Source organism: Salmo salar, chromosome ssa01 (genome assembly GCF_905237065.1).
Source record: "Salmo salar chromosome ssa01, Ssal_v3.1, whole genome shotgun sequence".
Classification (NCBI taxonomy): Eukaryota; Metazoa; Chordata; class Actinopteri; order Salmoniformes; family Salmonidae; genus Salmo; species Salmo salar.
This window is the reverse complement of record NC_059442.1, coordinates 125156932-125268047: the sequence shown is the minus strand read 5'-3', so window position 1 is coordinate 125268047 and position 111116 is coordinate 125156932. Positions and strand designations below refer to the sequence as shown.

Below are 111116 nucleotides of genomic sequence, written 5' to 3'. Positions count from 1 at the left end.
GTACTGTGAGCATGCGCTGACCAACTAGCAAGTGTCTTCACTGACATTTTCAACCTCTCCCTGTCCGAGTCTATAATACCAACATGTTTTAAGCAGACCACCATAGTGCCTGTGCCCAAGAACACTAAGGTAACCTGCCTAAATGACTACCGACCCGAGGCACTCACGTCTGTAGCCATGAAGTGCTTTGAAAGGCTGGTCATGGCTCACATCAACACCATCATCCCAGAAACCCTAGACCCACTCCAATTTGCATACCGCCCCAACAGATCCACAGATGATGCTGTCTCTATTGCACTCCACACTGCCCTTTCCCACCTGGACAAAAGGAACACCTATGTGAGAATGCTATTCATTGACTACAGCTCAGCATTCAACACCATATTGCCCTCAAAGCTTATCAATAAGCTAAGGAACCTTGGACTAAAAACCTCCCTCTGCAACTGGATCCTGGACTTCCTGACGGGCTGCCCCCAGGTGGTAAGGGTAGGTAACAACACATCCGCTACCCTGATCCACAACATGGGGGCCCCTCAGGGGTGCGTGCTCAGCCCCCTCCTGTACTCCCTGTTCACTCATGAATGCACGGCAGGGCACAACTCCAACACCGTCATTAAATTTGCCGATGACACAACAGTGGTTGTGCCGTGGGGGAGATCTTTGTGGGCTATACTTGACCTTGTCTCAGGATGGTACGTTGGTGGTTGGAGATATCCCTCTAGTGGTGTGGGGGCTGTGCTTTGGCAAAGTGGGTGGGGTTATATCTGTTTGGCCCTGTATCGGTATCGTCGGATGGGGCCACAGTGTCTCCCGACCCCTCCTGTCTCAGCCTCCAGTATTTATGCTGCAATAGTTTGTGTCAGGGGGCTAGGGTCAGTCTGTTATATCTGGAGTATTTCTCCTGTCTTATCCGGTGTCCTGTGTGAATTTAAGTATGCTCTCACTTTTTCTCTCTTTCGCTCTCTTTCTTTCTTTCTCTCTCTCGGAGGACCTGAGCCCTAGGACCATGCCTCAGGACTACCTGGCCTGATGACTTCTTGCTGTCCCCAGTCCACCTGGTCGTGCTGCTGCTCCAGTTTCAACTGTTCTGCCTGCGGCTATGGAACCCTGACCTGTTCACCGGACGTGCTACCTGTCCCAGACCTGCTGTTTTCAACTCTCTAGAGACAATCTGAATGATCGGCTATGAAAAGCCAATTGACATTTTCTCCTGAGGTGCTGACATGTTGCACCCTCTACAACCACTGTGATTATTATTATTTGACCCTGCTGGTCATCTATGAACATTTGAACATCTTGGCCATGTTCTGTTATAATCTCCAACCGACACAGCCAGAAGAGGGCTGGCCACTCCTCATAGCCTGGTTCCTCTCTAGGTTTCATCCTAGGTTCTGGCCTTTCTAGGGAGTTTTTCCTAGCCACCATGCTTCTACACCTGCATTGCTTGCTGTTTGTGGTTTTAGGCTGGATTTCTGTACAGCTCTTTGTGACATCAGCTGATGTAAGAAGGGCTTTATAAATAAATTTGATTGATTGATGTGGTTGGCCTGATCATTGACAACAATGAGACAGCCTATAGGGAGGAGGTCAGAGACCTGGCCGTGTGATGCCAGGACAATAACCTCTCCCTCAACATGATCAAGACAAAGGAGATGATTGTGGACTACAGGAAAAAGAGGACCGAACATGCCCCCATTCTCATCGACGGGGCTGCAGTGGAGCTGGTTGAGAGCTTCAAGTTCCTTGGTGTCCACATCACCAACAAATTAACATGGTCCAAGCACACCAAGACAGTCGTGAAGCGGGCACAACAAAGCCTATTCCCCCTCAGGAGACTGAAAAGATTTGGCATGGGTCCTCAGATCCTCAAAAGGTTCTACAGCTGCACCATCGAGAGCATCCTGACTGGTTGCATCACTGCCTGGTATGGCAACTGCTTGGCCTCCGACCACAAGACAGTACAGAGGGTAGTGTGAACGGCCCAGTACATCACTGGGGCCAAGCTTCCTGCCATCCAGGACCTCTATACCAGGCGGTGTCAGAGGAAGGCCCTAAAAATTGTCAAAGACTCCAGCCAACCTAGTTATAGACTGTTCTCTCTGCTACCACAAGACAAGCGGTACCAGAGCACCAAGTCTAGGTCCAAGAGGGTTCTAAACAGCTTCTACCCCCAAGCTATAAGACTCCTGAACATCTAGTCAAATGGCTACCCAGACTATTTGCATTGCCCCCCGCCCCCCCCCCCTCCACACCACTGCCACTCTCTGTTGTCATCTATGCATAGTCACTTAAATTAATTAACTCTACCTACATGTACATACTACCTCAACTAACCGGTGACCCCGCACATTGACTCTGTACCGGCACCCTGTATATATTGTTATTTTTTACTGCTGCTCTTTAATTACTTGCTACTATTATCTGTTATTCTTATCCATATTTTTTTTAACTGCATTGTTGGTTAGGGGCTCGTTAGTAAGCGTGTGCCTAATACAATTTGATTTGAAGGGTACTATGTTGTTGAAGGCTGAGCTATAGTCAATGAACAGCATTCTTAAATAAGTATTCCTCTTGTCCAGATGGGATAGGGCAGTGTGCAGTGCAATGGCGATTGCATCGTCTGTGGATCTATTGGGGCGGTAAGCAAATTGCGGTCTAGGGTGTCAGGTAAGGTAAAGGTGAAATGACCCTTAACTAGCCTCTCAAAGCACTTCATGATGACAGAAGTGAGTGCTACGGGGCGATAGTCATTTAGTTCAGGTACCTTTGCTTTCTTGGGTACAGGAACAATGGTGGACATCTTGAAGCAAGTGGGGACAGCAGACTGGGATAGGGAGAGATTGAATATGTCCGTTAACACTCCAGTTTGTCTGCACATGCTCTCAGGACATGGCTAGGGCTGTCTGGGCCGGCAGCCTAGCAAGTGTTAACACGCATAAATGACTTACTCACGTCGGCCAAGGAGAACAAGAGCCCACAGTCCTTGGGAGCCAGCTGCGTCGATGGCACTGTGTTATCCTCATAGCGGGTGAAGAAGGTGTTTAGCTTTTCCGGGAGCAAGACATTGGTGTCCGCGACGTGGCTGGTTTTCCCTTTGTAATCCATGATTGTCTGTAGACCCTGCCACATACGTCTCGTGTCTGAGCCATTGAATTGTGACTCCACTTTGTCTCTGTACTGATGTTTTGCTTGTTTGATTGCCTTACGGAGGGAATAATTACACTGTTTGTATTCGGCCATACTCCCAGTGACCTTACTATGGTTAAATGTGGTGGCTCGCGCTTTCAATTTAGCGCGAATGCTGCCATCTATCCACAGTTTCTGGTTTGGGTAGGTTTTAATAGTCACAGTGGGAACAACATCCCCTATACACTTCCTGGTGTACTCAGTCACTGTGTCCGTGTATACATCAATGTTATTCTCCGAGGCTACCCGGAACATATCCCAGTCCAGCTGATTAAAACAATCTCGAAGCATGGATTCCGATTGGTCAGACCAGCGTTGAATAAACCTTAGCATGGGTACTTCATGTTTCAGTTTCTGCCTATAGGAAGGGAGGCGCAAAATAGAGTCGTGATCTGATTTGCCGAAGTGAGGTGGAGGAGAGCCTTGTAGGCATCCCGGAAGAGAGAATAGCAGTGGTCGAGTGTTTTCCCAGCGCGAGTACTACAGGCAATGTGTTGATAGAACTTCGGTAGTGTTTTCGTCAAATTTGCTTTGTTAAAATCCCCAGCTACTATAAATGCGGCGTCAGGATATATGGTTTCCAGTTTGCATAAAGTCCAGAGTAGTTCCTTGAAGGCAGTCGTGGTATCTGCTTGAAGGGGAATATAGACGACTCTGACTATAACCAAAGAGAATTATGTTGGGAAGTAATAAGGTCCGCATTGGATTGTGAGGTATTCTAGGTCGGGTGAACAAAAGGACTTGAGTTTCTGTACGTTTTCACAATCACACCATGGGAGGTTAATCATGACACATCAACCACCACGCTTCTTCTTCATTCCTGTCTGTGCGATGTACTGAGAACTGTGGTGGAAACAACAACATTATGTTATTCACATTATTTTTCTATTAGTACTTTCACACTCTGTCTGTTCTTCTGAGAGGAGCCTCTGAGGCTTAACGCTGACACTTGATTTACGATGCCTTGGTGATAAAACCTGAAAACTGCATTCCATTATTAGTGTCTGTGTGAAATGTTGGCCAGGCAAACCCTCCCTCCAGTTTATTTCTCCCACATCGCAGATGAATACTGCACTTCATCATTTGTGGGAAGGACCTAGTGTCCTATGTTTTTTATTTAACTCTTATTTTACCAGGTAAGTTGACTGAGAACACATTCTCATTTACAGCAACAACCTGGGGAATAGTTACAGGGGAGAGGAGATGAATGAGCCAATTGTAAGCTAGGGATGATTAGGTGACCAGGACGCTATGAGGGCCAGATTGGGAATTTTGCCAGGACGCGAGGGTTAACAGCCCTACTCTTTCAGTAAATGCCATGGGACCTTCGGTGACCACAGAGAGTCAGGACACCTATTTAACATCCCATCTGAAAGACAGCACCCTACACAGGGCAATGCCCCCAATCACTGCCCTGGGGCATTGGGACATTTGATTTTTTTAGACCAGTGGAAAGGGTGCCTCCGACTGGCCCTCAAATACCACTTCCAGCAGCATCTGGTCTCCCATCCAGGGACAGACCAGGACCAACCCTGCTTAGCCTCAGAAGAAAGCCAGCAATGGGTATGCTGCTGGCTTGCGACATTAGTTTTTATGTATAAACAAGTAGTAAATGACCTAGAGACAGACATTTGGCACCATGTAAATCTTGCTGTCTGTTGCGTGAGAGTACAATGCACCCTTGTAGAATTGTACATATCTGTTATTTGTCACGGCGACTCAGGAGGACTATAACCCTGCTTATTTGGGCTATTGACAATCACCCTTAGGTGACTGTTAATGCTCTATTATTGCAATAATTATTAATAAAGTTTGATGGTTTTGAGAAAATCTAAAAGTCTCTCCTTTGGTTAGAATAAATCAATGACAGAACCCAGCTGGCTGTATGGACGGTGACAGTATATTCCGGAGAGAGTCATAAAGGCCTGATTGGTGGAGTGCTGCAGAGATGGTTGTCCTTCTGGAAGGTTATCCCATCTCCACAGAGGAACGTTCCTGTTAACCTTTTGGGACTGTGCTGTTGTGTGATTATTTACACCTGCCTGGAGCCTTCCTCCGATTGCCGGCTTGTTGACTTGTCTCCTGTGCCCTCTGCCACCTCTGGAGTATTGCCCCTGGAATCGATCTACTTTGGATTTCCCTCGATATATAGATATTGGATTACCCGCCTCACTGACTCCTTAGGCCCGGTGAAATGGCCTCGCCCTCTGAAGAGCCTCTTTCCCTGCCTCTCGCTTAGTAACTCAGCCACAATCGGATGGGCCCCCGCCGTCAATCTGTTATTCTCTGCTCTCTCTTTGCTTTTGATCTGCTGGTGTTGTTTAAGTTGTGTTCTGTGGGTTCCTGCCTGTGCTATTTGGTCTTTAGTTGTTAACAATGTTGAGCTCTATGCGGACTGTGGTGGTTGGTTAGCTAGGTTAGTTAGCTGGCTATGCTAGCTAGCAGGCTAAAATAGCTAACATTAGCTGGCTGGCTAGCTTGCTGGCTAAAATAACTTCATATAACATTCGTTATGTATTTCCAAAACATGTGGTTACATTTTTGCTACCTAAACTTTAAGGCTGCCCTGAAACACGAGTCACCAGATTTGATGAGGAACTTTTATTATGAAAAGGCCTCCGCTGCTGAAACATAAGTTACTTCCCCCTGACCCCACTGACTGCTTCATTCTCACTCTTGGTTGTTACAAGCAGTGTGGCAGTGAGTGTGAGAAAAAGCACTGTGCAGCACCACCATCATTACTCACCGAAGTAATTGATGCTCTGTATCATTCCATTTCTCCAAATGTCAAATTTTTAAGTTAAGGGTTAAGGTAAGGGTTAAGGTTTGGGATAGGCTTCAAATAAAAAAACTAGAGTCCACGACTGTGATCAAACACACAACCTTCTGATCCAGAGTCATGAGATTACCCCTACCCACCACCCGTTTCCACAGCACCCTATGAAAATCCAAACGTAATTTATTTTAAGTGCTCACTATTGCCCCTAGTGGCTGGTATTGAAGGTATTTCCTGACGTCCTCAGGATATGGATAGACGTCCAATTTCAACGTCAATCTTGAAGGACCTGGCTATTTATCTAACTAGCTAATGCTGGGTAGTTCTGGCTGTGTGAAAAACTGATGGTGAATGTTTTGAAGCCAATAATACTTGCAAGCTACAGAATTGCTTCCACAATCACTGTCTTAGTTTTCATCATAGGGTCAGCAAGTTGGCTTTGGATGTACCACCAGTCAAGAAGAGAAAAACAATATATTTTTTCAAAGGAAGGGCAAAGGACTGTAAGTAAGGTTCTCAAATGCCTGCACACCACCCCTGGCAAACTAGCTGGCAAATTTGAGAACTTTCAGCTTAGATGTCTTTAACTTAATCACAGTGATCATGGGTCATGAATGTATGTTCCATGTTTTAACACTTTGTTTGGTGCTATCAGGATCATAGCAGGAGAGGGACAGCCATGAACAGACAGACAAGCAGAGAGGGAGAGAGAGAGAGAGAGAGAGGCCACAAACCAGCAGGTAAGTCATAAGTGCCTCTCCAAGCCCATAGAGTTCATAGACTGGTGATATGTCATATTGTGAATCAATCTGAATGATCATATATGATCTCTGATGAAATGATAGCATCTTAAGTCTAGAGGGTTTATTGCATTTATAACATCATTCAGGGGTGAGGCAGCTATGAGGATACCAACAAACAGAGAGAGAGAGAGAGAGAGAGAGAGAGAGAGAGAGGCTACAAACCAACAGGTAAGATAGTGGACAAAATGGTGGTTTAATTGAATATATCCACATTAACAGTCACAGTGGTATTCAGTACAGTATGAATGGCCATGGCCCTAAGACTGATTGGAATGTACCAGAGTAAGTGCCCCTCTGCAAGGCCCCCATTAGCCTTGTAAAATTGCACATTTGTAAGTTAAGATTTGTCTATATCCTTTCCTCAAAAGTCACTAGAATTGAAACCGGCATACCCCCGTAGCGGAATGTGTCCCCCCTCAATGTCAGAGTCACTCCTACGCCCCCTCTCTCTCTCCATCCCAGTGGAGAGCAGGGAGCTGTCTGCAATGTGATTTATAATCTTTAGCAGTAATACCAGTGAAGTGTTGTTTAGATGCAGTGCAGGGGGGGAGGCCATCATGAATTATAAACATGATGAAAGCCAATGCCTCCACTCCTCTATTCTTTCCTCCCCTCTCCTCTCTTCCAGCCTCTGTGTCTCTCTCCTCTTAACCTTCTATCCACTCCTCCGTCTGTCCTCTATCTTGAACCCCCCTCCCCAAAGTAAAACATATTTTCACATGACCCTCCCCTTGTACTCTAAAATAAATTAAACACCCTCATAGAGTTAACTCAAAATAATGTTTCCAAAACCACAAATAACGATAACTGTAGCGACCCTGTGTTTATAAACGTGGATATCGACTTTTCCACTTCAACATGCTCTTGTGGCACAGTGGATGCCACACAGGGCTACTGGCCAGAAGGTTGAGGATTCACCGAAACCACAGACAAGCTCACTCTCTCTGCCTGTTTCATTACACTACGATCAGAGACAGCTGCAGACAATGATCAGCTAGGGGGAAATCACATTTTCCACATTTTGATGCCATATTTATAATTATATACAATATATGCAACAAATTTTGCATCAACAGGTTTCTGTGCCAATGCAACACACACAAACAATAAACAAAGAATACCGAATTCGGGCACTTCAGTATCAAGGTTTCACTATGTCCATCTCGACAAACAGAAATACACTATATGGCCAAAGGTATGTGGACACCCCTTCAAATGAATGAATTTGGCTATTTCAGCTACACCTGTTTCTGACAGGTGTATAAAATCGAGAACACAGCCATGCAACCCCATAGACAAACATTGTCAGTAGAATGGCCCGTACTGAAGAGCTCAGTAACTTTCAAAGTGTCAGCATCATAAAATGCCTCCTTTCCAACAAGTCAGTTCGTAAAATGTCTGTCCTGCTAGAGCTGCCCCGGTCAACTGCAAGTGCTGTTATTGTGAAGTGGAAACGTCTAGGAGCAACAAAGCCTCAGCCGCGAAGAGGTAGGCCACACAAGCTCACAGAATGGGACCACCGAGTGCTGAAGTGCATAGTGCGTAAAAATCGTCTGTCCTTGGTTGCAACACTCACTACCAAGTTCCAAACTCCCTCTGGAAGTTTCAAACTCCCTCTGGAAGCCACATCAGCATAAAAAAACTGTTCTTTGAGAGCATCATGAAATTCATTTCTGTGGCTGAGCAGCCGCACACAAGCCTAAGCCCCCCATGTGCAATGCCATGTGTCGGCTGGAGTGGTGCAAAGCTCGCCGCCTTTGGACTCTGGAGTGATGAATCACGCTTCACCATCTGGCAGTCCGACAGACGAATCTGGGTTTGGCGGATGCCAGGAGAACACTACCTGCCCCAATGCGTAGTACCAACTGTAGAAATTGGTGGCGGAGGAATAATGGTCTGGGGCTGTTTTTCATGGTTCAGGCCCTTTAGTTCCAGTGAAGGGAAATCTTAACGCTACAGCATACAATGACATTCTAGACGATTCTGTGCTTCCAACTTTGTGGCAACAGTTTGGGGAAGGCCCTTTCCTGTTTCAGCATGACAATGCCCCGTGCATAAAGCGAGGTCCATACAGAAATGGTTTGTCGAGATCAGTGTGGAAGAACTTGGCTGGCCTGCACAGAGCCCTGACCTCAACCCCATCTATCACCTTTGGGATGAATTGGAACGCCGACTGCAAAGTCAGGTCTAATCGCCCAACATCAGTGCCCGACCTCACTAATACTGTTGTGGCTGAATGGAAGCAAGTCCCCGCAGCAATGTTCCAACATCTAATGGAAAGCCTTCCCAGAAGAGTGGAGGCTGTTATAGCAGCAAAGGGGGACCAACTCCATATGAATGCCCATGATTTTGAAATGAGATGTTCGACGAGCAGGTGTCCACATACTATATATGTATAGCCTATATAAAGGAGGAGAAGCTTAGGCCTAACCCCAGAGATAGAGAGAGATATGCTGGTGGCATGCTACGACACTCACATGCATTTATTTATGTCAGATGGATACTGCGTCTGCTATGCATATATAGACGTACAGAAGGAGGTTAATTCAACAGCAAAAGATGATAAGAATATTTTGTATGAAGATAATCATAATATATTTTTTTATTATAGGAGTAACTCTGGTAGGCCTGAAACAGTCTTCCTCACCTCAAGTTCAACTGCCTGCAGTAGCTAAAGCGTAATAATCATCACACCATCACAAACCTTCACAAACGTTTCTAAACTTTATTAGGGTAATATCAAAATTAAGTCAAGCCATTGTTTATAGGGAAAATAAGAGCAGAAGAGCAAATGTAAACTAGGGACAAAACACACTACCCTCCCCTGTGCCCCCCCAAAAACCACACAACCCTCCCCAAAGCAAAAACAAAATGTTTGACAACCCTCCCCTTTTTTGGACCACCTCTCCACCTCAGTACATTGCGATCTGACCCTTAGTTGCTAAGTTTGTGTGTGTGTGTGTGTGTGTGTGTGTGTGTGTGTGTGTGTGTGTGTGTGCTAGTCAGTGTTTGGTCCATTGATCTTAGTTCTGGCTCTGGTATTTCTTTGTTATTTCAATAAAATGGTAGATACTGTATATACAGTACCAGTCAAAAGTTTGGACACACCTAGTCATTCCAGGGTTTTTCTTTATTTTTACCTTTTTCTACATTGCAGAATAATAGTGAAGACATCAAAACTACGAAATATTACATATGGAATCATGTAGTAACCAAAAAAGTGTTAAACATGATGACAGCTTTGCACACTCTTGGCATTCTCTCAAGCAGCTTAATGAGGTAGTCACCTGGAATGCATTTCAATTAAAAGGTGTGCCTTATTAAAAGCTAATTTGTGGAAGGTGAACGGATGATCTCCACGTGTGTGGTTCCCACAGTGAAGCATGGGGGAGAAGGTGTAATGGTATGGGGGTGCTTTGGTGATGAAACTGTCTGTGATTTATTTAGAATTCAAGGCACACTTAATCAGCATGGCTACCACAGCATTCTGCAATGATACGCCATTCCATCTGGTTTGCGCTTAGTGGGGAAATTATTTGTTTTTCAACAGGACAATGACCCAACACACCTCCAGGCTGTGTAAGGGCTATTTGACCAAGAAGGAGAGTGATGGAGTGCTGCATCAGATGACCTGGCCTCCACAATCACCCGACCTCAACCCAATTGAGATGGTTTGGAATGAGTTGGACCGCAGAGTGAAGGAAAAGCAGCCAACATGTGCTCAGCCTATGTGGGAACTCCTTCAAGACTGTTGGAAAAGCATTCTAGGTGAAGCTGGTTGAGAGAATGCCAAAAGTGTGCAAAACTGTCATCAAGGGAATGGGTGGCTACTTTGAAGAATCTAAAATCTCAAATCTATTTTGATTTGTTTAATACTTTTTTGGTCACTACATGATTCCATATGTGTTATTTCATAGTTTTTATGTCATCGCTATTATTCTACAATGTAGAAAATAGTAAAAATAAAGAAAAACCCTTGAACGAGTAGGTGTGTCCAAACTTTTGACTGGTACTGAATATATTTCTGTCAAAAATCCAATGTACCTGAAAGAATATAAACTCCAATTCAACTGTAAGATACTTCTCCTATCACCTTTTAAGCCTATCTGTTACAAAATGGATACCAGATGCCAGAAGCTTTAAAACACCCAAACAGAGTTCAGATGTGACGTGACCTTTCTTTACAAAGCCAACCAACTTCATCCTCCTCTTCTGTGGTTGAGCTGGGGGAGGTATGTGGGTTTATAAAGGCGTATTGATTGCTCAACTTCATTCTGTCTATTTCCACCTCAGGCTAAACAGGTATACAGAACCACTCAGAACATGTAGAGTGGTAGAAACACCCAGTGGTAGCAGCATAAGATAGCAGGGAAACCATGAAGGGATCTCATAGTGTATTTGTATTCGTATATATTAAGGATTCCCATTTTCATTGGGTCCAAACACATTAAGGCACTTACATCCCACATAAAACAAAAGATACAACAGTACATCATCTAACATTAGTACACCACTACATATCTACAGTACCAAATGTATAATACCACCATACAACAATATTACAATGTACGTGTGTGTACAGTGCGTGTGCTAGCATGTGTGTGTATATGCGTGTCTGTTCCTGTGTATGTGTGTATCTCTTCACAGTACCTGCTGTTCCATAAGGTATATTTTTATCTGTTTTTAAAATCTGATTCTACTACTTGCATCAGACACCTGATGTGGAATAGAGTTCTGAGAAATCATGGCTCTACGTAGTGCTGTGCACCTACCATAGTCTGTTCTTGACTTGGGGACTGTGAAGAGACCTCTGGTGGCATGTCTTGTGGGGTATGCATGGGTGTCTGAGCTGTGTGCTAGTAGTTTAAACAGACAGCTTGGTGCATTCAGCATGTCAACACTTCTTACAAAAACAAGTAGTGATCAAGTCAATCTCTCCTCCACTTTGAGCCATAAGAGATGTACATGCAAATGATTCATGTTAGCTCTTCGTGTACATTAAGGGCCAGACATGCTGCCCTGTTCTGAGCTAATTGTAATTTTCCGAGGTTCCTCTTTGTGGCACCTGACCACAAGGCTGAACAGCAGTCCAGGTGCAACAAAACGTAAGTGTAAGACCTGCTTGTTGATAATGTTGTTAATGCAGTGCAGCACTTTATTATGGACAGACTTCTCCCCATCTTAGCTACTGTTGTATCAACATGTGTTGACTGTGACAGTTTTACAATCCAGAGTTACTCCAAGCAGTTTAGTCACCTAAGCTTGCTCAATTTCCACATTATTTATTACAAGATTTAGTTGAGGTTAAGGGTTTAATGAATGATTTGTCCCAAATACAATGTTTTTAATTTTTCAAAATATTTATGACTAACTTATTCCTTGCCACCCATTCTGAAACTAACTGCAGCTCTTTGTTAAGTGTTGCAGTGATTTCACTCGCTGTAGTAGCTTGACGTGTATAGTGTTGAGTCATCCGCGACACTGTATATAGACACACTGGCCTTTCAGGAAGTATTCACAACCCTTGACTTTTTCCACACTTTGTTGTGTTACAGCCTGAATTTAAAATTGATTAAATTGATTTTTCCTCACTGGCATACACACAATACCCGATAATGTCAAAGTGGAATTATGTTTTTCAAGATTTTTACAAATGAATTAAACATGAAAAGCTGAAATGTTTTGAGTCAATAAGTATTCAACCCCTTTGTTATGGCAAGCCTAAATAAGTTCAGGAGTAAACATGTGCTCAACAAGTCACATAACAAGTTGCCTGGACTCACTCTGTGTGCAATAATAGTGTTTAACATGATTTTTGAATGACTACCCCATCTCTGTTCCCCACACATACAAGTATCTACAAAATAACGTCACTCAGACGAGCAGTGAATTTCAAACACAGATTCAACCACAAAGACCAGGGAGGTTTTCCAATGCCTCTCAAAAAAGAGCACCTGTTGGTAGAGGGGTAAAAAAAAGCAGACATTGAATATTCCTTTGAGCGTGGTAAAGTTATTAATTACACTTTGGATGGTGTATCAATACATCCAGCCTCTACAAAGATGCAGGCGTCCTTCCTAACTCAGTTGCTAGGGAGGGAGGAAACAGCTCAGGGATTTCACGATGAGGCCAATGGTGACTTTAAAACCGTTACAGAGTTTATTGGCTGTGATAGGAGAAAACGAAGGATGGATCAACAACAAGCGTGAAAGAAGGAAGCCTGTACAAAATAAAAATTATTCTAAAACATCCATCCTGTTTGCAACAAGGCACTAAAGTAATACTGCAAAAAATGTGGCAAAGCAATTAACTTTTTGTCCTGAATACAAAGTGTTATGCTGGGGCAAATCTAATACAACACATTACTGAGTACCACTCTCCGTATATTTAAGTATAGTGGTGGCTGTATTACGTTATGGGTATGCTTGTAATAGTTAAGGACTGGGGAGTTTTTCAGGTAAAAAAATAAATGGAATAGAGCTAAGCACAGGCAAAATCCTAGAGGAAAACCTGGTTCAGTCTGCTTTCCACCAGACACTGGGAGATTAATTGACCTTTCAGCAGGACAATAACCAGAAACACAAGGCAAATTTACACTGGAGTTGCTTACCAATAAGACAATGAATGTTCCTGAGTGGGCGAGTTACAGTTTTGACTTAAATCTACTTGAAAATCTATAGCAAGACCTGAAAATGTCTGTCTAGCAATGATAAACAACCAATTTGACAGAGCTTGAAGAATTTTGAAAATAATAATAGGCAAATGTTGCACAATCCAGGTGTGGAAAGCTCTTAGAGACTTACCCAGAAAGACTCAGCTGTAATCACTGCCAAAGGTGCCTCTACAAAGTATTGACTCAAGGATGTGAATACTTATGTAAATTACATATTACTGTATTTCATTTTCAATAAATCTATAAACACATGTTTCCATTTTGTCATTATGGGGTATTGTGTGTAGACGGGTGAGAAAATAAATCTATACTTTTTTATTCACTTTGTAACACAACAAAATGTGAAACATTTCAAGGGGTGTGAATATACGAAACATTAGGAACACCTTTCTAACATTGAGTAGCACCTACCAGTTTTGCCCTCAGAACAGCCTCAATTTGTCTGGCAAGGTGTCAAAAGTGTTCCACAGTGAATGCTGACCCATGTTAACTCCAATGTTTCCCACAGTTGTGTCAAGCTGGCTGGATGTCCTTGGGTGGTGGACCATTCTTAATAAACACAGGAAACTGTTGAGCTTGAAAACCCCAGCAGCGTTGCAGTTCTTGACACAAACCGGTGCGCCTGGCACCTACTGTTCAAAGGCTCTTAAATCTTTGTCTTGCCCATTCACCCTCTGAATGGAACACATACACAATTCATGTCTCAATTGTTTCAAGGCCTAAACTTCCTTCTTTAACCTGTCGCCTCCCCTTCATCTTCACTGATTGAAGTGGATTTATCCAGGCTGTATCACAACCGGCCGTGATTGGGAGTCCCACAGGGCGGTGCACAATTGGCCCAGCGTCGTCCGGGCTTGGACGGTGTAGGCCGTCATTGTAAATAAGAATTTGTTCTTAACTGACTTGCCTAGTTAAATAAAGTTGAAATAAAAATAAGAAAAAATAAAATAAAAAAGTGACATCAATAAGGGATCATAGCTTTCACCTGGTCAGTCCATGTTCTTAATGGTTTGTACACTCAGTGTACAGTACTGTTAGAATATTCCACAGCACCAGAGAGAGTAGCTAGTGAGAACACACACACACACACGTGTACTACATGCACACGCGTGCATGGCAAGCTCACACACAAACTTGACATAGGCACACACACACCTTCCGACACACACGTACCTGTTGCATAATTATCACAGCTTCAGACCCTGAGACGCCACCACAGGACCATTACCACATGTTTTTGATCCCCTGATTTCTAAAAGGAGAAAGAGGCTATGTGCCTCTCTGAATTTTTCATTCTGCGCACTCTTCTTTCTGTAACTACTGATAAATAAAGCATAACTCCAGAGGGCTCGCAGAATGGGCGGCTTTTTTATTTCTTTATTTTTATGAAAAATGTAAACTCGTTTTCTCCTTTGATATTTTCCTAGTGAACCGTGAGGTAAGAAGACAGCTTGTTCATGACGCTTTATGTGGATAGTCCATCTGTAGATGTTATACAGACTATTAGTAACATTTACTAACCCTAACCCTAGCCCTGAACCTAAACTTAACCCTTACCCTAACCTTTAACCATTATTCTAAACATAACCCTAACCTTAGCAAGCAGTTGCTTATCAAAAGATAGTATGACCATCAGTAGAACATTCCCAGATGGACTATCTGGATTATCCAAACAATGTGTGACCGCTCTTTCCTGAGATAGCTACAAGAGTACCAACTCTACGTGATGATCAAAATCAAATAAATTGTTATTTGTCTTATGCTTCGTAAATAACTGGTGTAGACTAACAGTGAAATGCTTACTTATCGGCCCTTCCCAACAATGCAAAGAGAAAAAAAGACAAATAACAGAAAAACGTTAACACGAGGAATAAATACACAATGAGTAACGATAACTTGGCTATATACATGGGTTACCAGCACCGTGTCGATGTGCAAGGGTACGAGACAATTGAGGTAGATATGTAGTGTACATGGGTAGGGATAAAAGTGACTAGGCAACAGGATAGATAATAAACAGTAACAGCAGTGTATGTGATGAGTCAAAAATAGTTAATGGTCAATACGTCGTCTGCATTGCCCGTGCAACATTTATGATGATACAGCCTCCGCAGAAGTCAAGGCATTCACACGTCTTGCACTTCGCCGACCAGCGCAAAGCTGTTGTGAAGGAAGTTGTTAAGGAAGTGAGCTTGTGTTTATACAGGACATCCCGCCCTCATCTACCGTCAACCAATCATGTCAATGTGGAGCGAGCTATACGTTGCCATCCACATGTTACCACATTTGAGAGCCACACAATCGATGCGGTACAGAGCTCGATTTGACCTCTGAGTGCATCCAGAGGCTCCGTATTTACACGTCACACCCTCCATACGAATCCTCCGGCCACATTTTCAGATCAATGATAAATTGGTTACTGCAAAAGAGTCAATGCAGATAGTCCGGGTAGATATTGAATAATGATACAGCTTCTACCCCCCACGCCATAATACTGCTAAATAGTTAAATAGTTCATCAACAGCATCATATTCAACATAATCACCATGGGTGCCAAGGAATTTGTGCTGTGAGGGAAAACACTTGCTTGGCCTATATATACAGTGCAAAAATGAAAAAATATATATGTCAAAAATCGAATTCAATATCAATATGAATTTTTCATAATTCAACAAGGGTATTTTTATTTGATTGTCCTTGAGACCTGACTTGCTGTTGGGCTGTCTCCTGGTGAAATAGTTTGGTTAATGCCGCCGCCTAGCGGTCAAATAGTAACATCACACATCGACCCATTTAATGCTGAGGACCAATGAAAATGCTGTACGTTTTCTTAGCGCGGGAAAGAATGATGTGTAGACAACTACATAAGTAAACTACTGGGAAAAGGCGAGACGCACACCCCACGAAAGTCAGTTTTGAGACGTCGTTTTCGCACAGTTTGTCATTTTATCTGGCTAATATACTTCGAAGTGGTATGGATACAGAACGGAGTAGTGAAATATGTGGGAATGTCCCGGATGTAACATTGTCAACACCAAAGGGGAAGGTCTTCTCTACACCTAAAGGGGCTCATAAAAGGTACGAAAATAGTGTTCCACAAAGTCACAAGTCTTGTTAACTGGACAGGTACCTTTTATAGCGCGGGGTGACACTATTGTAATTGCTCCACATTCAAGGTACTTTTCTTTCATGGTATCGTAGTTAGCGTCTATTCAGTTGTTAGCTGAAAGGTTGTTGTGATACTTCATCTTTGCCGCTAGGTGGCGGTAGTGTACCATTACTGAATGTTGTGCTTGCCTCAGCAAAAATGTTACACGTTTGAAAACTCTATACAACGTACTCAGACAAGGCAGGCAGATTACTTTTAAGATGCTATGATCAAGTACACCTAGAGTAATAAACCAATATATTGAACGGTGCCACACAATGGACTTTGCCACAAACTAATTGCACTTCCATCAAACTGGCAGAGAGTACTTGTTGCATTTTCATTAACCAATTAAGTTTGTGGCAAAGCAAATTCCATAGTGTGGCACCATTCAATATCTAGGTTTGAATAATCTAGGTTTATTTCACATTTATCATACCATTCCCTCTTGAACACAACTTGATAACTTCGTGACAGGATCTTGAACGTAATCTACCTACCTTATCTTTAGGCCTAGATCCCTGATAACCTGGGCAGACTCTTATACACACTGATGTGACATGCGATACTATTCCGTCTAGGTTATAGGTCTGTGATTTCATTGAATACTTGTCCCCCCCCCCTTAGGACCCCATACTCGGGACACACAAAAGTCAATTCCAGCTTCAAATCACCTGTAAGTCTTCTGATGTAGAATTGCTTTTGCATATCACACACACCACAATATGTTTTGGCATCATCATCATAGTCCTTGTCTTTCCCCAGGTCCAGACCTCCAGTACTAGCCCTGCCAAGCCTGAAGAAGAGATAGAGGAACTGAAGAAGAGACGGGCAAAGTTAGACTCAGAGATTGCACTGTTGGAGAAAGAGTGCGTACAATAGAGTTGCATAGTAGAGTTGTTTAAATGTCATTCATTAAGATGTGCTTCACTATGGTTATTCTACTGAATGGAATGCAAATATTTTACTTGTTGATTAGGTTGTGTGTGTCATCTGATAGTGTTGTCCAATATTTGTAATAACATTAACACTTTGTATTCATGCTGTTATTAATTCACAAACAATACATTGGCAGTATAGATGAAACCATGTGTGTTGAGAGACTAACCAATGTGTGTGGATTTCTACAGTGGGATCAGAGTTGATGAGTTGGAGCAGCACATTGACTTGCTACATGAGTACAACGACATCAAAGACATCGGACAGTCACTAGTAGGCAGGATAGGTGAGGCCTACACACAGGTGTACACAGTATACAAACACACACACAGATTTTCACAGTATACAAACACACACACACACATATTTTCACATTCACTAACTACTCTGCCACAATCTAATCAGCTTTGGTGGTAGTAAAATATTTGTCTTCCATTCAGTAGAATAGCCATAGTGAAGGACATCTCACGGACTGACCATAATATAATTTAAACTCCTCTACTTTAGTTATTCAAGTCATTTCAACTCTATTCTACTTTTCTGAACGTTCCATTGGTTACATTAAGTCAGGCAAGCACAGGTAGTGTTGGAAATGATTTCAAACTGTTTTGTGTGTGTGTGTGTGTGTGTGTGTGTGTGTGTGTGTGTGTGTGTGTGTGTGTGTGTGTGTTGCAGCTGCCCTGAGAGGAGTGACCACACGAGACCTGTACGGACAATTTGGGCTTGAGCTGGATGACTAAGGGAGAGAGAGTGGGTGCCCATCCTATGCTCTGCCCCCTCCAGAACAAGTTGCGTTCTTCAACAGTATTTTCTTTGATGGGTGTTTGGCCTAATCTATATAGGTATAACCATGTGTGTAGGCAGCACACCGTACACAATTGCCCTCTGGGCCAACAACAAAAGTGGAAATTCAGAACAGTACAGAGTCTGTAGAATTAATTGTTGCACATCGTTCTCTTCTACTAAACTCGCTTATGGGTCTTAAGTGTTGACAAAGAACTAAGAAAATGGATGAATCTTAACTTCAAAACGGAATCTACTTGCTCTCCTACATTGCACTCATAAGAAGGTAATGCATTTATTTCCATTAACAGTATTGGTGCATACTCTGCTTCGGAAGTGCAAGGGAAAACTGACTTTCAAACTAACGTCTGCTCTATTTCCAAATGTAGTGCTGGCAAGTTTATGAGTAAAACAAATATTTTACTTCATAAATGTATTATATTTGCAAATTAAGTTCTGGCAAGTTCCAACAAAATAACTATTTGTGCAGTATGTTTTGTTTTTGACTGCAAAGGATGTATTGAATGCATGTTCAGAGATCAAGTGAATTGTCCCCCCAGTGTCTTCAGAGGTTTTGTTGGGCTTGTTTATTGGAGGAGAAAGTTCTGTTGAAGATCACTGAGGAGAATGATTGTTACTGATTGATTGATTAAAAAAATAAAAAAAGAGGTGCCTTGTCATAATCTATGTGGAAACCACTGATAATGATTTGTCTTGAGCTGATAGTAGCTGTAAGAAGTGCTGCTGCACTGCACAGATGATCCAATGATTAGTGTGGTAGGCTTTGTGTGTGTGTGTTTTATCTCCTCTTTTTCATGACTCAATGAGCATACCCAATGGGCGCAAGCTAGTTGTTTCAACTTAATATTTCAATGTATTGTGTCGTGGAAAGTACATTGGATTTGCAAAAAAGTCATCAATGTAAACTTGTTTTGAGGGTGAAATTTCAGCCACAGAATTGTCATGGTAACCGATTTTCAACATGGACAAACCTTGTATAAAATATATTCAATTTGTGCCTTTGAAACGACATCAGATCTTCAACGTTCTATCCACTATCGGAAGAAACGAAAGGCTAGGCAGCACCTCCTACTGGAGAATTGATCAGTCTACAGCTATCCATTTGGTCTCTCCTTTGCCGAGATAATCAATCCACCTGGTAGGTGTGGCATATCAAGAAGCTGATTAACAGCATGATCATTACACAGGTGCACCTTGTGCTGTGGACAATAAAAGGCCACTCTAAAATGTGCAGATTTGTCGCACACAACAATGCCATACATTTGGAGAATTTGGCAGTACGGATGAATGCCGGTTTCAATTGTACCGAGCAGATGACAGACAGCGTGTATGGCGTTCATGTGGGTGAGCGGTTTGGTGGCGGTGAGGTTATGGTATGGGTAGGCATAAACTACGGCCAATGAACACATCTCCAACTAAACTAAAAATACAAGTTAAAGAATAGGATTAAGCCAGTGGCTCAGATTAAACTATCCAAGCCTTAGATGCATGTCCTTTAAATGTTGGTTGAGTTGTCAACTTGACACAATTCTATATGACTTTTGTAAATAGCCTAAAGTTAAGGCTATCATAAAAACGAATGTAAAAGTTTTTATTCAACCTTAAAATGAGTAACACATCCATGGTCACATTTTGAGGTTAATGTAACTATAAAAGTCTTATTATGTAATCATAGAAAGTGTGCATGTTCAAGATAGCGTGCAAAGGTTTCTGGTCTGTGGAGCTCTTCACAATATAAATATTTGTGCAGAACCTCGAACAGCATTAATCACTTGCACTATGTATTTTTAATGTAATCTCAACTACAATCCAGGTCATTTGGTTGTGCTATTAGTTGAAGCACAGTGATAACACATTAAGTTGTTGTATAAATACAACATATCTTACATTGTATTCCCATTTCAACTTTACTGTGCTTTTTTGAGAGGGTGAATAAAGGTTGAAATTCCATTAATCAACATCTCAACCAAAAATGACCCGAATTTCCATGTTGAATTGATGTGGTGTGCCCAGTGGTTAGTTTCTCTATAGTCTACTGTCCTGGCCAACTTTTTATTCACACTTCCTGCTTTAGAAATAGCCTGCAAAATAGCAAGCAACCGCAAGGCACCCTCATTAAATCATAACGTTATCATAATAGCTAAATATAGCTTAAAAAAAAGGGCTTTCTGTAAATGATTAAGTATTATCCTGTGATAATTTTAGCAGCCTAAGAACAATTGCCTGCACGGTGCCTCACTGACTATACTGCCATAGAAGAATGTGGTTATGGTGTGAAACGAATGCCTTATTGAACCCTGCACCTACCTCGGTCCATATCCGAGCATCCGAACAGTACCAGTGCTGCGCTCTAGTGGAGGCCTGGGTTTATTATGGGCAGAATAGAACTACCGTTATGCGCAGGTCTGGTACAGCGAGCGGCTCCCACAGTATGACTGTATACGGTGATCTCCCCTACCCCTACGATTTGAAGCTGTGAGGGTTTTACGCGCGTCTCATAGACCCGCATCAGGCCTATGTCACTACCGGGTGGAAACGGCCGTGCACCCACTCGTCTGCAGGGCCGCATTTCCTTGACAGAATTTCTGCGGCAAGCTCCACCTCTATCGGAGTCAATTATAAACTATGGGCGCTGTGATTGGGCGTAGGTCATGTCACTCATCGTTTACACATAACGGCGTATACGGAGGGGGCGGGCTCTACTAAGAAAATGATAAAGTCATTTGAATTACTGTAGCGAGAGAGCTCATGGCTACGATGAAGCTGGGAAAAAAATGATACTGGCGATATGAATTATCTGATGATTTAGATGGGGGGAAAAGTCGAACCAAGGAGGCAGGCGAATTTGATATAATCCTACAGGAGGAAGGGCAGTTCGCTGAAACCCAGGTGTGTGTGCTGTGTATGTGGTGTGCCAACGCACAAGTAACAGCCAGAGAGCGGTGGAAGGCTTTGCTAAGCCGATCAAGGCGGAATTGTAGACTACAAAACGGGTTCCACGTCCGGTGTAATACGCACATTATTGTGATTGTGGGGGACGTGAAACAAGGTATGTCAAAAAAGAACACTCACAACACTCACATTTCTATTTCCCTCAATGGTCTGGTTTCCGGCTCCATGATTATTTAGTCGCCTAGTGAGGTCCGGATAGCTTAGGCTTCACCAACTGTCCTTTAACAACCTTGCCTGTGTTTGAATGGACCATGTTCGAATCTGTTGGACGATTCTATTCCGTTATGTAGAATACCCTAATATTATATATTGTCAGTGCCAAGAGGGCGTGTGGCCGAAAATCGGGCAGCGTTGACACACTAAATTGAGAGGCTACAGAATAGCCACCACCACTCCATTCTAGTGTGTATTTCGTTGCGCACTATAGCGACTCATGCAACCTTGCTGATGTTGCTATCACCTTATCATACATCGATCGACACCATGGACGTTCGATCGAATGTACACGATTGAAACCTTTTAGAGATGTAACGGTTCTGATTATATTTGGTCGCGCACATGGCATAGCTGCTGGTGTTGGTCGAGTCTTTTTTAAATTTCCAATCAGCAGTGAGCCTGCCTCTCTCTCTCTCTCCCTACTACCGCAGTACTGCTGCTGTGATGCTACTGTGCCCGCGTTAAATTTCCGGGATGTAGGCTACAGCTATCTATAGATGCGCAGGTTGCCAAACATTCTCATTTTCCAAGCCCCTGCCTATGTTGTGATGTTGGATGATGATTTAGAGCCTAAATAGTCATATTATTTAATCTCAGCAATGTTTAATCCTCTTCTGTGGGCCATAGCCTGGGCTACATTATAAATGTATGTAGCCTATTGCCATGCTGGCCAGAGGGTGTAATATCCGCTGATGATGAGCACTTTGACGCAAGCGATAATTTATCATACTCATGCTGCCGCCTCATAACAGAAAATATTAGAAATAAGAATCATGTGTTCTTGTTGACACCGATGCATAGATATTAGCGTCAGATAAAGGTTCCTATCTCATTAACAAAAGGCACCGGCCATATCAGGTAGCATTGAGACGGGCCCACGTCCTCTGCCCTATGGCTCTGTGTTGGTTCTGATCTGTATGTCCAACAGTAAATAATAAATGTTTATGTAATCTGTGAGCCCCAGTTTGTGCTGTAAATTGACAGATAAAATTATAACAAAGAACATGTCTCACCTGTAGCCTACTGCATACTAACATAACAGTAATGGCCCGTAGCCAATTTTATAATTCTTTGATACCAAAATATGTCATAGGCAGAGACACCTTTGGCTTTGTTTTTACATCAATATGGCGCTGGCCTGGAGAGCCCTTGTGGTCAGGACATTCCCAAACTGGACCTTGCAAAAACAAATCAAAATCAAATTTTATTGGTCACATGCGCCAGAATACAACAGGTGAAGTGTTTACTTATGAGCCCATTACCAACAGTGCAGAGTTAAAAAGAAAGACAAATATTTAAATAAAAAAGGAACACAATAAAAACAATAACAAGGCTATATACAAGGAGTACCAGTACCGAGTCAATGTGCAGGGGTACGAGGTAATTGAGGTAATTGAGGTAATACAGTATGTACATGTAAGTAGGGGTAAAAGTGACTAGGCAACCAGGATATATAGTAAACAGAGTAGCAGCAGTGTGTGTGAAAGTGTGTCTATGTGTGAGTGTGTGTGGCGTCAATATGCATGTGTGTGTGTGTGTGTGGCGTCAATATGCATGCGTGTGTGTGTGTTTTGTGTGTGTGAGAGAGAGTATGTAGTGTGTGTGTGTTGGAGTGTAGTATTTGTGAGTGTGTGCGTAGAGTCTAGTGAGTGTGCAAAGAGCGAGTGCAAGAGAGTCAGTGCAAAACAATGAAGATAATAAAAGAATAGAGGGGGTCAATGTAAATAGCCATTTGTTCAGCAGTCTTATGGCTTGGGGGTATAAACTGTTCAGGTGCCTTTTAGTTCCAGACTTGGTGTTCCGGGTATCGCTTGCCATGCGGTAGCAGAGAGAACAGTCTATGATTTGGGTGGCTGGAGTCTTAGACAATTGTTAGGGCCTTCCTTGACACCGCCTGGTATAGAGATTCCTGAATGGCAGGGAGTTCTGCCCCAGTGAAGTACTGGGCTGTACGCACTAACCTCTGTAGCACCTTGTGGTCGGATGCCAAGCAGTTGCCATACTAAGCGGGGATGCAGACAGTCAAGATACTCTCAATGGTGCAGCTGTAGAACTTTTTGAAGATCTGAGGGCCCATGTCAAATCTTTTCAGCCTCCTGAGGGTGAAGAGGCGTCGTTGTGCCCTCTTTTTTTTCCTTTTTCTTTAAATGTAAACTTTATTTAACTAGGCAAGTCAGTTAAGAACAAATTCTTATTTACAATAACGGCCTACACCCGGGTCAAACCCGGACGACGCTGGGCCAAATCACGACTGTGTTGGTGTGTTTGGACCATGATAGGTCCTTAGTGATGTGGACACAGAGGAACTTGAAGCTCTCGACCCGCTGTAATACATATTGCAAAGGACACCTTGCTTTGTAGCATTCTTAGAAATGCTACAAAGCATAACCTAGACCTTTACATTCATTTACTTGTAATTTAGCATAGAGCCTATCCATAATGGCATGTAGTGTAGGTCTTAATCTGGAAGTTATAAATAGATAAGAAGACATTTAAAGGGGAAAAGGGATGTGGAATACAGAGAACCTCTATAGAGATTTAGAACAGAGAACGTTTGAGGCCCCTCTATTCTGATCGAGAAAAGCCTGAATGATCAAAATGGATCAGCAACATCACCACCCAGACCCCACCATACCCAGCTGTGAATGTTGCTCAGGAAAGGCTCGGAGGCAGCGAATGTCAAAGGTCGTGTTTTTAGTCGCCTTCCTTATCTAGATAGTCCTACCTGACGACACTCACCTAATGCCAAAGGCAAGAGTGTAGGCAGGGTGTAGGCCTATGCATGGTTATATTTGACATATCCACAGGCTTCCCTGTGGCTCAGTTGGTAGAGCATGGTGTTTGCAATGCCAGGGTTGTGGGTTCGATTCCCACGGGGGGCCAGTACAAAAAACAAAATGCATGAAATGTATGCAATCACTAATTCAGTAGACGCTCCTATCCAGAGAGACTTACAAAAAAGTGCATTCAGCTAAGGAAGGCAAGACTACCACAACCACACACCACAGGGTCATTGAAAGTGCAACCTCTGTGCTAGAATAAAATGAAGTATAAGTAAATGAAAGTAAAGGTCTAGTTTAAGCTTTGTAACATTTATAATAATACTTTATAACATGTTTTTTTTTTCCCCTCACAGCCTTTAAAAAAAAAATCAAGGTGTCCTTTGCAACATGATAGGCAACTGCCCTCTCGTCAGATCACCGACTGTACAGGAACTTGTGTTCAGAACATGGGACCCTTGATTTAAGCCCTTAGAAAATATTCTTGAAAATTGATAGAATGTGGTGACATTGTGACTTGCGTTTCCTACTCTCCAGGATGATGCGCCTGGCCTGCTGCACTGTCCTGCTCTTCGTGTTCCGTCTCCTGGTGGGCCTGCCCTGGTTCCAAGTCCTCCCCTCCATCCTCATCTTCTACCTGGGCTCTGGAGGTTGGAAGTTCATATACATTTTTGCCAAGACCATCGGCAGAGACGTACAGTGAGTGGGAGTATAGTGTGGGCTGTGGTGTGTGTGTACATGTCTCCAAGTAAATGGGTTTGTTTTTCAAGTCACTCAGAAGCATGTTTTATGGAAATGTGAGTCAGTCCTGCTCGGTTTTAAGACCTTTCAAACAACAGATAATTTGACCATGGCTAAATAGTTGTGTAACTGTCTCCAACAAAAAAAAGCAGCATATTCCTGTAAGACAAGCTAAAGTGTGTGACAGGGGGGAGTGTTGAGGATTCCTGAGGTTTCTCTGTGTTGTGATTTCATAGCTAGCTCGACAAGACCATTGGCAGACACCTGGAGTGCGTAGGGGGTTAGGGGTGTGTGTATGTGTGTGTTACGTTCCCCAGCAAGAAAACCAAAAATGGACGCTCAAAAAGTAAGGAGAACTAACAAAGACTCACTGACAACAACCAAAACTAAACAGTTGGGGATTTAAGAGGGGTTCTGAAAGACACACATCTGGGTGTCCACTGAAAGCTGACTAGCAACAGCAACTGGGACCTAAAAGAAACCCACCATGAACGCCCACTAAATTTGCCCGAGAACAAGCAAACAAAATTAAAACCAAACTTAAAGACAGGAGGGAAAGCAAAAAGTGGAGCGAAACGAAATCAGGAAGTCATTGCTCCTTAAACAAGTTTACAGCTTTGCAGAACAGATTTTTTTAAAACAACAAATGTGACTAGGACTAGGAGTACAAATGTCTCCTACAAGAAAATGAGCATATTCCTGTAAGACAAGCTAAAGTGTGTGACAGAGCGAAGAGTTGAGGAGTTAATCAGGTCAGGTATGGAGGAATATTTCAGAGAGAACAGAGACATAGCGCAGACAAACGAGAGAGACAGGTGCTGAGGTTTCTCTGCGTTATAAGCTGTTCACCATTTATTTTTCTTTTGTACCTTTTATTTATACAGGTTTTTCTCATTGAGATAACATCTCTTTTCCAAGAGAGACCTGGTTCAATAGCAGCAGGGGGAACAACGTTTCAGACAAAACCATGGTGACAGGTACAGCCACTACCCCTCGCCCCCAAGTAACCTTTCAATGTTTGCAGATCTGAACGGTCTGGAATGGTGTAGTGGTGTTGACCTTACAGATCTGCAAACATTGAAGGGGAAGGGGAATCCGTTTTTACCCGTTTTTGTCACACTGCTGAGCCAAAACGGGCCGAGCTGAGTTGTATTACTCTAGCCTGGTTGTGCGTCCACCATGGTTCAGACAGGAAACGTCACGTATTAGTTTAGCCATTAATTCGAAGATTACAATACATGCAGTACTGTACGTTAGTCTTGGCGTTAGGCTTTGCTCCTTCGGGGTAGCTCACTGCCAGATCATGCGTCATGTAAGATATAACAATTCAGGCAGAAAACAAGGTATGCTATACCAATCCCCCTGATCGAAACAAAAGCAGAGCCCAAACAGGTGGAGGCTGGGGTGGGCGGTGGGAAAGCAGAAAACAGACATGCATAGCGAGTAACCGTGTTACAGCATTAGCATGTCACCGAGAACACCAGCTTGTGCACGGCAGCCATCAGAGTATGTGTGTGTAAACCTGGTTGACTAATAGACCACCATTTAGTTTTTATTAGGATCCCCATTAGCTGATGCCAAGGCGCTACTCTTCCTGGGGTCCAAACAGGAATGAAACAAGAAACAACACACCACAACAATAATCTACATCATAAATACAACAAAACATCACACAATACATTGTGCACTATCCAAATTTACAATGCTCCATCATTATCATTACAATATTGCAATGAGTGTGTGTGTGTGTGTGTTAGACTGTGTGTATATGTGTGTGTGTGTGTGTGTGTGTGTGTGTGTGTGTGTGTGTGTGTGTGTGTGTCTTCACAGCTATATTAAGGAAGGGTGATGAATCCAATGGTGCAATATTAGCTGATGCAACACTCGTGTTTCCTGTATGAACCTTTTACGCTTTATTTCAGACAGGAAACCATTTATTAGAAGATGACAATACATGCAGCGACATTAGCAGTGGCACTCACCTCTGCTCCTTCAGGGCAGCTCACTGCAAGAGCATACATGTGAGATCATCATGTAAGTTATAATAATAACAGGCAGATATCAAGGTATGCTATACCAATCCCCAAAACAGACAATGAACTTTGTGTACGGCAGACGCACGCCATTAAGGGCTTTAAGATCACCTACGTAATCTATATAATATGATTGATACTGCATATGTGTGACATGAAGGATAAACTATGTGTAAGCTACAGCAGGCATACCATACCGAGATAGCTTCTCAGAAAACCACGTGTCGGCTTGTTGGACATATACCACACCCCCCTCGGGCCTTATTGCTTCATTGCAGTAGCAGTAATGCTGGTTGAGAGAATGCCAAGAGTGTGCAAAGCTGTCGTCAAGGCAATCTAGAATGTATTTTGATCTGTTTAACACTTTTTTTGGTTGCTACGTGATTCCATATGTGTTATATCCTGGTTTTGATGTCTTCACTAAAATAGTAAAAATAAAGAAAAACCCTGGAATGAGTAGATGTGTCCAAACTTTTGACTGGTACTGTATATAGTAGTATTGCAATGCAGCAAAAGAGAAGCGATGTAGCTATTTGACCCTTAGAGTAATGACACGATTAGCAATTACTGCAGTAACTCATCTAGGCTTCCACAATCTCTGTTCGTAAGCAGCAGAGGCCAATGATCTTGAGGGTAAGCTGGGACCCATTGAGAAGCAGTAGCAGCGTCCATGCTGGAGTGGGTTGTCTGTTGCTCAGAGCTCGCCCGCAATGCTGGCGAAGGAACCGGAGCCATGATGAGTTGCAGTATCTTGTCATTTTTTGCTAGCATTATTGTTCGACAGAGGTTCACCAGGTGCAGCCCGTGGTCAGCATGCAGTTAGCATAACATGAAAGAGAGGACAAAGGCAGTGTTAATTCTAGTGATGACAACTGGATGTTCCATTGCTAGTCGTAAATTCTTGGAGTGTATGAGAATACAATTAACATGGGAGTGGTCATAAACAGTCAGAACTTGAGATCATACAAGATTTAAAAGGGATGGAACATTTTGTGTCCTTCGGAATGAAGAACCCATAAAAGCCATCACACAGACCGCCTCTGGAAAAGCGTCAGTGTAAACCCAACACCATTGCTTTAACGGCAAAGTCAAACTTGTGCTAATGAGAGAGGAGAGATGCTCTTTGATATGCACGTTGGTCGCTTCTTCGTAGGCCATGAAGAGTAGGTGGTCAGATTCATTCCCGAGCAGACTACACGCGGAAGGGTCCTGACACCTAAAATCAACTGAAACCCTGCTATCGGACCATTGATAAGGAAGGCAGGAATTCGCCTGAATGAGATTTCTAAAAGGAAAGCACACATGTATAACGACACAAGGCGAGAACCAGATGCAGACACAGGAAGCAGATGGTTTGAGCTCTATGTATTATAGTCCAAGGGATAGACAAAAGGCAGGTCGTCGACAGGCAAGGGTTCATAGCCAGGGCAGAGTCCAAAAGGGTACAGGGCGGCAGGCAGGCTCGAGGTCAGGGGCAGGCAGAATGGTCAGGCAGGCGGGCTCAGTGTCAGGGCAGGCAAAGGTCAAAACCAGGATGACGAGAAAAAGAGAGACTGGGGAAAAACAGGAGCTGGTTGACTTGGCAAACAAGACGAACTTGCACAGACAGACAGAAAACACAGGTATAAATACACAGTGGATAATGTGGAAGATGGGCGACACCTGGAGGGGGGTGGAGACAAGCACAAGGACAGGTGAAACAGATCAGGGTGTGACAACATGGTTATATGAACAGATAACAGCGTACAGAGAGAAGAGCTGACATTAGACTGCGGCAGATCAGTACAGCTCAGCCATGACATACCAACATATACTGTGCATCTGGAAAGTATTCAGAACCCTTGACTTCGTCCACATTTTCTTACGTTACAGCCAATACCACATAATGACAAAGCAAAAAAAAAAGAGGCAAATATATAAAAAAATTAAAAACGTCAATTTTACATTTATTACAAGTATTCAGACCCTTTACTCAGTACTTTGTTGATATGTGTGGAAATGATCACACGCATGGTTTACGCACAGATTTGTGCCTACAGATTGCCTAAATCTGAAGTGTGAATTGTTAGCTTCTATCTGCGATATTCCAGTCAAGGAAAAGTAACATACCTTGGGATTACCAAAGTTTAGGATCAACAGGAAAGATGCTCATTAAACTTCAAGCCTATTATTGCAAAAAAACTAAAAGAAGTTGATCCATTGGTTGCAGAGGGATTTATCCTTGAAATAATACTTGAATAATACTTTTAAGATAAATTGGACATTCCTTAAATAATACAACTTCAACTTGGAATTTCATCCCTCATTTCTTCTCCCGTTTTGGTGACTTCAATTTTATTTTGCTTTGTAACTACAACATTGATGAGATTCCTACAAAAAATGATCTACTTTTCATAGACAAGTGTTCTTAGCGTGGTCATTAATATATAACCATACTTTTTCCCCGCATAGGTATTTCATTTGGAACAATAAGGATATTTTGTATAGAAAATACTTTCTACCTCAGAACAAGAACAGATCTATACGTGCTTTATTTCAATGGAATGTTGTATCTATTCATGATGTCACAACTTACTGGAATACATTTGTCAATAATATCTGTTGGAAAAAAGGTTTGGTTATTACCACACAAATACCTGCTTGTTAACAAGATCAAAGAGGTCTCTTTCAGAATTATATTTAAGTATTACCCTGCGAATCATTACCTGAAGAAACAAACAAAAGACATATTAACGTTAACTGTACTTGTTGTGATGAGCATCCAGAAACAGTTTTGCATTTATTTTTTTCATGGTCTACATGTCAAGAGATTAAGGCAAGATATTTGTAGATACTCAATTGATGATATTCTTGATGACTTTTGTTTTTTTATGGGAGAATGTACTGCTCGGGATTTCCTTAACTATAATAAGGATAAAGAAAAAAGATGTACCTCTTAAATTTGCTAATGCCAAAATGTCATATTCATGAATGTAAATTCACTAATAAAAAACACTCTTCGTTGTTTTCTATAAGGAGTTCGCGCTGTACATTAAAGGGATAGTTCACCCAAATTACAAAATTACAAATTATTTTCCTTAGCATGTAAGCAGTCTATCGACAAGGTATGACAGCAATCCATGCTTTGGTTTAGTTTGAATGTTTACTTTTTATTTAACTAGGCAAGTCCGTTAAGAACACATTTTTATTTTACAATGACGGATTACCTCGGCCAAACCCTCCCCTAACCCGGACGACGCTGGGCCAATTGTGCGGCGCCCTATGGGACTCGGTCAGTTGTGATACAGCCCGGGATCGAACCAGGGTCTGTAGTGACGCCTGTAGCACTGAGATGCAGTGCCATAGATGGCTGTCCCACTCGGGAGCAGTTAATTGAAAACAATCACAGTAACATACTCAATTGTTACCCATAAATTATTTGATATTGATATAAAAATGTCTGCATTGCCTCTTACATCTAGGCGTTCCGCTAGCGGAACACCACGACAACAACACAGAACGTGAGCCACAAAATGAATTATTATAACTATTTTAACTTTCATAAAATCACAAGTGCAATACACCAAATTAAAGCTATACCTCTTGGTAATTTATCCCCAGTGTCATATTTAAAAAATACTTTTCTGCGAAAGCAAACCATGCATTATCGCTCAGTATACAAAACATTAAGTACAGCTACTACCGATGTATATTAGTCACAAAAGTCACAAATACCATTGAAATTCATGAATTACCTTTGAAAATCTTCTTCTTTGGCAATACAGAAGGTCATGACGAAACAATAAATGGTTGTTTTGTTCGATAAAATCTATTTTTTATAGCCTTACACGAAACATTTTGTAAACGGCTTCTGTCGTGAATTCGGTGTCCTTCAACTTTTGGACGTAAATTCTCAGTCTAAAGTTGTGTTTATCTAGTCATGGTTGGCTTCATTGCAATACTGTGTTTGTTAGTAGCACAGCCAAACTTGCTTGTTCTTTCCCGGGACCTATTGACCGATAGGTACTCATTTGAACACACCAACCTCCGACCTCATTGCGCACCAATGATATGGCCATCGCTTCATTGATTGACTGTATTTCGGCCCAATGACCACTGATCGTCTTGAAATCTAGCTTGGTAGATAGCCAATGAGCTGAGGTAAACGGCGATGTGGGATGGTTCTAACCAGGGAGATGATCCTACGTCTAAAACTCACGCGTAAAGACAAGACAACCATTCGCCATTGAATTTCAACTGGAGTAGCCACGTTATTTACGCACAGGATTTTCGCTTGTTAGTATTGTTTTTACCGTAGTTATGGCAGAAAAATCAGGGAAATCGAAGGCGAAATTGAATTATAGAGATGTTAGAGAGATTATTGAGGAAATAGATCGTGAAAGTGATAGTGAATTAAGAATACAGCATAGAATAATAGACATTTCTCAATTTGAACTTTGATACCAGATGCAAAACAGAGATAGATGTTATTGCTTTATCACTATGTACATCACGTCCACTGATAAATAGTCAGGAAATAACATGCAGAACAACATCTGGGTCGTGTTCATTAGGGCACTTAAGTTCAGGTAGTCCCTCCCTGTTTCAAACTGTTTCTTTCTGTTTGGTGCCTTGTGAACACGGCCCAGTTTACTACCATGTCTCAACATTCAGACTAACATTGTTGTTCTCTTTAGACTCTTAGCACCTTTGAGCTGTTGTTGTTGTTGTCGTCGTATTTTCACCCTATCCTTCACCTCCTTCTCCCCCACAGTGCAGCGGGCGTCCTCATCAAGGTGAAATGGAACGTCAAGCGTCACCTGCGGGAACGAAATACCCTCCCGAAGATCTTCGCAGAGACCGTGCGTCGCCATGGGGACAAGACAGCGCTCATCTTTGAAGGCACCGGCGAGAAGTGGTCCTTCCGGCAGCTGGACGAGTACTCCAACCGTGTGGCCAACCTGCTGCTCCAGAGGGGCTTCGTGGAAGGGGATGTGGTGGCTCTCTTCATGGAGAGCCGGTCCCAGTACGTGGGCCTCTGGCTGGGCATGGCCAAGATTGGTGTGGAGGCGGCCCTGATCAACTTCAACCTGAGGCTGGAGGCCCTGGTGCACTGTGTCACCATTTCCAACGCCAAGGCTGTGGTGTTTGGCAGCGAGCTGACCGAGGGTGAGGAGAGGGGGGGGTGGGGGGTGGAGGGAGGAGAGGATGGAGGACTAGGTGTGGAAGTGGGGGGATGGAGGGAGTGGATGGATGGAGGAGTGGGTGGGGGGTGGGATGGGATAGATGAGTGGACGGTGGGAGTGGACGGAAGGAGTGATTGGTTGAGTGACAGGTTGCTGGAAGCAGGGCCGCCAGAAAACGTGTGGTAAGGCGGCATTTATCACTCCACTTTTTATTTTATTTAATATAATATATCGCCGCAAAGCGTATAAAAGAGGGGCAAAGTACGGCTTTTTTAAACTGATTTGACTCATGATTCTTCGACTCACGCACAATTTCTCTGTCCTTCACATCGGAGTGTTGCTGCAGGCTCTTTGCATGCCATGACCAATCAGATTCACGGAAGTTGCAGGTAGCGCGGGCCGGGCACAACGCACAAAGCTCAAGGGGCGCTCTCCACTTTCCGCCAGTATTTATTTAGCAAGCCTGATAACCCATCACTCACGACCACAGGAGGCAGGCGAGGGAGGACGGCTCATAATAATGGTTGGAATGGAGTGAATGGAATGGTATCAAACACATGGAAACCATTCCATTAAGGTTGTTGCAGACATTTCTATGAGCCCGTTCTCCCCAATTAAGGTGCCACTAGCCGCCTGTGCTCCCGACAGACACAAGCAAAAACTCTGAGTTCATATTTTATTAGACCTACAGTTGCATAGGGCAGGACTACATGATGCAAACCTGCAGACGCTCAAAATTGATATTAGGGGCATCCTGTTTCCATTGATCATCCTTGAGATGTTTCTACAACTTGATTGGAGTCCACCTGAGGTAAATTCAATTGATTGGACATGATTTGGAAGGCACACACCTTTTTATATAAGGTCCCACAGTTGACAGTGCATGTCAGAGCAAAAACCAAGCCATGAGGTTGAAGGAATTGTCTGTAGAGCTCCGGGACAGGATTGTGTCAAGGCACAGATCTGGGGAAGGGTACCAAAAAAAATCTGCAGCATTGAAAGTCCCCGAGAACACAGTGTCCTCCATCATTCCTAAATGGAAGAAGTTTGGAACCATCAAGACTCTTCCTAGAGCTGGCCTCCTGGCCAAACTGAGCAATCGGGAGAGAAGGGCCTTGATCAGGGAGGGGACCAAGAACCCACTGTGGAGATGGGAGAACCTTCCACAAGGACAACCATCTCTGCAGCACTCCACCAATCAGGCCTTTATGGTAGAGTGGCCAGACGGAAGTCACTCCTTAGTAAAAGGCACATGACAGCCCGCTTGGAGTTTGCCAAAAGACACCTAAAGACTAAACACTAAGATTGAATTCTTTGGCCTGAATGCCAAGCGTCACATCTGGAGAAAACCTGTCACCATCCCTACTGTGAAGCATGGTGGTGCCAGCTTTATGCTGTGGGGGTGTTTTTCAGCGGCAGGGACTGGGAGTCAGGATCGAGGGAAAGATGAATGGAGCAAAGTACAGAGAGATCTTTGATGAAAACCTGCTCCAGAGCACCTCAGACTGGGGCAACGGTCTGACAGAACAATGACCCTAAGCAAACAGCCAAGACAACACAGGAGTGGCTTCGGGACAAATCTCGGAATGTCCATGAGTGTTCCAGCCAGAGCCCAGACTTAAACCCGCTCAAACATCTCTGGAGAGACCTGAAAATAGTTGTGCAGTGACACTCCCCATCCAACCTGAGAGCTTGAGAGGATCTGCAGAGAAGAATGTGAGAAGCTCCCCAAATACAGGTGTGCCAAGCTTGCAGCTTCATACCAAGACAGTAAAAAAGGGTCTGAATACTTATGTAAATGTGATATTTTAGTTTTAAATATTTAACTCTTAAGAATCGTACCCTTTTTTTTGTTTTTTTTGTTTGTGGAAATGTGAAATTAATGTAGGAGAACATAACACATTAGATCTGATAAGATAAGACAAACAAAAAAACATGCGTTATATGTTTTTTTCGTGTTTGAAATGCAAGATAAAGGCTAGGTCTAGGTGTAATTTAGATTTTGGCTACCAGATGGCAGCAGTGTGTGTGCAAAGTTTCAGACTGATCCAGTGAAGAATTACATTACTGCACAATATTTTGTATCAAGTCTGCCAGGAGTCTGCCCAAATGTGCCGTATTGGTCAACTTATACATTTTCAAGTACAAAACTATAGAAAACATACAAAAATACTATGGTAATAAAATAAAAAATAAGTTTACACACCCAGGAATGTCATGCATTATGGATCATTAGCTTATACACTAACTTTTACACATCTAGATGGCCGGGCAGGGTGGGTGTGGAGCCAGAGACAGCAGTGCGGTCAAACTGTAGACCCCAGTTCCTACATTTGAACGTAAAAATTGATTTGCTCAAACAAGATTATGCTACATTTTATCTCTGGGACCCTCAGGATGACAAATCAGAGCAAGATTACTAAATGTATTTACCTTCAGAGGTGAATGTATCAAACCAGTTATAAATGATACATGTTTTTTGTTGTTGTGCACTCTCCTCAAACAATAGCATGGTATTTGTTCACTGTAATAGCTACTGTTAACTGGACACTGCAGTTAGATTAACAATAATTTAAGCTTTCTGCCCATATAAGACATGTCTATGTCCTGGAAAGTTGGTTGTTGTATACAACGCCATTCTAGTCACATTAGCGATGTTAGCATGTTAGCAAAAACCTTCCCGGTTTAGGGACACCCCATAAATTAGCAAAACATTTCTAAAAACCTGTTTTTGCTTTGTCATTATGGGGTATTGTGTGTACATTGATGAGGGAAAACAACAATTTAATCAATTTTAGAATAACGCTGTAATGTAACAACATTTTGAAAAAGTCAAGGGGTCTGAATACTTTCCGAATGCACTGTTGATTACGCCTAGTCCCTAGACGAAAAAGCATGTTCAATAAATATTCTCCATTGAAAGTGCTTTTTAGTCTAAGAGTAGGCTTGATCTGGGTCTGGGAAACTGGCACAGAATGTTCTTGAATTATGCAGTGATAGTTTCCACCTTCATTCTTTAGGACCCTAATCTGTATTTTATATGTAAATGGAATGTTATAATATAGAAGGCTCCAGACAGTTTTTTGTTGTTGTTGTTGCAATTCCACTTGTTTTTGAGAAACTTACCTCACCAGCAGTTGACTACCTTAGCCTCATTCTGGAGTTTCAGGGCATCCAAAAACATGAACAAATGCTCATAAACCAACCAAACACATCCTTTTGCAAACAGAAAAGCTCTCAATATCGTGGTGCAGGTCTTTAGATGTTGTATGCACAAAATTGTGTCACACATTACTATATCCGCAACGTTATAATCCATTTTGTTGAACTCAAGCTATAATTTCTGGCGCAAGCATATTGCCTTGTATGAGTGTACTTCCTCGTTCCTCTCACTACTGCACTACACACACACACACACACTGTACACACTTTTAAAGTCATTATATGCTGCTGTTACTCTGTTCTTTATTTTACTCTTATTATTATCTATCCTGATACCTAGTCACTTTAGTTTATTGTCCTTCTGAAAGGTAAATTAATCTCCCAGTGTCTGGTGGAAAGCAGACTGAACCATGTTTTCCTCTAGGATTTTGCCTGTGCTTAGCTCCATTCTGTTTATTTTTTTATCCTGTGAAAACTCCCCAGTCCTTAACCATTACAAGCATACCCATAACATGATGCAGCCACCACTTATTATTTCAAGTATTTCACGGTAAAGTCTATAGCCTTTTGTATTCGGCGCGTGTGACAAATTCAATTTGATTTAATTTGGTTCAGAAGCAGTCTAGCCAGTCCACAACAACGTGTCCACTAGCTAGCTAATATATTTTTTCTTTCAAACTACTACGCTTCCAACATGTTACGCATCCAACATGTCTGACTACGAATACAAGGAGGAAGTGTTCTAATTTGCAGGCCAGCCTTATTTATTTGAACTGGAATACACTGACGTGGAGCCTCAACAGATGGGGGATGACAGAGAAAGGAGAGAGATGTTTATTCTATAGTAAGAAGAGGAAGGACACATGGCTATTGACTATGTAGAGATGTGGGGTCCTGTTCAGAGTAATGATAAAGCATACAGTATATATCAAGTCTATCTTTATCCTTTGGTTTATATCTTTAAGTAATTGGAAACCCTGCATCCCTCTGCGTTTAAACATGCCAAATGCAATCAGCACATTTTCCTGCCGAGAGAATGCAGACTGAGTAGGGTTTTTTATTTGTCTCTGTTTCTGTGAAATTAACTTTTGACTCACTCTCTCTTGTCATTTCTCTCTCTCTCTCTCTCTCTCTCTCTCTGTCTTTCTCTCTCCCACTCCCTCCCTCTGTCCCTCTCCGTCCCTCCCCATCCCTCCCTCCTCTCCCTCCGTCCTCCAGCCATGTGTGAGATACACAGTTCCATGGGGAAGACAGTGCAGATGCTATGTTCAGGGGACTGGGACCCCAAACATGTTCCTGTGGGGACAGAGTGCCTGGAGCCTCTTCTGGACGCTGCCCCCACCCACCTGCCCAGCCGCCCAGACCGCTGCTTCACAGGTCAGTCAATCTGTCACTCAAAAAATCCATCCAGTCACACTCAGACACTGTATAAGGAGCCAGACCTGGGCTCAAATAGTTTATTCTTACAAATATTTTGAGAATTTCATTGAACCTGTCTGAAGTGCAGTGTTTTCACTTTTGGGACTATTCCATTGCTTCCATTGCGCTAGCCAAGCAAGATCAATCAAGCCCATAGTTGTACTGGTTTGTCCACTGTTTTCTATTGTATTTCTGTTATTTTGACAGTTTTTTTTCCCTTATTTGTTTTTGTATGTGTTTATTGATTTCTTGTCTCTGTCTTACAGATCGTCTGTTCTACATCTACACATCTGGGACCACTGGGATGCCCAAAGCTGCCATCGTGGTTCACAGCAGGTAGGCACTAAGTAGCTCCTCTACTTACTCACTCTCTCACTCTCTCACTCACTCTCTTTCTTGTCTTTCTCTACACTATCTCTCAGGAGCTCCTTTTCAAAGAGGAGTGTTTGTAGAGGGTGCTCTCGCTCTCTCGCTCTATCGATCTATCGTGACTTCAGGAAGTATTACTACTATTACGACTTATTGCACATTTTGTTGTGTTACAGCCCGAGTTAAAAAAATGTTTTAGAGATTTTTTTTCTCACCCGTCTAAACACAATACCCCATAATAACAAAGTGAAAACATGTTTTTATAGATTTTAGCACATTTATTGAAAATTAAATACAGTAATATATAATTTACATAAGTATTCACACCCCTGAGTCAATACTTTGTAGAAGCACCTTTGGCAGTGATTACAGCTGAGTCTTTCTGGGTAAGTCTAAGAGCTTTCCACACCTGGATTGTGCAACGTTTGCCTATTATTTTCAAAATTCTTCAAGCTCTGTCAAATTGGTTGTTTATCATTGCTAGACAGACATTTTCAGGTCTTGCTATAGATTTTCAAGTAGATTTAAGTCAAAACTATAACTCGCCCACTCAGGAACATTCACTGTCTTCTTGGTAAGCGCCTCCAGTGTAGATTTGTGTTTTAGGTTATTGTCCTGCTGAAAGGTGAATTAATCTGCCAGTGTCTGGTGGAAAGCAGACTGAACCAGTTTTCCTCTAGGATTTTGCCTGTGCTTAGCTCCATTCCGTTTCTTTTTTATCCTGAAAAACTCCCCAGTCCTTAATGATTACAAGCATACCCATAACATGATGCAGCCACCACTTTGCTTGAAAATGTGGAAAGTGATACACAACTATTTGTATTCAGGACAAAAAGTATTACATGCAGTATTACTTTAGTGCTTTGTTTAGGACTTTTTTAAAACATTTTTCAGGTTTCCTTCTTTTCACTCTGTCAATTAGGTTAGTATTGGGGAGTAACTACAATGTTGTTGATCCATCCTCAGTTTCCTCTTATCACAGCCATTAAACTCTGTAACTGTTTTAAAGTCACCACTGGCCTCATGATGAAATCCCTGAGCGGTTTCCTTCCTCTCTGGCAACTGAGTTAGGAAGGACGCCTGTTTCTTTGTCGTGACTGTGTGTATTGATACTCCATCCAAAGTGTAATAAATAACTTCACCATGCTCAAAGGGATATTCAATGTATGCTTTTTAAATGTGTACTCATCTGCCAATAGGAGCTCTTCTTTGCGAGTCATTGGAAAACCTCCCTAGTCTTTGTGGTTGAATCTGTGTTTGAAATTCACTGCTCGACTGAGGGACCTTACAATTATCTGTGTGGGGTACAGAGATGAGGACGTCATTCTAAAATCGTGTTAAACACAGTTATTGCACACATAGTCCATGCAACTTATTATGTGAATTGTTAAGCACATTTTAACTTCTGAACTTATTTAGTTTTGCGATAACAAAGGGGTTGAATACTTATTGACCCAAGACATTTCAGCTTTTCATTTTTAATTCATTTGTAAAACTTTCGGGAAAACATAAGTCCACTTTGACATTATGGGGTATTGTGTGTAGGCCAGTGACGACAAATCTCAATTGAATCCATTTTCAATTCAGACTGTAACACAACAAAATGAGGAAAAAGTCAAAAGGTGCAAATACTTTCTGAGGGCACAGGATCTCTCTCTTTCACTCCACCATTCCTTCCCCCTCTCTTCTAACTTTACCTCTCTCTCTCCCACCTGTGCTTGACAGGTACTACCGTATGGCAGCGTTGGTATACTACGGCTTCGGGATGACGTCTGATGACGTGATGTACGATTGCCTTCCACTCTACCACTCTGCAGGTAACAGTGCTGCAAGTGTGTGTGTGTGGCTGCGGGTGTGGTGTGGTGTGTGTGTCTGCACATGCCTGTGTGTGTCTGTGTACGTACATGCGTAGGTGCGAGTGTGTGCTTGAGAGGGTGAAGCTAAATTTGTGTGTGTGTGTGCGTGCGTGTCAGTCACAGCCGCGGAAAGTAGGGGTGCTGAGGTTGCTGCAGCACCGCCTGAAAAATCAGACTAAAAACAAATACTCAGAACTCTTTTTTTTTTAATGAATAGCGCAGGCAAAATAAAAAAAAATTCAACATCGCCCACCCCGCAAACTACTTTCCGTGGCTATGGTGTCAGTGTGTATGTGTGTTACCTCTGAAACGCTGAACGTATACGTATGTTGCCCAGGTAACATAGTCGGAGTGGGGCAGTGCCTGATCCATGGCATGACAGTGGTTATCAAGAAGAAGTTCTCTGCCTCCCGGTTCTGGGATGACTGTGCCAAGTACAACTGCACGGTGAGCCACACACACACACTCCGCATGGTGAGCTATCTAACTCAGTAGCCGAATGAGTACAGAGTAGCTCAGAGACTGGAGGATAAATCTGTACAGAAAAGGTAAGTGGGGATCAGTTGAGACTGAGAGGAGATACTATACATGTTTTGGGTTAGTTTGGGTTAGAAGGTAGTGTTAGTTTATTGTTCCACTGGGCTGATGTTTATCTACAGAAAAGCTCAACAATAGCTCTGGGAGATTTGGTTTTAGGATTAGGGGTCTGGGAGAAATCTGTTCAGGATGTCTAAGTAGTGAAATCTGCAGTAATGTTTTGGGTAAGGGCTCTGCAAAGGGTTGTAGACAGCATTATAAAAGCGGGTTGTTGTCTATTTTTCTACAGAAGTACCCAAAGATACACTACCGTTCAAAAGTTCGGGGTCACATAGAAATGCCCTTGCTTTGGAAAGAAAAGCAATCTTTTTGTCCATTAAAATAACATCAAATTGATCAGAAATACAGTAGACATTGTTATTGTTGTAAATGACTATAGTAGCTGGAAACTGCATAATTCTTATGGAATATCTACATAGGCCCATCATACAGAGGCCCATTATCAGCAACCATCACTCCTGTGTTCCAATGTTGTTAGCTAATCCAAGTTTATAATTTTAAAAGGCTAATTGATCATTAGAAAACCCTTTTGCACAGCTGAAAACTGGTGTGCTGATTAAAGACTAGTTGAGTATCTGGAGCATCAGCATTTGTGGGTTTGATTACAGGCTCAAAATTGCCAGTTTCTTCTGAAACTCATCAGTCTATTCTTGTTCTGAGAAATGAAGGCTATTCCATGCTCGAAATTGCCAAGAAACTGAATATCACATACATCGTTGTGTACTGCTCCCTTCACAGAAGGCTTTTTCTTTGCAACTCTGCCTGGGAGACCAGCATCCCGGAGTTGCCTCTTCACTGTTGCCGTTGAGACTGGTGTTTTGCGGGTACTATTTAATGAAGCTGCCAGTTGAGGTCTTGTGAGGTGTCTGTTTCTCAAACTAGACACATTTACATTTACGTCATTTAGCAGACGCTCTTATCCAGAGTGACTTACAAATTGGTGCATTCACCTTATGATATCCAGTGGAACAACCACTTTACAATAGTACATCTATATCTTTTGGGGGGGGGTAGGGGGGGGTTAGAAGGATTACTTAATCCTATCCCAGGTATTCCTTAAAGAGGTGGGGTTTCAGGTGTCTCCGGAAGGTGGTGATTGACTCCGCGTTCCTGGCGTCGTGAGGGAGCTTGTTCCACCATTGGGGTGCCAGAGCAGCGAACAGTTTTGACTGGGCTGAGCGGGAACTGTGCTTCCGCAGAGGTAGGGAAGCGAGCAGGCCAGAGGTGGATGAACGCAGTGCCCTTCTTTGGGTGTAGGGACTGATCAGAGCCTGAAGTGGTGCCGTTCCCCTCACAGCTCCGTAGGCAAGCACCATGGTCTTGTAGCAGATGTGAGCTTCAACTGGAAGCCAGTGGAGTGTGCGGAGGAGCGGGGTGACGTGAGAGAACTTGGGAAGGTTGAACACCAGACGGGCTGCGGCGTTCTGGATGAGTTGTAGGGGTTTGATGGCACAGGCAGGGAGCCCCGCCAACAGCGAGTTGCAGTAATCCAGACGGGAGATGACAAGTGCCTGGATTAGGACCTGCGCCGCTTCCTGTGTGAGGCAGGGTCGTACTCTGCGAATGTTGTAGAGCATGAACCTACAGGATCGGTCACCGCCTTGATGTTAGCGGAGAACGACAGGGTGTTGTCCAGTGTCACGCCAAGGCTCTTAGCACTCTGGGAGGAGGACACAATGGAGTTGTCAACCGTGATGGCGAGATCATGGAACGGCAGTCCTTCCCCGGGAGGAAGAGCAGCTCCATCTTGCCGAGGTTCAGCTTGAGGTGGTGATCCGTCATCCACACTGATATGTCTGCCAGACATGCAGAGATGCGATTCGCCACCTGGTTATCAGAAGGGGGAAAGGAGAAGATTAATTGTGTGTCGTCTGCGTAGCAATGATAGGAGAGACCATGTGAGGATATGACAGAGCCAAGTGACTTGGTGTATAGCGAGAATAGGAGAGGGCCTAGAACTGAGCCCTGGGGGACACCAGTGGTGAGAGCACGTGGTGCGGAGACGGATTCTCGCCATGCCACCTGGTAGGAGCGACCTGTCAGGTAGGACGCAATCCAAGAGTGAGCCGCGCCGGAGATGCCCAACTCGGAGAGGGTGGAGAGGAGGATCTGATGGTTCACAGTATCAAAGGCAGCAGATAGGTCTAGAAGGATGAGAGCAGAGGGGAGAGACTTAGCTTTAGCAGTGCGGAGAGCCTCCGTGACACAGAGAAGAGCAGTCTCAGTTGAATGACCAGTCTTGAAACCTGACTGATTTAGATCAAGAAGGTAATTCTGAGAAAGATAGCAAGAGAGCTGGCCAAGGACGGCACGCTCAAGAGTTTTGGAGAGGAAAGAAAGAAGGGATACTGGTCTGTAGTTGTTGACATTGGAGGGATCGAGTGTAGGTTTTTTGAGAAGGGGTGCAACTCTCGCTCTCTTGAAGACGGAAGGGACGTAGCCAGCGGTCAAGGATGAGTTGATGAGCGAGGTGAGGTAAGGGAGAAGGTCTCCGGAAATGGTCTGGAGAAGAGAGGAGGGGATAGGGTCAAGCGGGCAGGTTGTTGGGCGGCCGGCCGTCACAAGTCGCAAGATTTCATCTGGAGAGAGAGGGGAGAAAGAGGTCAAAGCATAGGGTAGGGCAATGTGAGCAGGACCAGCGGTGTCGTTTGACTTAACAAACGAGGATCGAATGTCGTCAACCTTCTTTTCAAAATGGTTGACAAAGTCGTCCGCAGAGAGGGAGGAGGGGGGAGGAGGATTCAGGAGGGAGGAGAAGGTGGCAAAGAGCTTCCTAGGGTTAGAGGCAGATGCTTGGAATTTAGAGTGGTAGAAAGTGGCTTTAGCAGCAGAAACAGAGGAAGAAAATGTGGAGAGGAGGGAGTGAAAAGATGCCAGGTCCGCAGGGAGGCTAGTTTTCCTCCATTTCCGCTCGGCTGCCCGGAGCCCTGTTCTGTGAGCTCGCAATGAGTCGTCGAGCCACGGAGCAGGAGGGGAGGACCGAGCCGGCCGAGAGAGTAGCAGGAGAGAGAGAGCGAAGGTTGCGACGGCGCAATACCATCTGAGTTGGGGCAGAGTGAGTAGTGTTGGAGGAGAGCGAGAGGGAAAAGGATACAAGGTAGTGGTCGGAGACTTGGAGGGGAGTTGCAGTGAGATTGGTAGAAGAACAGCATCTAGTAAAGATGAGGTCAAGCGCATTGCCTGCCTTGTGAGTAGGGGGGGACGGTGAGAGGGTGAGGCCAAAAGAGGAGAGGAGTGGAAAGAAGGAGGCAGAGAGAAATTAGTCAAAGGTAGACGTAGGGAGGTTAAAGTCACCCAGAATTGTGAGGGGTGAGCCATCCTCAGGAAAGGAACTTATCAAGGCGTCAAACTCATTGATGAACTCTCCAAGGGAACCTGGAGGGCGATAAATGATAAGGATGTTAAGCTTGAATGGGCTAGTGATTGTGACTGCATGGAATTCAAAGGAGGAGATAGACAGATGGGTCAGGGGAGAAGGAGAGTATGTCCACTTGGGAGAGATGAGGATCCCAGTGCCACCACCCTGCTGACCAGAAGCTCTTGGGGTGTGCGAGAACACGTGGGCAGACGAGGAGAGAGCAGTAGGAGTAGCAGTGTTATCTGTGGTAATCCATGTTTCGGTCAGCGCCAAGAAGTCGAGGGACTGGAGGGTAGCATAGGCTGAGATGAACTTTGCCTTGTTGGCCGCAGACCGGCAGTTCCAGAGGCTGCCGGAGACCTGGAACTCCACGTGGGTCATGCGCGCTGGGACCACCAGGTTAGAGTGGCAGCGGCCATGCGGTGTGAAGCGTTTGTGTGGCCTGTGCAGAGAGGAGAGAACAAGGATAGACAGACACATAGTTGACAGGCTACAGGAGAGGCTACGCTAATGCAAAGGAGATTGGAAAGAAAATGAACTAAACAACTGGAGAAGCGAGAGAGCAGGGCCTCCCTCACTAACCATTCGCTGAAACACTCAAATATAACTATTCCAACTTCCACTTAGAAATTATAATTGATGTAAACTACAGTGGTTCAATGTTTCCAGGAATAGGCTCAAACTTAGTACACTAATGTACTTGTCCCCTTGCTCAGTTGTGCACCGGGGCCTCCCATTCCTCTTTCTATTCTGGTTAGAGCCAGTTTGCGCTGTTAGCTAACACAACGTGCCATTGGAACACAGGAGTGATGGTTGCTGATAATGGGCCTCTGTACGCCTATGTAGATATTCCATAAAAAGTCTGTCGTTTCCAGCTACAATAGTCATTTACAACATGAACAATGTCTACACTGTATTTCTGATCAATTTTATGTTATTTTAAGAGACAAAAGAGTTGCTTTTCTTTCAAAAACCAGGACATTTCTAAGTGACCCCAAACTTTTGAACGGTAGAGTAGCTCAAGAAGATTTGTGGAATAATAAAGGAAGGGTGTTAAGAGTGGTATGTGGCCAGGTGTTGTAGTTCCTCACTCATACCCCCTCGTCTCGCTGTGCTGGTGATTGATTGATGGATTGACTGACTTATTGACTCTGTTCCCCAGATTGTCCAGTACATCGGGGAGATCTGCCGGTACCTGTTGAACCAGCCAGTAAAGGACATAGAGCGGCAACACCGGGTCCGCATGGCGCTGGGTAACGGCCTGCGCCAGTCCATCTGGGAGGAGTTTACCTCTCGCTTCAACGTGCCACAGATAGCTGAGTTCTATGGAGCCACAGAGTGCAACTGCAGCCTAGGCAACTTCGGCAACATGGTGAGGCGTTAGGCGGACATTTTGGTTGTAGCAAAACCTATATCTCAAATGACATGGTGTAGCTTGACCTTTTGGCTCTCACAGGGCATGTTGTCTTTACTGTAGTATCTAGTCCATGGGGATCAACATCCACTTTGTAACGCTGCCTGGTCTTAATTATGTTGTCACAGGGCTCAAAGAACTCACCAGTCTTGTAGTTTATTATATGATATTTAATCGTCAGGTGTAAAAGTCGTGTATTAGTTGTCACTCTTTATTGAATTTGGACTGCATGCTGTGTATCTCCATTCTCCCATTAATTTGCCTCGTCTGACCTATGTAGCTATTTGCAGTAAGGTTAACAGAGTTTCAGTGCACTGTTTTTCTGTAACAGTAGTTGAGTTGGGTTGACCAGTAGTTGTTTGCGGTAATGTTGCCTCTATTGTCAGACGGTAGTGTAGCGGGTTGAACAGCCAGATCCTCCCCTTCGTCTACCGCACAACCCTGTAGTATACCCACTAGTTGTTAGTTGGGTTGATGTTACAGTTTGGTAATGTTGTAGTAATGTTATCTATCCACCAGACGGGAGCGTGCGGATTCAACAGCCAGATCCTCCCCTTCATCTACCCCATCAGACTGGTGAAGGTGGACGAAGAGACTATGGAGCTCATTAGAGGGCCCGATGGAGTCTGCATCCCATGCAAGCCTGGTATGTCACCGCCCTATACCCATTCTATACATATTTATACCTGTTTTACAGTGGTTGAATATTTAGTTTTGCCCACCTAAAGTCACATTTTAGTTCACCAATGTATATTAGGAGAAGCAAAACCCAAAGCAAACTGGTGGAATGGACAACCGCACACTGTGTTTACTTGGGTAAGTAAACTAAGTAAACATTTGTTAACAAAAGCAGCAAGGTTGCACAAAAGGTCGATGTGACTAAAATGTTGTATTTCTTATGTTTGCAGTAGTTGAGTTGGCCAGGCCTGTTGCTTTATGTAATAGACTCTCTGTCTCTCTCTCTCTCTGTCTAGGTGAGCCCGGCCAGTTGGTGGGTAGGATAATTCAGAATGATCCCCTGAGAAGGTTTGATGGCTACGTGAACGAAGGCGCCACCACCAAGAAGATCGCTAACAACGTCTTCAAGAAGGGAGATAGTGCCTATCTGTCAGGTAAAAGGCTACTAAACTTTATCATAGATCCCCCTGTCTCTATCTATCAATCAGTCTCTTGCTCTCTCTCTCTCTCTCTGTCCCCTTTTCTCCCTCTTTCTCACTTTCCCCTTTTTTTACCTACATCTCTCTCCCACTCGCTCGCTCTCTTTTATTTTCTCTCTCTCTCTCTCTCTCTCTCTCTCTCTCTCTCTCTCTCTCTCTCACACTCACACTCACACTCACATACACACACATTCTGGTGTTGAGGCATCATGGACCAGTATGGTTACTTGTACTTTACAAACGCACGCACGCATGCACACACACACACACACACACACACATTCTTATGCTTATTACCCCTGTCTCCCTCCAGGCGATGTCCTCATCATGGACCAGTATGGTTACATGTACTTTAAGGACCGTACTGGGGACACGTTCCGCTGGAAGGGAGAGAACGTGTCGACCACGGAAGTGGAGGGGACCTTGAGTCGTCTATTGGACATGAAGGACGTGGTGGTCTATGGAGTCGAGGTCCCAGGTACAGTAACACAGATCTTATATATATATACTGAACAAAAATATAAACACAACATGCAACAATTTCTAAGATTTTGCTGAGCTACAGGTCATATAAGGAAATCAGTCAATTGAAATAAATTCATTAGGCCCTAATCTATGGATTTCACATGACTGGGCAGCGGCACAGCCATGGGTTGGGCCTGGGAGGGCATAGGACCACACACTTGGGAGTCAGACCCACCCACTGTAGAGCCAGGCCCAGCCAATCAGAATGAGTTGTTCCCCACAAAAGGGCTTTATTACAGACACAAATACTCCTCAGCACCCACCCTCCCCCCTCTGACGATCCTGCAGATGAAGAAGCCGGATGTTGAGGTTCTGGGCTAGCGTGGTTACACGTGCTCTACGGTTGTTAGGCTGGTTGGACCTACTGCCAAATTCTGTAAAATGACGTTGGAGTCAGCTTATGGTAGAGAAATTAACATTACATTATCTGGAAACGGCTGTGGTGGACATTCCTGCAGTCAGCATGCCAATTGCACTCTCCGTCAAATCTTGAAACGTCTGTGGCATTGTGTTGTGTTACAAAACGGCACATTTTAGAGTGGCCTTTTATTATACACAGGTGCACCTGTGTAATGATCACGCTGTTTAACCAGCTTCTTGATATGCCACACCTGTCAGGTCGATGGATTATCTTGACAAAGGAGAAATGCTCACTAACAGGGATGTAAACAAATTTGTGAGAGAAATTAGCTTTTTGTGTTTATGGAACATTTCTGGGATCTTTTATTTCAGCTCACGAAACATGAGACCAGCACTTTACATGTTGCGTTTCTATTTTTGTTCAGTATTGTTAGGTTCTAAATTAACCTATTAAAACTCACGGATGCTTAATAAAGCTCAAACCAAGTTTATTCACACATTGGGTCGATACAGCTGCATAAGACAAAATACATATTCACACAAGCGCTGATATTTAACCCTTTCTCCTATGCTGAGTCTCCTCCTACACATCTGAACAGCCAATGCATCTCTGTTGCTAGACAGAACCTTAGCGATATCTGTTCTTCCTCACTTCATTTGACCTGACCTCTGCCCCAAAGTGCTCACTCCTCCCAACTCACGGCTGTCATGTTGACTCGTACCAGACTGTCTTTTTTCCTCCCATATGGTCCCTTATGGCTAACAATAACATATCCGGACAAAATGTAAACGTTATACATTCCCCTCTTTCCCTCCGGTCTTCCCTGTGGCTCAGTTGGTAGAGCATGGTGTTTGCAACGCCAGCATGGTGTGTGCAACGGCAGGGTTGTGGGTTCGATTCCCACGGGGGGCCAGTACAAAAAAAAAAAAAAATGTATGCATGAAATGAAATGTATGTATTTACTACTGTAAGTCGCCCTGGATAAGAGTGTCTGCTAAATGACTAAAATCTCATCTAAATCCCTCAGTGACATGAATAAGTATATTTCATATTTTCAGAACCAAACAGTATATATACTGTGGCAGGCGGCAGGGAGAGAGGGGAATGTATAGCCTGTGGATCATTAAGCCGTGGAGTGCTTGCGGATAAAAGAGGAAGCGGGCTGCACAAACAGGGAGAGGTGTGTGTGTGTGTGTGTGCGAGCGATCTATATTACCGTTGTGACCTGGACTGTCTGATTACCCCCCACTGTGTACTGAACCGGTTTGGCTGAGGACCCGAGATTTAGGATTACCCCTGGAGAATGGAGCGGATTGTGGACTCTGAACTGGTCGCTGAATTCCCCCACTTTCCCACAGTATGCAAATCTCCCTAATAAATTCCCCATTTTGTATTCTAGTTGTGCTTTGTGTGCGTGTTTGGCTATTGAACTGGGTGACGTGGAAACCCCACCCCCTTGAGCCTGCTACTATATATGACCTAAGGATGCTAGACCATCCTAGGTCAACACAGCTCTTTTTTTAATCCATGTTATCAAAACCCATCAAACAACTGCATAAAACCCATACCCTCCCCCCACCTCTTGAGCATTATAGTTTCCCCACAGAAAGGTTACCCCACAGAAAGGTTAGCTACCCTGGCACTTTTTTGCTTTCTGTGGACAACCCAGCCACACAGCCAGTCGATGTTTCTTCTGTATGTGGCCAAACAAAATGTGTCAAATTAAACACTTTGCTGTTCCACGAGTGGCGTCGGACTGAGTCGTCATGTGAAATAAAGTACCGCGTTAGCTTCAAAGCTTATGTGAAACTCTCCCCAGTTCTGGTGACGGGAGAAGAGGAAGAACTACAGTGCTGTGACTGCCAATGGCGGGTCAAGGGTGTGTGCTTTGCTTTGCGCTTTCAAGGATGTTGTTAGTCACGTCTGTCTGCTTGAGTGAGTTTCGCCGACCGACCGTGTAGCCTACTGGCGGTAATGTGGTGGCGGTGAGCACTGAGCAGCAGCAGACAGGGTTTGGAATGCTTGACCCATGATGTCATCACTAAAGCATGTTTTCCTCTAAGGCAATTCCAGCTGTCTCTTGGCTGTTACAACAGCTGTGAATGACTTGATCTTTCACTAATTGTATGTACAGGTCGCCCTTTCAAAAGAGTTGTATGACCTCAGTGGTCTTTCCTGGTTAAATCAAGGTTAATTAAATGACCGTACCATAAAACAATAAAAGCTTTTGGGGTTTTTACATTGTCTCAGGAGCTGAGGGGAAGGCTGGGATGGCTGCCGTAGCAGATCCAGAGAGGTCTACAGACCTGGAAAAGTTTGGGAAGGATCTGGAGAAAGCCCTGCCGCCATACGCACGACCCGTCTTCCTACGCTTCCTCAACGAGGTCAACAAGACAGGTGGGTTCAGTCTGGAGCTGTGTCCCAATGATCTCTCCTTCCTCCCAAAGTGTGCATTTGTTCACTTTGAAATGAAATTACTGGTATAAGAAATGTGGTGGAAACTCCCACTAGCCCATGCCTCCAGCAATCCAATGCTTTTAGATTTGTGGGAAGTAGTGAACGAGTGCACACTTCGGGAGATGAGCCGTCCTCCTTTCTGCAGCATCCCCTGGTCTCTAATTCACCTCTCTACCGCACTACCATCTCTCCTCTTCACCCTCACTCTTCTCCTCCAGGCACCTATAAGTTCCAGAAGACAGAGATGCGGCGGGAGGGTTTTGACCCAAGCATGACGTCAAACAAACTGTACTTCCTTGACCCCAGCAGGGGGCGCTATGTGGAGCTGCACCAGGAGCTCTACAGCAGCATCATCTCAGGGAAGCAGAAACTGTAAATGTGAGATCTGGTCACTCTTTGCCTCCCCCCCAGCTAATATCCCTAACCCCCCCCCACACACACACACACAGAAACACCCCTATACCTGAAGTCACTCTCCCTCCCCCCCAGAAAAACTCTAACTCCCACAACCCCCCTCTCTGCTCTCTCTAAGCCCACGCCCGTCGTTACCTCAGCAACCAGAAAGAGGCAGCTGGGTCTCATCTGGAACACATGACAAGCCAATCTGACACCATATCCCATGATACACCTAGAGCGATCTTTTCCCTTTGACCCCTGAGGCACTTCCCCCGACCCTTCACCCCCCCCACCCCAGAGCTTCACCTGACCTGGACCAAGAGGAGCGCTCGCTGGAAGGACACAACTTGTTCGCTGAGAGGGGCATGTGGCATGTCTCCAGAATGCAAAAACATAATAACTTACTCCAAATCTTTAAAAAAATACCTAGTTAGAGGAACATGAACATGGCACAATGAAGGAACGTGAATTGAACAAAGGAAGCACTCCTATTGGTCTGTCAGTTTGTCTGTCTAATGTTGATGAGGTCACTCCATCTGAGGCCCAGCCTGCACAATGCCCAGTCAGTGACCAGTGGCTTCTGTTGTGACACAAAATGACAGATTGGTTTTAGTGGAGCGGGGTCTACCCATCCATGTTAGACATACGGTACAGCAAGCCTAGAGGCTGTATGTCATTTGAGGGAGATTCACATGTGGTTGAAACTGGGATCCGGCATTGGCAGATCAATAATCAGCCAGCCATAAGGTGATCTGAGAAGAAGCTGTCTATAATATTGAAATATGTCTGCATTACACCAAATATATTTAATTTGTAGAGTAGTCTAAACATATTTAAAAAGAAACGATGATGTTTAACATCAAGTTCCTAATAAAATGCGGATCAAAATGCTAATCATGTTATGCTATGTCCACGACTGCGCTCGGCTTTCTCCTGACCTCCCCCCACTTCCTTACGGGGTTCTCCTCCCCTTCTTCAACCAACCACCAGCCACTAGAACACATAACTCTCACAGTTTCAAACAGGATTCTGAAAGTTCGAAATCTGGTGTAGAAGATTCTGTTTCTGAATGTTCTGATTAGACGGGGAGGGTTTCTGTCAGTATTGTGCAGGTTGGGCCTAAATGCTATGGCATAGTGGATATTTTAAAGCCGGACAAAGAGAGAGCTGAATTGAAAAGCACCAACTTCTGTCTGTCTCTGTTGAGGTGTTGTTGAGGATTTAATGTGAGCAGAGTAATATTCTGGTGCTCTCTCAGACTCTGGTGCAGCAAACCAAACGATCGAAAAGAGTTGAGAGGAAAAGGTCAAGATCATTCTCGTCATCATCGTCAAGATCATTCTCGTCATCATCGTCAAGATCATTCTCGTCATCATCGTTGCTTGTTCATCTTCTTTCTTGTTTCATCTTCTTAGCAGCATGAATGATCAACACAAACAGAGCACTGTGCCTTCACTGTGAGTTTACCAACTCAGATTCACAGGCCCTGTCCCATAACACCCTACTCCTTCACCCCTTACTCCCTTCTGTCCCATAGTCTCTCCCCTCAGTCTCTTCCCTCTCTCCCTACTGTCCCGTAGCACCCTATTCCCTCAATCTCTATCCTTACTTATTCATTCAACTCTCCATCATGTTATTCCCACCCCCTCACTCCCGTAAGGCATGTCTCCCACCAAGTACCTCACACTCTCACCCCACCCAGACACTTCTGTTTTGATCCTTGCTTCTCTTATGGCTAGACATTTTCTGTCATGCTGTTATTTTCTCAGCGCACATAATGCACTACTACTGTCTCCACTCCGAGTGTCAGTGTACGCTCTGTCTCTATGTCCTCTCAAAACAAGCAAACAAATCATGAGCCAGTTTGGCAAGCCAAATATCCTGTCTGTGTGAAATCGATGGTGGAGACCGGGGGAGAATGATTCTCCTACAAAGCTGAGGATCATGGGTAGCGTAGTTTGCTATCTATCCCAGGTTCCTCCCCTTTGTCTCCTGTCTGGCGTGTCTCTGTCGTCTTACACGTGCACACCTTGGATGATGAGGAAGAGGAAGTGATGACCTTGCTCTCCAGCTCTATCCATCATTTTGTGTATTTATTATTATTGATGATCGTTTTGTTGCTCACAATGTTTAAAGAGGAAACATGTTTGAAGAAGAAAACAATTAGACCAACAATTATATTGTAAAGAGGAATATATACATTTTGGGGGTTATATATGAGAATGCTGCTTTGATGTTTTTGATCCTGGGGTGTCATAGGATAGTATGACCACAAGGTGGCGCATGACTGGGCAGCCCCAGAGGAATCTGGATGTGCATTGGGCAATAGTCTTAAGTGGTTTCCTCCCTTGTCTTCTTTCCTTCATCTGCACTGATATGAAAGGAGTGGAGACAAGTGAAAAACAGCCATAGCCATATTGCTTTCACCTAACCTGTTGTGTTGTTGTGTTAAAGGAGAGGAGACAAGGAGCGGGATCCATTTTAGACTATTGAGATGCACCTCCTGTCTGCCCCACATGTGTTTCCCACTTCCTTTTTTGGGGAATTTAAATTTACATTTTTTAAGTATGAATTATTCCTTATTTGAATGTGCATTGACTGTGTCAGAGCTATGCGTTGCGTTTGTATGTCTGTTATTTTCTGTGTGTGAAATCAAAGCTTTAATGTATCAGTATTCTGGAAGTGAGTGAATAGGCTCTGCGAGTTTGTCTGCCTGCCTGTTAGACCGTTGACCAGCACCCACGCCTATGACAGCCCCTGACCACTAGAGGGCGCCAAACTCCAGCCCTTCTATACAGTCTGCTGTGCGGAGGCCCTCTCTGTTTTCATACCTGTCCTGCATTGGTCACAATGTGACACACACACACAGATGAAAGTCGAAGGAGAGTATGGAAATATCAGAGTGCATTGTTTGGATAGCTACGGTACAACCGCTTAAGATACAGGTTTAGTCCTACATTCCACTAGAACTACATTCCATTCCAATATGTCTCTTGTCAATCTGTCCCCAGTCAATCAATCAATCAATCAATCAATCAATCAATCAAATGTATTTATAAAGCCCTTTTTACATCAGCAGATGTCACAAAGTGATGTAGAGAAACCCAGCCTAAAACCCCAAACAGCAAGCAGTCTCATCTCACAACTGTGCAGAGTTCCCTGAGTCTGGTGAGCGAGACTACTCTGTTCCCAGCAGAATAAAATATGTGGAAACTTGAGATTAGTATGAATAATGGCCACGTGCTTACTTTATAAGCCATTACATCAATACTGTTGCTTTGCACTGTAACTTTGATGCCACTGTTTCTAAAGCCTTGTGGGCAGGCATGCACAGAGAACAGGCCTACCTAGTACCCACACATCCCAATTTCAGTGTTATCTTTAGTACTGCTGTCTTATTCCTGTGACACTGAATAGAGAGACATACTGATAACCTGATAACCTCAGAGGTTATCAGTTTACTCTGTTTGGTGATATCCAGCAACAACTTCCTAGCTCCTAGGAAGTTGTGTAGAACTTACACACTGAGGGGTAAGAGGCTAGGAGTTGTTTCTGGACAGGGCAAATGTGTCACAAACCAATGGGAGGTATTGTAATGTGTGAGGGACAGGGTTGTTGGTCAGGTCTTTAACCAGAGGGAGGCGCTGTTTCCCAGAAAAATCATCCTGGCTGCCGCCTACCATACCAGTGAACCCTCATTCCATAGGAGTAAACATTATTATTATGTCCTACTAACAAACTGTATCAAAGAATGTCTCATTTATTTATAAAATATATTGTTGAAATATCAATGCATTGCTCTTCTATAGTACTGGGATGATGGATAATGAATAAAACAGATTGATGAATGGAAACTTACTTTGTTTACCATGGTTGTATATTGTGTTGAAGTGAAGAGTCTCAAATGGTAAATAAATAATGCTCTATACCTTGCTTTTTTATGATTGGTTCATATCAGTTGTATGGTATGCTTGAGCCAATCATGAGACCCGATGATACTGACAAACAGGAAGTAGGATGTAGAACTAGAAGCCTGCATTGAATATGTTAGGTGATTTTTGGAGTCATGGGTAACTGCATAGACGGAGTGTGTCTGAAAATGGGCGTGTAAACAGAAGTGGGAGGATCAACAGAAGTGGGAGGATCAACAGAAGTGGGAGGATCAACAGAAGTGGGAGGATCAACAGAAGTGGGAGGATCAACAGAAGTGGGAGGATCAACAGAAGTGGGAGGATCAACAGAAGTGGGAGGATCAACAGAAGTGGGAGGATCAACAGAAGTGGGAGGATCAACAGAAGTGGGAGGATCAACAGAAGTGGGAGGATCAACAGAAGTGGGAGGATCAACAGAAGTGGGAGGATCAACAGAAGTGGGTATATGGAAAGTGAATCAGCTAATTGGGCAGGTTTGTTACCACTCAATACTGTTTTGCGGGGCTGATTTGGCCTCACAACGACTCGATTGTTGACAACTGTAGCATTTTAGCTAAGCCTAATCCGTTTCTTAACCTTAACCTCATTCTCCTAATCTGACACGTTAATTCTCCGAACCTGTCACGTTAATTATCCTAACCTGCTATGCATTTTAGCTAACCCTAACCCTTTTCCTAACCTTAACCTCATTATCCTAACCTGCTACGTTAATTCTCTTAACCTGCAATGTAAGCTGACCCGCGGTACACCTGGCTATGGCTGGTCGAACCAATAATGGAGTGCTGATGTTACACCCATCGCTATTGATCCATCCACTGATGTTACACCCATCTCTATTGATCCATCCACTGATGTTACACCCATCTCTATTGATCCATCCACTGATGTTACACCCATCGCTATTGATCCATCCACTGATGTTACACCCATCTCTATTGATCCATCCACTGATGTTACACCCATCTCTATTGATCCATCCACTTATTTTGCAATGTCCACTTTCAGACACACTCCAAGTATGCAGTTAACCATATTTAGATTTTTCTTGTTTTCTCAATGCACTAGCCCTTGATCTGTCAAGAAAACTGCATCAGACACCTAAACCTATCATGGGGTAGTGAGGATGCTGATGTCCTCTTGCCTATAAAAGACTAGCTGGCTATAAATCATGCATACAAACATATTGGCAATGGTGAATCAATATTAATAAATAGGATTTAAATTGTCTTTTGTTTTTCTTTAATATTGTAAAATTACATTTTGCTCTTCTGACAGTGTTGCCCAGTGTATGACTCAGTCAAAAACAAAGGCTTCTTGGTTGGTAAAAGGACAAACAGTGAATTGAATAATTGTTTAAAAAAGCACAAATGTCCCTTTATCGGTCTGAATCCTACGACTGATGTATTTGAAGTTTGGTCTTCTTTGCTCTCCTCTCAGAATTGTAATAAAGAATTTTCAGGAACTCCATGTCCTTCAGGAATGCTCCACAAGGATTCAGGAACCAACTTGTCTATCGTTCCCTCTCTACCTGCTGCAGCTGAGCACTGTCCTCAGCGTATGCTCAATGAAGTGAAGAGTCTCAAATAGCCAGTAAATAATGGTCTATACCATGTTATATGGTATGCATGAGCCAATCATGAAACCCCGATGCTACCGAGAAAAGGAAGTAGAATGTAGAACTAGAAACCTGCAATGAATATGCTGTGTGATTTCTGGGAGAATCTCAATTGCATACTCCTCGCATCCTCTCTACTTGCCTCATTCTCAAAACCCATTGGAGGAGAAGGTCAGAGGGGCGGAACCTCTGGCTTTCTCATCCAATGGGTTTTGAGAAGGAGGCGAGGAGAGCGGATGCTAGGAGTATGCAATTGAGTTTCTCTCTATGTCTCCTTGTTTTCTCAATGTACTCTAGCCATTGATCTGTCAAGAGAAATGCGTCAGACATTTAAACCTATTATGGGGTAATGTGTATTGTGTGTGGAGAGCAAAACACCTCTCTCCAATCTGATGATTGATTGGGGCATAATTCTGTATCTCTCTAGTCTCAGAAAGGATCACTCCAGTTTAGGAAGGGATAATCAACGAGGGGCTATGCGTTCTCTGGAAAATAATGAACCACGTGGAAGGTGTGTTCCACGACACAACTTTCGGAGTGGAATTGACCTTCCACGGAGTTGCTTTATTTTCCAAGGAACACATAGAGCCCCGAGCTGATTGTCCCTTTTATACCATGGCTATAATTTAACTAATTTACAGCTAGAAATGTGTTCATTTGCAGGTAGAAATGTGTTAAACATCCACTGAAGTAGCTAACAAGCTTGCTACATAGTGACAGTAACCAAACAAACAGACTTGCTAGTTAAGCTAACCAAACCATCAGTCCTAGCATGCTATTATGAAAATCAAATTCAACAATGCCAATAATGTTTTCAATTTGACTTTTGCTTTCAAATGCAGCTCAAACATAGAACATGCAAGAACTATAGCCACTGAATTCTACTGTGCAAATATACTGTGCGTTATAGGGAAATAATGCATGCTCTAGAATTCCCTTCAAGCCAATCAGAAACGAGTATTCAACAATGCCATTGTATAAGTAATAATAGTAACCCCTTCTTCTCACCGACCTAGCCACATGATGCACTTTTTATTTATCATTATCAAGTTAGCTGACGACACAACGGTGTTAGGACTGATTACCAACGACGATGAGGTAGCCTACAGGGAGGAGTTCAGAGACCTGGCAGTGTGTTGCCAGGACAACAACCTCTTCCTCAACGTCAGCAAGACAAAGGAGCTGGTCGTGGGCTACAGGAAATGGAGGGGCGAGCACGCCCCCATCCACATCGATGGGGCTGTAGTGTAGCAGGTCGAGAGCTTCAAGTTCCTCTGTGTCCACATCACCAAGGAATTAACATGGTCCACCACACACACCCACACAGTTGTGAAGAGGGCACAGTAGCTCCTCTTCCCCCTCAGGGGGCTGAAAAGATTTGGCATGGGCCTTCAGATCTTCAAAAAGTTATACAGCTGCACCATTGAGCGCATCTTGACTGTTCGCATCATCGCTTGGTACGAAAACTGAAACCACTCGATTGCAAGGCGCTACAGAGGGTGGTGAGTACGGCCCAGTACATCACTGGGGTCGAGCTCCCTGCTATCCAGGACCTCTCTCTATGCCAGGGGTCAGAGGAAAGCACAAAAGATTGTCAAAGACTGCAGCCACCCAAGCCATTGACTGTTCTCTCTGCTACCACACGGCAAGGGTACCAGTGCACCAGGTCTGGAACCAACAGGACCCTGAACAAGCCACAAGACTGCTAAACAAGACCGTTAAATAGCTAGTCAAATGGCTACCCAGAGTACCTGCATTGACCCTTTTTTGCACTGACTCTATTTACACACACTGGACTCTACCCACACACCCACACATACAGCACCAGTCAAAAGATTGGACAAACCTACTAATTCAAGGGTTTTTCTTTATTTTTCTATTTTCTACATTGTAGAATAATAGTAAAGACATCAAAACTAGGAAATAACACATATGGAATCATGTAGTAACCAAAAAAGTGTTAAACACTTGTTTGAGACTTGTTTTTCAACAGGACAATGTTGGCTGCTTTTCCTTCGCTCTGCGGTCCAACTCATCCCAAACCATCTCAATTGGGTTGAGGTCGGGTGATTGTGGAGGCCAGGTCATCTGATGCAGCACTACGTCACTCTCCTTCTTGGTCAAAAAGCCCTTACACAGCCTGGATGTGTGTTGAGTCATTGTCCTGTTGAAAAACAGATGATAGTCTTACTAAACTCAAACGATATGTGATGGTGTATCGTTGCAGAATCCTGTGATAGCCATGCTGGTTAAGTGTCACCAGCAAAGCAGTGTCACAAGCAAAGCACCCCCACACCATCACACCTCCTCCTCCATGCTTCACGGTGGGAACCACACATGCGGAGATCATCCGTTCACCTACTCTGCGTCTCACAAACACACACTGTGGTTGGAACCAACAATCTCAAATTTGGACTCTTCAGACCAAAGGACAGATTTCCACCGGTCTAATGTCCATTGCTCGTGTTTCTTGGCCCAAGCAAGTCTCTTCTTATTATTGGTGTCCTTTAGTAGTGGTTTCTTTGCAGTAATTTAACCATGAAGGCCTGATTCAAACAGTCTCCTCTGAACAGTTGATGTTGAAATGTGTCTGTTACTTGAACTCTGTGAAGCATTTATTTGGGGTGCAATTTCTGAGGCTGGTAACTCTAATGAACTTATCCTCTGCCGCAGAGGTAACCCTGGGTCCTGTGGCGGTCCTCATGAGAGCCAGTTTCATCATAGTACTTGATGGTTTTTGTGACTGCACTTGAAGGAACTTTCAATGTTCTTGCCATTTTCCACTGTCGTTTCTCTTTGCGTATTTGAGCTGTTCTTGCCATAATATTGACTTGGTCTTTTACCAAATAGAGCTATCTTCTGTATACTAACCCTACCTTGTCACAACACAACTGATTGTCTCAAATGCATTAAGAAGAAAAGAAATTCCACAATTACATTTTTAACAAGGCACACCTGTTAATTGTAATGCATTCCAGGTGACTACCTCATGAAGCTGGTTGAGAGATTGCCAAGAGTGTGCAAAGCTGGCAATAGGTGGCAACTTTGAAGAACCTCAAATCCCAAATATATTTTTTGTATTACTACATGATTCCATATTTGCTATTTCATAGTTTTGATGTCTTCACTATTATTCTAGAATGTAGAAAATAGTAAGAATAAAGAAAAACCCTGGAATGAGTAGGTGTGTCCAGTCTTTTGACTGGTTCTGTATGTGGGAACTCCTTCAAGACTGTTGGAAAAGCATTCCAGGTGAAGCTAGTTGAGAGAATGCCAAGAATGTGCAAAACTGTCACCAAGGGAAAGGGTGGCTACTTTGAAGAATCTCAAATATAAAATATATTTTGATTTGTTTAACACTTTTTTGGTTACTACATGGTTTCTTGTGGGTTATTTCATAGTTCTGATGTATTCACTATTATTCTACAATGCTGGAAAGGGTTACAAAATATCTCTAAAAGCCTTGATGTTCATCAGTCCACAGTAAGACAAATTGTCTATAAATAGAGAAAGTTCAACACTGTTGCTACTCTACCTAGGAATGGCCATCCTGCAAAGATGACTGCAAGAGCAGAATGCTCAAGGAGTTTAAGAGGAATCCTAAAGTGTCAGATAAAGACTTACAGAAATCTCTGGAACATGCTAACATCTCTGTTGACGAGTCTACGATACGTAAAGCACTAAACAATAATGGTGTTCATGGGAGGACACCACGGAAGAAGAAAAAACATTTAAAAAAAACATTGCTAAACGTTTGAAGTTCGCAAAAGAGCGCCTGGATGTTCCACAGAACTTCTGGCAAAATATTCTGTGGACAGATAAAAGTTGTTTGGAAGGAACTATGTGTGGAGAAAAAAAGCACAGCACACCAATATCAAAACCTCATCCCAACTGTAAAGTATGGTGGAGGGAGCATCATGGTTTGAGGCTGCTTTGCTGCCTCAGGGCCTGGACAGCTTGCTGTCATCGACAGAAAAATGAAAAATTCCCAAGTTTATCAAGACATTTTGCTGGAGAATGTCCGCCAATTGAAGCTCAACAGAAGTTGGGTGATGCAACAAGACAACGACCCAAAACACAGAAGTAAATTAACAACAGAATGGCTTCAACAGAAGAAAATATGCCTTCTGGAGTGGCCCAGTCAGAGTCCTGAACTTAATCCGATTGAGATGCTGTGGCATGACCTCGGGAGCGGTTCACACCAGACATCCTAAGAATATTGCTTAACTGAAACAGTTTTGTAAAGATGAATGGTCCAAAATTCCTCCTGACCGTTATGCAGGTCTGATCCGCAACTACAGAAAACGTTTGGTTGAGTGTATTGCTGCCAGAGGAGGGTCAACCAGTTATTGAATCCAAGGGTTCACATACTTTTCCACCCTACACTGTAAATGTTTACACGGTGTGTTCAATACAGACATGAAAAGGTATAATTGTTTGTGTGTTATTAGTTTAAGCAGACTGTGTTTGTCTATTGTTGTGACTTAGATGAAGATTGGATCAAATTTGATAACCAATTAATGCAGAAATCCAGGTAATTCCAAAGGGTTCACATACTTTTCTTGCCACTGTATGTAGTACTGTCTGGCTGTGAAGCATGCAAACAAAGACATTGTCAATGGTGAATCAATAATAATACAAATTATTTAAAGGCCCAGTGCAGTCAAAAAAGTGATTGTCCTGTGTGTTATATACTGTATATATCTACACTATGAGGTTGGAATAATACAGTGAAATTGTGAAAATTCTGATAATGCCCTGATAGTGTAAGAGCTGTTTGAAAAGAACGCCTGAAATTTCTGCCTGTTTTGGTGAGATGGAGTTTTGGCCTGCCTGGTGATATTACCAGGTGGTAAATGAGTTAATAGACAAATAAAAAAGAGAGTTCTAAACCTCTCTGCCAATAGCAGCTAGTTTTCAGTTTTTCCATCCCCCCTCAGAACACCCACAGACCGTCCTAGCTTGAGAAATGTCTCTTTGCTAAGAAGCTACTTTTGTTTCTTTGTGACCATTTTATTTGAAAACAATCACAGTAAAGTACTTAATTGTCACCCAGAAATTATTTGATATTGAGATACAAAATGGTTGCTTTGGACCTTTAAATTGTTGTCTTTTTTGTTTTTCTTTAATATTATAAAATTACATTTTGCTCTTCTGAGTGTTTCCCAATGTATGACTCAATGTATGAGTTAAAAACAAAGGCTTCTTGGTTGGTAAAATGACAGACAGTGAATTGAATAATTGTTAAAAAAGCACAAATGCCCCTTGTCTGAATACTTTAACTGATGTATTTGAAGGATGGTATTTGAGGCACTCCTCTGTCCTGCCAGGAATTCAGGAATTCAATGGCCTTCAGGAATGCTCACCAAGGATTCAGGAGCCAACTTGTCTGTCATTCCGCGTTCACGTGCTTGTCGGAACTAGGAAACTCATAAATGTCCAACTTGCTAACTGGTTGAATGCGACACGTTTATAACTACAACCGGTTAGCAAGTCTGAAATGTCTGAGTTTTCTAGTTCCGACTAGCACGTGAACGCGGCATCATTCCCTCTCTGCCTGCTGCAGCTGAGCAGTGTCTTCAGCTTCTGATCAATGATTGGCTGGGCAAATAATGGGCGGACTTAAGGAAAAAAAATTGCCATTGCCACTGTAGTCCAGCTCCAGTCCAGCTTTTCACACATTTACAGTTCAGTTTGGTTCCAGAACAGGGTACTTGTCTTTCTCTCCTCCTCTCTCTCTTTCCTTCTCTTCCTCTGCAACCAACCATGAGGATCACCTTTGTGACAATGGCCACGGCGATGGTGTGTTTGATGGGTGTCCATGGAGACGTGCAGCCTCAGAGAGACTTTGACCTGCAGAGGGTGAGACCAGACTCAAATCAAATCAAAGTTTATTTATTGCATACACAGAGCACAATGTTAAAGCAGGTGCAGGGAAACACCGGTGTTTCTATCTCCAGCAGAGCAGTAAATAACTAACAGTACAATACTAATACACAAATAATCAACAACAACAAAAAGAAACAAGAAATATCAGAAGGAGCAATATCAGAAGGAGCAATGTCAGAGTCCATGCTGCTTCCTTCTTTCAACTGCTTGCTTTAATTACCCAGGGTGCATCAGTGAAGGGCCTGCTCTGCTTCCACAAGACATTTCACATCACACTAGCTGGGTAATCTAATCTTTGTGGGAAATAATTAAGCACATTTTTAGAGGGCAATAGTAAACCGTCTAGGTATACTGTTGTATTGGTTTTTCATAAGGTGACGCATAACTTTAAAGGGCAACTGCACTTCCTGATTTGGCATTGTTTTAGATTTGGTTAATTAAGAAATGCTAGCGGTCATGACTGAATTAAAACATGAGTTGCTTTCAGGGTGTGGTTTGATGTGGTGTCTCGTGTGTGTTCGCAGGTGGGAAGAGTTTTCCAAATTATTTAGCCAATTAGCTTCAGCCGGCTGGTGTGCGAGCGTGGCAAAATTGGTTTGACTTTGGATAGCCTATATACGGGGCTTGTTAGGTGCCGTCAATAAATTACAAAATATAAATGTGTCAATATTTTCATGATGCACAGCTTTGAGTTTTCTCATTAAATGCTTTCAAAATGTGTATATTAATTTCTACAATTTATAATTGGTTTGAGGTTTTAAGTCATTGAAATTTGGAGCTATTGGATTATTTACATATTGTTCCACAGGCATTACAGTCTGGTTGTGTGCAGCTGCACTCCGAATTGATGATTACTTGTGTGCTGCCAGCTGTGGGCTTGTGGGCAGGATTGAAACAAACCCAACCTTCATTTATGTTGTGATTCAACCCCGACCACAAATCTCACAAAACTGTTTTTGACAACACTGAATTTATGACCAAAATTATCCTATTTACACGTTATACTCAATTTTGACAGTGGAATAAATGTTTGACTCATATCAATGCCACATAGGCTGTTTTCTAAATGAGAAGTTGTTTTTTAGGGGCAGTTTCTCTTTAACCTCGACCTCTAGTCCATGAGTGTGTTATTTAAATAAGTCATAGATATGTTCCCCGACCCCACATGTTCAGTACTCATTGGCTGTCTGATAGGGAACGGAACGTTATATCTGTGTGGTCGGGACGGGACCGCATTAGGACAGAGGCTGAGGCTGAACCCAAAGCAAACAGTGCCAGGGTCAAAGGTCAGGCAGACAGCAGGGTTGCAAAATAGATAGAATGACTAGCAATGCACGCTAAGTTCCCTCGGCCCATGGCCCATGGACAGACACAGATATAGAACTAACTTCCTTATTAGATAATTATCTACAGTACTAGTCAAACGTTTGGACTCACCTACTCATTGAAGGGGTTTTCTTTATTTTTACTATTTTCTACATTGTAGAATAATAGTGAAGACATCAAAACTAAAATATTAACACATATGGAATAATGTAGTAACCAAAAAAGTGTTTAACAACTCAAAATAGATTTTATATCTGAGATTCTTCAAAGTAGCCACCCTTTTCCTCGATGACAGCTTTGCACACTCTTGGCATTCCCTCAACCAGCTTCATGAGGTAGTCACCTGGAATGCATTTCAATTAACAGGTGTGCCTTGTTAAAAGTTAATTTGTGGAATTTCTTTCATTTTTAATGCGTTTGAGCCAATCAATTGTGTTGTGACAAGGTAGGGGTGGTATACCCGAGATAGCCCTATTTGGTAAAAGACCAAGTCAATATTATGGCAAGAACAGCTCAAATAAACAAAGTGAAACAACAGTCCATCATTACTTTAAAACATTAGACCGGTAGAGATCTGTCCGATGGTCTTGTGAGACGCAGAGTAGGTAAAATTGCTGCTGGCCTATATACATAGACATGGAACACTGGTCACTTTAATAATGCGATACTGGTCACTTTAAGAATGTTTACATATTGTTTTACCCATTTCGTATTTATATACTGTATTCTAGTCAAGGCCATCCTATTCAACTACTGCTGTACATATACTATTCCATCCATGTATTCTTCAGACAGGTTTGACTCCCTATGTGTAGCCTACTGTCTGTATGTTATGTTCAGTTTGCACTAAATGCCGTATGACTGGGTAGGGTTACTCTTATAGAGTAGCTCTGATAGAGCAACTCCAGTGGGTTTGACTCCCTCTGTGTGTTTTTTATCTATTGAACCTGTATTTAGGCAGGGAAGTCCCATTGAGACCCATGTCTCTTTTGTAAGGGAGCCCTTGATCACAAAATCAGCAAACAATACAAACAGTACTGTCTGCGCGTTGGCCTGGTGTATGACTCCCCAGGCTTAGGTAGGGCTCTGGTACAGCCACTCTGATAGGCTGACTTGTGGGTTTGACTCTGTCTATGTGTTCGGTTTGCAGGGAAGTGGTACTGTGTGGGCCTGGCGTATGACTCCCCAGGCTTAGGTAGGGCTCTGGTACAGCCACTCTGATAGGCTGACTTGTGGGTTTGACTCTGTCTATGTGTTCGGTTTGCAGGAAGTGGTACTGTGTGGGCCTGGCGTATGACTCCCCAGGCTTAGGTAGGGCTCTGGTACAGCCACTCTGATAGGCTGACTTGTGGGTTTGACTCTGTCTATGTGTTCGGTTTGCAGGGAAGTGGTACTGTGTGGGCCTGGCGTATGACTCCCCAGGCTTAGGTAGGGCTCTGGTACAGCCACTCTGATAGGCTGACTTGTGGGTTTGACTCTGTCTATGTGTTCGGTTTGCAGGGAAGTGGTACTGTGTGGGCCTGGCGTATGACTCCCCAGGCTTAGGTAGGGCTCTGGTACAGCCACTCTGATAGGCTGACTTGTGGGTTTGACTCTGTCTATGTGTTCAGTTTGCAGGGAAGTGGTACTGTGTGGGCAGTACCACTTCACTTCCTACATATATAGTAACCGTTCTACCTTCTCTGTCAGTCTGTATTATCTCTATATCTAGGTTTCTCTATGGTTTCTACTCTCTCTCTCTCTCTCTGTGTATTCAGTTTGCAGGGAAGTGGTACCGTGTGGGCTTGGCGTATGACTCCCCAGGGTTTACTGCCCTATACAGAGACAAGCTGAGAGTGTCCATGGGCATCCTGAATCCACAGACCAACGGCAACGTCAACCTCACCATGTGGACCCAGAGGTGGGCAGGAACACATCATTAAATACAACACTAGAATGGACATTGGCATTCTGGCAAAAATAACTACAGGACTGACATCCTGGTCAGGGCATTGAAGATGTACTAAAAAGGGGCATGCCCATTCATATCATATGTTCTTTTTTGCTTGTGTGAAGATCATCAGGTTGCCGCAGTAAGCTTTACACGTATGAGAAGACAGCGATACCTGGCGCCTTCACCTATTTCAGCACCCGTGAGTCGTCTGCCTGCCAGCACTAATGTTGTGCATCTCAATAACAAACCAGTAATTATGTCGTCGTCGTCGTCCCCCCCCCGACCATCCGCTCCAGACAAAATCGTCCCATGGCTGAATGTAGTTGGGGAGCCCTGCTGTACAGAGTCGGTGGTCTTTGCGTTGGTATTGTAAAGTCTTCTTTTTTTGTTGTTGAAAATAATGAGAAAATATATTTGTGTTTTTCAAGGCCATAACAAAGTAAAGGACATCACAGTAGTGGAGACCAACTATAATGAGTATGCACTGGTCCTGAAGCACAAGAAGATGGACAGAGAGTACACACAGGTGGCCCTCTATGGTAAGTCTGCTCTTCAGGTAGAGGTGTGACTGACCAGGTTTAAACCAGGGTCTCTCATGCGCCAAAATACAATTTATTTCTACTTACCCAGTGTCAGAAGAACTCTTTTGTATGTCTCTATGTGAAGTTTGAAGATAATTTAAGTTAGCTTATTGTTAGCTTATCGCAAAGACTGGAGGGCAAGGTTCACCTAACCATCTCTGTTACATAGGCTTAGAATGGGGCAATATGCTCATAAATCAGGCACATTTGAAATTGGACGTCTAGTCATGTCCTGAGGAAAATGCCTTTAAAACCGGACACTTTTGGCAACAGTGAGTGCTATTACCATCAAGTAGGCTTGGGTTTTGCTAGGGCATTGTGGACCAGGGTGGTGGACACACGTAATCCCATAACTTCAGATAGATGTAATCTCATGGCTCCAGATCAGAAGGTCAGGTGTTCAATTCCAGTAGTGGACTCTCGTATTTATTACAAAACGTTTCCTATTCCAAACCTTAACCCTTACCTTAATCATTCTGAATGAGTGCCTAAACATATTGTTTTAACCCTATCCAAAACCTTAACCCTTAACCTTAACCCTATACCTCAAAATTTGGAGCAATTTAAAAAATTGACATTTGGAGAAATGAAACAATGCTGAGCACGAGGAGTAAATTCAGTGTCAAAAACACATGGAGATGTAACGTTTGTAGCAACTTTGAAATTTGACATTTGGAAAAACATGGATAAATGTCTAATTCTGGAGTGAGACTGTACATTGTAGTTGTTGAAATGCATATTAGCTTGCATTAAACGTTGCCATTCATCTGTATGCCTGCAGGTCGTTCTCAGAAGGTAAAGCCCGAAGTGATTCAGAAATTTAGAGACTTTGCCACATCTCATGGATTTCCCAAGGATGCCATTCTGACCCCACCACCTGCAGGTAGTAGCCTAAGTATGGACACACACACAGACACACACAGTCCCTACATTTCTCGTCTCTAAGCTGTACGACTGAAAGCAGACAGTGTGTAACACAACATTGTCGTGCTCTTCGTTGTTTGCAGAGAACTGCCCTCCCTCTGGACGCTAGGTGAGTCACTGGACATTCTTTCTACAGACAGTCTATGTTGTTGTCGACTGACTACTGGAACACTTGATATTTGAATAAACTGCAGGTTTTGTTTTTGTGCTCCTCCTTCAGATCAGAGCAACATCATGATTACTCATTGATTTGCTTCGCCGCACCAGTTTCCCAGCACTTATTAGACATTTGTCTCTCCATTGGAGCACAGCATCAGGATTGGTTTCACCTTTACACCACACGTTTCACTGGGCAACAACAGAACCTCAACACGCTTTACCTCACAAGGGTGAAATAGTATAACTGCTAATGACAGATGCACTTTTAGACAGCCCGTCTTGTTTTATTACCAACATCCTCTCTGATGTCTGTCTGTCTCTTGTCCCCTCAGTACAACGGACTGTTGAATTCTTTTTTTCCTTTCTGAATCCGATAAAACAAGGGACGTCATTGTCTTGTATAACACTGCTATGGCTGAATAAATGCTAGTGTTCCTCTGGTGCTACGTGGTGTCTGTGACCTCTTTGTCTTGTTCCCTGCCTGTTGGATCGCAGCCCTCAGCACATACGAGTGTTAGAGCGATTAAAGAGAGAGAGAGAGAGATAGAATTGGAGAGACAGACAAATATCAAATTGGGGAGAGCGACACTGATTGAAAAGGAGATACTGAGAGAGAGAGAGATAATTGGAGAGAATGTGAGATAGAGACGGAATACAGAAGAAACGTCGGTCTCTTTCAAGTTTGGGCGACATATATTTAGAGCATTGTTCAACACAGAGTAGACCCTGACTTAAATTTCTGTCATGCTCTACTGCTGCTTGGGACATCGATCAATCAGAGTAGGCCAATCAGGATCCAGAACCCAATCATCAATATTGTTACCCATGGAGAGTGTGTGTGTGTGTGTGTGTGTGTGTGTGTGTGTGTGTGTGTGTGTGTGTGTGTGTGTGTGTGTGTGTGTGTGTGTGTGTGTGTGTGTGTGTGTGTGTGTGTGTGTGTGTGTGTGTGTGTGTGTGTGTGTGTGTGTGTGTGTGTGTGTGTGTGTGTGTTGGTATGGTAGTGCGTGTGTAGGTGGGTTTTATGTGGGTTTAGTTCCATATGTTTATCTGAGCAACTCATGTTCATACCACATACATAACAGGTGACATGTTTTTGTGATGAAGAACTTTCAGAACACTAAGGTAACTACGGGGTCCCACAGGGTTCAGTCCTTGAGCAATAATTGATTTCGCTATACATGCTACAACTCTGTGGTGCTGAAAGGTAATGATTTTTTCCCTCTGTTAAATTCCACTTTGATGTCCAATGTTTCAGAAAAAGGGACAAACAGTCAGATAAGGAGAACTTTGCTCTATTTGCTGTTTGTTTTCTGCTGGAGTTTGAGGGGGTACAGAAAGGGGTAAATACATATGGGTCAATGCTCTCTGGTTTGCTAGAATAGTCCAGTGGAGGGATGGAGGGATTAGAGGTGGAGGGTTGGAGGGGTGGGTGTGCTCTCCCAGCAGATCCAGGAGCTCAGAGGAAACTCAGTTGGAGGTTCGTATCAGAGACACACAGACAGAATGCAGCTGAGTGTCATACTTGTGGTCCTTTTGGTCCTGGTGGACCCCCTCCATGGGGTGCCAGTGCTTGCCGAACCTCTCTTCCCCACACAGGAGAACTTTGACCTGAGCAAGGTAAGAGTTAGTCTCTTAGTCATCGAGGTTGCTCTTTCTCCCTTTCTCGTAGCCTTCCCAAGGAGTTTGCTCTGTCTCTCTTGCTTTCTCTCAAATATTCTTCAATTGCATAGCCATGACCAGTTGCGGGTTTAAAAATGGTGTGTACTGGATGGGTAATAGTCTGATTCAGCTGAGAGGTCAAAATGTGTTTTGATCAGCTTGTACGGTCTAAAGTGTTTCTATGGGTGCCTGTTCAAATCAAAATCAAATCAAATCAAATTTATTTATATAGCCCTTCGTACATCAGCTGATATCTCAAAGTGCTGTACAGAAACCCAGCCTAAAACCCCAAACAGCAAGCAATGCATGTGAAAGAAGCACGTTAACATCTGTAAATACTGCATTGTTGGTCTGTAAAAAAAACTCCATCTTGGAACCCAGAACCAAATTATGTTTTGGTTAATCATGCCACATGACCTGGATTTGAACCTTTATTTTAAGCCTTTTCCAGAAAGGAGAATTAGACCACAAATGAAAGCAATAATTTGTCTGAGGATAACAAGAAATGGGGACAGTTTGATGAAAAAGCTTTAAATAAAGGTTCAAATCCAGGTCATGTGAGCCTAGTCATGAGAGACTAGTAGTGCATACATATTCTCTGTCTGTCTTAATACTCTCTCTCTCTCTCTCTCTCTCTCTCTCTCTCTCTCTCTCTCTCTCTTCATGGGTCAGTTCATGGGGAAGTGGCATGATATTGCGGTAGCGTCCACCTGTCCCTGGATACAGCGCCACAGAGGAGACGCAGCTATCGGCATACTGGAGCTGCAGGCCGGGGACACTGAAGGCAAAGTCAGCATGAAACGCAGCATGAAAAAGTGAGGTTACACACACACACACACACACATATGCGTGTGTCTCTGAACTGCCTCTAATATTGCTACTGGATTCACCATAGCTTAACTAAATATATTATGTACGTACGTGTATGTGTGCGCGTGCGTGTGTGTGTGTAGGCACGGGACATGTAAGCAGATCTCTGGTGATTATGAGCTAACAGACACACCTGGAAGATTCACCTACCACGTTGCCAGTGAGTCTTTAATGTCTGTTCATACCCTGAATCCCAAATCAAGTCATATCCCTTACCTCCTGGGCACTTGTAGATCTTTAAAAAATGTGTCCCCTCTGATAGGCCAGATAGAATTGCAGCCATATGGCTTACACTGTTCTAATACTCTCAGAATGGGAGGTAAGGGCCAGGGTTAAAACAAATGTATGCCACTGTCTCACCTACCATATTTATGAAGTCAAAGATGGCAGGTCATTGACAGTATGTACTGTATGTTTGTGTTCTCCTCCATGCAGAGTGGGGGGCTGATGTCGACGCCTATGTCGTTCACACTAACTACGACGAGTATGCCATCGTCATGATGAGTAAACAGAAGACAGGTGGCGAGAAGACCAAGTCCGCCAAGCTATACAGTGAGTGTCACTACTAATATGGAGCAGATAGCCTAGCGGTTAGTGTTGGGCCAGTAGCCGAAAGGTTGCTGGTACAAATATCCGTACAAATCTGTCGATGTTCCCTTGACCTAACCCTAACTTGCTCCAGGGGTGACGGGCTACTATGGTTGACCCTGTGAAACGACACAATTAACTGCATCTATCCGGTGTTTCTGACAAAACCTTTATTTAGAAATGATTTTACTAATGCACCTGTATAACACAACACCACTGAGACAATGGGCGGATTTGATTATGCTGAGCCGCAGGGCCCCGGGCAAAGGCCTGTCACGTCATCCAGCAGCGGGGAGGGAGGTGCTCCCTTCTCAAATCAAACCATCATCTGCGCTGCGATGTCATTTTTTTCAACAAGGCATCGTCCAGAAACATATGTAACATCTCTTTTCCCTATGTAAATGTTAGCATTTTTCATTGGGAAGGCAGATAGTGTTTTTATCAAAAGCAGTCACTTTTGCATGTGAAATCACAGAATCCTACTAATTACTACACATGGTTAATTACAATACTTTTGTTTTGAGCCAACTTCAACGTGACCTTTGAACAGGGCACCTGGCTCACACCTGGGAGGTAGCCTGGTTCAAAATTTAATGCAATCAACTTTCAGCCGACACGCCTACACGTGCGCCTGGGTGAGATTAATCAAACCCTTTTATTAGCCTGGTTCCAGCTATGGTGGTCGTTGTCATGTTTTGCGCAAGGGCGAAATTGTGTTGTAGATATTGGATGAATCTAACAGTAGACGGTGGGTCCAGGTTTTTTTCTGACATTTTAAAATGCCTTTTCTGCAATTCTACACAGTTTGGCATGACTTATTATGCCTTATTATGGGGGTATTTTGAAAACAAAGTGGAAGTATAAGTGGAAGGCCCCCCACCCCAAAAAAATAGATTTTGAGGGGGAGGGGGAGCAGCTAACTTCTTATATTTCAACTCCTGCATTACAACACATTTTGCCTTGGGGCAGAGAGAAAAGTGGTCTGTTTTTTAATGCTATTCTACACATTTTGTCATGATTCTGAGAGAAAACCGCAACTTTCCTGCAATTCTTCACATTTTGCCACGGGGCAGAGAGAAAATGTGCTGTTTTATAGCTCATCTCATGCTATTCTTCACATTTTGCCATGAGGATGAGAGAAAATGTTGTCAATGTCCAGTAATAATATAACTTTTAAAAGTTCATATTCTGTTAACTCAAACCCAAATAATGTTGTTGACTCATCCTAAACTCATATTTCTGGCCAAAGCATACACTGGAGAAATAAAAACACTTAAAAAAAAACACCTCAAGCAGACCGTTTAAAAAATGCTTGTATTTCCTCATAGAGGTTGATGTCATCCAGCTGAGGAGGATGAGCTGGACAATCAGTGGTCTACTTGCATAAATATTTTGAATGACTGGTATAAGCCCACACCAATCGGTTGTTAGGGTATGCCCACACCATTCCAAAACAGGAAAAGTTGCTTTTTAACATACTTAATTATAATTTTTTGGATGGAAAACTTTTTTACTCGTATTGTAATTAACTATAGGTCATATTTCATAGAGATCTAGAACCACTGGACAGTTACTATACAGGTCAACTTTGGGCAAAAACACATAAATAACGGCTTTAAACGGTATAACTGTTAATGCACCATCATACCAGCTAACTTAGTGCTTAAAAAAAACATGTGATGAATAAGATATATGGATACAGAAGTGACATTTCTTATGGATCTCTACAGCTTCCGTACAAAAACAAATCCTGTGAAATGAGGTCAACAAATATTGGAGGAGCTACTGGGTAGCTACAGAAAGACACATGACCAGACAGACACATCAATGAAGCACCAAAGGCACACCCCATTTCTATTAGAAAATTGAGAAAGAGGAATGGCTTTTTTTGTGCCCAAAATCGACCATTAAAGCAAATTTCTTGCAATTCTACAGATTTTGCCATTGCTTATGACGTGTTCATATGCTATCTCGGGGGCCCCCGACCTCCAGGGGTCCCCCCAAATCCCCAGAAATAATATGTATTAGCTATTATTCTACAATTTAGAAAATAGTAAAAATACAGAAAAACCCTTGAATGAGTAGGTGTGTCCAAACCCGAAGCAGCACAAACAGAAATATGACAGTGACTATAGGAGTTGGCAGGACCACAAAAAGATCTGGGACCAGGCCATTCACAGCTACAATGACATAGCTATAATGTTATTATCGTAGAAATAGATTTTATTTGTATGGTTAGTACTGTATATTCTGTAGCAGAACTAAATTAAAATGCTGCCTCCTTCAGGCCGGACCATGGAACTGCGGACCACTATCTTGGACGACTTCAGGAGGCTGGTGAGGGAGCAGGGCATGGCTGACGACACAGTCATCATCAAACAGAACAAAGGTACAGGCACACAAACGTGAGCAAAACACACACGTACACACACACAGGCATGTGTGCACACAGGCTCAAACACACACACCTGTGACATCCAAGATGTGTCTGAACATTCTTTGACCTTTGAACCCCTGATGTCTCTCTCCACAGGCGAGTGTATACCAGGAGCAGAGCCTGTAGCAGCAGAGTCTCAGTCTGAGATTACGGCACCGGTACTTTCTGTATTCAATAATTCAAGTTTCAATGTTGAGGTTGTACCCCGCATCAGAGACGGAGATTTCATTAAAAAGTGGATTTGGTTAAAGGCATTGAAGAAAGTTAATCAAATTCCAATTCCACATTTTCTTCATTGAAAAGCATTGACGATAATTTGAATTGGATTTGGAATTTCAGGAAACTTCCTGAATTGACTGGAATTGAAAGGGAATTGACCCCAACCCTGCTAACTACTCACCTGTCTGTCTCCAGAGAGCTAAGAGGAACATAGTCCTCCCTGATCCTGCCCCTGTGGAGGGCTCTGGTATGGGTGATGACACCATGATCTTCCGGAGTGCAGGTGAGAGTGCATGATGGGCCTGCTAGCTATGCCATTGACCTCTAAATTTAAGGTTTAGCCTACGCTTTGTGTGTGTCTAGTCAGTGAATCCCTGGAAGCTGATAGAACCAATTATGTATATTACATATGCAGTATATTGCATACAGTGACTTACATAACGTATGTCTATGCAGGGATGGACTGGCCATAGGGCAATTCTGGCAAATTATAATTATTTGGCTGATAACAGGGTCCTCAGGGGGGAAAATGATCCGGTGTTTTAGAAATTCCAGATTTCTTGTCCCAGTCCATTCCTGTGTCTATGGTTAGCACCAACAATGCATTGCACTTACCAGACTGTCTGACTAACAGTGCCACACTGCTACTGTACATCTCTCCTCAGAGTCCTGTAAGGTGGAGCCAGACGCAGGTCCCTGTTTTGGGATGGTGCAGCGCTACTTCTACAACTCCACCAGTATGGGCTGTCAGCTGTTCACCTATGGAGGCTGTATGGGCAACCAGAACAACTTTGTAACTGAGAGGGAGTGTCTGCAGAGCTGTCGCACTGAGGGTGAGGGAATAGAGTGTAACATAGGTGGCTATTCTGTAGGTGAACCACACTCGTGTGATGGGTAATCTTGTGTAAGACTTCAAGACTTCCGTTAGCTCCCCAGAGCTAATGCCTTGACTTTAGCTCTGTGGGCTAAAACAGTCTTGTGGTGCGTAGGAGACGCAGGCTTGACTTCCACCGGACAATTTACAATTTACTACTCGCTGTTTGTTTGTTACCTATGCATAGTCACTTCGCCCCCACCTACATGTACAGATTACCTCAACTAGCCTGTATCCCTGCACACTGACTCGGTACCGGTGCCCCCTGTATATAGCCTCGTTATTGTTATTCTTATTCTGTTACTTTTTAGTATTACTTTTTTATTTTAGCCTACTTGGTGAATATTTTCTTCTTCTTGAACTGCACTGTTGGTTCAGAGCTTGTAAGTAAGCATTTCACGGTAAAGTCTACACTTGTTGTATTCGGCGCATGTGGCAAAAAAAGTTTGATTTGATAACCTAGTTGGTAATGTGGCAATGCTCAACCCACTTTGAGATACATTATGATGCTCGTGACAGTATCCCATAGGCTATATGTAAGACTAGATGGTCTCTCATGTGTTATCCTCCTGTCTGGTGAGGTGTGTCTCTCTACAGCTGCCTGCAGAATGCCCATGGACGCTCAACCCTGCACTGGGCAGCCCAAGATATGGGCCTTCGATCCCAACTCTGGACTCTGTCTGGAATATAAAAAGGACTACTGCCAGGGCAACAGTAACAAGTTCTACTCCAAGGGGGAGTGTGAGGAGTACTGTGGGGTGATGAAGGATGGTAAGAGAGATCTATATACATGCTCACACGCATACATACATCAGCTAGCGACTGGAACGAGCAGCAACAAACACTCAAACTGGACAGTTTTATCTCAATCTCTTCATTCAAAGACTTATTCATGGACGCTCGTACTAACAGTTGGGGCTGCTTTGCATGATGTATTATTGTCTCTACCTTCTTGCCCTTTGTGCTGTTGTCTGTGCCCAATAATGTTTGTACCCTGTTTTGTGCTGATACCATGTTGTGCTGCTACCATGTTGTTGTCATGTTTTGTTGCTACCATGCTGTGCTGTCATGTGTTGCTGCCATGCTGTGTTGTTGTCTTAGGTCTCTCTTTATGTGGTGTTGTGTTGTCCCTCTTGTCGTGATGTGTGTTTTGTCCTACATTTTTATTTAATACATTTGTATTTTTAATCCCAGCCCCCATCCCCGCAGGAGGCCTTTTGCCTTTTGGTAGGCCGTCATTGTAAATAAGAATTTGTTCTTAACTGACTTGCCTTGTTAAATAAAGATTAAATAAAAGATTTTAAAATAAATATACAGGTAAACATTAAAATATGCCAATATATTTTATCTTATGACTGTGTATTTGTGTTACAGGAGAAACTGAGTTCCTGAAAGCAAACTGAAGGAGATTAGAGGTCATAAGGAAGAATACATCCTAACACATCCTAACACACAACACAAACACACAGCACAGATCACTGTCTGGGTTAGCCGTCTGACAGACTACCTATATCATTCAATACAGAACAGAACACAACGCAATAAAATGATGGATTAAGCTGCTTGGCTTCATGTCTTATGTGAGCTTTGTCTTTTTTACATCAATAGTTGTCATAAAGTGCTTTACATTAACAAAGTCTTCATGAATACATTTGATTGAGTTTATATGTGGTTAACCAACATTTTGCTTCTCTTGCTTGGAACACCAAGTGCTCAATTCAATCTGTAGCGCTGAAGAGCTGCGCTACAGTGTGATAGAACTGTAGGCCTAGATTCAATCAGATAAGCTTAAAGCTTAAACTGGCGATAACCAACACCAGCATGGCTGATGTTTTGGCTGTGTCTGAGGTGGAATTGCACTAGAGCTGTCAAATCAGTGATCAGCTGGCTGCTCTTGTGATCATTGTCACGGAGCCACACCCATCCCACTCGCATTAAAAGTTCCGAGTGAGAAAGTGTATGCTACATAGAAATAATGATGCTCAAATATAAAATCATTAAACTAAATAATGAGGATTTCTAGAAGCCTAATTGAGGTGTATATTACATCCAGGGGTGAAAATAGATTTAATTTCTTACAGGTACAGGACACCCAAATGGGCGCACCCAATGTTTTTATACAGAACAAAAATGACAGGGTAGGCTACTCTGCTGACACTGACAAACAGATCAATAAAAACTATGTTTTGTTATTACGAAAGGGGAAACACAAATACAATATGATGTCTATCTACCTTGGAGGAGGAAATATTGTCCAAAAACAAACAAACGTGGTACTGATCCAATGACAAAGACAGTGAATATGCACACTCACCAGGGATATGGCCGATGTTCTACGCTGGTGCCAATAAGGCTACTGTTCGCTCAATTGAGTTAAGAATTTTGATAACTAAATGACAGATTGGAGTCTTTTCATTGTCATCTCTTTACAGCAATAGCCATTTGCTTTCCTAACAGTTTTTCCGTGATTGTATTTTAAAATGATTGCGATATGCCTGGCTGGGTCTCTCAGCTTATCCCTGACAGTCGCAACTCAACAATCATCTATTTGGTATTTGCAGCACTCGCTAACCAAATGGTGGGCCCTTCTGACTGTAGGCTATGAGATGTAAAACATTCCACAGCTTTAAAAAAAAAAAGAAGCTAATGATCCTCTGTGGCCAAATTTTGCGTTCTCGTGTTGTAGCCTATTATGAATAATTGTATTTATTTCTGTATTGTCATGAGTAAGCTAATTAGGCTATATAGTTTTGGAATATTTGATTCAATTTACTTTAGGGAAAGCTTCCGCTAGCCTTATGGACACGCCGCCTATGCCTTTTAATGTGGCATAAACACAACCAAACAATCACTTAACAAAGTCGCTCCTGTCGCACATTCGTCCACTCACAAAATCATTTCAGCATCCAAACCCCAACAGTGCACTGTGCACCAGCAATTTGATGAATGGAAAGAGACATCTGCTACAAAACACTTACGTGTACTGTAACATATGTAGCCGAAGAAACGAGGTCCATAAAGTCAATAACTTGCTTGTAACAGATGACATTCATATTCTGACTATCTCTGAAACTCACTTAGATAATACCGTTGATGATACAGTGGTAGCAATACATGGTTATAACATCTACCGAAAACACAGAAACGCCAACGGAGGCGGTGTTGCGGTCTATATTCAGAACCACATTCCTGTAAAGCTTAGAGACGATCTAATGTTAAATACTGCTGAAGTAATATGGCTACAGGTTCATCTGCCTCACCTAAAGACAATTCTTGTGGGAAGCTACTATGGACCACCAAGTGCTAATAGTCAGTACCTGGATAATACGTGTGAAATGCTTGATAATGTATGTGATATCAACAGAGAGGTATATTTTCTGGGTGATTTAAATATTGACTGCCTATCGTCAAGCTGCCCACTCAGGAAACAACTTCAAACTGTAACCAGTGCCTGCAACCTGGATCAGATTGTTAGTCAACCTACCAGGTAGTTACAAACAGCACAGGAATTAAATCATCAACATGTATCGATCACATCTTTACTAACGCTGCAAATATTTGCTTTAAAGCCGTATCCAAATCCATTGGATGTAGTGATCACAATATACTGTAATATCCATATCTAGGAAAACCAAAGTTCCAGAGGCTGGGCCTAATACAGTGTATAAGATAGTGATTCATATGTTGATGTAAGGAATATTTGCTGGTCTGTGGTGTGTAATGAGCAACCAGACACTGCACTTGACACATTTATGAAACTACTTATTCCAGTTACTAATAAGCACAGACTTATTAAGAATATGACTGTAAAAACTGTTAAATCCCCTTGGATTGATGAGGAATTGAAAAAGTGTATGGTTGAGAGGGATGAGGCAAACGGTATGGAAAATAAATCTGGCAGCCCAACTGATTGGCAAACGTACTGCAAATTAAGAAATGTGACTAAACTAAATAAAAAGAAACTACACTATGAAACAAATAAATAATATAAAGAATGATAGTAAAAAGCTTTGGGGCACCTTAAATTAAATTTTGCTTAAAAAAGACAACTCGGCTCCTTCATTCATTGAATCAGATGGCTCATTCATCACAAAGACCACTGATAATGCAAACTACTTGAATGACTTTTTCATTGGCAAGATAAGCAAACTTAGGCATGACATGCCAGCAACAAATGCTGACACTACACATCCAAGTATATCGGACCAAATTATGAAAGACAAGAATTGTACTTTTTAATTACGTAAAGTCAGTGTGGAAGAGGTGAAAAAAATTGTTGTCTATCAACAATGACAAGCCACCGGGGTCTGACAATCTTGATGGAAAATTACTGAGGATAATAGCAGACGATATTGCCACATCTTCAATTTAAGCCTACTAGAGAGTGTGTGCCCTCAGGCCTGGAGAGAAGCTAAAGTCATTCCGCTACCCAATAACAGTAAATATCATGACACAAGACGAGACCCAGCTGCAGACACAGGAGGCAGATGGTTGGAGTCTTACAATATTTATTAATCCAATAGCGTAAGGCAAGAGAATAATCATGGACAGGCAAAACGGTCAAAACCAGTTCAGAGTCCAAACGGTACCGAAGGGCAGGCAGAACCAAGTTCAGGGCAGGCAGGATGATCAGGCAGGCGGGAAAGTAGTCCAGAGTCAGGCAGGGGTCAAAACTTGACTAACATACAAGACGAACTGGCACAGAGAGACAGGAAACACAGGGATAAATATACTGGGGAAAATAAGCGACACCTTGAGGGGGTGGAGACAATAACAAGGACAGGTGAAACAGATCAGGGCGTGACAGTAAAGCCCCCTTTACTGGCTCAAATAGCTGACCAATCAGCCTGTTACCAACCCTTAGTAAACTTCTGGAAAAAATTGTGTCCAGATACAATGCTATTTTACAGTAAACAAATTGACAATAGAATTTCAGCATGCTTATAGGGAAGGACACTCAACAAACCCTTACACAAATGGCTGATGATTGGCTGAGAGAAATTGATGATACAATTATTGTGGGGGCTGTCTTGTTAGACTTCAGTGCAGCTTTTGACATTATTGATAATAGTCTGCTGCTGGAAAAACATGTGTTATGGCTTTACACCCCCTGCTATAATGTGGATAAAGAGTTACTTGTTACTTTAATGGAAGCCTATCAAATATAATCCAGTTAGAATCAGGAATTCCCCAGGATAGCTGTTTAGGCCTCTTGCTTTTGTTCCATTTTTACTAACGATATGCCACTGACTTTGAGTAAAGCCAGAGTTTCTATGTATGCGGATGACTCAACACTATACACGTCAGCTACTACGACGACTGAAATGACTGCAACACTCAACAAAGAGATGCAGTTAGTTTCAGAGTGGGTGGCAAGGAATAAGTTAGCACTAAATATTTCTAAAACTAAAAACATTGTATTTGGAACAAAACACTCACTAAACTCTAAACCTCAACTAAATATTGTAATAAATAATGTGGAAATTGAGCAAACTGAGATGACTAAACTGCTTGGAGTAACACTAGATTGTAAATTGTCATGGTCAAAACATATTGATGCAGTAGTAGCTAACATGGGGAGAAGTCTGTCTATAATAAAGCGATGCCCTGCATTCTTAACAACACTATCAACAAGGCAGGTCCTACAGGCCCTAGTTTTATCGCACCTTGACTACTGTTCAGTCATGTGGTCAGGTGCCACAAAAAAAGGACATTGGGATATTGTTTTTGTTGAGTGCTGATGTGCGCTCTGTTTGTTAATGGTCAGTGTTTGTTTATTGTTTGTTGTAGTTTCACTTTGGATTAAAAGTATGTGGAACTCAAATCTCGCTGCGCCTTGGTCCATCTGTCCTCACGATCGTGACAGAATATCCCACCAAGCAAGAACCAAACAGCGTGTGACGGAGGTAAAGGAGTTTTGGACCTGGGAAGAAATCATGGGAGGACACGAGACCCTTCCTTGGCGGGAGTCGCCAAGGAGCATAGGGTGACAGCGACGACGCCGGGGACCGCGGCCACGGAAACCCCAAGATTTTTTTTGGGGGGGGCACATGGGGTGGTCGACTGAGCAGCGGGGAGTGCCAGAGCCCGTTTGGGAGTCGGTGGAGGAATTTAATGAAAGATACCGGAGAGAGGTGGTAGCGAGGAGTATGCTGCAGCGCAGGCGTGCTGAAGAGCGTGACACCAGTCCGGTGCCATCTGTGCCAGCTCCACGCACCAGGCCTCCAGTGAGCCTTCTCAGCCCGGTACGTTTTGTGCCGGTTCCTCGCACTCGCCCTAAAGAGGGGGTCATCAGTCCGCGGGCATCTTTGCCAGCTCCCCGCACTCGCCCTGAAGAGCCAGAGACCGTCAGGGAGGCGATGGAGAAGTTGGGAGAGAGAGAGAGGAGAGAGATGTTGGTCAGGTGTGTTCTGCACAACATTCGACCTGAAGAGCCTGTCAGCAGTCTGGTACGTCTGTGCCAACTCGCCCTGAAGTGTGTTTCATCAGTCTGGTGAAACCTGTACCGGCTCCACACTCCAGGCCTCCAGTGCGCCTCCCCAGTTCGGTACGTCCTGTTCCAGCTCCCCGCACTCGCCCTGAAGAGCGTGTCACCAGTCCAGTGCAACCTGTGCCGGCTTCACGCACCAGGCCTCCAGTGCGCCTCCCCAGTCCTGTACGTCCTGTGCCGGCTCCTGGCACTCTCCCTGAAGTGCGTGTCAACGGTCCGATGCCACCTGTACCGGCTCCACGCACTAGGCCTCCAGTGCGCCTCTCCAGCCCGGAGCGTCCTGTGCCGGCTCCACGCACTCAACCTGAAGAGCGTGTCATCAGTCCAGTGCAACCTGCGCCGATGCCCAGTCCAGGCACGGTGTCCAGTCCTGCTCCCTGGCAGGAGCTTTCCTCTGTGCCGGTGCCCAGTCCCGGCACGGCGTCTGGCCCTACTCCATGGCCAGATTTGTGGTCTGGGCAGGGGCTACGACTCGCACCGGAGCCACCACCGACAATAGTCACCCCCCCTACCCTCCCCATTTGGTTTCAGGTTTTGCAGCCGGAGTCCGCACCTTTGGGGGAGGGTACTGTCACGCCCTGACCATAGAGAGCCCTTGGTTCCTCTCTAGGTTTCTTCCTAGGTTTTGGCCTTTCTAGGGAGTTTTTCCTAGCCACTGTGCTTCTACACCTGCATTGCTTGCTGTTTGGGGTTTTAGGCTGGGTTTCTGTACAGCACTTTGAGATATCAGCTGATGTAAGAAGGGCTATATAAATATATTTGATTTGAATAGATTTAATTAGTGGAGAAGGGTGGTGTTATTTATTTTTTGTATTTTTATTTTGTGAGTGTAGTGTTAGATGGTAGGGTATTTGTATATTTATTTATTTTTTCAAGCAAAGTATAAGGGAGTTGTACTCCAGTCTAGTAGGTCACTGTAATCCAACATTTATTGGATGCCAAACGTCGTTAAACCTCATCAAAGAAGAAGAAGGTGAGTCCAAATATGTATTGTATGCTGCTGCATAAATGATGTATTACGCTAGGAAGATATGTATACTGTAGCTAAGAAAGTAATAAAAGTGTATGTTGTGTAGTAAGCTTTTAGTATCCCATGTGCCCCACCCTAATAATTTGGTCCCTTTTCCCCTCATAACTTAACCTACTGTTCTGACTTGATGGCGCACATGTAGCCTATAACCTGTTATAGAGAAATGTAATTGTTGAATATTGTAAGAGCTTTCATTGTCTGCTTATATACTGCCTTATTTATCCTACAGTTCTGACTTGGTGTACAGGGAGAATACTATAAGAACAGCCCATGTTCTGAATTCTGTCGCTGTACATTTCAAAAGTGTTGAACAAATTGTTATATTGACTACCCCCATCCTAGCTCGCTCATTCATGTCTTAATCGAAATTACGGGTTGCCTAATATACGCCAGTCGTCCCTTTATGCCATAGTTTGTACATTTCAATTGTCAGTAGAACCCACATTTGTTTAAGCAAGTCAGCCATATAAGCTGTTTTTTTAAAAGGCAATAAATGAGGCTGAATGAACTGTTTCGCTGATAGCCAGTTGTAGCATTGGTAAGGTTTTGGGACTGCTGTTGGGACTCTGCTGTTGGGACAGCTTTATGTAGGCCCTAACAGTTTGTGGGCAATTGATGTATTGTTTAGTGCTGTGATGTGCTTTGCTGGCACGCATCCCATTTTTTTTGTTTTTGTTTGCCCCACCAAGATTTACATGCTAAAATCACCATTGGGTATAATGCTGGGAGCCAATTGTAGATTTGACAGCTCTAACACAGTTCCACCTCCGACACATCAAAACATTAGCTATGAGGATGTCAGCTAAAGCCAATCTGATTGAATCGGCCCTTAGGCTGGGGTTCATCCAATCGCCATAGCAATGTTTACGCAGTCTTTATTTACAATATTCATAATGTGCCCACAAACTTCTAATTTTCAAAAGTGAAAGCATACCTGTGAGGGGGGTCGCCCTGGTAGTAGTTGTACGTTTTTATACAGTACTCTAGACCAGTCTGTGAGTTAATTTGAACATTGGAAAAAAAGCTACTGCGTGAATACTGCAATGCAGGTTTGATTGAATTGAGCCCTGAAAGGCAAGAATAAATGCGGCATACGTCAGCTACGCATCTCGGGAAGTTCAGCTTTACATCATGATTGAAATGTAAAGGCAATGTTCAACACTGCATATATCAGAAATGACCTTTCAATTTCAATAGAGAAATCGGTAGCAATATGGATTAAGTCGAGCCCTTGCAAATCTTTTATATGCACTGAGCAGATAGTAAGGAGGTGTCAAATCTTATACTTTGGTATTGGTCATAAGGCTATTGCAGATGATTTATTGATAGCAAACAACTGACATCTAATATAAAAGTCAATCAAATATTTTATTGTCCCAGTAGAGAAATTAATTGTTTACAAACTGTAAAGAAACTACAAAAAAAGACATGTGGGTCATTGTGGGTCAGGTCTGAGGTGTGTGAATCAGTAATCAGCAGAGGGAGATGTGGCTCCAGTAACAATCACAGCCCTCTAGTACTCCCACCTAGCCCCAGCATCAAGCCCTCTCCGCCACCTCTCCTCCCCGGCTCTGCTTTGCTCTGTTTGGCCCAACCAAGGAACAACTGGAGCGGTGCTAGCTTCCTGCTCCTGGTTCCCAGAGTTCCTGACTGCTCTCTGCACGGCGTTCCACTGGCCCGTAGAATGCTGGGAATATCCGGAGAGGAAAAGGGAACTGACAGCATCGAGTGACCTTCCGTACAAGGGCACATCACCTGGTCAGACTGAGAGAGGTGCCAAATAAATACACCACTGGCCTAGCTAGGGGCTTTTTCACAGACAAGTTTCACACAACTACTAGCACGTACACATGGCTCAGGAGACCCTTGCGGTTTAACTTTCACATCGAAATAGAATAGAATACATGTTCACTCTCAGGCTAGAGACAATGATGCATTCACACAGATGTGCTCAGTCAGTGCTTTAGCATAATCTCTCACTTTTGCATGCAAACATGCTCTCAGTGTACGTGTGTGTACATACGGTGCTTTCAGAAAGTATTCACACCCATTGACCTTTTCCATATTTTTGGGGGGTTACAGCCTGAATTTCAAATGGATTAAATGTAGATTTTGTGTCACTTGCCTACACACAATACCCCATGATGTCAAAGTGGAATTATGTTTGCATCGACTGTGTGTGCAATAATAGTGTTTAACATGATTGTTTAATGGCAACCTCATCTATGTACCCCACACATACAATTATCTGTCAACAAGCAGTGCAGCTTGGCAGGGTCGTGTTTTGGCGGACACATGGCTCTCCTGAGTCCGTATGGGAGTTGCAGCTGCAGCGATGGGACAAGACTGTAACCACCAATTGGATATGACAAAATTGGGGAGAAAAAGGGGTAAAAAATAAAAATATTGAATATTCTTTTGAGCATGGTGAAGATATTAATTACACTTTGGATGGTGTATGAATAAACCCAGTCACTACAAAGATACAGACATCCTTCCTAACTCAGTTGCCGAGAGGAAGGAAACCGCTCAGGGATTTCTCCATTAGGGCCAATGGTGATTTTAAAACAAAACAGTTTAATGGCTGTGATAGGAGAAAACTGAAGATGGATCAACAACATTGTAGGGACTCCAAGGGTACTAAGCTAAATGAAAAGAAGGAAGCCTGTACATAATACAAAATATTCCAAAACATGTATCCTGTTTGCAATAAGGCACTAAAGTAAAACTGCTAAAAATGTGGAAAAGTACTTTATGTCCTGAGTACAAAGCACTATGTTTGGGGCAACACATCACTGAGTACCACTCTTCACATTTTCAAGAATGGTGGAAGCTGCATCATGTTATGGTTATATTCGTCATTGGCAGCTAGGACGTTTTTAAGGATAAAAATAAACTCAATAGATCTTAGCACAGGCAAAATCCTAGAGGAAAACCTGCTTCAGTCTGCTTTCTAACAGACACTGGGAGACAAATTCACCTTTCAGCAGGATAATAACCCAATAACTTAAATCGGCTTGAAAATCTATGGCAAGACTTGAAAATGGCTGTCTAGCGATGATCAACAATTAACTTTACAGAGCTTGAAGAACTGTAAAAATAATAATCTGCAAATATTGTACAATCCAGGTGGGCAAAGCGCTTAGAGACTTACCCAGAAAGACTCACTGCTGTAATCACTGCCAAAGGTGATTCTAACATGTGTTGACTCAGGGGTGTGACTACAGTACTACTGTAAATGAGGTACAGTAGTTCTGTATTTCATTTTCAATAAATGTCAATAAACATTTCTAAAAACATGTTTTCACTTTGTCATTATGGGATATTGTGTGTAGATGGGTGAGAGAGAAAAAAAAGTATTCCATTTTGAATTCAGGATGTAGCACAACAAAATGTGGAATAAGTCAAGGGGTATGAATATTTTCTGAAGGCACTGTACACGTACATACACACACACACAGAACAGAACACTTTCAGACTGACCAAATATGCTAAGTACTTGTGCTCACAGAGCACAAGTACTAGACATACATGGTGAGCAAACATACTAGACATGTAGTTTCTGGACTGCCTTTTTCAAGTTGAAGTACCTACCCATTTTATGTGTGAATATAAGTATATCAGGGATGGGCAACTGGCAGCTTGCGGGCCAAAGGAATGCGGTGCCCTTTTGAAGGCCCTTGGATCAATGTTTTGGGGGAACTCGGTCGGGCTCTCAACTTACTGTTGCATGTTAGAATAGTAGAATACACAAGGTGCCATTTTGAAATTTGGTTGTGCATCAGTGTTTTTTCTCTTGTTACGTCACTCACTGATAGTCACTCAATTAGCCCATGTCATCAAAACGTTTTGGTAAGTTAGTCTAGCAGCCAGCAGTGCAAGTATTCATGGATGCCAAGGGAAGCCAGGCTTCCCAAAAAAATGTACCAATAAAAAAAACGTAGAATAATTTATCTTTCGTCTCTCTGTGTTTCATACATTTCCTTCAATTCGCAAGAGTCTGAGTGTATCTCACAGGAGAATCAATCAGAGAGAGCGAAACAGCGCCCCTCTGTCTCTCTATGTGTAGGCCATCTATTTGATGCTGTCTGGTCCAAACGAGTATGACATTGTTGCTGTCTGTAGCATTGAAGGCAAGGGAAGAAATAAGAAAAAATAAGTACATTTTTTTGGCCAATCAGCGTTGATCTAAGCAGTGCGAGTTCAACTATAAATGGTCCTGGCGCACCAAAAAAAGTGTCAAGGGAAGCCGGCTTGGATTTGGCGTCACTCCTATCAAATCCCATTGAGAGCATGCGTCATGACAGAAAAACTTGAATTGTTGCATCTCGTTGTGTTGTTTTCCTCCGGTGGCTAGCTAGCCAGCTAGCTAAAATTGGCCATTTCCTAAATTAGCTATGGCTGGAGATAGGTATTTGGACTTGTGGTTTTACTTAATTCTCCCTACTGACCAATGATTATAACGGAGATTCTGATCCAACCATTAATTCATACATTGTTGTGCCCCTGGCCTGAGAGGATGGAAGTTCAATATGTAGCTAGATGTAGAAGGCTAATGTTAACTAACATTGCCCATGAATGGAAATTAGGCTAGCGAGCAAGCATTTTAGCCAGGTAGCCTAGGACAACAAAAATTAAAAGCGTGTACTGTATGATAGAGTGATAGACGTTTTGTCAACATAAAAGAGAGGAGGATGGCATTGGTGTTTCTCTACAAGTAGGGTGAGTCAAGATGTTTTTCTACTTGCACAAACATGCACGCACACACACATGAAAACACAGAAATCAGAACCATGGACAGCCACTTCATTTAGCTTATGTTGATTGGACTGAATTGTTTTTGGTATCTTTTAGGTGTCACTGTATTAGACTAAGCAGAGGTGATTTGGTGATGTTGAAATGTTGAAGTTGAAATGGTGCTGGAATAGTGGAGGCAGCTCCAGTTTTCTTTGCGACTTGCGGTAACTCTGTGGTTCTAAATCAATATTTGTTTAGTAGTCCGAAAATGTAGGAAACATTAACTTTCTTGACCATGCTGACGGTCATGAAACTGTCTGTTACTGTATATGTAATATGCTTTGTGGACTTCACTGGACAGAGGTTGCTATCAGGTTTTGTGATAAAACAAAGGTGTGGTTGAATTTATTCTGACACTGTCTTCATATTGCCTTGGCCTTTAGGACTATATATCACGGTCACAAGGCATATGAATTAGCAGGTTATAGAGCAAACAACGCCATTATCACAACACATAGGTTGTAATATGGCTTCTTTTTATTTTGATGGGGGCGAGGACACCCCCAGTGATTTTACCCAAGCACTGCTACTGGAAGCCAGCTATTTAAACTTAGTGATCATGGTCGAATTACTGGCCGTGGGGCCCCCATTGATTTTGTTAGTAAGTCTCAATCAGATATATTAAAACCTGCAAACATGTCTCTCCACCCTATAGAAAAACGCACATGTGGGTACGCAGACCTGCGAGCAACTGTGGCCCCTCACGATGAGTTCCAATTTTTTTGTAGTCCCCACCCCCATCAAAGTTGCCCATCCCTGAGGTACTGTATATGAAAACAATCACTCAATGCTGATGTATGCCTCGTTTATAGCAATATTTCAGTATTAGCTATTGTAGTTGAAGGTTTCAGTAATTGGCATTAAAGTTGGCTATTTCATTGTAGTTGGCCCCCTTTTTTTAACACTATTTTAGTGTAATGTTTCAAATGAAAATAGACTGTGAAGGAAGTAATGAAAGGGAAGTATCCCTCTCTGTTACAGTAGCCTGTTTCTCATGAGAGGCTGGCACACAAAGTGGCACAGGCAGACATTAACTGACAGATATACCCACAGTATTTGCTCTCTGGCAGAAAAAAAGAGTTCCCATGGAAATTCTCAAGATGTTTTCTAACAGCTTGAGCAAGTGGGACCGACAGAAAGCAAATACAGATGAAACTGTGAGACTGCGACATTTTGGGCAGAAAGGGCCCCTCTTATCACCCTTGTGGTTGCTTTCTCACGGTAGCTTGATAAAGAGTCTGTGTCTGTCTGAGCTGAGGAATGGTACGGCAGTGTAATGGTGGGCAAATATCTGTGGAAGGAGAGAGGAGAGGATCCAGACCAGTAGACTGGATCAAAAGACTTGGCTATCTACTGCTTGCCTGCCTGGTCTTCCTGCCTACACACACAAGGGATCCCTTGAGTTCTCCTCCAAGGCACTGAGGGACACACACTCATGCACGAGAACAGTAGCACAGTTAGCGGGAGTGATGAGCTCTACAGCAGACTCGCACAACTCAATCACTGGTCCAAAAGATAATAACGTTCTGGGACTAACCACAAACATGACCAAGCCTGACCTGCTGAAGAGTGACATACTCCATCCTGACTGGAGGGGTGCTCTCATCTTATTTATGAACATAGACAGGGCTCTAATTAATCTAGATCCACAATGAGATAGGGTGCAGGCCAGGCAGCAGGCTGTTAGCCTGCCAGCTTAGTGGAGTCTGTCCCTAGCACAGTCAGTTTAGTCAGCTCAGTTTTCCCCTTTGAGGCGTGTCTGTGCCTTAATGTAGGTTGAGCAAAACTAAACATGGCGGTGTTCGCCTTAGCAATCTCACTGGAATAAAGACCTCCTCCATTCCTGTAATTAATTAAAGAGATTGTGATAATACCTTACATCTCAAAATGGCACAACTTAATATTAGATAAAACACTTCCAAGGCAGTCATAGTCAATGAACTAATCACTGATCATAAACCTGATGGGATTGGCCTGACTGGAACCTGGTTTAAGCCTGATTAACTTACTGCATTAAATGAGGCCTCTCCTCCTGCTTACACTAGTGTCCATATCCCCCGCATATCGCACAAATGCGGAGGTGTTGCTAACATCACTTTTTATAGCTACTGTTTACAGACCTCCTGGACCTCGTAGTCATGGCAGATTATATTCACATGTTTGGTGACTTCAATATTCACATTAAGAAGCCCACAGACTCACTCCAAAAGGCTTTCAGTACCATCATTGGCGCCCCACCAAATTGGAAGTCTTCTGACTAGCTTGGAAAGACAGTACTGTGCAATATAGGAAGTCCCTTACTACTGCTCAATCAGCCTACTTTTCCAAGATGATTGAGGAGAATAAAAACTATCCAATATTTCAGTCGCAGAGCTAACTTAAAAGTAGCATTCCCCAAGTGAAGATTGTCTTCACTTCAGCAGTGATGAATTCATGAACTTCTTCGACGAAAAGACCATGATCATTAGAAAACAAATTACAGACTCCTCTTTGAATATGCATATTTTTCCAAAACTCAGTTGTCTGCACAGAACTGCATGACCTCGGATCAATGGAGACACTCAAGTTTTTTAATCCTATATCTCTCGACACATTCACTAAAATGGCCATGGCCTCTAAACCTTCCAGCTGTCTACTGGACCCAATTCCAACTAAACTACTGAAAGAGTTCATTCCTGTGCTTGGCACTCTGATGTTGAACATAATAAATGGATCCCTATCCTCTGGATGTGTACCAAACTCACTAAAAGTGGCAGTAATAAAGTCTCGCCTGAAAAATCCAAACCTTGATCCGGAAAATTCAAAGCGCAATCGGCCTACATTGAATCTCCGTTCCTCAAAAAAAAAAATGAAAATCCGTTGCTCACCAACTCACTGCCTTCTTGAAGAGAAATTATGCATAAGAAACACTTCAGTCTAGGTTTAGACGCTATCATAACACTGAGACCGCACTTGTGAAGGTGGTAAATTACCTTTTAATGGCTTCAGACCAAGGCTCTGTGCTCGTAGACCTTAGTGCCCCTTTCAACACCATCAATCACCATATTCTTTAGATTGGAAACCCTAATTGGTCTACGAGGACAAATTCCTGCCTGGTTTAGCTCATCTCTGTCAGAAAGATATCAGTTCATCTTTGTGGATGGTTTGTCCTCTGAGAAAACAATGGTAAGTTTCAGTGTTCCTCAAGGTTCCGTTCTAGGACCACTATTGTTTTGACTATATATGCTACCTCTTGGTGATGTCATTTTGAAACACAATGTCAACTTGTACTGCAATATAGAGGACACACAGCTGTACATTTTGATGAAACATGGTGAAGCCCTAAAATTGGGTTTAGACATTAGGAAGTGGATGGTGACAATTTTGTTACTTTTAAACTCAAACAAAACAGAGATGCTAGTTTTAGGTCCCAAGAAACAAAGAGATATGCTGTCGGAATGGAAAATGAATTTTGATGGTTGGACAGTCTTGTCTGGATCCTGGTCTCTCTTTTGACGAACATATTTCAAGAGCAGCTTCTTCGTAGCGTTGCAAAAAATCGGAAACATTTCTCAAAAAATGATGCAGAAAAGCTCATTCATGCTTTTGTCATTTCAAGATTACAATACTTATCTCTGGCTACCTGAATAAGGCACTAAATAAACTTCAGTTAGTTCAAAATGTGGCAGCTAGAGTCTTGACTAGAACCAAAACATTTGAACATTTTACTCCAGCGCTAGCCTGGCTTCCTGTTAATGCTAGGGCTGATTTCAACGTTTACTGTTAACCTAAAAGCATTACATGGACTTGTTCCTACTTATTTCTCAAATTTGGTCCTGCCATACCTACACGTACATACCTGCTGTACATACCTATACTTCATTTCTACTCTTATTTGTATTTTTTATTTTTTATTTAATGTAATATCTTATGTTTTTCTTGTCTATAACTGTTCTGTACTTTGTCATGTATTTCTATGTTTTACAGTGCATTTGGAAAGTATTCAGACCCCTTGACTTTTTCCACATTTTGTTATGTTACAGCCTTGTTCTAACAATGCTTAAATAATTTTTCCCTCATCAATCTAGACACAATACCCCATAATGACAAAGCAAAAACAGGTTTTTAGAAAATGTTGCACATTTATTAAAAATCAATAAATGAAATACCTTATAATACCTTATACCTTATCAGACCCTTGCTATGAGACTTGAAATTGAGCTCAGGTGCATCCTGTTTCCATTGATCATCCTTGAGATGTTTCTACAACTTGATTGGAGTCCACCTGTGGTAAATTCAATTGATTGGACATGATTTGGAAAGGCACACACCTGTCTATATAAGGTCCCACAGTAGATAGTGCATGTCAGAGCAAACACCAAGCCACGAGGTCAAAGAAATTGTCTGTAGAGCTCTGAGCGAGGATTGTGTCGAGGCACAGATCTGGGGAAGGGTACCAAAAACTTTCTGCAGCATTGAAGGTCCCCAAGAACACAGTGGCCTCCATCATTCTTAAATGGAAGAAGTTTGGAACGACCAAGACTCTTCCTAGAGCTAGCCGTTTGGACAAACTGAGCAATCGGGGGAGAAGGGCCTTGGTCAGTGAGGTGACCAAGAACCCAGAGCTCTAGAGTTCCTTTGTTGAGATGGGAGAACCTTCCAGAAGGATAACCATCTCTGCAGCACTCCACCAATCAAGCCTTTATGGTAGAGTGGCCAGACGGAAACCACTCCTCAGTAAAAGGCACATGACAGCCCAATTGGAGTTTGCCAAAAGGCACCTAAAGACTCTCAGACCATAAGAAACAAGATTCTCTGGCCTGATGAAGCCAAGATTGAACTCTTTGGCCTGAATGCCAAGTGTCACATCTGGAGTAAACCTGGCACCATCCATACGGTGAAGCATGATGGTGGCAGCATCATGCTGTGGGAATGTTTTTCAGCTGCAGGGACTGGGAGACTAGTCAAGATCAGGGGAAAGATGAACGGAGCAAAATACAGAGAGATCCTTGATAAAAACCTGCTCCAGAGTGCTCAGGACCTCGGACTGGAGCGAAGGTTCACCTTCCAACAGGACAACGACCCTAAACACACAGACAAGAAAACGCAGGAGTGGCTTCGGGACAAGTCTCTGAATGTTCATGAGTGGCCCAGCCAGAGCCCGGACTTGAACCCGATCAAACATTTCTGGAGAGACCTGAAAATAGCTGTGCAACGATGCTCCCCATCCAATCTGACAGAGCTTGAGAGGATCTGCAGAGAAGAATGGGAGAAACTCCCCAAATACAGGTGTGCCAAGCCTGTAGCGTTGTACCGAAAAAGACTCAAGGCTTTAATCGCTGCCAAAGGTGCTTCAACAAAGTACTGAGTAAAGGGTCTGAATTCTTATGTAAATGTGATATTTCAGTTTTTTATTTGCAAAAATTACTAAAAATCCCTGGGCCAGGAATTTGTTTTTTGCTTTGTCATTATGGGGTATTGTGTGTAGATTGATGAGGGGAAAAAACTATTTAATAAACTTTACAATAAGGCTGTAACATAACAAAATGTGGAAAAAGTCAAGGGGTCTGAACATTTTCCGAATGCACTGTATGTGGACCCCAGGAAGAGTAGCTGCTACATGTGCAGTAGCTAATGGGTAGCTAATAATCAGCTAAACTAAACAAACAGCTGGAGGCAGGGCTTTCTCCTATAGAGCTCAATTTTTATGAAATGGTCTGCCTATCCATGTGAGAGACGCAGAATCGTTCTCAACCTCTTCAGTAGATCCTATGATTGAGTGTAGTCTGGCCCAGGGGTGTGAAGGTGAACTGCAAGGCACTGGAGAGATGAACTCCCCTTGCTGTCTCTGTCTGGCCATCTCCCCTCTCTCCACTGGGATTCTATTACAGGGGCTGAGTCACTGGCCTGCTCACACTAGGAGGGTGCCTCACGTCATGCCAGGGTTTTCCCTCTATACTCAACTTGAGTGGGTTGAGTCACTGAAGTGATCTTCCTGTCCAGTTTTGCGCCCCCTCGGGCTTGTGCGGTGGGAGACAACTTGGTGGGCTATACTCAGCCTTGTCTCAGGATAGTAAGTTGGTGGTCTGTTGATATCCCTTTGGTGGTGTAGGGGCTGTGCTTTGGCAAAGGGGGTGGGGTTATATCCTGCCTGGTTGGCCCTGTCCGGGGGTAACTTTTGACAGGGCCACAGTGTCCCCTGACCCCCCTTGTCTCAGTCCCCAGTATTTATGATGCAGTAGTCTATCTGCCGAGGGGCTTTGGTCAGTCTGTCCTATCTAGTGTAATTCTCCTGTCTTATCTGGTTTCCTGTGTGATCTTAGGTATGCTTCATCTAATTCTCCTCTCTCTCTCTCTCTCGCTCTTTCTCTCTCTCGCTCTTTCTCTCTCTCGCTTTCTCTCTGTCTCTCCTTCCACCTGGTCGTCCAGTTTCTGGTTTTCTGCCTGAGGCTATGGAACCTTGACCAGTTCACCGGACGTGCTACCTTGTCCCAGACCTGTTGTTTCAACCCTGCTTTCTCTCCCCCCCCCTCTCTTTCTCTCTCTCACCTGCTGACTCGACCTCTGAATGCTCGGCTATGAAAAGCCAACTGATATTTACTCCTGAGCAGCTGACCTGTTGCACCCTCTATAACCACTGTGACTATGATTTGACCCTGCTGGTCATCTATCAACGTTTGAAGAATGATCTGGCCTAAACGGCCATGTACTCTTATCATCTCCACCCGGCACATCCAGAAGAGGACTGGCCACCCCTTGGAACCTGGTTCCACAATAGATTTCTTCCTAGGTTCCTGCCTTTCTAGGAAGTTTCCTAGCCACTGTGCTTCTACATCTGCATCGCTTGCTCTTTGGGGTTTTAGGCTGAGTAGCTGTATAATTTGTTTCCTGCATTTGTTTTTTACTAAACAGTATCCTACGCTCTAAATAGTATTTTGAACGATAAGTAAGCTGTGCAGTAGTTTTAGTAAGGGAGTGAACGGGTTACATGGAGAGAATCAGATCTCTGAAATGTAAATGGATGGCCCTTACTTCAGCAAAATATGTTTTACCTAAACCCTCCCTTGACGCTTAAAAAAAAACTAACAAGTAACTCTCTTCTATAACCAAAATAATTATTAAAACAAAGTGGATAACAGAGAACATTTCTACCGTTTACCCTCACTTCTTGGACAGACCAGAGACATAGATATGCAGTTTTATAAACTGTACTTCGTCCTTTAAGCATTATATGGCAATGCAGGAATTTTGAAAGAGCACAGGGCTGCGGGCCAGGAGGTTGTGGGTTCACAGACCATCAAGACAAGAGTAGGGGTGGAAAGATCACCTTTATAGTAAAAGCATTGCATGAATCTATCATTGTATTTCATGCAATTATATGTCATTTTACATATTATATTCATCTTTTTTAAATACCACACAAATTACCTGAAATTACAGGATAAGAATGGACAGAGATAGGCCTATGTGTCATATTTCTCCAATGCCAAAACAGTGTGTTGTTTGAAACAAAACTGTCCCGAGTTTGCAAATAATTACATCTGAGACGTCATTAGGAATCTGAGCATGGTACTTTCAAAAGTTAGGCCTAGCTTTCCACCCCATCCTCCTGGTTACTCTTCTTCTGTGGCTTAACCCAAGGAGAGAAGGTCACAAGTGTTTCCCTAAAAAGCTATTTGGGTTTCAACATCTATTGTTCAGAAAGTGAATAACTTAATCAGTTGATAGTGACAGAATTAGATTACATCCCAAACAGTCCATTTTTTTGTTTCCTCGGCTACAGAAAGTTGTAGTTCAGCCTCTGACTGTCAAAGACATTTAGAAAATCATACCCCTACCGGGGTAAAGTCTTCCCCAGGTATTTTACAGTTTGTTTCTAGCATAAAGCATCTCGGACTAAAGCACTGTTGTAGATCACTTTATATAATCGGTTCGGTTTTATTTTCTTCAAATCTTAAGTTAACAGGGGATAGGCCTGTGCATTCTGCCATTTCCTTTAATAAAAGGTAGGCCTATGGCAGTGGTTACCAACCGGTCGATCGCGCTCGATTGGTCGATCTTCAAGGAATTCCTAGTCGATCACCAAACATTTCTATAGAAAAGCCAACGATAAAGGTTGTGATAAAGGCTTACGCTCTTTTTTTAAATTCATGTTGTGCTGTTGGCGGTAGGTGCACTTGATTCAGAAGCCCGGCGCACAGGTTAAGCAAAGTGTTCCCATTTTGAACCATTTCATTTTGAACCATTTAAACTCTGCCTACCCGGAAGACCTGTGGCTAAATCGAGTGTGGCTACTGCACTGGCCAATTGGATAGCTCAAATCCCTTTGCCTACAGAGCTTCCATGACCCCAGCCACAGTAAAGTTTGATACTAGCCTACATACAATTTAATAACTTTTAAAACCATGACCACAGAGAGACTGTCGAAGAATACAGCAAAGAGTGAGTTCATGTTAAATTCATTTATTCAGCACTGTCGACACTGTTTTAATTCAACACTATTACGAAACAGAAAACGAGCTTCTCCCTACTTCCACTCTCGCTGCAGCTGCAATGGATGAGTAGCAAGGCCAGTGTATCGATAGTCCTGCGCTTTTATTCATATTATTAGCTCGTCGTGTCTATTTTAATATCGAGGAAAATGTTACTTTCTCTGGTCATAGGAACAACCTTAATTTATGCATGAGGCAGATGCAGTACGACTCGAGTTTTGCCATCAGATGGAAGACTGTGTCCCCTCTCTCTGGTCAGTCTCACCGGAGGAAAGGGAAGAGAGAGCAGGGACCGTGAGAAGTGGACCCTCTGCTGGTCTCTCCCTCTGCTGAGATGAATGCCGTGGTTAAAACGACTGGGAATGCGGAAATCTCAGACTTCTGAATTCAGTGCGTTCAAGACAACTGGGGAAAACAACGTCTGAGAAAAAATTGTTTTAAATAGTCACCCAACTCGGATTTCCAAGCGGGAAACTCTGGCATCTTTCTAGACCGAGTTCTCAGGAGTCTTGGAAGCACCATGACCGTCAGATGCAAGTACCATCAGTTCAGTAAAATAAAATGTACGCTCAGCCGTACCTCGAAAGTGCTATGCCAACTGCCAACTTTGCTCTGCGCTTTTCCGAGCATACACTTCGTAGCATATAGCCTATAGGCTATGGATCATTTGATTGAGACCACACGGATAAGCCTAAGCCTAAGCACTTGATATTGCAGGCCCAGCAGAGAATCAGAGATGAGGGGCAACATCGGGCACACATCGATATATAGCCTAATAAGCATCTAATTCTAAAACACTGAGAAATATTGACATTTCATCAATTACAAATTACATGACCCTCCCCTGGACTAGATTTAAATAATACTAATCCCTCCCCTTGACGGAAATTGACCCTCCCTTATTTTCCTCCAGGTACCCATTCTGTACATTTCGATCCATCCAAGACAGATTTCAGACACAGCACATGACCACTGGGAGTGCCTGTGCACATGTGTTGCAGAGAAAGAGGAGCAGGAGAAGAAGGAGGTGTGTGTGTGTGTATGAACACCATGACACTGGTAGGTTGTTTGTGTAAGGACAACACAATGATCTGACCAGTGCCAGCAGAAACCCCCATCCCTCACGTTTCGTCAAAAATATCCCTGGTGTGGGGATTCAACTCAATGGCAAATTAATTAATAACTGGTTTTGTGTCCTATTGTAGTCTATATAGACCGATTTCCCCTTTGCGGGTGTTTTGTGTTTCTTGTTGAGTTTGATATAGTGGTGTTGAGGAAATCTGATGTGTCTGATGATTTAACTGTCTCTAACATTCACACACACACACACGCACACATACATACATACACAACAACAAGTACATCCACACACACACACACACACACACACACACACACACACACACACACACACACACACACACACACACACACACACACACACACACACACACACACACACACACACACACACACACACACACACACACGACAACAGAAGAAAGAGGCGCAAGGCTGCCTGGGAGGCACTGAATATTTTTGAGAAAAAACAGCGAGTGTCACTTCTTAAACCGCTACTGCACTTCAATGTGAAATGCAACTGTGCCGAGGTTTTTCAGAGGAAAACAGAGTCGGAGTTTAGAGACGAGAGTTTAGAGTCAGGAGGCGTTTATTGCTCTCAGTGGTTTCTGTAAAACGTTCTGAAATAACAAGGCACCCGATTTGCGAACGTTGTGTCCTTTTGTGTTAGAGGAACACAAATGAAACAGTCACAGAAAACAACTGCGGAATATAACGGTTGATATTATCGGATTCATGTTCGAGGAAAAGATAGTTTAACCAGATATGCAGAATTATTAAGGCAACAGAGGGATGGAGGGAGATGAGTCGAGATGGGGGGACTGCATCTCTGTTTCTCACCCCCTAGCACTCCTCCCCCTTTACCCCCTCTATCCTCTCTTGGCTCTTCATTCTTCTCCCCTTCTCCACACCTCCCCACTTCTCTCATTCAGCGTCTCTGTCCCCCCTCTCCCGCTTTCTCTCTCTCCCACTCCATTTTCCTTCAGGCCTCCCCTCCCGGCCTCACCCTGAGTCCCAGCAGTGTTGGGGAGAGGGGGGCCCGGGGATGGGCCAGGGGTACTGAGGGGGCATGACAATGGGGAGAATGGGAGATTGCGGTAAGGGGGCATGGTGAATAGGGCCATTCAGTGTGCCCAGCCAAACAGAAAAGCATCTCCCCTCTCACTTCAAACCCTGAGTTTCACTCTGTACAACTAGCTCTTTATTCTCCGTAATTACTCTCCAACACACATGCAGCCATGCACGCGCAAACTCTCACTCTCTCGCACACACACACTCGCACACACACACACACACACACACACACACACACACACACACACACACACACACACACACACACACACACACACACACACACACACACACACACACACACACACACACACACACACATAAAGAAGTGCAAGCACGGCGAGACACAAATACAAACACAATGTAGCCTAGTAGTATATGCTACATATGTATCATGCAATATACAGTATACTGAAGTAAAAATATAACGAATCTTCCTCCATGTAGTTTAATACCCAGTGTTTATGACATAGCCATAGACTACACAGTATCATCCACATCATGAGTGTTGGAGCCATCCATTTAAACTCTCCTTGTTAGCTATGTATGTACATGAAATATATACTGAGGTACAAATATGAATACATCTATCCACGTGTAGTTTAACTACACCCATCCTGTGTTTATTGCATGGTGCTACACTACACAGTACACAGTAAGCATCATCCACGTTATTCATGGGTGTTGTTGCGGTCCAGTTAAACTCTACTGAGCTCGTTAACCTACATTAAGACCATGCTTATAGGCTGTCATGTCTAGGGCTGTTGTGTTGGGATGGGGGCTAGCTGATCATTGTGTATTAAGCACATAGAAAGAATCATTGTTTCACTGTATTACACATGCTTAATATTTGGTGTGGTTGGCAGCATATGTCATGCAACGCGGGAGAGAGGGGCGCAGATTTTGGCTTATATATCAACAAACAGTAAATACAAGGGTGCAGAAAAATGGCATACTTTAATGATTTTTCAGAAACTTTGACACAACCAATAAATATTTCCAGCAATATCCATACAGGATCTTTGCATCTATTTAAATGCTGCCATTCAGTCTTCATTTTGTGGAGTTTTCAATACATTACAGGCTACCTAATCCTGGAACCCAGCACCAAGCCTTGGAACACAGTTTGACACGTGAGACGAGCTCGTGAAGAAACTCCAAACTATGTCAATGTTGTGTTGTTACCGAGCTGAGTGTGCTTGGGATCAGCAGACCTCCCCATCACACATACACACATCCAGGGTGTCCAGCTGGGCCCGGTCAGGAGACAGAGATCCCCACAGACCCCAGAACATGTGGGGGAGAGGGGGGGGTTTGACCCTGCCCTGCGAGGAGCTCCATACCATCAGGCTCTCTCCAACCCCCTCCAGCCCATCCAGGGGTGGACTGGGACAAGAATTCGGCCCTGGCAGTTTATCCACATTGCGTGCACCCCCACCTCCCAGGCGGGCCACCAGCCTACACACACACCCCATCCCCACACATACACCCTTCACCCTGACCCAACACACCAACACATCCTACTTAGACACAGGAGTAGTGCTGGCACATAACATTGGCAGTACAGTGCGTTGTTTCTCAACCATTTCTTTACCAGTGACTGGCGAGACATGGTCCTCCTCTTTTTCTAACCAGCTCATTTTTAAAACAAATACAATATGTACAAATACCACTGGAGTACAACTCACTACTATAACTGTGCCTCTGCTCTAGCCATTTGGTCTGTCTGTCTGCTTAAGCCTTATACATATAAACGCCAAGCTCTTAGGCTAGATTTCAAATATATATTTTTTACACATATATTTATTAGTTCCAAATAGGACAATTGACAATTACAGAAATACTATTATTTATTTTTTAATTCACACATACACCCCCCTGCCCCCCCAACCCAAAGAGACATAAAGGTAATAACCAAACATTCACAGACAAAGTTAAAAAATTAAGTCCTCATATTTCCAATAATAAAAATACATAAAAGTATAATATGTGGTCACAGATAATGCAGATTACGCTTCGACAATAGCCAATATTCACCTAATAAATAGAGAATATACAGATGTACAATTCCAATGCTTCTACAATGTAAAAACTCACAAAACAGATCCCAAATATCATGAAACTCTGGGGCTTTCTTTTTCACCGTGTAAGTTCATTTTTAAAGAGCCAGGCTTGATGTTTAATTATTTTAACCAATGACCAAGTGAGGGGGAACTGACATACTTCCAGTGGAGAGCAATTGAAAGTCTAGCTTGTAATAGACAGAGGTCAACCATTTTCTTCTCTCTCCGATGTAAAGAGATATTCCCTGGGTAAAGGTTTAGGATGCAAAGTTTAGGGATTAATGGCAGAGGTAATCTCAGAGATATAGTGCAGTACTGAGCTACAAATCATTTGTATCTCAGCACATTCCCACAGGCAATGATACAAGGTGCCTAAATGCGTGTTACATTTAACACACAGGTCTGCGTTATTAGGGTCAAATTTGTGGAGTTTAACAGGGGTGATATATGTTCTCATTATCCAATTGTATTGCAACAATCTCAGGCGGGTGTTTATTGTCTATATCTGAGCTCTGGAGCATATCCTACCCCAGTCGTTTGCTGAAATATCTTATATCCACTGAAGTCTCTTGCTATCAGAGTTGTCTTGATGAGTAGCTACCATTTCCCCATATAATGACGTCATGTGACCTCTCCCATAACACATATAAACAGAGAGTGTTTCTAAGGTGGTCAAATGACGTTGCAGGGCATTTTGTTTTAGACTGGAAAACATAAAGCTTTTTAATTGTAAGTATTTGCTTTTGTGGTAAGTTAAATCTTCCATTTAGTTCTTCAAACGACATGAGCCCTTTTTCATCGCATAAACCCATTACTTTAACAATACCTTTTCTTGCCCATTCTGTGAAGCCCAAGTCATTTTTACCGGGTGTGAAATTTTCATTGCCCCAAATTGGTGTTAAACTGGATAATAAAGGGGATTTGCCCAGATATTGCTGTACTTCGTGCCATATAGTTAGAGTGCTTTTAACAAAGGGATTAGTAGTGTTGTTCTTTATCTTCTTAAAGGGAGTAAAGTACAAATATCGATCCAAAGTTTGTGGACAGTATTTCAGTCTGCACTCAGGGTAAGTATGGTTTCTTGGAGAACCAAAACATTGCAGCCCTAAGTTGTGCAGACCAGTAGTACCAGAGTAGGTTTGTCATAGTCTAAATAAAAAAGAGAAAGTCTAAGCCTTGGTTTTCTGTTGCTCCAGATCAAATTTGATAGTATCTTTCTGATCTTTTGGGGGAAATAAAGGTGTGGAGCAAGTGGAAATTATTGAAATGCATAAAGAAATTGGGGCAGAATATTAATGATATTCGTTCTACCAATAATAGATGTAGGCAATGATGTCCAACTGTTGATGGATTATGTTACACTCGTTACCATGGGTTCATTATTGTTGAACTCAAGGAGCAAATTTCTGGTGTGGTTTTAATACCAAAATATGTGAAACCTTGTTCTGTATTCACAAATAATGCTGTACAACTGGATTCAGTCTCTCTTGCTTGTTGAGGGAAAGGATAGAAGATTTGGTTGTATTAACTTTCAACCCAGAAAACTGACCAAAGTTGTTAATTAAATTGGAGAGGGAAGCTAGATTGCAAATGTGTGCCTGTCATATGTGTTCCCCTGAATCAACACATACCCTAAGTGTTAATTATTATTACAGGGCCCCAGACTAACGCTTTACCCTGGTGTCACTGGTGCCACTACCTTTTACAGTTGGTGACACCAGCCCATGATTTTGTCGGACCCAAATCATGAATAATCATATTTTAAAGTAAATCATTGTGCTTTATTAATAAATACTGTAGATTAAATAGACTACAGAGGTATTCAAGCAATAAGTTGTTTCATCTAACACGTCCAAGCAGGAATGCATGATTCAAGATATTTTGATGTGCAAACTAATCCACTGATTGCCACGAATGTTGGGTTGGCCCATGAGATCTATAGGCCTACAGGCCTACAGTATGCCCTTGCAATGGCTGGAGGGCATTTCGTGCACGCATTGCTCCATATCTCAAAGCCATATCAAATATCTTAGTTGTAAAATAGTTGCTATTGAGCTGAATATTATAGCTACAGAAAGCTTACCCTCCGGGGAGAAGAGAGTGGCTCGCTCATGACAACAGTAGGCCCCAGTGAGAGCACAGGCACAGAGGCAGGGCAGACACTTTCATTACAGGAATCATTAGGATAATGCACTTTACTGTTTGACCAAATCATGGTTTTAGCGGCCCCCCAAAGAAGTATGTTTTGTGTGAGATGACAATGCAGAATGTGCTCGTTCTACGTTTACAGGCACCCTTTCATTTTTTGGCTGTCTAACTGATGACAGAGCCTCCTCCAGCCCCCCAGCCTGCTGCGGCATCCCCTTCGTGGGCTCCTTAGGGAAGGAGGCCCGGAGGAGGATGGGTTGGGGGATAGGGGTATGGAGGGAGGGAGGGATAGAGGGAGGAAGGAGGGGAGTGGTGTCTGATCAAATGGCACTGCTGCAGCCTGTTGCATGGATGTGGCCCAGACCAGACGTTCTGTGCACGAAGGAGACCCACAAACTCATAAGCGTGCGCGGGCACGCACACACTCACTCGCACACACGGGCACGCACACACACTACACACACCCCTTCCCCAACCCCAAAAGGGGCTGTGTAGGAATGAGCCAAACAGTGGCAGAGAGAGGACACGCAACACAAAGGGCGGGACAAAAGATGCAGCAGGCAGCAGGAGAGTACCGCGATTTGACGTGGGGGGAGATGGGGGAGAGGGCCAGTGGGTCAGGGGGAAAAAGGAGGGAGGTTTGATGCTCCATATGGGCGCTCCCCTCGCCTTCCTCGCCCTCTCTGTGCAAACAGGCAGATGTCACATGGGCCGGCCCCGCCCCTGTGGGCCAGCGGGTCACGACACACACAGAGGCATGGTGGAGTAAATAACAGAGCGGGAGGAAACAGGAGAGAGAGGCTGGGGCCCAGCCCAGCTGCCTGCCTGCCAGAACAGCAACACCACAATACACACACACACATGGTTATAGTCATGCACACACAAATGCTCATTTAAATACACACACACACATACTCATACACACAGGCTGGCACGCATACACACATAATCACACATATATGCTTATATGAACAGACATACTGATAGACGCACACCATGCATGAAATACACACACACACACAGAATAATCACAACCTTTATCATCGTCAAATGCATCCACTGACGTTCCCTGATGTCACTAGAGCATGACCCCGCTTCCAACTTTTTCTGTCAAACGCTGATCATTATTTGACTTCCTTCTCGCTATATCTCTCCCTCAACTTGTCAACTATGTACCTAAAAATAATGCTCGGCACAATAACAGAATGTAAACTAAATGTAGAGCTCCCTCAGCCATATGGTGTGTTGAAGAAGGGGGTAGTGTGTGTGTGTGTGTGTGTGTGTGTGTGTGTGTGTGTGTGTGTGTGTGTGTGTGTGTGTGTGTGTGTGTGTGTGTGTGTGTGTGTGTGTGTGTGTGTGTGTGTGTGTGTGTGTGTGCTTGCCACGTGTGCGTGTGTGTGCGTGCGCACACACACACAAAGGCTTGAGACAGGTGTCACTTAGTAGGCTTGAGTAGGGTTACTTTACACACTGCAGTGACAGCTCTCTCCTTAACACCAGAGTATAAAACGGATTTGAATGAGAAAGGGGAGGACAGGGGGAGAGGCACGGGGAGGGATGTGGGGCGGAGGGGGGAGGCATGGGGGAGGGGGACTCCCCTTGTGTAACAGGTCTGCTGCTCGAAGCCTCCAGCATGTTATGGAGATGGAGGAGAAGAAGGGTCACCCCTCTGTTCTGTTCACTCTCTCTCGCTCTCTATCCCTTTGCTGCAGCTCTGCTCTCCTCCTTCTCTCCCATCCCTTCCCTTGCCTGGGCCGTCCCTCTGCTCATTAGCATAGCAGCTGCAGAGTGCAGGGTGGGGACAGGGCAGGTTTGGGAATGGGGGGGGGGGGGGTCGCTGAGGGGGGGCAGGGAGTTTAGACGGGGCTCCAGTCAATGGCACGGCGTCTGGGTCTTGAATAGAGCTGAACCAAGACCCAGCAGCCCAGACAAAAGAGGAGGGGAGAGAAGAATGAATGAGTGAATGGGGGCGGCTTGTCACTGCGCTATGGAAAAGCACAGAATGGAGTGATAGAATGAAAGTAAAAGTTCAAAAAAGGAGCAGAGGGCAAGGAAAGAACCGGCCTGGCCACCTCTCTCTCTCTCTCTCTCTCTCTCTCTCCCTCCGTATTTCTTTTTCTCTCTTTTTCTTAGAAAGTGAGCAGAGCAGTCTTTGTGGTAGTGGAGTGTTTAGCGACAGACATGTTTTTGTTTTATTCTGGGAGAAAAGTGCCGAGGTCAGCGCCTTTTCAAAACACGCTGATAAACCCTCCTGTCCATCCATGTGCAGACGTGGTGATTTTACTCAGAGACAACTTCACAGTACCTATCCAATAACATATTAAATGCAATAGGAAACCCTTTGCAACTAGTAGATCAGAATTAGTTTAACTCAATCCACAGGTTTGTGTTCGGATTACTCTTTAGCTGCTTCTGCGCAATCCTCAAGACATTGGTGGAATTTGCCTGCATAAACTGCACATATGATTCTATTGACAATAGCAAATAATGATCGACAGTTGGTGGTTCGTTGACCCCAATCATGCGTGTCTTGTATGGCTATGGTAATTTGCAACAGTAGTTGTAATAGATGGGTCATTTAATATGGTACTATATCCTAACATAGTTTCTCTCTATACGATGCAGAGCCCTCATCAGCCTTTAATCATTGAAAACACCACATACCCAATATGATAAAGGGTTTCTCATGTTGTCTACCAGACTACCTTCTTAAACTAATTTAACATCTCTGCCTGCCCACTTCCAATTGTGTCATAAAAACAGTCATTCAATTGACGAGGAAGTGATTTGAATTTAAAATCCAGAAATGTAATAACCTTTTGACAGAAATAGCTTCTCCTTTCCATCTTATAGAAGTTATTGAAAATAGTTTTTACAACTATTGAATTGGAATTTCAGTCTACTCCATAAATGCCCAATCTGGCCCTCATACCATCATGGCCACCTAATCAGCCCCAGCTTCCAATTGGCTCATTCCCCAGCTTCCAATTCCCCCCCCCGGAACTATTCCCCAGGTTGTTGCTGTAAATGAGAATGTGTTCTCAGTCAACTTACCTGGTAAAATACGGGTTAAATAAAGAACTGACTGACTGCCTTCAATTTTAATTGACCCCAACTCTGCATAAAAACAATTAGGCCTATTTGCTGTGTGTTCGAAAGTAGACGCCTGAGGAACAGTTCTTAGAGAGCGCAAGATCACAACAAAAGTGGACATTAGGGATTTGCATGCATGGGTTTGGCTGTAGATAATGCATTCCTCTGGAGGTGCTGGCTGTATGAAGAATTTAGTTCAGTTCTCCATGTTCGTTCACCTCTGCTGAAGTATGAGAGAACCTGCCAACAGTGCTGCTAACACATTCACCACCCACCCAAAGCAAACACAAAACACGAATTGAGATCTCTGGCAGATAGGTTTGAGTGTGTGTACTTTCACACCCAGCTTCTTTCAGGCAAGACGAACACACACACCCCACTGAAACACACACACACCGACACACAAAGTCCTTTTCTCTCTCTCCCTAGCTTCAGTCTCAGCTCTCCCGCTCGCTATCTCTCTCTCTCTCTCTCTCTCTCTCTCTCCTTTTATTGGGTGGACTCGGCTAAAATCATTTCCAAATTCCTGCTCTGATGTGCGACAGGCAGGGCAGGCACATGAAGAATCTATTAGCGGGCCTCTGCTGTGCTGTATAGCTGCTCTGCTCTGGGACAGTGGCCAACTCAGCCGGCGGACAATAGAAATTCAACTCAACAAAAACATCCTGCAGAAGTGAGAGCGAGCGAAGGAGACGAATAGAAGGAGGGGGGGGAGAGAGCAACACAGATAGAGAGTGCACGGGAGAGAGGGAGAAGGGGGAGCAAGCAGGAGAGAAAGAGCGAGAGGGAGGGAGAGACAGCGGGGAAGGCAGAATAGAAGGACAAGCAGCCACTACGTGGTCTCAAGCCAACAGCAGGGGTGAGTTTGGTCCTTTAACACAAAGCATTAGTAGTCCGGGTTTATTTCACATGTATCAAGAGCTACACACCCTGTACGTAGACAGAGTACCAGATCATTTAAAAGCAATAGGCAGATATGAGTCTATAGGCATCAGACCAATTCTAAGAGCAACCGTTGCTTATTACACCTCTGTAATTATGCATTGTACTAGTAAAAAACTCAAGGAAACGTGTAAGTATTTGTTTACAGAGGACATGCATGACTGTGTTGTTACCCTCTAATGTTGTATGAGCATAGCAGACATTTTCTGAGACTTCAGAAATTGTATGCATTTCAACTTTGTATAAACAAGCACCTCAGTAAGCCCATAAAACAGGTTTGTGTATGTATATGCAAAGTATGGGTAATGGAGTAAAGCTACAGAGGAAAGGAGACACACAGAAAGGGAGGGAGAGAGAGCGAGGGAGAAAGAGAGAGAAACAGACAGAGTGCACAGGGGTTTAACAGAAAGCAGAAGATGGATGGTGTTGCAGAGCCACTGAGCTGAGCTAGGGACCTGCCCCAGTCTACGCACACACAGAGAGGGTAACATAAAACTTGCACAAACACACACACTGGGGAGGGAACCCTGCCTTCTCTTAAACCAGAACTACCCACAATCCTGTGCATAGCTCTTTTATCCAGAATGTGAAAAGAAGGAGGCCGACTGAATGACAAAAGGAGAGAATGGGGATCCGGGCGAGGCTGGGTCTGAGAGGGAGCGGGGGGAGAGAAAGGGGGTCTGTGCCCCTCGCCATTCTTCTCTACGGGAAACGGGGTGGGATGGCCCTCCTGGGCTGGGGGTGGAGTAGGGAAAAATAAACATATGCATAGACACAACAGAGAGTTTAATGATTTCTTTACTGGCTTGTACACAAACGTACAAAAATATTACAGCACTCATTTCCTCACCACACATCATCATGATCACAGTGTTACAAATGTTCAAAAAGAAAATACAAACAAATAGAAAAAAAATGTAATCACACCCAAAATCAAACACGATGGAGCAACTGCATCACTCAAAAACTCACGACATTTGTTTTTGTGTCGCTAGAGAAAAAAAGCTAAACAAAAACAGAACTTGGCCCCCCCCCTGAAAAAATATGTCAGCACTTTATCTCATTCATTTACACCTATCCAGGCGTCCACTCTTGGGCCATAAATGTTATGACACTGTTGAGTAGAACAACTACACACCGTGCAATTTTTTTTATGTAACAATGATCTTACCATCAAATGTATTTTACCACTTTCATAACAACAGGAGGAGGACAGCACTTCAAAAAAGAAAGTGCACCAAGATATTTTTTCAGTATATATATATATATATATATATATATATATATATATATATATATATATATATATATATATATATACATATATATATATACACACACACACACAGATATATATATACAGATATATATATACCCGATCACAGAGATACAAACAACCTTTGCAAAAACAATGTTTCACAAAGTTAACAAACAAAAGACATTACAGCCTGGAGCCTTTTTTATACAATAGTATTTTGTTGTGTTCCTTTTTTTCTATTCAGAAAAAAAATTAAATGTTGACTTGATAAAAAGCCAAATCAACAACAGTCATCAGTGCAATATTAAACAAATATATGTATATATATATATAAAAAAAGATCAAGTTTAAGACCAGCGATGCATATTTTTTATTCTGCTAATACCAATCTATCCCTTGATGTTTCTTTCTATTGCTTTAGTTTGATTTTCCAGGTATATGGAAGGACAGTCCTTAATCCCTGATATCCCTCTACTCATGGTAGGCAGAGCAGACCAAGGTCGCAACACAATGCCACACACAGGAGGAGAGGACCAGGCCTCACACACACAGGCCTGGGCAGGGGGACAGCTCAGCTCGCTCAGGACACAACAGTCAGATGTATGCAACACACACACACAGACTCACACACATGAATACGTGCACATGCGTACGTACATGCGCACATGTACACTCTCGCTCACACACACGGCTTCTCATTAAATGACTGTGATGCTATCAGGTTTTTATATCTTTCACTCACTGTTGGCCATTGAGTAAAATAAAAAAATAAACACAAATTAAAAAGTAACATACAAGCAGCATAGAAACAAATATTAGGGTGACATGACTTTCAAAATGCAGCAGGCAGTTTTTTAAACCAATTGTTTTTGATATCCTGCAATAGTCATGTTGATTAATAATAGGTGTATACTCCTGCTCAGTAGTAACTATTACCCGGACAAGCACCAGGGGGGTGTGGGGGGGGGGGGGGGGGGTAAAAGGCTCTGCATTTTGTGCAATAAAACTCCCTGTATTTATAAGTTATGCAATAAAATTCAATTTTTGTGACTAAATAGAAACTTCCAAACAGAATGACGATATAATCCGTTCACCGATGTAAAAAAAAAATGTGTGTTTGCAACCATACCTTTACAGAAAGGCAAACCCCTTTACTTGTCACATTACAATTTGGTAGTAGTGTGGGAAATACATTGTCCCCGTTGAAGATGAGAAAGAAACTGTAAATAGAAATGATTGCTTTGCAGAACAAATACCATAGTTGTCCCCTAGCCTAAATCTGTGGTTTGAATAACATTGCCATGGGGCCTACTGCCAATGTATCTGTTACTTGAATGTCTGTGTGAGTATGCTCATTATGTTGGCCTAGACAAGGTTGGGGATAGGCTACAGGAATCTTTGTGTGACTTCCTATATTGGAGTGTTGTGGAGTGAGCAAGAGTCCAATGATTTTGAATACTTTACAGTCGAGGTAGCTGGTAAAGAAAACCAAACATGAAATTCATAAGAGACAAAGAATAGTCTCTCCAGCGCAGACAAATTTAGGCTAATTGGGACATGATGGGATCTCCACACGGGACAGTTTATACTACGACACGAGTCCGAAGCAGCTTTATAAGTCACCCTAAATATTTTTAAAAAACTTAATAGATTTGATTTGAGAGAGAGAGAAAAAGAACCACAACATATTCAAAATGCATCTTCTCAATGTACCTTCATAAATAGAACCCAGCCTGTATTCACAGTGATGACCAGGGTGTTGTTCGTTAAAATACTGAAAGGAGATAAAGTGAATTCCAAATGCGACTTTCCTGACGTTTTGATACAAAGCGAAAGCAGCGGTTTAATAGTACATTAACCATTGACACTGGTCGCACTGGCCTGAAAATACGTTGATGCCAGCCAAGCAGCCTGTTTGATGAAGGCAGAGCGCATTTAGCTACTTTTTTTTATATATATATAAAGAAACAAAGTAAAGCTATTGTGTACAGTACTTAACAACATTAGGTACATTGCTGTTACAATGAATACACATCTGGAAAAGCAAATTGGATATATCATAATGCCGCACTTTGAAATAGATCAAATCCTTTAATTTAAAAAAGAAATCTAAAAGCCAAATAGATGATGGCATGTATTCCCCGTGCTCACCTCTTCTTCCCTTTCATATAGGCTATTCCAGCATGCAGCTACAGCATCAAGTGCCATATTTTAGTATATCAAATCATTTAAAAGGGTCCTACAAGTGAACAGCGTAGCTACAAGTCGACACCTCAAAACAAAGCCCAATAAAGAAGCGTTTCAATGAAACAGCGGCAAGAAAGATGGAACGTCTATCGCCGCGTAAAACTAGGCTGCTATCTGGCCTCGGGACCCAAACACCGGCTTAGTTATTTTTATATGTCCCAATCTATTATACACATTCAAGAAAAAAAAGCTTTAGTACCAACCCACCAAAATGGCGTTTATTTTTTTCAAGATTCATGCTGAAGCAGATACAAGAACCATGTGGTGTTTGACTCACGAGTCAGAGAGACCCTGTTTGGTTTTGATGAAATGTCATTTACTGTGTGTTTTTAGGCTATAATTTGGGACAACTATGTACAGATCGAAACGCAAGTTTACAAAAGCCTGGCTTTCCGTGTGTTTACCTGACAGCAGTGTAGCAGATCACCGTGCGCCAGAAGAGTACTTTGCCTTAGTGATGAGGTATAGGACTATGTCTTGGTGTCCTCCAAAAGCGGCAATGTGTAAGGCACTCCACCCTTCCCTGTTCGCCAATCGAATATCGGCTCCGAATTTCACCAGCAGTTTTACAAGTTCGAGATTCCCGTCGATGACTGACTGATGCAACGCCGTCTGTCCTTCGGGCCCGAAGGAGTTGACATTGAATTCGCAGTTTGTCATGTTCTGGAGCAACGAGTGAAGTTCCTTTGTGTTGCCTTGCTTCACCGCCTCTTGGAATACTCTCTGAGGCGCTGAGCAAGTTGACACATCCCCCTGACTCATGGTGAAACCGGGATAGGTATATCTCCTGTGTCGTTCTATGTGATAATCACTGTATGAGTCTCTGGTGTGGGAATAGTGCCCAAATACTGGATTACTACCAGTTATAAGGCTCTTTTTTTATCGTATGCTATAGATAAGATAATACGAACACAATATATCCCAAACAGGACATAGACAAAATAACACACTTGGTGTGCAAAAGGTTGTCAATGGTTGCGAAATCCAAAATCCCGTCGCAATGTGTAGCCTAGTCTCCTCTTGTCTTCGTTTCCGTCCGTTGTAATAGCAGCACCAGGTAGTATAGGCTTATTGCAGAGATGGAGCAGAGCGACAGTTGAAACTTTTCTTCTGTTGGGATACTGGAAGAACAGCCACGGTATCAGTATCTCCAAACGCGGTGAATGTACCCTGCAGGATCCTGGAGTCGCGGCAGTTCGTATGGCAAGGGTAGCTGTGTGAGACAGGTACGATCCACATAAGTACACTGAACAAGGCTATACTCCCCAGCGTTAACATTCCAACATCGACATCAAAAACACGTTTTATGCACACTTTACACAAGGTTCAGATACAAAATCCAATAATTTATGTTGTAGATTAAATATAATATATTTTGGTACTTGCCAGTGAGAATTGGACGGATCCTGGCGGCGACGTAGTATGAAATTCCCCCGCGTGCCCCGTGTTGTGTGTACTTCGTGCAGTCCCAGTGAGTCTCTGCTCTACCGTGCGCACGATGGGGATATTTTACGCGTCGTTTATTTGCATAACAATGGTACACAATAGAATCAACTCTTGTGAAATGGGCGGAAACCGAGGGAGGTAATAGGCTACTCGGTCCGTTTGGGGAGGGTCTAGAAGCGTGAAACCGTAGAGCAAGGCGTGGTCTCTTGGAACCAAATGTCCTGTAGAAATAAAATCAAGCGGAATCTATAAAATTGTCTTTTTTTTTTACTCACTCAGGAGAGAAACGCACTCACAAGAGAGACGTGACTCAAATGGGGAGTATAGTGTTGACATCGTGAAAAAATGCAGAGAAAAGCAATATAATACTGTAGTTGTTGAGCAGCAGATCCAAAGTATTTCCCGGAGTAGGCTTTTGCGCATGGAGTCCAAAAACGTATTATGTCGATGGACGAATATTTAAACCACAGACGAGCAGATTAAAAAAGTCAAAAGCAAAAGGAGTACTACTGAACTGTAAAGGACCTGTTATGCGTCCTCTTTGATGTTTTGTCGTTATGTTAATTCAGGCTCAGGTTTTAAAAGTTACGACCTAGCGAAGCCGAGGTGTAGTTTGCTACTGTGTCAAAACTATGCCTTACTTTCTCTGAAACACTGAAAAGAAAAACAGCAAAAGTAGTAAGGGATTGCCACGAATGGTTTATACAATAAAATATTGTGCCAATAGATCTGTTCATGGAATATTGTTCACATAAAATAGATATGATATGCTTCCAATAGTCACTACTATAAAATACAAAAAACTAAAACTTTGTTCGTTTTTTATCTCAAACAATCAGATAATGTATACTGTAGGCATACCGTATTTGATATGAAAGAGTGTGACAAAAAAACGCATTGGCCTACTTTAGGACATACACAGATGGCCATATTTACTGGCAATAACAAACTTTAAATTGGACAGAGAAAAACAAATGTCCACTTAAACTTCTAAAAAACAAATGCAAATGAGACCGGACCACAAGTCTAGTCTCTAACCCCCCTCCATAAAATCAAGCCAAGGGATACCTCTGTGGCTGTTACGAGCCGTCGAAAATAGCAACAGCGGATATTCCAGTTGTTTTAAAGTGACAAGAAGCAATGGAACTTAACAAATAACAAAAGCCTGTGCGACTTCCTTTTGCAAGTGAAGGTGACATTGTGCATAGAATGACATGCAGTCCCACAGCAGCAGCATAGCTATCGTGGGAACCGGACGGCTGCAATGCTGTGCGTTGTTCTCGCGCCTTGCTCTTCTCACACGACTCTTGGCGTGGAAACCACACCGTTATAGCTTCACTAGCCTGGGAATCCTACACATATAGATCGATCTGTGATACTCTAACCACCATGTCTTTTCAAAGTGAAGCAGTTTCAGTTTGTCCACAGGTTCCCACACATTCAACTGTACATTTGGTGCATGCACCCACTGTGATGACTCATTATGTGTTCAGTTAAAGGGGCCTATATCTGATACACAGGCATAATTTCTCACTACCAGACTCGCTCAAGGAACATGTATATTGTCTACAAACAATAAAAAAAACTCATAACTTTATTGGCTATGTTAGTAATTCAGGGCAGGTGGGGAAGAGCGTTATATCTACCGTACATTTTAGCTAGACAAGCAGTCATCATCATGAATCACGTTAACAATCTACTGGCAAATCCTTTTCAATACATGTCATATGAAGATAAATTATAGATAAAACGTATCGGTGCTCATCGGCCATTGGACATTAACATTACACAACAAATTGGAAATCGCTAATGCAACAAGAAGTGGTTTTGAGTGAATCAGTGACTAACTGCAAGTGTGGCAAAGCAATCCCTATTTTGCTTCCCCTGCCTGTTATTCGGTGCAGAGGGTGTGTGGTCCAAGTCTGGGTTTAAGGGTCTCTTTTACAAGCTTAAAAGCATAAACATTCACAAGCAAAACCATGGGCCAGAGAAGGTTGAATACATTGGCCATGCTGTCAATCCAGCATGACTTCTGCTGCATTCAAAACAACTGGAAACTCGGAACTGTGAAATCTCAGACTTCAGTGAGTTCAAGACAACTGGGAACTCAGAAAAAAAAACTATCTCCGACTGAGAAAATACGTTTTGAACGGTCATCCAACTCGGAATTCCAACTCGGGACTTGGGCCTCTTTCTAGAGCTCTGACCTGAAGATCACTGACATCATGATTCAACCTTGTTTTTTTTTCAGAGTTCCCAGTTGTCTTGAAAGCACCATAAATCCAGAGAATACCAGACTTTAATGACAAAGATTCATAACAAAATTTGCCCACAAGAAGGACCGCCAAGCCGCCTTCCTGTTCAAGTGAGCACAGCACAACAGTGAGTCCAAAAATGTATTGTATTCTGCTGCATAAATGATGTAATATGCCAGGAAGATATGTATACTGTAGCTAAGAAAGTAACACTAAGTGTATGTTGTGTAGTAAGCTGTTAGTAACCCATGTGCCTCACCTAAATAATTTGGTCCCTTTCCCCCTCATAATGTAGCCTACTGTTCTGACTTGGTAGTGCACATGTAGCCTATAACCTGTTTTAGAGAAATGTAATCATTGAATATTGTAAGAGCATTCATTGTCTGCTTATATGCTATGCTTATATGCTATGGTTCTGACTTGGTGTAC

General features: G+C 43.1%; 5 protein-coding genes and 1 long non-coding RNA gene across 8 annotated transcripts; 4 read left to right on the top strand and 2 right to left on the bottom strand.

Moving 5' to 3' along the window:
• Nucleotides 1–16270: 16270 nt before the first annotated feature.
• Nucleotides 16271–18959, top strand: swi5 (SWI5 homologous recombination repair protein). The gene is given in 5 exon segments (NM_001140641.1): nt 16271–16516; nt 17214–17262; nt 17352–17455; nt 17717–17811; nt 18201–18959. Coding segments are annotated over 5 exon segments (417 nt in total). The 5' UTR covers nt 16271–16412; the 3' UTR covers nt 18266–18959.
• A 2067-nt stretch (nt 18960–21026) lies between these two features.
• Nucleotides 21027–53215, top strand: LOC106561537 (long-chain fatty acid transport protein 4). The gene is made up of 13 exons (XM_014125609.2): nt 21027–21378; nt 24815–24976; nt 31805–32199; nt 36597–36755; nt 37064–37133; nt 38892–38983; nt 39360–39469; nt 44140–44349; nt 44911–45037; nt 45366–45503; nt 45862–46026; nt 48685–48831; nt 49110–53215. The coding sequence occupies exons 2-13, from the start codon at nt 24816–24818 to the stop codon at nt 49265–49267; spliced, it is 1932 nt and encodes a 643-aa protein (XP_013981084.1). The 5' UTR covers nt 21027–21378; nt 24815; the 3' UTR covers nt 49268–53215.
• On the bottom strand, nt 26919–35575 carry LOC123724504 (uncharacterized). Its single transcript, XR_006757058.1, has 2 exons — nt 35343–35575; nt 26919–27815 (listed from the first exon to the last, which is right to left on the bottom strand). It is a non-coding gene; the product is annotated as an uncharacterized lncRNA (long non-coding RNA).
• A 7244-nt stretch (nt 53216–60459) lies between the features above and the next one.
• Nucleotides 60460–66092, top strand: ptgdsa (prostaglandin D2 synthase a). 3 transcript variants are annotated; one of them, XM_014125596.2, is made up of 7 exons: nt 60460–60696; nt 63807–63949; nt 64105–64181; nt 64411–64521; nt 65345–65446; nt 65571–65596; nt 65708–66092. In XM_014125596.2, the coding sequence occupies exons 1-6, from the start codon at nt 60601–60603 to the stop codon at nt 65594–65596; spliced, it is 555 nt and encodes a 184-aa protein (XP_013981071.1). In that variant the 5' UTR covers nt 60460–60600; the 3' UTR covers nt 65708–66092. The 3 variants fall into 3 exon arrangements, 2 of the variants coding, with proteins under 2 accessions (XP_013981071.1, XP_013981062.1); XM_014125587.2 differs by having other exon boundaries at nt 65345–65458; XR_006757050.1 differs by having other exon boundaries at nt 65345–65596.
• Nucleotides 66093–67028: 936 nt separating this feature from the next.
• On the top strand, nt 67029–73855 carry LOC106561522 (protein AMBP). The gene is made up of 10 exons (XM_014125574.2): nt 67029–67263; nt 67978–68120; nt 68259–68335; nt 68611–68727; nt 71051–71152; nt 71297–71358; nt 71615–71702; nt 72085–72252; nt 72891–73064; nt 73668–73855. Exons 1-10 carry the CDS (start codon nt 67150–67152, stop codon nt 73694–73696), a joined length of 1074 nt encoding a protein of 357 aa, XP_013981049.1. The 5' UTR covers nt 67029–67149; the 3' UTR covers nt 73697–73855.
• Nucleotides 73856–104261: 30406 nt separating this feature from the next.
• On the bottom strand, nt 104262–108198 carry nrarpa (NOTCH regulated ankyrin repeat protein a). Its single transcript, XM_014125565.2, has one exon. The coding sequence runs from the start codon at nt 107746–107748 to the stop codon at nt 107410–107412; it is 339 nt and encodes a 112-aa protein (XP_013981040.1). The 5' UTR covers nt 107749–108198; the 3' UTR covers nt 104262–107409.
• Between the last annotated feature and the right edge of the window lie 2918 nt (nt 108199–111116).

What these genes read in the sequence shown, in the direction of transcription:
- ptgdsa (XM_014125587.2), top strand. Translation starts at nt 60,601, where the DNA reads ATGAGGATCACCTTTGTGACAATGGCCACGGCGATGGTGTGTTTGATG. An exon ending in GAGACTTTGACCTGCAGAGG is followed by an intron (nt 60,697 to 63,806) that starts GTGAGACCAGAC and finishes CTGTGTATTCAG; the next exon opens with TTTGCAGGGAAGTGGTACCG. An exon ending in ACCTGCAGGTAGTAGCCTAA is followed by an intron (nt 65,459 to 65,570) that starts GTATGGACACAC and finishes CGTTGTTTGCAG; the next exon opens with AGAACTGCCCTCCCTCTGGA.
- LOC106561537 (XM_014125609.2), top strand. Translation starts at nt 24,816, where the DNA reads ATGATGCGCCTGGCCTGCTGCACTGTCCTGCTCTTCGTGTTCCGTCTC. An exon ending in ACCATCGGCAGAGACGTACA is followed by an intron (nt 24,977 to 31,804) that starts GTGAGTGGGAGT and finishes TCTCCCCCACAG; the next exon opens with TGCAGCGGGCGTCCTCATCA. An exon ending in CTGCATCCCATGCAAGCCTG is followed by an intron (nt 45,038 to 45,365) that starts GTATGTCACCGC and finishes CTCTCTGTCTAG; the next exon opens with GTGAGCCCGGCCAGTTGGTG.
- nrarpa (XM_014125565.2), bottom strand. Translation starts at nt 107,748, where the DNA reads ATGAGTCAGGGGGATGTGTCAACTTGCTCAGCGCCTCAGAGAGTATTC.
- LOC106561522 (XM_014125574.2), top strand. Translation starts at nt 67,150, where the DNA reads ATGCAGCTGAGTGTCATACTTGTGGTCCTTTTGGTCCTGGTGGACCCC. An exon ending in AGAACTTTGACCTGAGCAAG is followed by an intron (nt 67,264 to 67,977) that starts GTAAGAGTTAGT and finishes TTCATGGGTCAG; the next exon opens with TTCATGGGGAAGTGGCATGA. An exon ending in CATCATCAAACAGAACAAAG is followed by an intron (nt 71,153 to 71,296) that starts GTACAGGCACAC and finishes CTCTCTCCACAG; the next exon opens with GCGAGTGTATACCAGGAGCA.